We start from the raw sequence: 144,179 nt of genomic DNA, 5'->3' as shown, positions 1-144,179 counted from the left end.
TTTCCAATGAGTTGGCTCTTCACATCAGGTGGCCAGAGTGTTGGAGCTTCAGCTTCAGTACTGGTCCTTCCAGTGGGAATTCAGGGTTGAACCATGGCACTCGACTGTTTTCTATAGTTGGATAAGGCTCTCCCAGCTTGGTGAAGTTAAATACAAATAGCCATAGATTTTGCTGCAATTGTCAAAATGTTTCTATGACTCATGGGATGAATGAGAAAAATACACAAAAAGGTCAAAGTTACACTGACGTCAGATCGTAATCATACCCCTGAATCAAGTTTCCCACCGAGAGCACATTACTGACTTATTTTTCTCCATGGAGGGTACTTGATTACCCTAAAGCAGATTATCTATGGATTTATCTAAGATCAGCTTTTCACCCAAGTTGGCATCCTGTCAGCAATCCACACAGCTCTTGCCTTTACCACTGAGTCAGCCTGCTGAAGCTCAACTCTGACTCCCTGACCCAAGAACACAAATGTGAAACCACCAAATCACCTAATGAGTCACGTGCAGTCATGTCTGACTCTTTGAGATGCTATTGACTGTAGCCCTGCAGGCTCCTCTGTCGATAGGGTTCTCCAGGCAAGAATACTGGAGTGGGTTGACATATCCCCTCCAGGGGATCTTCCCAGCCCAGGGATGGAATCAGTGTCTCTTGAGTCTCCTGCATTGGCAGGCAGATTTTGTTTTGTTTTTTACCACTAGTGCCATATGGGAAGCCCCCTGATGAGTCACAGATCAACTTAAAAGACAACACTCTTTCATTAAACACTGATACTGAAGACCTTAAGTGGGTGATGATGTTTTTCCTGCAATAAGAAGATCAGGACTGTCTCTAGCACTAAGGACACTCTTAACACCCTCTGCCCGTAAGTAGCGACTTCTGAGGTAGGTAGGCTTTATACTCAGAGGAGAAGGTCTCAGATACCCTATGGAGTATGTAAAACCCAACTCAACCGGAAGAACTCTCCCTGACTTTGTAGTAAGTTAATTTTTCTCACCCTCAAGCCTCTGCCTAACAGATCCATGTTCCAGTAACAACAAGCTATCAAAACTCATAGAGGACTTGCCATGTGACAAGCATGAGAACACAAAGATGAACTGGAAGAGGCACCTCTAGGCGAGACGCCATTGTGAGCTCAAGCTCCAAGCTCTCCAACTCCAGACACAGCAAGGATATAGGAAACACTTTTCAAAATAAAAGCACACTGCAATATTAAATAAATATTTTCCATGGAAGAGAAACACACCATTATATAAACAGGTCAAAGCCATGAGCTTCAAGGTTTCCCAGTTAAGAAGGCAGAGAGGGGCAAAGTTTGACTCCTCTGGGCTGATATTCCCCTGGGCTGATAGGGAGTAAAGCCTTCTGGGCTCAGCACAGGGCCTGAATAGGATGGAGCCTGAAGCCACAGGTGCTGCTCTTCCTCAGCTATAAAAAGAAGCAGGAAAACCATAGCCGCTGCCCTAAACCACCAGCCTTTTTATAAAATCCAGGAAGCTCCAGTGATGAAAAGAAACAGAGACAGCACGGAACCCCATTCTTTTTTAATTGAAGTAGAGTTGGTTTACAATGTTGTGTTAGTTTCTGGTATACAGCACAATGATTCAATTATACCTATACAATTAAATTATATATATGTATTATTTTTACAGATTCTTTTCCGTGGCGTGCTTAGTCGTTCAGCCGTGTCTACTTCTTTGCAGCCCCATGGACTGCTAAAGATATTGAGCGTAGTTCCCTGTGCTACACAGTAGGTCCTTGGTGGTTATCCATTTATATATAGCGGTATGTAGATGTTAATCTCCAGCTCCTAATTTATCCCTCCCCTCCCCTTCCCCCTTTGGTAACCATAAGTTTGTTTTCTATGTCTGTGAGACTATTTCTGTTTTGTAAGTAATTTCATCTATGTATTTATTTTAGATTCCACGTATAAATGATATCATATGATATTTGTCTTTCTCTGTCTGGCTTTCTTCATTTACTATGATAACCTCTGCATGTGTGTGGGCTAAGTCGCTTCAGTTGTGTCAGACTCTTTGCGACCCTTATGTAGACTGTAGGCCATCCCCCACCCCAGGCTCCTCTGTCCATGGGATTCTCCAGGCAAGAATGTGGGAGTGGGTTGCCATGCCCTCCTCCAGGGGATCTTCCCAACCCAGGGATCAAACCCACATCTCTCACATCTCCTGCATTGGCACGTGGGTTCTTTACCACTAGCACCACCTGGGGAGCTCCATGATAATCTGTAGGTCCATGCATGTCGTTGCAAGTGGAATTACTTCATTCTTTTTTATGGCTGAATAGTATTCCACCGTAAAATTATAGGGCTTCCCTGGTGGCTCAGATGGTAAAGAATCTGCCTGCGATGCAGGAGGAGAAACATGAAAATGAATCCTTCAGTAGAACATTTTATTATTATTTAGAGTGTAGCTAGCATGAAGAGCTATGAAATCAAAGGTAGTCACTCAGTCATGTCCTACTCTTTGTGATCCCATGGACTGTATGTAGCCCACTCTGTCCATGGGATTCTCCAGGCAAGAATACTGGATGGGTTGCCATTTCCTTCTCCTGGGGATCTTCCGACCCAGGAATAGAGCCCAGGTCTCCTGCAGAGTGAACAGACTCTTTACTGACTGAGCCACCAGAGAAGAGCAATGCAGACCAGGGTTCAAATCCCTACTCCATCGTATAAATATACCACATCTTATTTATCCATTCATCTGTTGAAGGAAAGTTAACTTGCTTCATGGTTTAGCTATTGTAAATAGTGCTGCTATGAACATTGGTGTGCATGTATCTTTTTGAATTAGAGTTTTCTCTGAATATATGCCAAGGAGTGGAGTTGCTGGATCATATGGGATAACTCTATTTTTAGGTTTTAAAGAACCTCCATACTGTGTCCAGTCTGCTCGGGCTGCTGTAACAAAATACCACAGACTGCAAGGCTTAAATAAGAGTTTTATTTCTTGTAGTCCAGGAGGCTGGAAGTCCAAGACCAGGTGCCAGCATGGTCAGGTTCTAGACTCATTTCCTGGATGTTTTCCACAGTGGCTCTACCAATTCACATTCTCCACAGCCTCCCTGGAGCCCCATTCTGAGTGAAGCCACCACCCTGCTTGATGGCTGCTTGTATGCATTCCCAGTACATGGGCAGGGAGGAAGCCCAGCCGTGAATAGTCAACCTGGTTCTGGAACAGGGCCTCTGGGAGCTAGGTAGAGGAACATTAAAATCACTAAACAGGGAAGAAAATAACCCAAAGCTAGAGGGAAGGATAAGCCAGTCAAGATGAGCACGCAAACCTAAATTTTATAGGAAATCTAACATAAGGAAGTCAACTAACAATCTGAAAAACCAGAAAGATATTCTCTCAAAAATGGAAATATCTGAGCAATCTCAAAAATTATCTTAAATAAGTGTGCTTGAAACTTTCAAAGAGATAAAGCGATTGAATGCACGAAGAACAAAAGTGAAAGGCTTTTCTTCTGTGTGTAATTAATATAAAATGTTGTTCTTAAATAAGGCTTTAAGAACTAAGCTTAAAATTCTGATAAATAATCAGGACATGTGAAAAGGGGAAATAAGCTTCCCTTTCAGAGGAGATATTGGGAAACTGCCAGTTTCAAGTCAAAAGTTAACAAAAGTTCTTAAAAACACATACACACAAAAAAAGCCCAAAACAATTTATTAGGACTGTTCCACTTTCAAATGACAGAAACTCAAATCGAAGTAGCTAAAAACAAAAAAGGAGACTTTATTGGCACACTTAACTGAAAAGTCCAAGGGATATGGATTCAGGTATGGCTGGATCTAAGTGCTTAAATTATGTTATTAGAAACTTTCTCCTTAATTCTGCTAAAGCCTCTGCTGTGGCTTTATTTTAGGAGGTCTCCCAGGTGGCACAATGGTAAAGAATCTGCCTGCGAATGCAGGAGACCCTAGAGATGCAGTTTCCATCTCTGGGTTGGGAAGTTCCCCTGGAGAAGGATATGGCAACCCACCCAGTATTCTTGCCTGGAAAGCTCCATGGACAGAGAAGCCTGATAGGCTACAGTCCACAGGTCACAAAGAGTTGGACATGACTGAGCACACGCAATCTACACATGTGAGTGAAGAACACATGGTTCTGAAAAATAATCAGTTACAAATCCTAAAAATTAAAAACACATCCCTTAAAATTAAACCTCATAGACTGGATAAATACTGAACACAAGTGATAAGAGAATTAGAAATTGGAGGGCAGTCCTGGGGAATTCACCTAGAATACAGCACAAGAGATAAAAGGATAGAAGACATGAACAGGAAAATGAGACGTGGCGGATAGATTAAAGCATACTGAGTTTACTCTTTACGAGCCTGTGTTGATGCAGGCACCGTCATCCCGTTTTGCAGAAGAAACTCTGCAGCCCAAGCGTACAGACACTGCCTCTTTGAGGAATGCTTGTTCTTGGGTCAAAGACGTTCTGCTGCAGCCAAGTTGAACATAGCTAGCATCCTGTTGGTCCATTACCACAAGCCCAAAGCTGAAGTTAGGAACAATTTTTTAAACATGCTGGGTAGAGTGTGGTAATCAGAATTTGCTCACAGAAGTAGACTTGGGAAGGGAAATGTCTAGCCTTTTCAGGCTAGACTACCAGGCTTAAACAACAAAGTTTATTCCTCACAGTCCTGGAGGCTAAAAGTCCGAGGCAAGGTGCCAGTGTGGTTGGGCTCTAATGAGGACTCACTTCCTGGCTTATGGACAGCCGCCTTCTCACCGTATCCTCACAAGACCAAGAAAGAGTTCTGGCTTCTTCATCGCTGTGTACGGGCCCCAGTGCCACCACTGGGGCTCCATTCCCAGGACTTCACCCAAATCCAATTACCTCCCCAAACCCCACCTCCAAACACCACCACCTGGGGAGAAGGGCTTCAACACACGAATCTGTTGAAGGGACACCAACAAGTAGTCCATAGCAGGTGGAAAAGCATAAGAGGAAAAGGAGGAGGAGGAGGAAGGGAGAAAAAGAAACAAGAGATGGTGGAGATGCAGAAGACTCTGGGGCACCAAGGACTGGGCCAGAAATGCACAACCAGCACAGGAAATTCTCCCCAGGACCCAACATGCCTCCCCACCAGAAGAGGAGGCAGCTCACTCCCGGCTTCAAAAAGAGCCCCTCTTGCAAACCCTGCCTCAGTCTTAACAACAGTCACAAAATGCTGGGCTTTTTAAGACCCAAAAGGCAACTTGTCTGGCACTCTGCCCCTTGAACTACAAACTCTGTATGTTTTGGAAGCAGTAGATTTAATTACATTCTGCTTATTAAAATGATGTTTGAGAAAAAACGGTCTGCTATTTAAGATGCCCAAATTGAAATGCCTTTTCCAAAGAAGAAGATACAGGTAGAAAAGCACACTGATCATTCATTTCCTACCTCCCCCCACCCCCATCTTGGTCTCTGACACATTAATTATTCAGTGGACTTTCAAGTTAGACCGAATGCTCCTTCGACCCTCTTACATTCCGCTGACACAGGCACTCAGGGATGATGCTTTAATGACCCTTCTACATACTCTGGCCTAGCAGCTCTATCCTATACCATTTAAATATTCTCCACTTTATTGTCTGGACTTGGGCAAAAGCCATTTTCAGTCCAGTCATTTATGGCTTTCTTACCTTTGTGATGAAGTTATCATTCAGTTCAGTTCAGTGGCTCAGTCGTGTCCAACTCTTTGCAACCCCATGAATCACAGCACGCCAGGCCTCCCTGTCCAGCACTAACTCCCAGAGTTCACGCAAACTCATGTCCATTGAGTCGGTGATGCCATCCAGCCATCTCATCCTCTGTCGTCCCCTTCTCCTACTGCCCCCAATCCCTCCCAGCATCAAGGTCTTTTCCAATGAGTCAACTCTTCGCATGAGGTGGCCAAAGTATTGGAGTTTCAGTTTTAGCATCAGGCCTTCCAATGAACACCCAGGATTAATCTCCTTTAGAATGGACTGGTTGGATCTCCTTGCAGTCCAAGGGAGTCGCAAGAGTCTTCTCCAACACCACAGTTCAAAAGTATCAATTCTTCAGTGCTCAGCTTTCTTCACAGTCCAACTCTCACATCCATACATGACCACTGGAAAAACCATAGCTTTGACTAGATGGACCTTTGTTGGCAAAGTAATGTCTCTACTTTTTAATATGCTGTCCAGGTTGGTCATAACTTTCCTTCCAAGGAGTAAGCGTCTTTTAATTTCATGGCTGCAGTCACCATCTGTAGTGATTTTGGAGCCCAAAAAAATAAAGTCTGACACTGTTTCCCCATCTATTTCCCATGAAGTGATGGGACCAGATGCCATGATCTACGTTTTCTGAATGTTGAGCTTTAAGCCAACTTTTTCACTCTCCTCTTTCACTTTCATCAAGAGGCTCTTTAGTTCTTCTTCACTTTCTGCCATAAGGGTGGTGTCATCTCCATATCTGAGGTTATTGATATTTCTCCCGGCAATCTTGATTCCAGCTTGTGCTTCTTTCAGCCCAGCGTTTCTCATGATGTGCTCTGCATAGAAGTTAAACAAGCAGGGTGACAATATACTCCTTTTCCTATTTGGAACCAGTCTGTTGTTCCATGTCCAGTTCTAACTGTTGCTTCCTGACCTGCATACAGGTTTCTCAAGAGGCAGGTCAGGTGGTCTGGTATTCCCATCTCTTTCAGAATTTTCCACAGTTTATTGTGATCCACACAGTCAAAAGCTTTGGCATAGTCAATACAGCAGAAATAGATGTTTTTCTGGAACTCTCTTGCTTTTTTGATGATCCAGTGGATGTTGGCAATTTGATCTCTGGTTCCTCTGCCTTTTCTAAAACCAGCTTGAACATCTGGAAGTTCACGGTTCACGTACTGCTGAAGCCTGGCTTGGAGAATTTTGAGCATTACTTTACTAGCTTGTGAGATGAGTGCAATTGTGTGGTAGTTTGAGCATTCTTTAAATAGTCTCAGTTTTATCATCTCTGGATTTTTATGGACTTGAGCAAAAACCATTTCCCTATTGGTCACTTATGGTTTCCTTAATCGCAATTAAGCGAGGAAAAATTCTGTTTAAAACTGCATCTAATTTAAGGCTTCAAGATCCCACTATGTATTTCTACTTACCTGTGGTTCCAAATGATTTCAGTATTTCAACTTTTCTTCAAGGCTCCCCAAATCAGCAGAGATGACCTTTCATCTCCCCCTCCCCACCTTAAGCAGTAACAGCTTAAGGAAACTGGTGAATGACTTTTTCCACCTAAGACCACAATTTCTGAAACCACTTCCTCTCCTCACTCTCCTTGACCTCGCTTCAGCATTAGGCCCTATTAACTGCACTCTCCTTGAGACCCTCTCTTTGGCTCTGTGTCTGTATGTATGTTAAGAGCAAAGATCGTGGCATCCACAGACCTAAATTTGAATGGCTGTCTGACACTTTCTAATTGCAAGACATTGGGGAAGTTGTTTAAAACCTCCAAGCCTTGTCTCACACCTCTAAAAGAAGAATGGTAACTCCCACTTCAGAGGAAGTATGGTGAAGACAAAAGCAACTCCTCTTAGAGTGTTTAGAAAGGTCCACAGTTGCTGTGAGATCTCAGTAGGTGGACACTCCCCACCTCACATGTTACCTCCTGTGTCAGCTCCTGAACATTAACTTAACCCAAGCTGCTTCGGTCGTCAGCCACCTCCTCACCTCTGAGGCTCCCCCGCCTCCCTCCCAGATCTCACCTGGGGACCAGCCGACTAGCCTCACAGTTTTACATGCCCAAAATGAAACTCAAAGTGATGACATCCCCTGTGGTCTCAGTTTTCATGTCTGTAAACCAGATGCTGAGTGAGTGAATAAGTCAAGATTCCTCCTAATGCCCCTTCCTGAATAAGCAAAGTCACTTCTCCTACCTCTTCTCCAGCCCTTTTCTCGCCCCTTCTTTCTTCCTCCCCTCCCTCATTTCTGAGGTCTGGAACAGAATTTGGATCGTTTACCAGACGACAATAGTCTAGGCTGGAAAATGCTTGTATAAGATTCTGGCTCTCAGCTCCCACAGCCTGGCACAGCTTTGGCTCTGGAGATGTGGGCTAACTCAGATGCTTCTGATAGAAGTGGTTCTTGAGAACCTCCTCAAGACGGCCCAGCTTGCAGGCATGCGTGCTAACTTGCTTCAGTCATGTCTGATTATTTCCGACTCTATGGACTATAGCCCACCAGGCTCCTCCGTCCGTAGGATTCTCTAGGCAAGAATACTGGAGCGGGTTAGAATGCTGGAGCTGGTTGCCATGCCCTCCTCCAGGGGCTCTTCCTGACCCAGGGATCCAGCCCGAGTCTCTCATGTCTCCTGCGTTGGCAGGTGGGTTCTTTACCACTAGCACCAGCTGGGAAGCCCTAGTTCTGTTTTGTGAAGAGCATAAAATCCATAAGGAGATTAGGGTGTTTCCTCCCCGCATTAAGCTGCCTACGTATGTTAATAAATTATTTCCCTGAGAGACAGCTTTGTGTAGCCACTCTGGAGAACAGCTGGCACTACTTAAGCAAACACTCCTTCCTGACACCCTGCTATCTGGCAGTTCCACTGAGGTACAAGGATCCTAAGGAGAGCTGTGTGAGAATGGCCACCATGCCAAAGACTTGGAAGCAGTCTTGGTGTCCACTGAGTGAACAGATTGATAAAATGCATACAGACTTCCCTGGCTGTTCCATGGTTGAGACTTCACCTTCCAATTCAGGAGGTGCGAGTTCAACCCCTTGTCAGGCCGCTAAGATCCCACGTGCCAAAAAAACTAAAACGTGAAAGAGAAGCAATATTGCAACAAATTCAATAAATATTTTTAAAATGTTCCACATCAAAAATCTTAAAAAAAAAAACAACCAACCATTTGGTCTAAAATATATATAAACATAAAATGGGTAAATCATACTCTGGAATAATATTCAACAAGCAGAGGCTAAGAAGTAAATGTACACTACAGTATATATATATAACTGATACATAAACCTCATAAACAAAAAGAAGGAATCAAGAATTTATCCTGGCCTTCCTCTATGAGTTATACTGTGAATAACCAAATAATTTATCACTGGAACTTTTGTTATAGAAGTGCTCCAGCTAATAAACAAAGAATGCTAGAATTAGAAGATCACCATCTTATAACACCAAATTGTGGCAGACTCTTAGATGACCCCCGTTTATCACCGGTATTCATGCCCTCGTGTCATCTCAGTCCCTTAAACCTGTGACTTGCGCCTGATCGATAGAATATGGTTAAGGTGATGGGGTGTCTCTTCCATGATTACATTACGTATGACTGTCCTTCCACCTTTCCAGCACAGTCTCTTTACAGACTGTCTCTTTTGGCTGGCTTAGAGGAGGTAAGCTGCTATCTAAAGAGGCCCAGTGGCAGCCTTCTGACCACAACTAGCAAGGAACTGAGACTCTCTGTCAGACTCACGCAAAGGCTTGAACCCTGCCAGCAGCCACTAGGCTCAGCAGCAGATTCTCCTCCAGTCAGGCCTCAGACCACACTCTAGCCCTGGTCAACACCTTTTTTGTAGCCTTCTGAGAGACCCTGAAGTCAAGGTCTCAGCTAACTTGTGCCAGGACGTCTGACCCATCACCGTGAGATAATTAATGTGGGTTGCATTTTTTTTTTTTGGCAAGCCACTAAGTTTTTGACAATGGTGTTACAAGCCAAAAGACAATGAATACACTAATAAACTAATGAGATCCTAGGTTTTGGTTACCAGGGGCTGCTAATATTACACACACACAAAAGAGAAAACCAAATCTGAGATGCTGATGGGAAAATCACAACACAAACTGTGAAACGATCTTGTCAAAAAAAAAATTATATATGCGTCTGATCAAGTGTCTACATTTAGCTACCTACTTAAAAGAAGCACAGAGATGAATCACACTGTGGTAAATCTTATGGGACAAACAGCTTGTGTTCTTTAGACAATAAATTGAAAGGGAGGAAAAAATAAACACAGATTCAATGGGAAATTTATTGCTTAAAAGAGACTTAAAGAAATATCAGTCAGTCACCATGTATGAGCCTTAGCTGAGTTCTGATTCATGTAAACAAATTATGGAAAGAAATGACATTTATGAGAGGATTGGAAATTTGAGCACTATTTAATGACATTCAGGACATATTTCCTTTTAAAGCTATTGATAAGGATATTGTGGTTATGTTATCTTGTACAGCCACACACTGAAATATTTCTGGATGAGATGATCCAGTGTCTGAAAGGAAGGAAGTGGGTGGGCTGTAGATGGGATGGGCTTGGCCACAGTCTAATGGTAGTTGAGGCTGAATAATGGGTACAGGAAGTTCATTTACTCTTTTATTTCTTTGGGGGTATGTTCAAAATCCCCAATAATAAAAGGTTATATAAATTACAAGTTGACAAGAAAACAATAAATATGTTGCAAGAACACTTATAAACAAAAAGATAGAAACATTAGAATAGTTTCATATGGAGAAAGAAAGGAGATCAGAGAATGCAGACAAAAAAAGCTGAGTAAAGCAATCCCACTCCTGGGTATATATTTGAAGGAAACAAAATCAGAATCTTGAAGAGAAATCTGCATCCCCATGTTCACTGCAGCCAAGGTATGGAAACAGTCTATGAGTCTACTGATTGAGGAATGGATAAAAATGATGCAAGATAGATATATATGTATATGATGGAATAATATTCAGCCATAGGAAGGAAGAAAATCCTGTCATTTGTGACAACATGACTGAGTCTTCAGGGTTATTATGCAAAGCGAAACAGATCAGACAGGGAGAAACGAGTATCTTATGATATCATTATACGTTGTTGTTCAGTCACCCAGTCGTGTCCAACTCTTTGTAAGCCCATGGACTGCAGCACACCAGGCCTCCCTGTCCCTCACTGTCTCTAGAGGTTTGCTCAAGTTCAAGTCCATTGCATCGATGATGCCATCCAGCCATCTCATCCTCTGACACCCTCTTCTCCTTCTGCCCTCAATCTTTTCCAGCGTCAGGGACTTTTCCAATGAGTCGGCCCTTTGCATCAAATGACCAAAATACTGGAGCTTCAGCTTCAGCATCAGTCCTTTCACTGAGTATTCAGGATTGATTTCCTTAAGGTTGGCTGCTTTGATCTCCTCGCTGTCTAAGGGACTTTCACAAGTCCTCTCCAGCACCACAGTTCGAAGGCATCAATTCTTTGGTGTTCTGCCTTCTTTAGGGTCCAGCTCCCACAACCATACGTGACCACTGGGAGGACCATAGACTTGACTATGTGGACCTTTGTCAGTGGAGTAACGTCTCTGATTTTCAACACTGTCTAGGTTTGTCATCGCTTTCCTGCCAAGAAGCAATTATCTTCTGATTTCATGACTGCAGTCACCATCTGCAGTGATTTTAGAGCCCAAGAATAGGAAATCTGTCACTACGGCCACCTTTTCCCCTTCCATTTGCCATGCCTTAATGGGGGTCAAATGCCATGATCTTAATTTTTTTTAATATTTAGTTTTAAACCGGTTCTTTCACTCTCCTCCTTCACCCTCATCAAGAGGCTCTTTAGTTCCTCTTTGGTTTCTGCCATTAGAGTGGTATTATCTGCATATCTGAGGTTGTTGATGTTTCTCCTGCTTATCTTGATTCTACCTTGTAACTCATCCAGCCCGGCATGTCTCATGATGTGCTCAGCATATAAGTTTAACAAACAGGGTGACAGCAGATAGCTCTGTCAACACTTTTCTCAATCTTGAACCAATCAGTTGTTCCATGAAGGGTTCTAATTGTTGCTTCTTAACCCACATACAGGTTTCTCAGGAGATGGGAGAGATGATCTGATATTCTCATCTCTTTAAGAGCTTTCCACAGATTGTTATGATCCGTCACTTATATATGAAATCTAAAAAAGCTAGATTTGAGACTTCCCTGGTGGCCCAATGGTTAAGATCCCACACTGCCACGGCAGAGGGCTCAGGTTCAATCCCTGATCAGGAAACGAAGATCCTACATGCCATGCAGCATGGCCAAAAAAAGAAAAAAAGCTACACTCAGAGAAACAGAGAGTAGATGGTTATTACCAAAGCCTGGGGGTGGGGAAAAAGTGGAGATGTTAGTCAAAGTACAAACTTCCAGTTACAAGATAAATAAGTTCTGAGAATCTAATGTACAGAATAGTGACTATAGCTTACACTACTGTTGTACACGTGGAAGTTGTTAAGAAAGTAACTCTTAAATGTTCTCACTGCAAAAATAAAAAGTAACTCTGTGAAATGATGGATGTGTTAACTACCCTTATCGTGGCCATCATTTCACAATATATACATATATAAAATCATCAGGTGGCACACCTTAAGCTTACACAGTGGTATTTGTTAAATATGTCTCAATAAGGCTGGGGTTGGGGAATGAGTAAGCAAGCAATGAATTAATGAAACAAGGGAGAACCCTACAAGAACCAATGATGACAGCAGTTTTAAACAGAGGAGTATGATGAACTCAACTCACTGCTCATTGAGGTCCAAAGGGAAAAACTATGTGCACACAATCCTGTGTCCATTTTCCCTGTTCTCATTTTTTCAGGGCTTCTTTATGACCTTCGACGGATTTGTCGATCTATTCCTTGAGGGTACTAAGCCGTCTGTCATCACCTTCAGGGAGGCCTCCTGAGTAGAGTGCTTTCCTTCGCAGTTGGGGGTTGGAAAATCATTAAAAATTGCTTATGAGAGAGAGAAGAGAAAACGGGGTGTGATGGGGGAGGATGTACAGAGGCACCTCTGGGGTCTCACAATGTCCTATTTCTTGACCTGGATGGCGTTGGCACTCTATGTTCACTCTGTCATAACTCATCAAGCTGAATATTTGTGATTGGTGCCCTTTTAAAATACAGTATTATATTTCAGTTATTTGCATTTTTAAAATATACATTTTTCTTGGATTTTCTAGAAACTCTCAATTGTCTCAGACTTGATGCCCTGGACCCCATCACATTCAGCAGAAGTTCTACATGCTTTCTCTCTCTCTGTTTTCTTTTCCCTATAGTTGAATTCTAGTCAATTAATTGAGAAAAAGATGTGAGTGGGAAAGTAGCTTCATCACTGTCTTGCTATGATTTCTGGCAAAAAAGTGCTTAACCTCGCTCCACACCAGCTTCTTGCCTGTAATAACTTGTCTGTGATGGTAATAGTAGTACATGACACGTATAAAACTTGCTTAGAAAAGTATCTGACACATCAGTTCAGTTCAGTTCAGTTCAGTCGCTCAGTCGTGTACAACTCTTTGCGATCCCATGCACACCAGGCCTCCCTGTCCATCACCAACTCCCAGAGTCCACCCAAACACATGTCCATCAACTCGGTGATGCCATCCAACCATCTCATCCTCTGTTGTCCCCTTCTCCTCCTGCCTCCAATCCCTCCCAGCATCAGGGTCTTTTCAAATGAGTCAGCTCTTCGCATCAGGTGGCCAAAGCATTGGAGCTTCAGCTTCAGCATCAGTCCTTCCAATGAACACCCAGGACTGATCTCCTTTAGGATGGACTGGTTGGATCTCCTTGCAGTCCAAGGGACTCTCAAGAGTCTTCTCCAACACCACAGTTCAAAAACATCAATTCTTCGGCGCTCAGCTTTCTTCACAGTCCAATTCTCACATCCATACATGACCACTGGAAAAACCATAGCCTTGACTAGATGGATCTTTGTTGGCAAAGTAATGTCTCTGCTTTTTAATATGCTATCTAGGTTGGTCATAACTTTCCTTCCAAGGAGTAAGTGTCTTTTAATTTCATGGCTGCAATCATAATCTGCAGTGATTTTGGAGCCCAAAAAAATAAAGTCTGACACTGTTTCCACTGTTTCCCCATCTATTTGCCATGAACTGATGGGACTGGATGCCATGATCTGATACATGGTTTACACTCAATACATTTTAATTTTTCAGTTTCCTATTTGCTATCTTTCCTTAAGCAAAGTTCCATCAGGACTCTCATCAGAAGAAAGAGTTTGGCATCCAGACAAGATTCATGACTCTGGATCCTTTGAGCAAGACCATCAGTTAGGACCCAAATCTCATTATCTCTTCTAACACTCTCCTCCCATTCAAACTCCTCTAGTCCCCCAGGCCCAGCTCCGATGCACGCCTTTAGGAAGGTTTCCCTAAATATTCCCGCCCCTGGGCTTTCTCCTTCCTCAGAAAGCTCATTGAATCATTGGGACCCACATCTCGATGGCCCACACCATCTCTGTTGAAGTCTTCATGAATCCTTGAGGCCACAGCAACTTCACCTACATGAGAAAAAAAAATCTGTGTTCTGTAAGACCCTAAGGCTCCAAGTGAAAGATATGAAATCAGCGACTTGGCTCTGGTCCCCAGCTTCTTTCCTGTCCCCTTCCCAGACCTCCGTAACTTCTCACTTACCTTCCTGGTGAGGTAAGTACCCAGAAAGCTTTTACTTCTTTCACCATCTCCCTACCAGACCAGCAAGATCCTGTAACCAGTCAATCACACTTGTGGATTGTCCAGTTGGCACCTTTCCTGAAGTTTATTCACGCCTCCAGGGGCACCTCAGCTGGATGTTTATATTTGAAGCCATTGTTACTTGTATTTATATTTGTATTTGAAGTTGTTTAACTCTACTTGTAGAGCAGTAGGTTTCTTCTCCTTTATGAAATTTCAAACACCAGTAGAAAATGAATTAATTTGAAGAATATCTTAAAAATGATCTACTCCTTTGAAAGATATTCTGATCTAAAAATAATAATTATTCCATTGAACACTTACAATGTGCCATTACTGTGATGCTTCATAGGTTTTAAGTAATTTAATCCTCCATTGATGAGATGATTGTTATTTCAATTTTACAGATGAGAAAACCGAGACTTAGAAAATTAGAAGACTCAGGTCATTACAATGACCATGACTATACAGCCACAGTTTGTGTGTGACTAATGAAAAGACCCTGATTCTGGGAAAGATTGAGGGGAGGAGAAGGGGATAACAGAGGATGAGACGGTTGGATGGCATCACCGACTCAATGGACATGAGTTTGAGTAAACACTGGGAGTTGGTGATGGACAGGGAGGCCTGGTGTGCTGCAGTCCGTGGGATCGCAAAGAGTCGCACACGACTGAGCGACTGAACTGAACTGAACTGAATGGAATGAGAACTCAGAGCCATTAAAGCATCCTAAAAGGACACTTCAGGAGTGATTCATGAGTAAGGCAACACACGGTCTCTCCTTCCCATCCAATCCCCAGATATGTCCTCTCTCACCTCCCCCTGAAAATTCTCTGGCGTGCTGGAGTCTGTGTCTTTGATTTTTTCCCCATGACCTGGGAAGCCCTGACACATGGTCAAACTTTCTCTCCAAACCCTGCTTTCTCCACTGTTTACCCTTTTCCAAATGTGCTGTGCTCTTTCGTTCATGTATTCATTCAGTCAGTATTTATTGAAAACCTATTATGCGTCAGATGGTAGCCCTGAGAACAGAATGGTTAGCGAGACAGATGTTCTCCTTGACTTCCTGTTGCCCACAGTCTGGTCTTTTCCAGACTGACTGCATTCTGTTCCCTCTATTCATGATCCTCAGCCTTCCTACAACTCCACAGCCTGCTCCCCAGCAAGGCAAAATCCTACTGATTCACAAGATCCAGCCCACACTCTTCCTCCTCTGCCACCTTCCTCAACAACCTGGGGATGACATTCAAAGTACTGAGCAGCCAGCTGGGCAATCATAATGGACACCAGCTGTCAGCCACCAGTTTCCCAAGTTCCAAGCTTTATTTCTACCCTGTCACCACCCTAGTCGGAGGTCATCACCTCGCCCATGGGACCACACAAATATTAAAGTATTTAAAGTCTGTTCTGTATGTCTTCTTGCCTTATCCTCCACCCACTCTCCCCACTGCACTGACACCCACAAATACATGCAAATGTGCCTGTGAGCATCCCGAAGGCAAGAATCTTTATTTAACTAGGAGAGTAACATACATAATCCAGGTACTACCTAACATGAGCTCAATGCAGCTATTAATATACTAAACGAATGAGCTGGGGTAGGAAGTAATCTGGCCTTCATCCCAGAGAATTTCCTCAAATACCATCCCTCTTCAGATCAACAGCATTTCCTACTTGAAGACTCAAAATTTTTTTAAAATTTGTGTTAGGCCCATTTTCCTTTTCTTAAAGCACACCAGTACTTTTCTAATACTTTGGAACACATTCCTATGCTTCTTATATTGCTACCCCTGGTTATCAAGTTATAACAAAATAATTCTGATATGGACTGAAATGGTGTCTCCTCCCGTGTGCTGAGGCCCTAAGCCCTAGCATAAATCAGCATATGACTGTATTCAGAGATAAGGTCTTTTAAGAGGTCATTACATTAAAATTAATCATTAGATAGGCCTTAATCCAATAGGAAGAGGGCATGGCAACCCACTCCAGTATTCTTGCTTGGAAAATCCCCATGGACCGAGGAGCTGGCAGGCTATAGTCCAGTAGGTCGCAAAGAGTCAGACACGACTGAGCAACTAAGCACAATCCATAGGACTGGTGCCCTTTACTCAATTTTTTTTATCTGTTTAACATGTATGTTAATTTTTTAATTTTATATTGGAGTACAGCTGAATAGCATTGTTGTGATAGTTTCAGGTGGACAGCAAAGGGACTCAGTCATACATACACATGTATCCATTCTCCCCAACTCCCCTCCCACCAGGCTGCCCCATAACATGGAGCAGAGGTCCATGTGCTCCACAGTGGCCCTTGTTGGTTAGACGACTGGTGTCCTTAAAAGAAGAGGCGATTAGGACACAGCTGCTGAGGGAAGACCATCTCAAGACCCCGGGAGAAGTCAGCTCTATAGAGCCAAGGAGAGAGGCCTCAGAAAAAATCAACCCTGCTGACACTTTGATCTGGGACTTCTAGTCTCCAAAACCTGTGAGAAAATAAATCTCTGTTAAGTCACACAGACTGTGGTACTCTCTTATCGCAGCCCTAGCAAACTAATATAAATACCAATCTCCCTTGCAAGTGAGTTATTGCTGTAGCAAATAACACAACTTTTCAGTGCATATGTACTATGTCCAAATAAATTAGAAACTTCCTGATGTTAGTGAATATGACTCATTTCTTATAGACTCTCTCATAAAACATATCATTTACATGCACAATAGATGCTCAGTGAAATTTTCTCATTTCTTACACTGCAGAATATATGAAGACATTTCTTTGCCTTCATTTATCCCAGGGCTTCTCAAGACCAGCATTATTGACATTGGAGACTGGAGAATGCTTAGTCATGGGGGCTGCTCTGGCCTTGTGGGTCTTTATCAGCCATCCCAGTAGCACCAAAGCCCTGCTCTCCCCATGTTGTGATGACCAAAGGTCCCCAGACATTCTGAAATGTCCCCAAGAATCCAAGACACTCCTGGCTGAGCACTACTGATCTCTGGGGATGCTAGTTTTGTCTCCTCTTCTTGGATATCATGCTCGGAGATGTGTGCTATGAATCTCAAGCATCAGAAGGGTAACAAGATAAGTCCAAATTGATTGGCAGGAGGGCAGCTGGTGCAGCAGAAGGTGAGCTGGTAGAGATACTCTGTCCAATTTGGCTGTAGGAAGAAGAGTCCCTCCAGTAGGACCAAAGAAGAGGCTAAAAATGTCAGACAGTGGTTTCTGCTGAGTCAGAGCCCAGCCTTCTCTTCCCAAGACTTAACCTCCTGCTCACTGGTCACTAGCTAGGATCAACACAGACAAGGAGTTATTTCTATCTCCAGTAGGATTGACTATTTTAAATGAGTTTGCGGTTCTGGGCCATTTCTTAGTGGAGGAGTCTCCACATCACACAAACCACCAGGGAAATTGCCACTAATTAGCATGCTTGTTAAGGACCTTAGGAAAGAAGGCGGCGGCTGAAAGGGCCGGCGCCCCAGCACTGCGGTCTTCCCTCCGAGGCTGGCCGGGCACACGGGGGCTGAGGCTGGGGTTCAGCAGATAGCACGGCCTCTTACTCCCTAAACCACCTCCTTCTTGGAGAACCATCTCGGGATGATCCTCTGGACCTCATCAATGAGAGCGTCTCAGGCATAGAAAAAAATCCAATGAAGATGCAAGGAAGGTAACCCGGCCGGTCTTTTCCACCAAGACACTGAAAGAATGATGGATCGTACCATGTGGCCAAAAACTGCAATCCAGTCTGCTGGTTCCAATGCCTCTACAATTTGAGATCATACCCCCAGGAGGCAGAAGCAGAGGCGGGAAATAAGATAGACTAGGAAGGGGCTTCTCATACCAACAGTCAGGAATTTGGACTATTTCTGGACTCGTCGAAATTCCCATGTTGAGAAGTCTTTTTCTCTGATATTTCTGAGGGAACCATATTTAAGACACTGGTGACTTAAATTCTTGTAATCCTTTAAAAAAAATTTTTTTTTTTTAAATTTGGCCGTACTGCACAGCATATAGGATCGTACTTCCCAGACTAGGGATTGAACCTGTGCCCCCTGCATTGGGAGCATGAAACCTTAACCACTGGACCACCAGGGAAGCCCCAAATCCCTAAAATCTTGTGCTACAAGGATTCCCAGCCATACATACATTTAAATAACTGTAACAGAGACAATTAAAAGCTCCCCAAGGAGAAGGAAACCCGGTACTCTCCAAGTTTCTCTAGATGTACACTTGTTGCTGCAAAACCCAATATCAGACCCATCAACACTTTCCGTTTCCACTTTCTGAATGACTCACCATGCCATTTACCATCCCAGATGTACCAAGGGTACCAGTGAAACAAAATGTACCCACACTCAGACTTCAAAGGAAGTCTGTGCTGTGTTCTTACTGCAGACCGTCACACCTGCTCCCTGTCTCTCATCTCTGCCCTGGGAGACAGATGCAAAGCTGAGTCCGATTTGACTAAAGGGCACCCACACATCTGGAGCTGGAGTGAATACTCACAGGCCACAGGCTAAATATGTCAAGGGGGGTTTCACAGGGGCCCCACAGCTTCCCTATTTCCTTTTAGCAAAACAGCATGATGCATAGAGTTCTGCTTATAGGATGCAGCTTGGGGACTTAATAAAGGCAAGGGACTTCTTGCATGGCTTTAGGGAGGGCTAAGGTTAGCTGCCATCAACCCTAATGCTCGATACAAACCACCCCTTATTCATGTTAACACAGTTTCCTTTGTCTTTGTACCATTTTCCATGACATGTTGAATTGCCCGCTGAGGTCCTGCTTTTCTAGACAAAGACAATAATGGCCCCTTGACTTACTAGAACAGCGTTACTACTTTTGTAGTGGGTTGTAATAGCTGTGCATGGTTACTGTTCATTTCATTTAACAAATAAGAAAAAATGGAAAGGCACCGAAACTGATACAGATGCTAAAGACACATAGTAAGCTAAAAGGGCCCATGATGTGAAGTGGGGCTTCGTCCCCCATCTTGGAAGAGAGTGTCAGAGAAGTCATTTTTGTTTTTCCTTTCAACATATACTGTGTCCCATGAGCACCTGATCCAACGGGAAAATAGCAAGTGTGGAAAATTTAGGATACAGCCCAAGCTGTCATAGCATGGCGACCTCAAAACGCAGCACCTCAAACAGAATGGACATGTATTTCCTTTTATTGGAGGAGTGCAGGGGTTTGGGGCAAGTCAGAACAGGAAACTAACTTTGTTCCATGAGGTCCTCCAAGAACGCAGGCTCTCTTTCGTATTTTCTTCATTAAGTTTTAATCTATATAGGGTCCAATTTACTCTTTTTATTTTCTTAGATTTTTTGGGGGGGGGATGTGGACTTTTTTTGAAGACTTTATTGAATTTGTTACAATATTGCTTCTGTTTTATGTTTTGTGTTTTTTTTGCCAAGAGGCATGTTGGATCTTAGCTACCTGACCAGGGATCGAACTTGTATCCCTTGCATTGGGAGGCAAAGTCCAACTGCTGGACTGTCAGGGAAGCCCCCAATTTTAAATGTACCCTTCTACTTTGGGGCTCCACTGTTCCCCAGGATGTTATCCTCATCTATAGCACCTCTTTTCCACTCCACCCCACAGAAAGGATGAAAGACAGCCAGCTTCTTTTTTAAAGGGAGCTCACAGCCCACGGACCAGAATATAATCACATACCTAGCTTCAGGAGCCTAGGAAATGGAGCCTGTGTGCCCAACTAAAACTTGGAAGATCATATTACTAAAAGGATAAAATGAAAAGTGAATACAACAGGAGATCATGCCACAATATCAAAATCTTAATGAAACTTATGAGCGGGGTTATTTACCAACATCTTTTATCAAATGAGAATGTTATTCAGTCACTAAGTCATGTCCAACTCTTTGTGACCCCATGAACTTCAGTACGCCAAGCTTCCCTCTCCTTCACTGTCTACCTGAGTTTGATCAAACTCATGTCCATCAAGTTGGTGATGCCATCCAACCATCTTATTCTCTGTCATCCCTTTCTCCTCCTGCCCTCAATCTTTCCCAGCATCAAAGTCTTTTCCAATGAGTCTGCTCTTCACATCAGGTGGCCAAAGTATTGGTGCTTCAGCTTCAGCTTTAGTCTTTCCAATGTATATTCAGGGTTGCTTTCTTTTAGGATTGACTTGTAGTCCAAGGGACTCTCAGGAGTCCTCTTCGACATCTTTTATCAAATGAGAATAAAATATCCTTTAATCAAATGATAATACAATACTTTTATCAAATGAAAATACAATACTAGTATGTGTATTAGAACACGATTTGCAAACTATCAACAAAGCAAAGGTTTCTTGCAGCAGTATCCCTTATTTGTTGTAAGTATCCTTCCATTTTTTTCCCAAAGGACCTGAATCAGAAGTATAAAATTTTCTGTCAAACACAGGAAGCTGTCACCGCATAGTGCCTTTGATATTTTCCTTTAGCTAGATCTGAAATTTACTTTCAATGACTCTGGCAATCGTAAAAGGAAGATATCTGTGGAGAAAGAATCTTTTCAGCCCAAAGCAATTCTGCAGTCTATGGTTCAGCGTTATCTGGCAACAACAAGAAAGCAAGCCGGTGTTGTTCTCTGAATCACACATTTCCTGTGCTATCGGCTGTGACTGGGATCGGATCTTAATTTCCCATGAAAATGTAAGAAGGATGAAGTTCTGTAGAACATTCATATTCCTTTAGGTAGTTGTTGCTTTGATGAAACATGACTAATTGTTGGCAGAAAAACACTTCTGATTGAGTGTAGGAAAATAAAAGATGCTATCAGTGTGTTAATGAGAGATTTTTATGGTGCTCCTACAAAACAAATATATGATAATGTTGATTCTAAATGATCAAAACAGCAGTGAATATGATGTTTATCCGTTTAGAAAATATCAGTGCCTAAGAGCAGCATTTCTATAATCCATCGCCATGATGTATTGGCTGAGCAGAAGTAGACATCCTTCCAGCCTTAATAGCAGGAATAACAGTAACAATAACAACATCAATAATCACAACAGCTATAATTTCTTTATTCTACTACTATTGGCCACTATGCTAATTACTATTTATGTAATCTTTCTTATAATTTTCACAATGATTTTGTTGTTGTTCAGTCGCTAAGTGTGTTCAACTCTTTGTGACCCCATGGACTCTTCTGTCCTCCACTATCTCTCGGAGTTTGCTCAAATTCACGTCCATTGAGTCGAGGATGCCATCTAAACATCTCATGCTCTGCCGCCCCCTTCTAATTTTGCCTTCAATCTTTCCCAGTTCAGGGTCTTTTCCAATAAGTCAGCTTTTTGCATCAAGTGGCCTAAGTATTGGAGCTTCAGCTTCAGCATCAGTCCTTCCAATGAATACTCAGGACTGATCTCCTTTAGGATGGACTGCTTTGATCTCCTTGCAGTCCAAGGGACTCTCAAGAGTCTTCTCCAGCATCACAGCGAAATTGCGAGGTAAATACAATGGGCATTATTCTCATTGTGCGCTTAGTTGCTCAGTCGTGTCTGCCTCTTGGCTACCCCATGGACTGTAGTCCGCCAGGCTCCTCTGTCCATGGGATTTCCCAGGCAAGAATACTGGAGCGGGCTGCCATCTCCTCCTCCAACTCTCATTTTAGGCCCAGAGAATACTTGCCTAAGCTTACCCGGAAGTTGTAGCGGTGGACATTATAGCTGACATTTTAGGCCCAGAGAACACTTGCCTAAGCTTACCCAGAAGTTGTAGCGGCGGACATTATAGCTTACATGGTGCTATCCCTGTGCCAGACTGTGTCCCCCAAGCAGTGAAGCTCGATTGGAATCCATGGCGTGTGTGAGGCATATGATGCCTTGCAAAATGAGACTTCTGTTGCCAGAGTCAAACGCCAGATTCATCACACAGGCTTCCTCCTGCTGTATGCAGCCACTCAAGTGGCTTCAGATAGTGCAGGTTTGAGCAACCTAACAAGTCCGGCAGTGGCCCGGGATTCTAAAGTAAACCTGAACCCTGGAGCGCCTGCCTTCTCCTGTCACCAGTCACACGTGCTTGAAGTGGCCGAGGGCCAGGCCGGCTGCAGAAATGCTGGGCTGGAACTGTGGCCGCCAGCAGCTGTGCTCTCCTTCGAATCCACAAATTTGTCTGAAGCAGATAAATGTAATGCCGATCTGAATGATACACCCCACATCCTCAAGCACTCGAAACGGAGACATTGAAAGGAAGCCAGTATGAACCGAGGGAGAGAGATTCCATATTGCTTTTTAATCCTTTCTAGTACTCTTGCCTGGAAAATCCCATGAACGGAGGGGCCTGGTGGGCTGCAGTCCATGGGGTCGCTAGGAGTTGGACACAACTGGGCGACTTCACTTTATTTTTTCACTTTCATGCATTGGAGAAGGAAATGGCAACCCACTCCAGTGTTCTTGCCTGGAGAATCCCAGGGATGGGGGAGCCTGGTGGGCTGCCATCTATGGGGTCGCACAGAGTCGGACACGACTGAAGTGACTTAGCAGCAGCAGCAGCAGTGCTTAACAGAGTGCCTTTCGTGTTGTGTGTTGTGTGTCCTCCATAATGCTCCGTAAATAGTTGTGATTGGCTTTAAGGGGGGTGAAAAGTAAAAGTGAATTGACTAGGCAGGTGACTTAGGAGTCTTCCTTGATTTTAAACAATGGATTTATGACAAGTAAATTTAACCAAGAGTTCTGGCTGGTTGATGAAACAGATGATGGTACCCAGAAAGGTTAAATGGCAGAGTCCTCTGTTCTGACTGCCTTTCGTCATATAGATAGAAATAAGAATGCTCTTGGCTTCAAATTGTTTTTATTGCAACAGCTTGCATCCAACTCACCTAGAATGTAAACTTCTGGATGTGGTATGTATATATACAATGGAATATTACTCAACCATAAAAAGGAACAAAATTGGGGCATTTGTCATGATGTGGATGAATCTAGAGTCTGTCATACAGAGTAAACTAAGTCAGAAAGAGAAAAATGCGTACTATATATCACTACATATATATGGAATCTAAAACAATGGTACTGATGAACCTGTTTGCGGGGCAGGAAGCAGATGTAGAACAAACCTGTGGACACGGGAGGAAAGGAAAGGTGGGACAAATTGAGACAGTAGCATTAACATATATACAGTGTGCTGTGCTGTGCTTAGTCGCTCACAGTCTCTCAGGCATGTCTGACTCTTTGCGACCCTATGGACTGTAGCCCACCAGGCACCTCTGTCCATGGGAATTCTCCAGGCAAGAACACTGGTGTAGTTGCCATGCCCTCCTCCAGGGGATCTTCCCAACCCAGGGATCTAACCCAGGCATTGCAGGCAGATTCTTTACCATCTGAGCCACCAGGGAAGCCCATGAATACTGGAGTGGGTAGCCTATCCCTTCTGCAGGGGATCTTCCCAATCCAGCAATCGAACCAGGGTCTCCTACATTGAAGGCAGATTCTTTACCAGCTGACCTACCAGGGTAGCTCACATACACGTGTAAAACAGATAGCTAGTGGGAAGCTACTGCAGAGCACAGAGAGATCATTTCGGTGCTCTGTAACGACCTAGTGGGGTAGGATGAGAGTGGGAGGGAGGCTCAAGAGGGAGGGCAAATATGCACACACATAACTGATTCCCTTACAGCAAAAATTAACACAGCATTGAAACTCCAGGCAAGAATACTGGAGTGGGTTGCTGTTTCCTTCTCCACTGAAAAGCAATTATACTCCGATAAAAATAAGAAAAATACAATGTAAACTTCTGTCTATAAACTATGCTTCAAAAGTTTCTAGAAATTCATGCCACATGACTAGTAGAAGATTATGGACATTCACAAATTATACTAATATTAATTACTTGGGCTATAACTAAATCTAAAACAAACTTGCCCAGTATTATTATTATAATTATTAGTATTAGTAATTGTATTTACTTGAATCATACCACTCAATGTCTTTGTCTTAAAAAAAATTTTTTTTAATCCATAGTTTTCAGTTGTTGAGACAGCTGTTACAATTTCATCTCCCTTCTACAGAAGCTCATGATTATAAGGGTTAATCAAATATTAATAATAGTGCTTCAGACTCTAACTCTAAACATTTATGCTTCAACATGCTTTTGTCATCATCTTAACATCTCCCACCCACATAGGGAGGTTTTGGAGGGTACGGTTTCTGTCTTATAAGACATCATATTGAATCCACCACATCACAACCCCAATAAATTCCCACAAATCTTTCTTAAAAGAATAATCACCTTAACGTGTACATTCCTTGAAGGGAAAGATTTTATATCTTTTTTTCCCAGTAGTGACTACGAAGCTTCATGTTCATGTGGGATGTTTGGTCATTACCTTTGATAAGAAGAAAGAGAAACCAAAGTAAACACGTCAATCATCACATCACTTGATAAGCAAACTGAAGATGGTTTGAAGTGATAAGTACCAACAAGGCAAAAAGACGCCTGACATTTTCAGTCATACCCAGTATTTCAAAAATGCAGGTACTGAAGTGTGAACTCTGCCTGTGTATTCAAGGCCCAGTGTTGCCTCAAAGACCCCAACTACAGGAAAGCAGTTTAGCAGCTTAACGGTGAGGCTCACATTGATTCTGTGTGTATTTACTGAGCAGCTACTAAGTCCAGCACTACTTTGCGAGCTGTGAGAAAGACTAGAAAACCAGTGAGATTCTACAAAGAAGAGATTACCAATAATCCAAGGCAATTAACTCAAAAGTTAATGGTGTATATGGCCTTGTTTCTCCTGGTTTTCTAATGTTTTGTTCTTAGGACACCTTTACAGTCTTCAAAATTATTGAGAAACTCAAAAAGCTTTATTTGTATCTATCAACAATTACCATGTTAAAATTTAAAACCCTTAATATGTAGTAGTTCAGTTAAAAATAACAAAAGTGACATTACTGCACATTAATAGAAATAATACATTCTTAGGAAAAATAACTACTTTCCAAACCCCCCAAAAAACGTGAGAAAACACTTTTCTTAGAGAAAAGTGTTGCTGTTTCACATTTTTGCAGAGTTCTTTAATGTCTGACTTAGTAGAGAAGAGTTGGATTTTCAAATCAATGTCTATTATGTGAAGTTGCTCAGTTGTATCCAACTCTTTGAGACCCCATGGACTGTAGCCTACCAGGATCCTCCATCCATGGAATTTTCCAGGCAAGAGTACTGGAGTGGGTTGCCATTTCCTTCTCCAGGGGATCTTCTCAACCCAGGGATCAAACCCAGGTCTCCCACATTTCAGGACGACATTGCTTATTAGAGCCAATCAAATGGAGGCTCATGAGTAAATTCCAACATAACAAAATATTATATAGCCATTAACAATGATGACAAAGACTTCTGTTTTTTTGCAATAGAAATCTAAGAGATATATATATATATATATATATCTTGTTGGGTAAAAATGCAAGCTGCATAATGCCATTTAGGTAAAGTTGCATCAGTTCAGTTCAGTTCAGTTCTGTCGCTCAGTCATGTCTGACTCTTTGCGACCCCGTGAACCCCAGCATGCCAGGCCTCCCTGTCCATCAGCAACTCCTGGAGTTCACTCAAACTCATGTCCATAGAGTCGGTGATGCCATCCACCCATCTCATCCTCTGTTGTCCCCTTCTCCTTCTGCCCCTAATCCCTCCCAGCATCAGAGTCTTTTCCAGTGAGCCAACTCTTCCCATGAGGTGGCCAAAGTACTGGAGTTTCAGCTTTAGCATCAGGCCTTCCAAAGAACACCCAGGATTAATCTCCTTTAGAATGGACTGGTTGGATCTCCTTGCAGTCCAGGGGACTCACAAGAGTCTTCCTCAACACCACAGTTCAAAAGCATCAATTCTTCAGTGCTCAGCTTTCTTCACAGTCCAACTCTCACATCCATACATGACCACAGGAAAAACCATAGCCTTGACTAGATGGACCTTTGTTGGCAAAGTAATGTCTCTGCTTTTTAATATGCTGTCTAGTTTGGTCATAACTTTCCTTCCAAGGAGTAAGTGTCTTTTAATTTCGTGGCTACAGTCACCATCTGCAGTGATTTTGAAGCCCAGAAAAATAAAGTCTGACACCATTTCCACTGTTTACCCATCTATTTCCCATGAAGTGATGGGACCAGATGCCATGATCTTCGTTTTATGAATGTTGAGCTTTAAGCCAACTTTTTCACTCTCCTCTTTCACTTTCATCAAGAGGCTCTTTAGTTCCTCTTCACTTTCTGTCATAAGGGTGGTGTCATCCTCATATCTGAGGTTATTGATATTTTTCCTGGCAATCTTGATTCCAGCTTGTGCTTCTTCCAGCCCGGCGTTTCTCCTGATGTATTCTGCATAGAAGTTAAATAAGCAGGGTACTTGCTGCTAAAGTTAAGTTAAAGACAGCCTTGATGTACTCGTTTTCCTATTTGGAACCAGTCTGTTGTTCCATGTCCAGTTCTAACTGTTGCTTCCTGACCTGCATACAGATTTCTCAAGGGACAAGTCAGGTGGTCTGGTATTCCCATCTCTTTCAGAATTTTCCACAGTTTATTGTGATCCACACAGTCAAAGGCTTTGGCATAGTCAATAAAGCAGAAATAGATGTTTTTCTGGAACTCTCTTGCCTTTTTGATGATCCAGCAGATGTTGGCAATTTGATCTCGGGTTCCTCTGCCTTTTCTAAAACCAGCTTGAACATCAGGAAGTTCATGGTTCATGTATTGCTGAAGCCTGGCTTGGAGAATTTTGAGTATTACTTTACTAGCATGTGAGATGAGTGCAATTGTGGGGTAGTTTGAGCATTCTTTGGCATTGCCTTTCTTTGGGATTAGAATGAAAACTGACCTTTTCCAGTCCTGTGGCCACTGTTTTCCAAATGTGCTGGCATATTGAGTGCAACACTTTCACAGCATCATCTTTCAGGATTTGAAATAGCTCAACTGGAATTCCATCACCTCCACTAGCTTTGTTCGTAGTGATGCTTTCTAAGGCCCACTTAACTTCACATTCCAGGAAAGTTGCATACATATACTCAAATTATATAAATTCATAGAAAGGTGTCTGGATAAATGTGTATGGATTTGTTATCTGAAAAGATTTGGAAATGAGGTTCTTTCTTCCTGTTTTCTGAATTAATTAAATGTTTATATTAAGCATGTATAATCTAAAATAATTTGTTTAGTGTAGGAGTTTTTTCAAACAAAGATTTCTTTAAGCTCCGCAATAATCCCACTCCAGAACTGCTTCTCTCCTGGTCACTGGAGACGTCATTGGCCATCATAGTCAAACTTGATTCTGCCTCAAGAAGCAGGATATCTTCCTCCAAATTTCTTCCTTGAATGAGCTTTTTTTGAAAATCACTTTTTAACTTCTGATTATCTTTGTAATGGATTTCTTCCCTGATGGCTCAGCAGGTAAAGAATCTGCCTGCAATGCAGAAGACACGGGACACATGGGTTTGATCCCTGGGTCAGGAAGATCCCTTGGAGAGGGAAATGGCAACGCACTGCAGGATTCTTGCCTGGAGAACCACATGAACCGAGGAGCCTGGTGGGCTACAGTGCATGGGGTTGCAGAGAGTCAGACACGACCAAGCAGACACACACGATACTCGTAACAGACGTTGGTTGGAGAAAACCACCAAGAATATTGACAAGCACCACTTCCATTCAGTGGCTCAATATCTCATTGCACTGTTTCCGCTTCTCTCTCCCAGTCATGTCTTTCCATGTTTTCTATTATGAAATTTGAGAAATGAATCCAGGAAATCCTATCAACCAGTTCAATAACCTCTTTCTAGAAGCCCTTGCTTTTGTTTATGTCGCGGAGGCTACTGGACAGCTACCCTGCCAGACCCACTTCTGGGTGGAAAATGCTGCAGAAATAAATTTCCTGATATGTAACCTAACTACGTCTTTTGAAGCTTCGTCCAGGGTCTGGATCTCTTGTCACACGTAGGAGGTGGTACCTATACTCAAAGTGCTTCAGTGACTGGGACATGTTCCACTTATAGAGTAATTATATCTTATTTGGAGGATGAAAGAACCAACCATGGAAAGGTTCCTTTCTGTTTCCATAAACACTTAGAAAACATGCATGGACCCCAGTGTAGCAGCACCATTCACGACTGCCAAGACACGGAAGCTAACTAAATGTCTGGCTGATGAATGAGTAAAGAAAACGTGCTACGTATGTATACAATGGAAGATCACTCAGTTGTTAAAAAAGAATGAGATAAGGCCATTGGCAGCGGCACGGATGAACCCAGAGACTGCCATACTAAGTGAAATAAGCCAGACAGGGAAAGATGAATATCATATGATATCCCTTATATGAGTAATCTAAAGAAAATGGTACATATAAACTTATATACAAAACAGAAATAGACGCACAGACATAGAAAACAAATTTATGGAGACTTCCCTGATGGTCTAGCAGTTAAGAATCCACCCGCCAATGCAGAGGACACGGGTTTGATCCCTAGTGTGGGAAGATCCCACATGCTGCAAAGCACTAAGCCTGTGGGCCACCACTCCTGAGCTCTGGGGCCCTTGTGCAGCCATCGCAATGAGAAGCCCACACACCGCAGGAAGAGTAGCCCTTGCTCACTTTGCTATATACCTGAAACTAACACAACATTGTAAATCAACTATATTTCAATTAAAAATAAAAATGACCCCCCCCATCAAAAAATATGGGTAAGATCAGATGAAGGGAGAATTATTAACCAGTGCTAGCTACTTCCCTGTATATTAGATGGGAAACCTCTCAATAACCTAAATTTATACTTCAAGGATGATTTGATATTCTTGAAGAGACGAAAGGAGTGGAGAAGATGAAATGTCTGTGGAAACAAAATATTTGGAGCATTTTCTATGTATGAGATGTTTTGCTGGTGTTTTCAGACACTCAAGAGATATACATGCAACACTCCTGTGAGAGTGTATTTTTATCCTTGCTTTACAGAAGAGAAATATGAGGATCAGAGAAGTAGAAAAACACATCTTGAGGTCACAAAGCTGAGATGGTCTAAAAAGTTCCAAAGACTGGGACAAATCAAAATATGTGCTTGCCCCCAGTCTAATTATTTAATTTCACTTGTATGAATCATCCAATGTGTACAAACTAATTTGAGTGAAAAGGACATAGAGAGAAACAAATTCTTTGATTTTTAATAGGGCTGGACTGTAAAACTGCAATGCACTTTACTTCAGCATATTACTTATTATTTTCCCCTGTGTACACAGCAATGTGCTTTATATCCTTGGAAGGAATAAAACTGAATAGAGTTAAGTAAAGTGCACATCAGAATATTACAATGAACTAAATAACCATAATTGAAGGGACATGGGAAGAGTATTTTTGAAGTTCAATTTTTGTCCAGTCTTTTATAGCCTACTTAACAGATTTTTTAAAAAAACAAAATATTTTCTTGGTTTATCTCACTCTTTTGACTAAAGAATATAAATTATCTGGGGCCTAATATTTGCTATCACATCTGCTTTTCTCCGTTCATCAGCTAATCTGTGTATCTTTTCCTGACTCATTGACTTAACACATTCTAACATGTCCTCCCACAATATGACAGATTGCCATTCTGATCAGTACTAACCAACTGAAGATAGTTGGGAGGAGGGCAATGCCATCATAGCAGAAGGAGGAGCAGGCTTGACAGGCATCAGAATGTAACATGTTTGGTTTGATAATTATCACAATTAATTACCATGAGAGCAGCTGACCCTGCTGGACCAAGCACTGACATGGGATCTAATTTTGGCACAAGAGGTCATATGACTTTAGAGAAGCCACTTCAACGCCGCCCCCCACCTTCCTTTTTTTTTTTTTTTTTTTTTTTGTCAATAAGGAAACAGAGATCTGAGGAGTTAAGATGTTTAAGACTCTTCCAGCTCTAAGGTGCCAGAATAGTAAATTCATGTTATTTTTCAAAGCCACTACTTAACATGGATATGCTTTATTTTTATTCAGTGTTGATTTACTAACCAAATCACTTTTAAAAAGAAACATTTTTGTCAACAAATCTTTTAGAGTATGTTCCAATTTTCCACCATTTTTCTGCATTTTCATAGCCTGAGATATTTTTACTCTGTGTCCACCTGCTGGTTCTCATCTTTGGACAATAATTGGGTGGGCTACTGACTGCTTACACTAAACCTTTCTGATAATGCAGGAAACTGTAGGCCTAAAGTTACTTCCATCCTGTCTTCTAGTTTTATTCCCACATAAATTATAATTTTCAACTCAACTCCTCAAACATTTACTATGTGCCAACACATAAGCCAGGCAAGGCTTTGAATTCAAAGAATAAACACTTGCTAACAGCAAATATGAGACCACCTGACCTGCCTCCTGAGAAATCTGTATGCAGGTCAAGAAGCAACAGTTAGAACTGGACATGGAACAACAGACTAGTTCCACATCAGGAAAGGAGTATATCAAGGCTGTATATTGTCACCCTGCTTATTTAACTTATATGCAGAGTACATCATGAGAAACGCTGGGCTGGAAGAAGCACAAGCTGGAATCAAGATTGCTGGGAGAAGTATCAATAACCTTAGATATGAGGATGACACCACCCTTATGGCAGAAAGTGAAAAGGAACTAAAGAGCCTCTTGATGAAAGTAAAAGAGGAAAGTGAAAAAGTTGGCTTAAAACTCAACATTCAGAAAACGAAGATCATGGCATCTAGTCCCATCACTTCATGGCAAATGGATGGGGAAACAATGAAAACAGTGAGAGATTTTATATTCTTGGGCTCCAAAATCACTGCAGATGGTGACTTCAGCCATGAAATTAAAAGACGCTTGCTCCTTGGAAGAGAAGTTATGACCAACCTAGACAGCATATTAAAAAGCAGAGACATTACTTTGCCAACAAAGGTCCATCTAGTCAAAGCTATAATTTTTCCAATAGTCATGTATGGATGTGAGAGTTGAACTATAAAGAAAGCTGAGCACAGAAGAATTGATGCTTTGAACTGTGGTGCTGGAGAAGACTCTTGAGAGTCCCTTGGACTGCAAGGAGATCCAACCAGTCAATCCTAAAAGAAATCAGTCCTGAATATCCATTGGAAGGACTGATGCTGAAGCTGAAACTCCAATACTTGGCCACCTGATGCAAAGAACTGAGTCATTGGAAAAGATCCTGATGCTGGGAAAGACTGAATGTGGGAGGAGAAGGGGACGACAGAGGATAAGATGGTTGGATGGCATCACCGACTGGATGGACATGAGTTTGAGTAAGCTCTGGAAGTTGGTGATGGATAGGGAAGCCTGGCATGCTGCAGTCCATAAGGGGGCAGAGTTGGACACAATTGCACGAGTAGCATGCAGTGCCTAGGCAGCATGCAGTCAGATATAGAAATCTAACACACCAGAAAATAAAGAGTAACAAGCATTCAGGGCACATTATCTGACATGACAGCATGTGTATGGTCCAGTATACACAGATATCTGAGGAATACAGGGTCTCCTTCAAATTCCAGAAAACCTCCCTATCAACCTGCCTGTTAGAGAGGTTCTGAACACATGTTGGCCACACGGCATGCAGGATCTTACCCTGCACAGGGATCCAACCCATGTCCACTGCAGTGAAAGCACAGACTTTTAACAACTGGACCGCCAAGGAACTCCCTCCATGTCCCTGTTTATAGCAGTCTCCACCTGGTACTAATGATTATACCTATCTGTCCCTCTAGTAGGTGATGAGTTGCTCAATGCCAATGATTGCATCTCTTTGACTCCCCAGCAGCTAACACAGTCCTAAAGCCAGTGTCCCTCTCTGTGCTTCTCCAGGTAAAATGTCACCCATCCCTTCTTTTAAGACATGGGGCTCATCTCCACTGTGAAGTGCAAGGTCAGGTCCCAAGAGGGAGATCAACCCTTCATTCATTCATTAACTCAACATTTATTCATCACGGACTTGGGAGAAACAAAAGGGAGAGGTTTGGGCAAAGTGATAAAGAAAATTCCAGGGCATAGGGATCAAAGGTGGTCTGATAAATGACTACAGGAAAAGTTCAGGGTCGAGTGGTCACAAACCTTTGCACCCCAGCAATTTTGCCCAACTCAGCAGCCAGAGTGACCCTCTTAGAACATAAGCTGGTGAGTTGATGGAGGCTGGCTGGTTGGTGCTAGCCTTGTTAGGCCAGTGGGGGACCACTGGGGCATCTCTCCCTGTGGTTCTTCTCCCACAGCTGCCCGGGAGGACTGCATTGTGTTTTCAGGGTCCCCAGCAGGAACAGTGGGAGCTCCATGGTCTCTTGAGACATACAGTCAAAACTTCCTCTAAGAAATTTGATCAAAGAAGAAATACAAAGGATGGGGAAGTAGAGTTCATCTCTGAATAAGAAGAGTTGTGGGAACTTCCCAGGTTGCCTAGTGGTTAGGATTCTGGACTTTTACTGCCATGGCCCAGGTTCAATCCCTGGTCAGAGAACTGAGACCCCACACACTGCAGTGTGTGGCCAACAGCAAGAAGTTAAAAATAAGAACAGGTGCAAATTCTCATTATCAGAGAAATGCAAATCAAAACCGCAATGAGGTACCATCTCATGCCAGTCAGAATGGCTGCTATCAAAATGTCTACAAGCAATAAATGCTGGAGAGGGTGTGGAGAAAAGGGAACCCTCTTACACTGTTGGTGGGAATGCAAAGTATTACAGCCACTATGGAGAACAGTGTGGAGATTCCTTAAAAAACTGGAAATAGAACTGACGTTCGACCCAGCAATCCCACTGCTGGGCATACACACCAAGGAAACCAGAATTGAAAGAGACACGTGTACCCCAATGTTCATCACAGCACTGTTTACAATAGCCAGGACATGGAAGCAATCCAGATGTCCATTAGCAGATGAATGGATAAGAAAGCTGTGGTACATATACACAATGGAGTATTACTCAGCCATTAAAAAGAATACATTTGAATCAGTTCTAATGAGGTGGATGAAACTGGAGCCTATTATACAGAGTGAAGTAAGCCAGAAAGAAAAACACCAATACAGTATAGTAATACATATATATGGAATTTAGAAAGATGGTAACAATCACCCTGTATGTCAGACAGCAAAAGACACAGATGTAAAGAACAGTCTTTTGGACTCTGTGAGAGAAGGTGAAGGTGGGATGATCTGAAAGAATAGCATTGAAACATGTATATTACCATATATGAAACAGATCGCCAGTCCAGGTTCCATGCATGAGACAGGGTGCTCGGGGCTGGTGCACTGGGATGACCCAGAGGGATGGGATGGGGAGAAAGGTGGGAGGGGGGTTCAGGATGGGGAACATGTGTACACCCGTGGCAGATTCATGTTGATGTATGGCAAAAACCACTACAATATTGTAAGGTAATTAACCTCCAATTAAAATTAATTAATTAATTTTTTTTAAAGAAGAGGAGCAAATTACCATGGCCATTTTGAAAACCAACCTTAGAAGGAAACAGAAGGAATAACTGAGCTCTACCATGTTGAACTCAGATTTTCCTCTTTTTATCAGTACTTATCTTTTTATGCTCAACCCCCATTCCAGTTTCTCTCCCCTACCCAATGGCAACCCTTCTGATTTGTTCATTGTGCATCTTTCCTTTGTATGTGTGTGCGTGCTCAGTCGTGTCCGACTCTTTGCAACTCCATGGACTGTAACCCACCAGGCTCCTCTATCTGTGGAATTCTCCAGGCAAGAATACTTGAGTGGGTTGCCATTCCAACTCCAGGGGATCTTCCTGGCCCAGGGATCAAACCTGTGTCTCCTGCATCACCTGCATTGGCAGGTGGACTCTTTACCACTGTCCCACCGGGGAAGCCCGTTCCCAAGATTCATGAGCCATGTTTTGTGTGCACGCGCTGCTTTTATTTCATGTTAAAGGCATTTCATGTGTATCTCACTCTGTTTCTCACTGCTCATCTTGTACCTTTAAGATACATCTATGATGCTCCGTCTAACATTATGTTTGTGTTTATAGATCTACCTCACTTGATCATGATTTATTTCTAAAACCATTGTTGGATTCAGCTAGCTAACATTTTAAGAATTACACATCTACATTCAACAGCGAAATGGGCCCATATTGTTTTATAGTTTTAGAATGTAGTCTACATGATACTAATCCTTTGGTTCTTATGGCAACTTCCTTTATGGCTTAATAAATGTTCCATTTTCTTTCTCAGTCTCTGCCTATGTCCCTCTTTTAATGTGTCTATGTGTGAGGTTCTCTTTATCTTGCTAATGGGTCTTTTAATCTTTTATCTGTAATTCTAGGAAGTTAGTCTCCATGATTTCTCCATACATTTCTTTTTTCATATTTTTCTCTTTCTGGTGGTTCCTATCAGATGAATAATGGCATTTCTACTTCAGTCTCCAGTGCCCCTGGATTTGGCTTTTCTCTTAAATTTCCTCTCCAATTTCCTTCTGGCAAAGTCCCTCAGTCTTATATCCTAACTCACAAGCTTGGTCTCAGATGTACTCTTCCAAGAATTTATCCCTTCTCCATGTTACTGATTCAACTTAAATTTTTCTTACATACTTCTAATTTTTTTTTTACTTCTCAGTTGGTCTTATCTTATAGTTCTAATACTGTCCCTTATCATATATATATATGGCTTCCCAGGTGGCACTAGTGGTAAAAAATCTGCCTGCCAATGCACAAGATGAGGGTTTGATCCCTGGGTCGGGAAGATCCCCTGGGGTAGGAAATGGCAACCCTCTCCAGTATGCTTGTCTGGGAAATCACATGGATAGAGGAGCCTGGCAGGCTACAGTCCATGGGGTTGCAAAGAGTTGGACATGATTGAGCAACTGAGCATACCCAATATATATATGATGTGCTATGTGCTTGGGTCAGTTGGGTCTCTGTCACTATATGGCCAATGGCATCTGACTCATCTTTTAAGCAGTAAATTTCAGGTTCATTTCCTCTGGGATCATTAGATTCTTTTTCTGGGCATGTGTTTTGGAGTAGAGTCTAAGCCCTAGCTTGCGTCACTGTGGGTGATTTTCAGGGGTGAGGACAAGCTTCATGTAGGGAGCCTTAGGCATCATAGAAGCATTGTTGCTTGCTCCCATTTGCTGCTCCATCACCAAGCAACCACCATAGCCAGAATTTTGCATTTAAATCCCTAGGGATGGACAAAGCTTGAACGACATCACCTCCCCAGCCCAAGACCTGTAGGGAGAGGGCTGGACATCAGCAGGTTGTCTACACCTATTTCTTGCCCCCTCCATCCAGCAGGACTCTCACCCTGCCCCTGGTCACCCAGACCCCTGGTACCAGCCCTGCCACTGCAGAGTTCCCTACTGATGCTGTAACAAATTCCCACAAACTTTGTGGCATAAAACAACAGAAATGCATTGTCTTATATGTCTGGAGGTCAGAAATCCAAAATGAGATTCACAAGGCTGAGGTCAAGATGTTGGCAGGGCTGGCTCCTTCTGAAAGACCCAGGGGATAATCCACTTCTTTGCCTTTTTCAGCTTCTTGTGGCCACCTGAATTCCTTGATGTGTGACCTTTTTATCTGTCTTCAAAGTGCATCACTCTGACCCCTGCTTCCAAGGTCTCAGGGTCCTCTCCTCTGATTCCTCCAATTCCTCCTGTGTCCCTCCTATGTACCAGCCTCCCAGATAATCCAGGATAAGCTCTTCCTCTGGAGATCCTTAACTCAATCACATCTGGAAAGTTCCATTGCCATATAAAAGTAACAGAGATTTCAGCAATTAGGATGTGAACTTATTTAGGAGTCATTATTCTGCTGACCACAACCATATCATAGAAGTAGGATGAGGAATCTAAGGTCATACAAACACCTCCTTTGTGCAGAGTATTGCATTAGTAGGGGTGTTTGGAAGCACAGAGCTTATAAATAAAAATGAGATGAGATCTCTCCCTATAAAGAAAAGCATCATACAGATAACATTTAGAAAACAAATGTGTAGATTAACAGGATGTGGGCTGTTTGTGAAATTAACCAGCTTCAAGGTTCAAAAGCTCCTATACTTTGGCCACCTGATTCGAACAGCTGACTCATTGGAAAAGACCCTGATGCTGGTAAAGACTGAGGGCAGGAGGAGAAGGGGAACAACAGAGCATGAGGTGGTTGGATGGCATCACCGACTCAAGGGACATGAGTTTGAGCAAGCTCTGGGAGATGGTGAAGGACAGAGAGGCCTGGCATGTTGCAAAGAGTCAGACACGAATTAGTGACTGAACAACAACAAAGGTTCAAATTTGTCATCTTTCAACTCCATCCCAGTGGCATGGCTGTGCTAGGACCTTCAGGTTTTGGAGTATCACCACTCCCCTGGACTTGCACTTCTTGTAGTATCAGTCTTTTTTTTTTTTTAATGTAAAGATAGTTGATTTACAATATTGTGTTAGTTTCAGGTGTACAGAAAAGTGATTCAGTTATATATAAATGGGCTTTCCAAGTGGTGCTAGTGGTAAAGAACCTGACTGCCAATGCAGGAAACATAAGAGACACAGGTTTGATCCCTGGGTTGGGAAGATCCCCTGGAGGAGGTCATGGCAACCCATTCCAGTATTCTTGCCTGGAGAATCCTCATGGACAGAGGAGCCCGGCGGGCTACAGCCCATAGGGTCCCAAAGAGTCAGACATGACTGAAGCGACTGAGTACACGCACATATACACGTATGTGTATGTTTTGGAGAAGAGTTGAAGCCCTAGTTTGTCAAAGTCCCTTTCATTTCAATTCTTGTTATCGAGCAGGTTCTGTGCCAGCAGATTTTCTTGGAATTCAGAATCAGAGAAGTGGGGGAAACGTGGAGGAAGCCCAGCTCCTGTCCTCAGAAGGAGCTCCATCTATTGGGAGACACACATAATGAATGGCGGAGAACACCACCACGTTCTGGAGCAGGGCCATCACCAAGTTCCAGGGGGGTCTCGCTGGCCACCAGCCGCTAATCTCAGTGGAAGCCTCACCTCCTTCCCAGCCGGGGAGGAGATAAGAGGGAATCGCAGTTACAGAGGCCCCAGACATCCTGGAAAGAGTGAGTATGAGGCACGTGGGGCCATCTCAGCGGCTCTGCCCTCCTCCAGCGCTGTTGGGAAGAGATCGGCATCAGAACCCTCCCTCACCGCTCCCTCCAGCCTCCGGACTCCCCTCCTTTCTTCTCGCCCCTTTCCCTAAAGGGGGAGCCAGGGAAGAGGCCTTACAAAGCAGGACCTTACCCGCCTCAAGTCCTTACATTACAGCCAACAGAATGCCAAGGGCTTGACAACAGAGGGAGGCTGGAGGCGGGGGGTGGGAAGCAATTGCACAGTGCTGTTATCAGCCCTCAAAGGGCCTCCTGACCAGCGTTTCATCTCTGGAAACTTTTATCTCAAGTTCTTACAGCACCTGCCTTGAAAGGCCCAAGAGCCTCACAGACACTATCCTGCTCCTTGAACGCAGACAGGGGCTCAGCCCTCAGATCCTCGCTTCGCAGCTGAGTAAAGGAGCCACGCAGATCTCAGATCTCCCGTGCGGGTAGTTCAGAGAGCTGAAGGGCGTTCAGCCTCGGAAACACCCCCGACTCAGGGACACCAGGACCTGATGGATGGCAGAGGGTGCCTAAACTGCAGCTTTTTATGAAAGACAGTATCTGAAAATCATCAGGATCCTCCCAGCTTTCATTGTTTGCAGCCCGCCCTATAGCTAGAAGAGAAGAAAGATGGAAAACAAGCCCCTCGTTCCTCTCTTCCGGGCGTGGAAAATGAAAAATGATGGTCCTATGATATAGATTGAACCAGATAGATTGAACCAGATACCTCACCAGATATCTGAGCAAAGGCTCATTAGGAGTATGTCTCCTTCTTAAACAATGAATCAGGAAATCCACAAAGACCAGACTGACGTCATAATTCCTTTCTGGCTGATAATGACTGCTTAAGCAAACAGAAGTGTATGGTGCCCAGCTCCTGGTGCTAAAAGCTCTGTGCACACTGTCTTGGTGGGAGGACGCTGGGAGGCTGACAGCCTCTATGGGTTTATAGATTGCTACCTTCGGACACTGTGTCAGGGTTGAGCAAGCATCTGCTGTAACCCTGCCCTGACCTTATAGGCAGAATTCCCTGTGCCCGACTTGCTGATGCTGGGAACCCAGCTTTTGATCTGCGCATGCGCACTGGGTACCCGCAGCCCAGCCTCCAAGGTCCACGTGGATTACCAAAAACAATGCATTCAGGTCAGGGAGTGACAGTAGGTTGGCCATGACTCAAGCCCAGTTCAGAAGCGGAGGGGACACTGACAGACCTCCCGTTGTGGACTGACTGGTGGCATTCAGAAAACCACCATCGCGAAGTCACTATGGTAATTTTATTCACAATTTCCAGTGGCTTACTTGAATGGGTTATGTTCGCTCCATGAGTAACACAGAATGTGCTGCCATCTTTTCACCCCATATGTGGAATTAAATCATCCTACCCGGCCGTGTTTATTTTCTAAGCTTAAAAACAAACGATTGTATCTCCTAGGGGCTTCCAGGGAGTCTGTAATTCCTAAGCATTTGATCCACACCCACTTTAGCATCTAAGGAAATATCTGAACTAGATGACATGACGTGAGAATTTCTCAGAACATGGGTGCTCTTTGGAAGAGCATTTTGAAAATTATAAGGGAACAAACTCAATGATTTTCAGGCTATGGCTTAAAATAGATTGAGAAAGAAAGAATCGGGGGGCACAGGGCAGGGTGGGAGCAGGGCAATGAGAAAAAAATAATAATAATAAAGAAAAATTAGAGTCAAAATTAATCTGTACCCTCTGCAAGGGCCGAGAACCATTCCTGACTTTTTCAGTTCTCTTGCATCTCCTGATCTGCATCCTAACACAATGGGTGCAAAGTAGCTGTTGCTGACATTCATTCATTCAATTCAAAACCATTTTTTGAGCACTTATTATCAGCCTGGCACTATTCTAGGTACTGAAGATACAACAGGGACCAAAAAAGATCAAAACCCCTTACCTTGCAGACCTTATACTTTAATACTTTTGAAACCATCATCACCAGGATAGAGACAGAGGATAATAAAAGCATTGAGATCACAGACCCTATGTCTCCTTTGGCATCACAGCTCACCCTAGGACTGGTGAGGGGGAGAGTGCGTGGAATGGAATGGAACTCAGCACGGAGGCCACTGATTGACTGGGACCTGAATTTATCGCCACTGTTTAAAAGGCTGTTGTATAATAGGTTATTGCTTCTATTGCCTAATCTTCTTATGAGAATCTCTGAATAGTTTTTCTTTGCATGGTGCAAATGTAAATATTTAAACATCTTATTTCAAATAATGCCCAGTCACTTGGCTAGCCATATGAATAAAACTGGATTGGTCAAGCGAAAGAACCCTAACTCAAAATACTTAGGAAAAAAGGGGGAACTTATTTGCTCACATGATGGGGACAGCTAAGAGGTCATGCTAGCATCAGACTCATTGGATCCCAGAAGTTCATAAGCTCTTCTTCAGGACGCCTACTCTTTTCCATGATGTCTCATCTCTGCCTCCTTCCCTCGGGCTTCATTTTTGGCAAGCTCCCTCCACACAGTGGCAAAGGTGGCCTCCTACGATCCCAGATTTGTGTGACCCTTTCCCTTGTAATTGCAGGGACCACAGTGACCTTAAGGACCCAGGGACTCCAGAAATGTAATCAGATCGTCCTCTCTGTACCCCCACCCCCGCCAATCTGAACTCTGCTTCTCTCTATATGTCAACTTTATTACCCCTCCTATCAGCACTTCCCCAAGCAGAGGGAGAAGGGGAGCTTGGGGTCAGAGATAGTTCCAGTTTTACATAATCCCAGCTCTGCAGCTCTGAGGGGAAAAGAGAGCTTGCCCTCTCTGCATTCATATAAAATCCCTGGAGGCACTCCTGATTGCTCTGGCCTGGGTATGAGACCATCAGGCCAGCTACCACGGCCTTGGGGAGAGTCTACTACAATTGGCCAGGCCTGGGTCATGTGCCCATTACTGTAGACAGGGGCAAGGGAAGGTTAAGTTTAGTTGGCAGTTCCATCAAATTCAAATGCATCCCTCTCCTTCACCTCCTTTGGATTTGCAGTGCTTTTAGGAAAATGACCTAAATCTTTCCTCGTTCCTCCTCAGCTACACTAACTCCAGTGTAACTTTCAAGTGCTCAGTAACCACCTGGAGCTCTGGCTTCCATATTGGACAGCACAGCTCCAACCCCCTGGCCTGGCCTCTCTCCTTTGGAGAGTTCAAACCACTTTTTTTTTCCTCTTTCTTTTTTTAAAATGTATTTATTTATTTTTAATTGGAGGATGATTGCTTTACAATATCGTGGTTCCCGCCACATATCAACATGAATCAGCCATAGGCATACATATGTCCCCTCCCTCTTGAACCTCTTTCCCACTTCTCACCCCATCCCACCCCTTTAGGTTATTACAGCGCACTAGATTTGAGCTCCCTGCATCCAGCAGTCAGTTTCCACTGGCTATCTAATTTTATATATGGTACTGTGTAAGTTTCCCTGCTACTCTCTCAACTCATCCCACCCTCTCCTTCCATCAGTCTGTCTCTATGTCTGTGGCTCCACTGCTTCAAAGCATTTGTTTGAACAGGAAGGTATTGTACTAGTTGACTAGTTTACTGCTGCTGTAAAAATTACTATTAACTCAGTACCTTCTTAGAAGCATCTCAGATTACAGTTCTGGAGGCCTGAGTCCAAAAGGTGTCTCACTGGGCAGAAACTAAGGTGCGCACGGCCCGTGCTTCCTCAGGAGGTGGTAGAGAAGAATTCGTTGTTTTGCCTTTTCCAGCTTGCTATATTCTTTGGCCAAGACATCTCCCTCTGTCTTCAAGGCCCGATCACAACCTCTTCAGATCCCTTCCTGCTTCCCTGCTTCCGTCATCACATTGCCTTCTGCCTTCTATGTCAAATCTCTTTCTGTCTCATTCTAGCGATTCCATGTAGGGCTCATTTCGGATAATCTCCAAATTTCAGAGTCTTTAACCATATTTGCAAAGCCCCTAATACCATATAAGGTAGCATTCGTGGATTTCAGAGATTTGAACCTGAAATATCTTTGGGGGCAAATATTCAGCTTGCCACAGGGTAGACAGAGGTAGGATGAGCATTTCAAACAGAAGAAACAGCCTCTACCAGGACCCACTTGTGGATTGGAGAGAGTAAGTCCTTAGAAGTGCAAGACCAGTGATACTGAAGTGTAAAGAGAGAGGAAGGGTGAATGAGATGACGCCAGAAGAGTGGGCAAGAACCAGACCATTGAGAACCCATGCCGTGAGAAAGATCCTGTCTTTTTCCTAAGATAAATGTAAATCCATTAAGGGTGAGGAAAAGGAGTATATTTGTGTTTTTTTAAAAGCATCACTCTGGGACTTCCCTGGTGGCCCTGCAGTTAAGATGCTGTACTTCTACTACAGAGGACATGGGTTCAATCCCTAGCTGGGGAACTAGACCTCACGTGCCACAGCTGAGATTCCCCCATGCTGTAGCTAAGACCCGGTACAGCCAAATAAATGAAAATAAGTATTAAATAAGATAAAGTCAATAAAATAAAAAAAATAATAATAACATCACTCTGTGTGTAGAAAAGGGACTTGAGGAGGAGGGCCCGCGAGGATGGTGGAAGACCAAGTCAGGATGCTAATGCAGCAGACTTGCTGAGAGGTGGGGCTGGCTTGGACTGCAGCGGGACAGTGGAAATGGAGAAGTGAGACAGAGCTGAGAACTAATTAGTGGAGACACTGATAGGAACTGGCAGTGAGCTGCACCCAGAGGAAGAGGGAGGAGAGAGCAGTCCAAAGGATGAATCCCGAATTTTTGGCTTTCATCGATGATGTCATTCAGAAAAACTGGAAGATCAGGAAGGGGTACTGGGAGAAAGGCAGACAGATTGAATTTAGCTTTGGACCTATATTTGTAGTGCCCTGGAGATGGCTAGTAGGCATACTGGCCTGGGGCCCAGAGATACGAATTTAAAACTCATCAGTATAGAAATAGCCCTGGAAGCCTTTGTTTCATATGGTAATGTACTGGAAGAAAGAAGGAATGAAAAGAGGAGAGTGTCTAGAAATACCAACATTTGATGGCTACGTAGAAAGGGGAAAGTCCTTTTAAAATATTGAAAAGGGGAGCCTCCCTGGTGGTCCAGAGGTTAAGACGAAACCCTCCATGAAGGGGGTGCAGGTTTGATTCCTGGTCAGGGAGCTGAGGTCCCTGGCCTCGTGACCGAAAAGCCAAAACGTAAAATAGATGCAATACTGTAACAAATTCAATAAAGACTTTAAAAGTGACCCACATCAAAAAATATTAAAAAAAAACCTGAAAAGGAATAGTCACAGAGAGAGGACTGTATTACAAAGGCCAAGGGAAGAGTGTATTTCAAGGAGAAAGTGGCCAACAGGGTCAAATATTGGTGAGAGGTTAAATAGGATGAGGACTAAATCTACCCACTGGGTGTGACTGCAGCATCTAAGTACTATATTTTTACAACCTCTCCTCACCACCAATAACATACACACATATACAACCTTGCACGTGGCATGTATTCACTAAATGTTAATGTATTACTTTAACAAATACGCACCGCAAAGTCGGAGGCAGTGTGTGTGGTAGAGTGGAAAGAGCTTTGAATCCCAGTCCATCCACCTGCTAACTGTTGTGTATCAAAGCAGTTATCTCCGAGTCTTGGTTTCCTCACCCATAAAATGGGGATGGTAATGGTGAGTTTAGTAATACCACTTTATTTCTCAAGGTATTTTCTGGTGTGTTATATTATTTGACCTTTGTGCATGTGCTAAATCATTTCAGGCGTGTCCAACTCTTTGTGACCCTATGGACTGCAGCTCACCAGGCTCCTCTGTCTTTGGAATTCTCCAGACAAGACTACTGGAGTGGGTTGCCATGCCCTCCTCCAGGGGATATTCCCGAGTCAGGGATCGAAACTGCGTCTCTTATGTCTCCTGCATTGGCAGGTGGGTTCTTTACCACTGGTGCCACCTAGGAAGCCCATCTGACCCTAGCACAACCCAGTGATTTTCGGCAAACTATAGGTTAAGCAAGGCATCCAGGGCCCAGAGCTGGTCAGTTGCTGAACCAGAGTCTCTTGACTGCCAGTCAGGTGCTCTCATAAGAAAAAAGACTCAGGATCTCAGAGTTGTTGCTTTTTATTCCTAGAGATGGATGACCATTCAGCACTCATTTCAGGGGCCTGATATGATGGATTCTGAGTGTGAAGCTGGAGATATAAAGGTGAGAGAGATACAGCTCCTGCCCTCTAGGGAATCATGGTACCATAGATGAGACAGATACTATAAACAGATAATTATAAAAATCACATGATAAACTGTCCAATGTGGAGCCTTTAAGGACAAAGCACTGTGGGGACACAGTGGGAGGAATGGGGAGGTCTGGACCATAGGAAGAGGAAAGAGACCTGGAAGGTCTCAGCAGGTGAGGATCAGGCTTAAAAATACATCCCTGGGCTTCCCTGGTGGTCCAGTAGCGAAGAATCCACATGCCAATGCCGGGGACAGGTGTTGATCCCTGGTTCGGGAATATTCCACATGCCTCAGGGCAACTAAGCCCAAGAACTGCAACTACTGGAGCTCTAGAGCCCAGGTTCCGCAACAAGAGAAGCTGCTGCAGTGAGAAGCCCGTGCACCGCAACTAGAGAGGAGGCCCCGCTCTCTGCAACTAGAGAAAGCCCTCCTGCAACAACAAAGACCCAGAGCAGCCAAAAGCTCAATCGATCAATCATTTAATAATACATCTGAAATTAAACTGTGGTTTTCTTTTGCTTTCACTAGAATCATGGGATTTGAGAGCCAGAAAAGACCTTTTAAAATTAACACCTTTGTATACCAAAGATGGCAGCATTGACGACAAGAGAGTAACATGCCAAGCTCAAGAGTTGGAAAAAAAATCCTGGAGTCCCAGGTCCAATGCAAAGTCCTTTATGTCAGCAATGCGGTCATCTAACACAGAAGGCTCTGCTAGGTGCTCAGATGGGCCGGCCTGTCGGTTGCCCTCATCTGAAAGGGGCCACTGGAATCATGAGGGCCTGAGTCTGGGGGCATTGCTGGGCATTCACTGGAAAATTATAAGAAAGATACCATCTTTTGTCTATGCAAGAACAACAGTGGTTTCTCCTTTTAAATAACTGTATATCCTATAATAGAAAAACAGGGGAAAACAGCAGGGTGGGGGAAATCCACCAGAACTTTCATTAACACTGGGGATAAGAACAGGTTGCAAATAAGGAGAAATGGCTACTCAAGGTGTCTAGATCAAAGTAGGAACCATGGCAACCAAATCTTCACATTAAAAAAAAAAATCGAAATGCAAGCTCCATAATTTCAAGACTCTTCAATACAGTAATTATTGAAATGGTACAAGGTATTAGTTAAGTGAAATAAAATATTAACTTCAATAATCCAGACCCATTTAAAGAATGACAGAGGGTTAGGAAGAAAAATTTGACTCTCCAAAAATAAAATCTGTCATTTCAAGCAGATAATAGATTGCTGTCAAATAGAGTCCTTGGAAGGGCTCTTCCTATTAATAGGAAGATTGTGCAGATCAATGATGTCAGACCACATACCATTTGCTTGTGAACACACGCCTGGAACAAAACTTGATGACCCCTAAGAAGCTAGCTTCCATTCTCTACGTCCATGTCTCCATTCCTGCCCTGCAAATAAGATCATCAGTACCATCCTTCCAGATTCTATATATATGTGTTAATATACAATATGTGCTTTTCTCTGTCTGACTTACTTCATTCTGTATAGTAGGTTCTAGGTTCACCCACCTCACTACAACTGACTCAAATTCGTTCCTTTTATGGATGAGTATGAATCCTATTTCAACAACACAAGAGAAGACTCTACACATGGACATCACCAGATGGTCGACACCGAAATCAGATTGATTATATTCTTTGCAGCCAAAGATGGAGAAGCTCTATACAGTCAGCAAAAACAAGACTGGGAGCTGACTGTGGCTCAGATCATGAACTCTTTATTGCCAAATTCAGACTGAAATTGAAGAAAGTGGAGAAAACCACCAGACCATTCAGGTATAACCTAAATCAAATCCCTTATGACTATACAGTGCAAGTGACAAATAGATTCAAGGGATTAGATCTGATAGACAGAGTGCCTGATGAACTATGGATGGAGGTTCGTGACATTATACAAGAGACAGGAATCAAGACCATCCCCAAGAAAAATAAATGCAAAAAAGCAAAATGGCTGTCTGAGGAGGCCTTACAAATAGCTGTGAAAAGAAGGGAAGCAAAAAGCAAAATGGAAAAGGAAAGGTATACCCATTTGAAGGCAGAGTTCCAAAGAATAGCAAGGAGAGATAAGAAAGCCTTCCTCAGCGATAAATGCAAAGAAACAGAGGAAAACAATACAATGGGAAAGACTAGAGATCTCTTCCAAAAAATTAGAGACACTAAGGGAACATTTCATGCAAAGATGGGCTCAATAAAGGGCAGAAATGGTAGGGACCTAACAGAAGCAGAAGATATTAAGAAGAGGTGACAAAAATACACAGAAAAACTGTATAAAAAAGATTTCCATGACCCAGATAATCACGATGGTGTGAGCACTCACCTAGAGCCAGACATCCTGGAATGTGAAGTCAAGTGGGCCTTAGGAAGCATCACTACGAACAAAGCTAGTGGAGGTGATGGAATTCCAGTTGAGCTATTCCAAATCCTGAAAGATGATGCTGTGAAAGTGCTTCACTCAATATGTCAGCAAATTTGGAAAACTCAGCAGTGGCCACAGGACTGGAAAAGGTCAGTTTTCATTCTAATCCCAAAGAGAGGCAATGCCAAAGAATGCTCAAAGATGAGTGAGATGAGAAATGCACTCATCTCACATGCTAGTAAAGTAATGCTTAAAATTCTCCAAGCCAGGCTTCAGCAATACATGAATGGTGAAATTCCAAATGTTCAAGCTGGTTTTAGAAAAGGCAGAGGAATCAGAGATCAAATTGCCAACATCCGCTGGATCATCAAAAAAGCAAGAGAGTTCCAGAAAAACATCTATTTCTGCTTTATTGACTATGCCAAAGCCTCTGACTGTGTGGATCACAATAAACTGTGGAAAATTCTGAAAGAAATGGGAATACCAGACCACCTGACCTGTCTCTTGAGAAACCTACATGCAGGTCAGGAAGCAACAGTTAGAACTGGACATGGAACAACAGACTGGTTCCAAATAGGAAAAGGAGTACCTCAAGGCTGTATATTGTCACCCTGTTTATTTAACTTCTATACAGAGTACGTCATGAGAAACACTGGGCTGGAAGAAGCACAAGCTGCAATCAAGATTTCTGGGAGAAATATCAATAACCTCAGGTATGCAGATACCACCACCCTTATGGCAGAAAGTTAAGGACTAAAGAGCCTCTTGATGAAAGTGAAAGAGGAGAGTGAAAAAGTTGGCTTAAAGCTCAACATTCAGAAAACTAATATCATGGCATCCAGTCCCATCACTTCATGGCAAATAGATGGGGAAACAGTGGAAACAGTGGCTGACTTTATTTTGGGGGGCTCCAAAATGACTGCTGATGGTGACTGCAGCCATGAAATTAAAAGACGCTTACTCCTTGGAAGGAAAGTTATGACCAACCTAGACAGCATACTGAAAAGCAGAGACATTACTTTGCCAACAAAGGTCCATCTAGTCAAGGCTATGGTTTTTCCAGTGGTCATGTATGGATGTGAGAGTTGGACTGTGAAGAAAGCTGAGTGCTGAAGAATCGATGCTTTTGAACTGTGGTGTTGGAGAAGACTCTTGAGAGTCCCTTGGACTGCAAGGAGATCCAACCAGTCCATCCTAAAAGAGATCAGTCCTAGGTGTTCATTGGAAGGACTGATGTTGAAGCAGAAACTCCAATACTTTGGCCACCTGATGCAAAGAGCTGACTCATTGGAAAAGACCCTGATGCTGGGAGGGATTGGGGGCAGGAGAAGGGGACGACAGAAGATGAGATGGTTGGGTGGCATCACCGACTTGATGGATATGGGTTTGGGTGGACTCCGGGAGTTGGTGATGGACAGGGAGGCCTGGCGTGCTGCGGTTCATGGAGTCGCAAAGAGTTGGACACGACTGAGCAACTGAACTGAATTGAACTAATCCGCTGTATATTGTGGACACAGTGGGGAAGGAGAAAGCAGCACACACACTATCAGGCGTAAAATAGAGAGCTAGCAGGAAGCTGCTGTGTACATAGGGAGCAGAGCCTGGTGCTCTGTGATGACCTAGAGGGGTGGGATAGGGAGGGAGGGAGGCCTAAAAGGGAGGGGATTTTACATATATATATATAATATATATATAAAAATATATATGTATATATAAATATGTATATATATATAAAATATATAAATATGACTGACTTGCATTGTCATACAGCAGAAACCAACCCAACATTGTAGAGCAATTTTCCTCCAACTAAAAAAAAAAAAAAATGAAATTAGCTTCCTGAAAGTAAAACCTAAGTCATACACTCTGTAAATCCTATCTTTATAGATTGTAAAAACAAGCTTCTATCAACCGCTTTCTGAACTGCAATTCCAAGTGGAATTCAAATAAATTATTGGAAAGTCCCTTGAATTCTATGGAAAGGAATTAGACCTGTGGGTCATTTTTCTGATTCTTTCTGTGATGCTTTCTTAAACAATTTGAACAAGGAGGGAATAGTATAATCAAAGACAGTTAACCAAGTAAGGAGCACACAGATCTGTCTGAAGATAGCATTTTTAAAAGCAGACTTTTAAGAAGACTAGGTACAGTAAGGCCGTTTATCCAGTGTTGTTAAACAATGAGACTGTCTATACAAGTGCATTTTCCAAATAGCAGCTGGTTTCCCCTTTAAATGACAACACTTCAAAAATTATCTTGATGAAGATTATTTTAACATGTACTACAAACTTCCTCACTAGCTCACTTGAGCCAACTCATTATGCTTTCGCTAAGCATTTTTTTTCAATGACTTAACATTCCCAAATATTAATATTTATTGTGATAGTGGTACCACTTATCCCCAGGGTTGCCTGGAGTTTCCAGGGCTTTAGCTGTAGACCCAACTGCTATGCTTTTTTAATTCTTCTGTGGCCTTTCCACGGTTTCTCCTTTTTTCATACAATCTGTGTGCCTTTCTCCAGCAGTCTACTGGACTGTTATTTTTGTTATTTTTTAAAAGTCTTATTATTCCCCTTTTCCATTGTGAAATAGCACGTTCACTCCATAAAACTTGAAAGATTGAGGAAATTTTTAATTAAGACCCAGCACAGCCAAAAGAAGTAAAATTATTTTTTAAGATGACCTTTGAAAAGTTGTTTGCAACACAAAGATTAGAGGCAATCTTATTACTCCATTTATAAGGGATTGGATCTATAAATACATATGAAATATTGTGTTATCATTAAAAGAGTTATGTAGGTCCATATTGCAGATACAGAGTGATCACTAAGATGTGCTATATTCTGAAAATATAAAGTGCAAAACAATACATATATGTATATACGGGATCTTTGTGTGTGTACATCCACACACACATACACATACATACGTTTACTTCAGATTCAGAGAGAGGGGAGCATATACATATATGTGCTCCAGAAACTCAGGCTGGTTCTGCAAGGATACTGAGAAATGTACCAGGCACTGTCTCAGACTTGCTGGGGGCAGGGGGGCGGGCATCAGGAGGTTCAGGGTTGGAGTTTCATTGACTAGTTACCCTCTGGTACTTACAGAGTGTTCTGGTTGTTGCTTTATCCTGGGTACATATTACTCTTTCAGTTCTTTTGACACCAACATGAATAATTCATTTTGTTTTCAAAAGCATCATAATGACAGTGGAAATTTATCTTTTACCCTGTGCCAGGCAGTAAGGGCTTTTACATGCATAATTTTATTTAATCCTCACAATAACCCTGAAAGGTACATACTATTATTATTTCCATTCTACAGTTAAAGAAAGTAAGAAACCCAGGAGCTAGGTAATCTGATCTTCATCACACTTCTGGGATGCAACAGATCTAAACCCAGGCAGACTGACCCCCAAGCCTGCATTCTTAAACCCAAAACACACAGGCTACAAGCACAGAACAAAAATAAAAGGCATAAAACCATTTATAAAGTCAAAACAGAGTTAAATAAATTATTTTCAGGGACAAAAATTTCCATGCAAGCACAAGGATACCGGTGCATATTTTTTTCCATATCTTCCATAAAGTTCAAAACCAGAAGTGACAGCAGAGTGGTGAGTGACAGCCGCCTTCACCCTGAAATGATGTTGAATATTTATATAACGTCTAATGTATATACAGGGAGTTTCCCAGGCAGCTCAGTGGTAAAGAATCCACCTGCCAGTGCAGGAGACGCAAGAGACCCAGGTTCGATCCCTGGGTCAGGAAGATCCTCTGGAGAAGGAAACGGTGAACCACTCCAGTACTCTCACCTAGAGAATCCCATGGATGGAGGGGCCTGGCAGGCTACAGTCCACGGGATCGCAAAGAGTCAGACACAATTGAGTGACCGAGGGTGGACAGAAATGTATATGTGAAGTACTTTCTCTATTGTTATCACTTGAATAACGAGGAAAACACTCATTTGTGAAATCCCGCAACAGCGGCACTCCTCTGTGCCTTCCCAGTCCTTTTCCCATGTCTCTTCACAGGTGCCATGCTGGTCACAGAAGCAGTCATCTGGATGTACACGGGGTCCTGAGGACAAGCCCTGCAGGGCCCGCTCCTGAGCCCCGCTGTGCGTGAATCACTCTTTCAGTGGTGTCTTCCTGCCGGTCACAGGCCTAGACGTCCTCCAAGGTCACGACCACGTGCCACCTCCCACAGGAAACGTTCCTGACTGTCTGCATTAAGGCTCCCCCTTCCCTCCTCTGGAGGTCTCTCAGTTTACTGGACATGCAAACACAATCCGTGACTCGGAGGAAATGTAGATTATGAAAATGCCTATCCAGTGGCCCCCCTCTGCCTTGCACTGCGGGTCTCAGAAGAGCAAGAATAAAACATTTCCCTTGATTGCACTACCCCCCTCACCCTGTCTGGCACAATATTTGAACAGCAATTCAATGAAGGTTTGCAAGGAATGGCATACAGGGAATGGCATGAGTCATTAAGAAAACCTGAAGTCGATGGAACTGTGGGAAGTATGAGCAGTCGCCCATGGGCTCTGGGACGTTAGTCATCTTTGCTTGACTCTGAGATGGAGGGGTCCCTCACGTGAGAAGCAGGGACTTGCTGTCCAAGGAAGTGCACATTTGGAAAGAAACAGAGGCAACATCCTGCTTTGTGTATGTTCAGTTCTGTCCAACTCTTCGTGGTCCTGTGGACTGTAGCCTGCCAGGCTCCTCTATCCATGGGATTTCCCAGGCAAGAATACTGGAGTGGGTTGCCATGCCCTCCTCCAAGGGATCTTCCCCACCCAGGGATCGAACTCGCATCTCTTGCATCTCTTGCATTGGCAGGCAGATTCTTTACCACTAGCGCCACCTGGGAAGCCCCTTCATCCTGCTTTAGGGCGACTGATATAACGCTGGCTTCCCTGGTGGCTCAGACGGTAAAGCATCTGCCTGCAATGTAGGAGACCCAGGTTCAATCCCTGGGTTGGGAAGATCCTCTGGAGAAGAAAATGGAAACCCATTCCAGGACCCTTTCCTGGAAAATCCCATGGAGAGAACCTGGTATGCTACAGTCCAAAAGGTCACAAAGGGTCAGACATGACTGGGCAACTTCACTTTCCTTTTCTTTTCCAAAATTAAATTCTCAATTTTTTTTAATTCTCAATTTTGAGAATTAAATTGAGAATTCCTCAATTCTAAATAGACCTGGAGAATTGCTAATGGCACAAAATGAGCTTCTGTTCACCCTTACTCTCTCAGCCTCACCGCTGGTTTTGTGTGGTGTGTGTTCAGGATGGGAAGGGCTTGGCAGAATACATATCCACTTGATATTAGCAAGAGTGTTGGTGGTTGCTGTTGTTTTAGCTTTAGGGGTACTTGGCTCTGAAGTACATTAAGGATCCAGAGTTAACAGAGTCGGCCCACATCTAAACACGAAGAGATGCTCCCCTTGCTGCAGGATGAAGCAGAACCCTGGAGGAGAGATGCAGAAAGAGCAAGGGGGCAAAAAGCCAAGAGGGGAGCTTCCCTGGTGGCCCAGTGGATGGACACAGATTCTGTTCCTGGTCTGTGAAGATTCCAATGCCATGGAGCAACCGTGCCCCTGAGCCACAACTACTGACCCGTGCTCTAGAGCCCGGGGCTCGCAACTGTTGAGCCTGTGTGCGGCGGCCTGTGTGCCCTAGAGTCCGCGCTGCACAAGAGAGGCCCATACACTGCAATGAAGAGTAGCTCACCGCTAACAGAGAAAGCCTGCACAAAGTAATGAAGACCCAGCACAGCCAAACAAACGAAAAAAGGCAAGACGAAAGGGGGCTTCTTGAAGCCTGTACAAGGTCAGCTTCCCTTGTCCAAAGAAAACTCGAGAAGATATCTCCACAAGAAACACATGTGCCACACTCTGCTCCTGGCAGTGCTCCTAACTGGTCATGGGGGAGAATAGACGCTGTGATGATCAATCAAGCCCGCCTGTGAGCCTTGGCAACCACTGCAGGATAGGATCCAAGAGCCAGGTCTCAGCATTTAATGCTTAATAGTATTCTAGCTGCTTTCGGCCGGTCTGGGGAGAAGAAATGGGTGAAGGGTTAGCATGGAATCCCACTGAGACCCCCTCAGAGGAAGAAAATGAAGGAGGTGACTGCAAGGTCAATGCTGGGTGGCTGGAAGCCCAGAGGAGCATCCTTGGGGGATAGACAGGAAAGTACCTCCTCAGTTGGGGTTAGATCTGGAGAGGAACTGGCCAGACGTGCAGAGTAGCTGGGGCCAGAAGAGACGGAAGCCCCAGGAGAAACAAAGAGGCAAACTCTGTGCAGGAACCCTGGACCGGCATCCTAGGGGCAAGATGCTTTGTTCAATCCAGGAAGATAAGCAAGGATCTTTCTTCCCTATTTCTGGATCCGTCCTTTGACACCAGCCCTCTTTTTTTAGTATAATTTTATTTATCTTGGCTGTGTTGGGTCTTCACTGTAGTGCAGATTGTTTCTAGTTGCAGTGAGTGAGGGCTACTCTCTCGCGGTGGTGCGACGCTGCCTCACTGTGCTGACTTCTCTTGTTGTGAGCACGGGCTCTAGAGCATGCGGGCTTCAGTAGTTGCGGCCCCCCCAGTTCTAGAGCACAGGTTCAACAGCTGTGGCGCACGGGTTTAGCTGCTCCTCAGCATGTAGGATCTTCCTGGATCAGGGATCAAACCTATGTTTCCTGCACTGGTGGGCAGATTCTATACCACTGAGCCACCCAGGAAGTCCCAACACCAGCCCTCTGATAATTTGGTTGCCTGGTTTATTTACTTAGATCCTCCAGTCAAATTATCCTTACACATTTTTAGGAGTTTGATGAGTTTAAAGGAGAAAAAATAAACTCTTCAGCATCAGTTTTCTCAGCCATAAAATGGAGGTGATTTGTCTAACTCATAAAGTTATTGTGAAAGCCAAACTAGGTAAAAGGGGTTTTAATCCATTTAGACAGATTTCACCGAACAGAAGTTACTTTACTGCCGCTGTTAACATTACTTTTATCATCATTATTACAGACTTGAGTGGAAACTCAGAAGAAGTCTTCCCACGGACAGATCTTTCTAGACATAGATAATCACGCAAGTTGTTAGAATTGCTGTGGTGCAGTTGTTGGATTGGTTGGCACACGCTGGCATCAGATAATTTCAGATGTGGGTTTTTTTTTCCTTCTTTACTTTAGGAATGAAATGACAAATTCCTCCCAGGTGGCAGCAAGAGAATTAAAAGTACAGCCCATCTGCATTCTTGCCTCAAACGGAAAAAAAAAAAAAAAGACACCAAGCCCATTTCAAATGAATCTCTGCCATAAACTCCAGCCCAGCAACAGATGCAATAAAAGTCCCATGAGACAAAACACAACACCCCTAATCCCCAATAAGAAAAAACGATCAATAAGGCTGAAGCACTGAAAAAAAAAGTTCCTCCTTTTTTTTGCTACAGGGTGCCAGGAATCATACTGGGGACAGCTGCTGCTGACACGCTAGCCTGCAGGGGAAGGTTACCTGGAGAGGTTCTTCCACATCTTTGGCAGAACTGAGAGAGGGTATGTGTGCTGGGGGTGGGGAGGATGGGGGCAGGGAGAGTGACATGGTGTAGAGAGGAAGAAGAATCACAAAAAGGATAATGTGGGGCTACACCTAATAATAACTAGTGATTCCTGGCCATGAGACTAGACATGCAGCAGCTTAAACATGCCGTGAGGTCTAGGACTACACATCATTTGTTGTGATCACTAATTAGAAACGCTACCAGATGCATTCTGTAAAGGTAAACAGATGTTCAGAGATGGTGGAGGAGCCAAAGCAAATCTGGAAAGCAAGGAAGAGCCGAGAAGAGCGGGAGCCGGTCACCTTCCTGCTGGGATGGTTCTGGGAGCGGTGGCTGCATTTGCAGCATCACCGTGCACTGTCCAACAAGAGTCAGGAATGGCACTAGGTGTGTCTCTGTGCAGTTGGTGTATTGACAGCATCCATGGCTTCAGGAACAAGTTCTTGGTCTAGGGACTCGCCCGGCACGTGGAAGGAAGACTCCACCCTCCAATGCAGGAGGCATGGGCTCCAATCCTGGTTTGGGAATTAAGACCCTGCATGCCTTGAGGTTTGGCAAAAAACAAACAACAAAATAACAGGCTCTCGGTCTAATCCAGTTATAAAGTGTAGATGGCCGTAACTAAGGAAGATGGAAGAAGTGTTCACCCCTCTGCAAGTCTGCATGGACACACACAGAGCAGCACACACTCAGTACCCTGTGCAAATACAGTCACTTCCTCCCCGTGCCTACAGTCCTGGTCTTCTCTGTACAATTCCACCAGAGGGACACCTAGCCCAACCCTGCCAGCCCTTAGCTTTGCTGTCCAGGGGTCTTCTCTGACCCTCTCTCAGAGAAGTCACCAGGAAGTCCCTAGGAAGCAGCTGAGATGGCTCTGGCTCCTCATGGCTAGTGACTGAGACAGCTCAGAGCAGCTTCTGCTCTCCCTCGGACTTGCCTGTCACCCAGAAGCCCTGCCAGGCTCAGCAAGATGCTTCCCTGATGACGTCTCGGGGGGTCCCTAGTCTCGTAATTGGATGTGAATACCTGCCTCTCCATACATGCCTTGGCTTTGTATGTTACAAAATAAACTCAGAGAGACTTTGAAGATACAAATTATTCTGTAACTTCTTTTTAACCACTTGGTGTCACATTGATCAATAAGCAGGCCATTTGGAAATGTCTGCTTTCCATGGCTGGAAATGATAAATCTTGAATTTTAGACTGTGTTGGAGCCTATTTTTAATATGGATATTTTTAATGTGGACATTGTTTTTAATGTAGATTCATATATAAATGTGTGTGTATATATACACACAAATAAAATGAAATATATTTTAAAATGTGGATTCCTGGAGCTGCCTCTGGTGGCTGAAAGTCCCAGAGGTGCATCCACTAAACCACAATAATGGGGCTATGTCGAAAGGAGCCAACTTAAATCTCCAATATGCAAAGCAGGAGGAGTTTGATCAACAAACTACTATTGGATTATAACCCAACATCTATGAGTCCATACTGATATAATAAAATGATTGAACAAATCAATGGGGGAGAATAGACAAATCCCCTAAGCAGAAGAATCCCAATGCTACTCCCCCCACGAGGAGGTGGACTATATATAACTCCCCACTCTCTCAGTGTGGGCTACCCACAATGACTTCCTTTCAAAAAATACAGTATGAAAAGGTGGGGGAAAAGAAAACTTTATAGTGGAGAAGCTCGTCAAAACCGGCTCAGCCGGATGATCAAGGTGAACATCAAGCATGAGTCATGTTGATGCTACGAACCCCTGATGGGATGTGATGGGAAGGGCACTTTACCTCTGTGGTCTTCCTTCCCCAAACCCATAACCCCAGTCTCGCCACGAGCAAAACATCAAACAGATCCCAATCGAGAGACAGTCTACAAAACTGTCTCCAGGACTCTTCAAAACTCTGAAAGGTCATCAGAAATAAGAAAGTCTGAGAAACCATCACAGCCAAGAGAAGCCAAAGGAGACATTTATCTGACAATCAAACGTAATGTGGTTATCTCAGACAGGGTCCTGTCATGGAAAAATGGCATAATGTGAACAAAATGTGGATGTTAGTTAATAATCACACATCAATATTGGTTCATTAAAATTATAACATATGTACTGTATTAGTGTAAGAGTTTAATAAAGAACTGGGTATAGTATAAATAGGACCTTTCTGTGCTATCTTTGCAACTTCTCTGTTAACCTAAAACTGTTCTAAAATTAAAAGTTTCAAGAAATTAGGATTTCTGGGGACCCTATCCCCAGAGGTTGCAGTTCAGGAGGTCTGGTGCAAGGCTCACCCATGGACAGGTAGAGGGAGGGAGCCAGGTGATGCCACAGCAGGCACCTGTGCCATCTTTTAAAGGCTACCATCCAGATATATTTGCTTGAAAGTGTGTTAGTGTTAGTCACTCAGTCACGTCTGACTCTTTGCGACCCCGAGGACTGTAGCCTGCCAGGTTCCTCTGTCCACAGGATTCTCCAGGCAAGAATACCAGAGTGGGTAGCCATTCCTTCCTCCAAGGGATCTTCCCGACTCAGGGACTGAACCCAGGTCTCCAGCATTGCAGGCAGATTCTTTCCCATCTGAGCCACCAGGGAAGCCCCCATAAGGAGACAAACAAATGGCCAAGAAAATGTCTACCTTCCCCCACACTTGAGTACCAGAGGCTCCAAGGCTGAGAACGATGGATTCATGCCTGCCTGGCCCACGAGTAGCATTGCAAGTGCCCGGCCACCCTGAAAATGTTGTCCTATTACCCCAGGGCCATTCAACAAAGGACACATTTCCTCAGGTTTTGACAATCCCCAAGTATGATCACATTCAGCGTGTTAAACCTTAAACTGCGATGGTGATAACACACTGCCCTGTGGCCTCCAGCCCTGCGAGCTAGCAAGACAAAGAAAATAAAAGAGGAAATAAAAGACATTGCTTCCAGCACCCCTCAAACTAAACACAACATCACATGGACACAGTTATGCGTTCACGAGGTGGGGAGCAGGAACAGGGTTGTGCTGTGTATGTCCTCAAAGCTTGATCCACCAGGGCTGAGTTGTACATGGTCTCATGGTATACTTCAAAGCCCCAGGATATTTACTCTACATGTGGTCAATTCAGAGAAATACAGATTTATCTAAGGAGTGGTCTTCAATTTTAAATAGGAGCCTTGAGACTATTACATTTGTTTAGTCAGATGGTGAAGGACAGGGAGGACTGCAGTCCACAGGGGCGCAAAGAGTCGGATACAACTTAGTGACTGAAGAAGTTAAAGAGGATAAATATACATGGCTATTAGAAATCTTGGAATGGTTGGAGTATCTGTCTGTTATCCCTCTGTGGATAGGTAATGCCTTGACCTCTTTCTTCATATAGTTTGTTTTCTTACTGGGCAAATTATTCACTTCCTGCAAATACGACACTTCCATACTGACAGGATGGTTAGTTACTCCCAGCCCGTATCATTTGCCTTAACTTACAGACTTTGCTGAAGCATCAGGAAAGACATAACTCTGTGTGTGTGTGTATGTGTGTGTGTTTAACCAAAACAGCCATGTCGCTTGCTGAAGACAGGGCAATGAATATGAACATACGCTGTCTTCGATCACCTGGTCATCAGCACTTTCTTCCTGGTCAGCGGCCCCTGCCCCAGTAAGGTGATCACACTAATGAGCTTGTCCTATGTACCAGCAACAGTCTCCCAGACAACGTTTTCATGACTAATTTGCTTCCTCCCTCCTGGGAATGAATTGTAACACTCTCTCTTTTTGACTAAAAGGCAATAAATTCTGAGCCTAACCAACCTCAGAGGAGGGCTAACTGTAATATCCGAAAGGCCAGCCGTCTTTCAGAGGGCCCATGATTATGTTTGCTTTTGGAAAACAGCCTAGAATTGGAGATTTGGGGTCTGAAACAGAGAGCCACGGAAAAAAATTCATTGAAGAACTTCAGTCCACATCCACATTGCAAACCTCAAATGATGAGTTTCCATATAGAAAACAAAAATAAAGACAAGATAAAGTTTATGACATGAATCATCGGAACCAAGTAACCAGGATATTTCCGTCCACAAGACCTCAAAACAGACTCAAATGGCATTGAAATCAATTGCATTTCCCCATTTTTAATGGCACAAAGTTCATTTGAGTTAAGCAAATGATACCATACGGTGGGGCGGGGGTGGGGGGAACAGCAACATTTAGCTGCATGTAACCATGGTAGACACTTTCCAATATGGCATTTTGGACCTCTAATAACTTTTGAACCTCCAAAATTCCATGGAGAGAGGAGCCTGGTGGGCTACAGTCCATGGGGTGGCAAAGAGTCGGACATGACTAAGCAACTAAACAATGACAGATGGTTTTGGGGCGTGCTTTCTATTCTTCCAGGATCCCAAAGAGAGCTCACTGTCTTGCGCATGGACAGCATACATCTGTACATACAGGCAGTCCTGACTTTCATAGCTTCAGCTTTGAATCCCAAAATATTCTGCAAATGCCAAATTCAGGGTTGCACCTAAGCAACCAATCAGATCCCCAATCCTGTTCCCAGGACACAAATTATTCCTGATATTTAAAGAATGCTTCTAATCACAGTCACTAATTAATCCTCAGGGCGCTCGGTGCTGGTCAATGTAAACATTGGCATCTTTATGCAGGCATGATGAGGGGAACTACAGTAAGGTAAATTCAGCATGGGGCACATCAGTGAGAGAACCAAAATTTCAAATGAAGAGTTTATCTCTCGGTTCTCAGCTCAAGCCCCTTTTCTCAGCGTTACTGAGAAGTTGCCACAGAGACAAGAAACAGGCCGAGCAGAAATCACTATATAGAATGGTTCTTGGTATTTAGGCTCGCAGACATCTGAGGCTGCCTCTTGATTTCTCTTTTTGACATCTCTCTTTCCTGGAAATGCTAACAGACCTTCTCCGGGATGGGAAAGATAGGGGAGCAAATACTGGCTAAAAGGGGAAAAGGCTCAGCCGTTGGATCCTGCTTTCTGTTAGACCACAGTGTCTAGGTCTGTTGGAACAATTGCTAGAGACAAATTTATCACCTTGTTGTGCCTTGTCAAAGCACCTTCTAGGGTCAGCGGCGTCTGTGTGTGCTCTGCAAACAGTCTCCACATAAGCTGGCCACTGTATTAAGGTGCTGAGGATATAAAGACCCACGAGACACTTTCTCATCCAGGAAGTCTAGTACAGGAAGATACAGGGAAAGTCTGACCCATCCTCTTGAAAACCTATACCTGCATGTCCCAGATCACGGCCTAGCCGGAGAACTGTCTGCCCTGGGAATGATTACCTCTTATCCTTCAGAGGACAGCGGAAGAGTTGACTCAGAAGCACAAATGCAAGCCATGTGTGTGGTTTACATTTTCTAACAGTCACAGTTTTTAAAAGCTATTTTTTAAAAAAAAGGTGAAATGCTTTTGAATAATTTTTTAATTTAAATCAGTATGTCTGAAAGCAGTATCGTTTCAACATCTGATCAATAAAAATAAATGAGTCGTAAGTTTCTCTTCATACTGACTCTTTGAAATCTATGTATATTCCTCTCATAGGACTGAATTTAGACCAGCTGCCTTTCCAGTGGCTACCATGTTGCTTAGCCCAGCTCTAGCTCTCTGCCTGGCCTCTCTCTTTCACTCTGGGGAGCTCAAAGCATTTGTTCAAATAAGAAGGTAATGCATGTAGAGACATGGATGGACCTAGCGTCTGTCATACAAAGTCAGCCAGAAAAACAAATGTCATATATTCACACATATATGTGGAATCTAGAAAAGTGGTATATATGTGTGTGTGTGTTAGTCGCTCACTCGTGACCAACCCTTGGCAATCCCACGGACTGTAGCCCACCAGCCTCCTCTGTCCATGGAATTCTCCAGGCAAGAATACTAGAGTGGGTTGCCATTCCCCACTCCAGGGGATCTTCCCGACCCAGGGATCAAACCCACGTCTCCTGTGTTGCAGGCGTATTCTTTACCATCTGAGCCACCAGGGAAGCCAGAAAAATGGTATAGATGATCATATTTACAGAGCAGAAACAGAGACACAGACAGAGAGAGCAAATAGATGGATACCAAGGGGGACAGGGAGGGTGGGAGAAATTGGGTGATGGGGACTGACGTACAATATATAGTTACTATTGATACTCTGTATAAAACAGACAGCTAATGAGAACATATTGTATAGCTCAGGACCTCCACTCAGTGCTCCGTGGTGACCTGAATGGGATGGAAATCCAAAAGGGAGCGGATATGTGTATACGTATGTCTGATTCACTTTGCTGCACAGTAGAAACTAACACAACTTTGTAAAGCAACTAAACACTGTACACCAATAAAAATTAAGTTAAAAAGAAGAAAAGGTAATGTATCAGTCTCCTGTCGCTGCTGTAACAAATGACCATAAATTTAGTGGCTTAGCACAAGTTGCACCCTGTCACAGGTCTGTAGATCAGAAGTCTGACTTGGGTTTCACGAGGCTGAAATCAAAGCATCATCAGGGATGCGTTTCTTTTAGAAGCTCTGAGGGGGAGCCCACTTCTCTGCCTTTTCCAGCTTCTGGAGACAGCCTGCACCCACTGGCCCTTGACATCTTCCTTCATCTTCAAAGCCAGCCATGCCCCGCCTCTCACTCCTCCTCTCTAACCACATCTTCCCCCAACAGCAGCTGAGAAAGAGTCTTCCAATTCAAGAAGGTTAAATTGGCCTACTCGGATATTCAACTTCAAATCACTCCATCTCAACTTCACCACATCTGCAAAGTCCCTTTGGCCAGATGCAGTGACATAGTCACAGTTCCTGGGGAGAAGGACTTGGACTTGAGGGGCCACTACTCTATTTAACCACAGGTATCAAGTTTTGTTACCCCTTATTACAGAGAAGAGTAAACATTTAAAATTGAGGACTGGGACTTCCCCTGGTAGTCCAGTCATTAAGACTTTGCCTTCCAAAGCAAAGGTTGTGAGTTCTATCCCTGGTGGGGAACATAAGATCCCACATGTGGCAAAAAAAAAAAAAAAAACCCAAACATAAAACAGAAGCAATATTGTAACAAATTCAATAAAGGCTTTTAAAAATGGCCCACATTAAAAAAATTTTAAATAAATATAGTTTATTTCAAAAAAAAATAAAAAGACAGCCTTGATTCAAAATTAATTAACTGATTAAATAGAATTGAGGATTTAGGAGAGAGTCCTTCCTTTTATTCCTAAGTTCATTTAGATTTCTGCTCTTGGAAAAGAAAGAGAGAACTACTTTCATGAAGTTCTACCTATATCTTAGGATGAGTCTTTTCTCTCACAGGCCACTGGCCATTCACTCAAAAACATCTGAAGGTTTTCCAGATACCAGACACAAGCCAGTCCTACAAAATAATTACAACCAAGTAGCAAAAGGAAAATCATGACATTGGGTGATCATTCTTCTTCAACATTAAGAATTTTTATATTATTAATAATTTTATTTTAAAATCTGCTTACAATAGTGGAAGTGCACTAGAAACATGATATCTTTTTGAAAATAATGTTACTAATTTTCCAAAACCTGTAGGTGTGTCTCCTATAGAATATTTTCAACTCTTTAAATAATCATAAATTACTAATGAAAAGAAATAACCAAGGAAAATTCCAAATGAAGAACAATATATTTTTAAAAAATCTGTCAGAATAATCAGAATCATTAATACATGAAGTCAGAGGTCAAGGTGGAAATATAAGCAAAGACCAACGCATCCAATATTTTCATAGGACAATATTGTGAAGCAATTATGTCTTTATCCACATATATAAATGCATCTTTTGATTCTAAGTTATTACTTGCAACAGCTTTCTGCCAAAAAAGCATGTTGTCTGTTACCTAGCTAATGACCTCAGCACCTTTGGGAATAATTATAAAACCAAAACTGGTCAGGGCAGGAACAAACACCAGATCACAAAGTGCAGCCCACTCATTTTACAAAATAGGAAACAGGCCACACTGGGAGATTTAGTTACTTGCTCAAAGTCCAGTAGTGGCTCAACTGGAGCCAAAAACCTTAGACTCCAAACCCCCAGGACACTGCTTTTCCCCATGGCCTACTGGGGAGAGGCAGATCTATCCATCCATCCACCCATCCCTCCCTCTACTCATTCATCCTTCTACTCATCCACCAATGCATCCATCCCTCCAACTATTCATTCATCCTTCCATCCATCCATCTACCCTTTCATTCAAGAAACATTTGCTGAGTGCCCACCACATGCCAGACACTGTTCTAACACTGAGGCCACAAGAGAGAACAAAACCAGCCAAGTTCCAGTGCTCAGGGAGCTTCCACTCTAGGGAGTGAAGAGAGTACCAATACATACTTATCTCAGGCGGAAAAGAGGCTAAGAAGGAAAATAAAGCAACCTAAGGGGATAAAGAGGGGCCTCCCTGGTGGCTCTGTGGTAAAGAATGTGCCTGCCAATGCAGGAGACACAGGTTTGATCCCTGGGTCAGGAAGATCCCCTGGAGCAGGAAATGGTAATGCACTCCAGTATTCTTGCCCGGGAAACCCCACCAACAGAGGAGCCCAGTGGGCTAGAGTCCAGAGGGTCACAAAAGAGTTGGACATGACTTGGCAACTAAACAACAAGGGAATAGAGTGCTAGAAGGTGGCTGCTATTTCCCATGCAAGCTCAGGGACAACCATACTCGTAAGGTGACACTGAGCAGAGAATAAATTTGAATTACAATTTACAGTACACTCAGAATAAAAGCTGATCATGAATGGCAGGGACATAATGAAACACTAATAGAAAATTCCAGAAAAATTTTAGCAAAGCGCCTGAGGAGTGACTGAGGATGCGTGTGGAGGGGAGGCAGGTAAGATAAGAAGGTGGCTTGGACACCCGAGGAATGCTAGTGGTGGCAGGCTGCTCACCAGAGCTTCCCCGTGACTGCACAAGGAATGGCACTTACCTGTCCTGGGTGCCTGGCACTGTCTGGGGCGGGGCAGTGGGGGGGGCATGAAGACGGGCCATGGTCACAGGGCGGCAGCTCAGCCCCCTGAAACTGACGGGTGAACCTGAACAGAAGCCTGAAACACTGAGAAGATGAATCAGATTTGGACCAGGGATAGAAGAGAAGAAGTCAGCAAGAAAAGACCCTAAAATCCGGGCTGGAGTAGGAGGCAGGTTCTTTGAAATAAAGAAAGCCCGCAAGTGCCTGAGATATATGGTTTAAGCATCAGGGTGGGGTGGGTACGAATTGTGCCATAGCATCTCAGGGGTCGCAAAGAGTTGGACATGACTTAGTGCCTGAACAAGAACAAAGCATCGTGCAAAGCTGTATTAATTCTTCTGGTTTTTGTTAAGCCGTAGGCTGGGCTGCTGTACCACCTAGCGGCTCAAAGTGAGACTGCAGCTTTAGGACAGCCGCCTCTCCGATGTTTCAGCTGGGTTTCTGCGGCCCCTTCCCAAAGGCTGCCTCTTGTCGTAATAAAGTGCCCTATGCCCCGGGGCTGGCTATGGGGTTTCCCTGCTGTGAACCCCGTGGGAGAGGCTGCAAGATAGCTGCAGAGGGGCAGGGCCTCCAGCCAGCCTGTTCTGTGATGGGTCCAGCCTGGCTGGGGCATGCAGAGTACCACTGTGGAGAGCACGCTGCCAAAATGATCGCCTCAGCCCGGAGCTCAGGCATCTCAGGTTCCTGTTTCTGCAGGCTGGATCAGGAGGCAACTTCCCGGGGTGGGGGGGGGCGGGGATTGGGGTTCAGCATTTCCCCACTCTTGGCCGGGGCGCTGCGCCCTTCTTCATCTCCTGGCTGGCTGGTGTCCTTTCATCCAGCACTGCCGCCTGTTGATGGTGCTAGCTCTGCTTAAAGCCTCCCCGTGTCCTTCCCTGCCCAACCCCATCGCCCTCCATCCCCTGCCTCAGATCCAGTCCCTTTGCAGGGCCACAGGCACTTCTTGATACAACCTCAGAGGAAGAGTGGATAGGGCTTCCCGGGAGGCGCAGTGATGAAGAATCCACCTGCCAGTGCAGGAGACACAGGTTTGATCCCTGGGTCAGGAAGATCCCCTGGAGGAGGCAATGGCAACCCACTCCAGTATTCTCGCTCGGGGAATCCCACGGACAGAGGAGCCTGGTGGGCTACAGTCCCTGCCCAGTCCCTCAGACGTCCAGCTATTTGTGACTCCATAGACTGTAGCCCAAGAATACTGGACTGGGTTGCCATTGCCTCCTCCAGGGGATCTTCCTGACCCAGGGATGGAACCCACGTCTTCTGCCTCTCCTGCCCAGCAGGTGGCTACGAGGTAGTAAAAGAGTCGGACACAACTTAGTGGCTAAACAACAAGAGTGGATAAACCCAGCTTGTGTCAGGAGCTGGGGTGGAGTCCAGATGTGGGAATACAGACCAGGAAATGCAGGACAGACATAGAGAGAAGGCAGCCGCGGCTTCTCTCCCCTCCTCCCTCACTGCCACCCGCCCCAACTCCAAGAGGCTGACAAGCAGAAAGCCTTGGTAATGCGTACCTTTTCAGGGCACAATTTGGGAAACAGAGAAGTTTTCAGCTTTTCCCCTTTAATCTTCAGTTGTCCTTAAAAACTGAATTTTTCTTCAAAGTTGTTTTTAGAAACATTTGAGAAAACACCTAATTAACATGCCCCGCAACCTCTTTGAACAAATTCTGTTGAGTAATCTGTTTTGAATGAATATTTAGGGTGTGAAATTTTAAGTGTTATAAAAGAATGTGTATAATTTGAAGAAAAATTATAAAGTGAACATCCAGGGATCTACCTCTCATAAACAGAACAACACTGGTACCTTCAGTTCAGTTCAGTTCAGTTGCTCAGTTGTGTCCGACTCTTTGCGACCCCATGAATCGCAGCACGCCAGGCCTCCCTGTCCATCACCAACTCCTGGAGTTCACTTAGACTCACGTCCATCGAGTCAGTGATGCCATCCAGACATCACATCCTCTGTCATCCCCTTTTCCTCCTGCCCCCAATCCCTCCCAGCATCAGAGTCTTTTCCAATGAGTCAACTCTTCACATGAGGTGGCCAAAGTACTGGAGTTTCAGCTTCAGCATCATTCCCTCCAAAGAAATCCCAGGGTTGATCTCCTTCAGAATGGACCAGTTGGATCTCCTTGCAGTCCAAGGGACTCTCAAGAGTCTTCTCCAACACCATAGTTCAAAAGCATCAATTCTTCGGCGCTCAGCCTTCTTCACAGTCCAACTCTCACATACATACATGATCACAGGAAAAACCATAGCCTTGACTAAATGGACCTTTGTTGGCAAAGTGATGTCTCTGCTTTTGAATATGCTATCTAGGTTGGTCATGACTTTCCTTCCAAGGAGTAAGCGTCTTTTAATTTCATGGCTGCAGTCGCCATCTGCAGTCATTTTGGAGTCCCCCAAAATAAAGTGTGACACTGTTTCCACTGTTTCCCCATCTATTTCCCATGAAGTGATGGGACCGGATGGCATGATCTTCGTTTTCTGAATGTTGAGCTTTAAGTCAACTTTTTCACTCTCCACTTTCACTTTCATCAAGAGGCTTTTTAGTTCCTCCTCACTTTCTGCCATAAGGGTGGTGTCATCTGCATATCTGAGGTTATTGATATTTCTCCCGGCAATCTTGATTCCAGCTTGTGTTTCTTCCAGTCCAGCGTTTCTCATGATGTACTCTGCATATAAGTTAAATAAGCAGGGTGACAATATACAGCCTTGATATACTCCTTTTCCTATTTGCAACCAGTCTGTTGCTCCATGTCCAGTTCTAACTGTTGCTTCCTGACCTCCATACAGATTTCTCAAGAGGCAGGTCAGGTGGTCTGGTATTCCCATCTCTTTCATCCTGGAATGTGAAGTCAAGTGGGCCTTAGAAAGCATCACTACAAACAAAGCTAGTGGAGGTGATGGAATTCCACTTGAGCTATTTCAAATCCCGAAAGATGATGCTGTGAAAGTGCTGCACTCAATTTGCCAGCAAATTTGGAAAACTCAGCAGTGGCCACAGGACTGGAAAAGGTCAGTTTTCATTCCAATACCAACGAAAGGCAATGCCAAAGAATGCTCAAACTACCCCACAATTGCACTCATCTCACATGCTAGTAAAGTAATGCTCAAAATTCTCCAAGCCAGGCTTCAGCAATACGTGAACCTAATGTTCAAGCTGGTTTTAGAAAAGGCAGAGGAACCAGAGATCAAATTGCCAACATCCGCTGGATCATAGAAAAAGCAAGAGAGTTCCAGAAAAACATCTATTTCTGCTTTATTGACTATGCCAAAGCCTTTGACTGTGTGGATCACTGGTACCTTAGAACACACTATTACATCCTCTCCCTATCCATCTCCCATCTCCATGGTAATTCACTATTCTAAGTTTTGTATTAATTATTCCCTTACAGTTTTACACACATATACACATCAGATCAGATCAGATCAGTCGCTCAGTCATGTCCAACTCTTTACGACCCCATGAATCGCAGCATGCCAGGCCTCCCAGTCCATCACCAACTCCTGGAGTTCACTCAGACTCACGTCCATCGAGTCAGTGATGCCATCCAGCCATCTCATCCTCTGTCGTCCCCTTCTCCTCCTGCCCCCAATCCCTCCCAGCATCAGAGTCTTTTCCAATGAGTCAACTCTTCACATGAGGTGGCCAAAGTACTGGAGTTTCAGCTTTAGTATCATTTCTTTCAAAGAAATTCCAGGGCTGATCTCCTTCAGAATGGACCAGTTGGATCTCCTTGCAGTCCAAGGGACTCTCAAGAGTCTTCTCCAACACCACAGTTCAAAAGCATCAATTCTTCAGCGCTCAGTCTTCTTCACAGTCCAACTCTCACATCCATACATGACCACTGGAAAAACCATAGCCTTGACCAGGTGAACTTTTGTTGGCAAAGGGATGTCTCTGCTTTTGAATATGCTATCTAGGTTGGTCATAACTTTCCTTCCAAGGAGTAAGCGTCTTTTAATTTCATGGCTGCAGTCGCCATCTGCAGTGATTTTGGAGCCCAGAAAAATAAAGTCTGACACTGTTTCCACTGTTTCCCCATCTATTTCCCATGAAGTGATGGGACCGGATATCATGACCTTCATTTTCTGAGTGTTGAGCTTTTAGCCAACTTTTTCACTGCCCTCTTTCACTTTCATCAAGAGGCTTTTTAGTTCCTCCTCACTTTCTGCCATAAGGGTGGTGTCATCTGCATATCTGAGGTTACTGATATTTCTCCTGGCAATCTTGATTCCAGCTTGTGTTTCTTCCCGTCCAGCGTTTCTCATAATGTACTCTGCATATAAGTTAAATAAACAGGGTGGCAATATACAGCCTTGATATACTCCTTTTCCTATTTGCAACCAGCCTGTTGTTCCACGTCCAGTTCTAACTGTTGCTTCCTGACCTGCATACAAATTTCTCAAGAGGCAGATCTGGTGGTCTGGTATTCCCATCTCTCTCAGAATTTTCCATAGTTTATTGTGATCCACACAGTCAAAGGCTTTGGCAGTCAATAAAGCAGAAATAGATGTTTTTCTGGAACTCTCTTGCTTTTTCCATGATCCAGCGGATGTTGGCAATTTGATATCAGGTTCCGCTGCCATACTTGATTATTAAGTGGTTGTATGGGGCTTCCCTGGTAGTCCAGCGGTTAAGAATCTGCCTGCTAATGTAGTGAACACGGGTTCAGTCCCTGGTCTGGAAGATTGCACACGTGAAGCAACTAAGCCCTTGCACAACTACTGAGTCCAAGAGCCCTAGAACCATGCTCAACGAGAGAAGCCGCCGCAGTGAGCGCATGCACTTCAACAAGAGAGTAGCCTCTACTCACCACAAACAGAGAAAGCCTGCATGCAGCGACAAAGACCCAGCACAGCCAAAAATACAATAAAATTTTTAATGAATGTATGGTATATATACATATATGTGTGCACGCATGCTCAGTTGCCATGTCAGACTCTTTGTGACAGGCTCCTCTGTTCATGGGATTTCCCACGCAAAAATACCAGAGTGGGTTGCCATTTCCTCCTCCAGGGGATCTTCCCAACCCACGGATTGAACGTGCATGTCCTGCATCTCCTGCACTGGCTGGTGGGTTCCTTACCACTGAGCCACCGGGGAAGCCCATACATGTATGTGTAGATGTATATATTACAACATAATTCAATCATCAGAGGATTATTCCACAAGTCCCTTGTATGCCAAAATCTACAGATGCTGACACCCCTTATATAAAGTAGTGTAGCCTAATATTTGCACTTAACCTATGCACATCTTCCTGTATACTTTGAATCAACTCTAGATCACTTATAAGACCTAATACAATGTAAATATAAAGCAAATTGCTGTAAACACAATGTAAATGCTATGTAAATTGTTGTAGACATGCAGCAAATTTAAATTTTGCTTTTTGGAAATTTTGGGGCTTTTAAAAAGGTATTTTCAATCTATAGTTGGTTGGAATCCAGGGGCACGTAACCCACAGATATAGAAGGTCAACTGAACATAGTTTTGCCTGTTTTTGAACCTTGATGGACTCACTCTTTTATATTCTTCTGTGACTTGCTTCTTTTGCTGTTTTTGCAGCGTGTCTATGTTGAAGCATGTATCTGTCATCCTTCTTTACCACTGTGGACTATTCCACTGGATGAACATACCATAACTTACACTATTGATAAACACTTGTACACATCTCCTGGTCTTCATATGCAAAATTTTCTCTAAAGCTTCCATATAAGGGTAGACGTGTCACAGGGCACACACACGTCCACCTTAACTAAGTAATCATCCTTTTCCAAAGCAGTTGTCCTCATTTCACAGATGAGGTTGCCCTGCAAACAGACCAGGATGTTCCTGGAAGGAAGTTTACTGGGAGGGGGTGCTCTCAGGAACACCTGTGAGGGATGAAGGAAGTGAGATTTAGATCTGCCATCTTACTTTGTGCTTTTCACTTTTTGCCCCAGTTGTTTTTCTATTTTTTCTTGGCTTCTAATCTTTTTTCTCCACTAGTTTTAAATATATATAAATTTTATATTCTTTTACTGGCAATCCTAGAAATTTATTTTAGCTTGCTTATTGAATAATCCGGAAAAGTAGGCAAGTATGTGTATAGGTTTACCTGGGAAATCTAATATTGTTTTTACTTAAGAATTGTTAGGTTTTTTGAAACTGAGTGGTTCATCCATCATTTCTAGGAAATTCCCAACAATCACCTTTTCAGCTATTGATCCTGTTCATGCCCTATTCTCCTTTTATTAGTTGTCCTTTCCCTCCTGGTCACTTAAACTTTAATACATCACATCTTTGTCTTTCTACATTGCATTCTGGACATTTTTTTTCAATATTCTAAGCCATGACTAATCTGCTATTAAACTCTTGAGTTTTTTGGCTCCATTATTTTTTTAATTTTAGAAGTTTTTACTTGTTTTTTAAAACTATTTCCTTGCTTTCTGCTGTTTTTAATTCAATTTACTGATATATAACTTTTATCACACAAAATTCATCCTTTTAAATATAAAATTCAGTCATCTTTATTCAGAGTTGTACAACCACTTGTTATGGTTTTTCAGTTGCTAAGATATGTCGGACTTTCAGTCGCTAAGTCTCAAAAGTCCAACCCTTTGCAACCCCACGGACTGCAGCACACCAGGCTTCCCTGTCCTTCACTACCTCCCGCAGTTTTCGCGAACTCATGTCCATTGAGTTGGTAATGCTATCCAACCATCTCATCCTCCACTGTCCCCTTCTCTTCCTACCTTCAATCTTTCCCAGCATCACAGTCTTTTCAAATGAGTCGGCTCTTCACATCAGGAGTCCAAAGTATTGGACCTTCAGCTTCAACATCAGTCCTTCCAATGAATATTGATGGTTGATTTCTTCAACCACTGCTGCTGCTGCTAAGTCACTTCAGTCGTGTCCAATTCTGTGCAACACCATAGATGGCGGCCCACCAGGCTCCCCCGTCCCTGGGATTCTCCAGGCAAGAACACTGGAGTGGGTCACCATTTCCTTCTCCAATGCATGAAAGTGAAAAGTGAAAGTGAAGTCACTCAGTCATGTTCGACTCTTCGCGACCCCATGGACTGCACCCTACCAGGCTCCTCTGCCCGTGGGATTTTCCAGGCAAGTACTGGAGTGGGTTGCCATTGCCTTCTCAATCTATATAATTCCAGAACATTTCCATCACCCAAAGGAAACCCACTAACAGTCATTCTACGTTCCCTTCTTTCTCCAGACCCTGGAAACAATTAAGTGTCACTTTGGATTTGCTTATTCTGGACATTATACATAAATTGCATCACATAACATGTGACCACTTGTGTCTGCCTTCTTATACTTAGCATAGCATTTTTAAGGTTCATCCATGTTGTAATGTGTATCACTACTTCATTCCTTTTAATGACTGAATATTTTATGGATAAACATTTTGTTTATCTATTCATCAACTGACAGTTGTTTCTACTTTGGGACTGTTATGAATAGTTCTATAAATATTCATGCACAAGTTTTTGTAGAAATCTGTGTTTTTATTTCCCTTGAGAATCTCCTTAGGAATAGAATTGTTGAATTATATAACTTTGACTTTTTGAGAAACTGCTCACATGAGAGTTAGCCTATCAAGTCTCACGAAAGATTTTTAACTTGAGTCACTGCCAAAGTTCTAGAGAAGTTTTCTTCCAAGCCCCAGAGTGGGAAAGCTGTTCCCCCAACCCCAACTTCACTTTGATACTGTGGGTGTAGTCATCTGAGGTCTTCACTCTGGTCATGCCCAAAAGTTTGGTGTGATGGTTAAGGAAAAATGCTTCAGTTTGGCTAGGCCACAGGGCCAGATACTTGGTCACACATGTCTGGAGTGCAGATATATTTACCTGAAAAGGAATTCTTTTTAATGGGATGAACATTCCAATCAGTAGATTCTGAGTAAAGCAGATGACACTCCATTGTGTGGGTGGGCCTCATCCAGCCAGTTGAAGATCTTACGAGAAAACAGACTGAAGTCCCCTCCCCCTAAAAGAGGGAATTCTTCCAGCAGGCTGCCTCTGGACTAGAGCTACAACATCAACTCTTCCCTGGGTCTCCAGCCTGCTGCTGCCCACTTAGATTTTGGACTTACCAGCCTTCACAATCATGTGAATTAATGCTTTAAAATAAATCTTTCTCAATAGAAGATAAATAGGTATAAATAGATATGGATATAAATAGACACGTTATCAATAGATATCAATAGATAATATCAGTTCAGTTGCTCAGTCGTGTCCGACTCTGCGATCCCATGAATCGCAGTACGTCAGGCCTCCCTGTCCATCACCAACTCCCAGAGTTCACCCAAAACTTATGTCCATCAAGTCAGTGATGCCATCCAGCCATCTCATCCTCTGATGTCCCCTTTTCCTCCTGCCCCCAATCCCTCCCAGCATCAGAGTCTTTTCCAATGAGTCAACACTTTGCATCAGGTGGCCAAAGTATTGGAGTTTCAGCTTCAGCATCAGTCCTTCCAATGAACACCCAGGACTGATTTCCTTTAGGATGGACTGGTTGGATCTCCTTGCAGTCCAAGGGACTCTCAAGAGTCTTCTCCAACACCACAGTTCAACAGCATCAATTCTTCAGCACTCAGCTTTCTTCACAGTCCAACTCTCACATCCATACATGACCACTGGAAAAACCATAGCCTTGGCTAGACGGACCTTTGTTGGCAAAGTAATGTCTCTGCTTTTGAATATGTTATCTAGGTTGGTCATAACTTTCCTTCCAAGGAGTAAGCGTCTTTTAATTTCATGGCTGCAGTCACCATCTGCAGTCATTTTGGAGCCCGAAAAAATAATATCTGACACTGTTTCCCCATCTATTTCCCATGAAGTGATGGGACCAGATGCCATGATCTTTGTTTTCTAAATGTTGAGCTTTAAGCCAACTTTTTCATTCTCCTCTTTCACCTTCATCAAGAGGCTCTTTAGTTCTTCTTCACTTTCTGCCATAAGGGTGGTGTCATCTGCATATCTGAGGTTATTGATATTTCTCCCAGCAATCTTGATTCCAGCTTATGCTTCATCCAGCCCAGCATTTCTCATGATATACTCTGCATAGAAGTTAAATAAGCAGGGTGACAATATACAGCCTTGACGTACTCCTTTTCCTATTTGGAACCAGTCTGTTGTTCCATGTCCAGTTCTAACTGTTGCTTCCTGACCTGCATATAGGTTTCTCAAGAGGCAGGTCAGGTGGTCTGGTATTCCCATCTCTTTCAGAATTTTCCAAAGTTTCTTGTGATCCACACAGTCAAAGGCTTTGGTATAGTCAATAAAGCAGAAAGATGTTTTTCTGGAACTAGACAGATGTAAACCCACCCCATGGACAGAGGAGCCTGGTGAGCTACAGTCTATGAGGTCACAAAGGAGTCAGAGACAATTTAGCAACATGTATTCTTACAGGTGGTTTCATCATGTTTTTGTATTTTGGTTTTTAATTATGGTGAAACAATGTAGTGTGACGAGCAGAACTCAGGCTCTGGAGCCTGGGAGATCAGGGCATCACAACTATCCCTGATGTAAAAAATTTCAACCTGAGCCTGAGTTTTCTCACAGGAAAAATAGGAATCATAACAACAAGATTGATGTCTGGATTCAATGACATGGAATGCTTGCCATAATGGTAAACAGGATTATGTGAATAAGTGTTGCTTTTGGGTGGCTTTCGTTTTCTTATTTTTTTTAAATGCTGCTAACCCTGTTTCTTTAGAGTTCAATTTCCTTCTTAGAAAAATAGTATCCACTTCAGTAGTTTTTCTTCTCAACAGAGGTAAACATAAACTCTTTCAGTCAACTGGAAGTTACCTTAATTTTTATGATCACTCTTGAAAAATAGCTTAGAAAAATACGAATTTCTAGATTTGATGGTTAACCAGCACTTGAAGCTATTCTCTTTCAACGCACTGTTGAGCAGACTGCTAATCGAACTGTTGTGCCTTCTCAAAAAGTCAGGAAGACACAATTTGTCATTCCTTTATCCATACAAAATGCCTCATTAAAATAGATACTATATCTCTGGTATTCCATCATGCCCGCCGGGTAGTTCTGTTGAAAAAGGAAATGTAAACTGAATCTGCTCTTGGCAGAGCCAGGCTGGCTTTCCCTTCTTTCGTCTCTACGTGCTCTTAATAATTAGGATCTGTTCCCTGTTCAAGAGCAATAAACTCACCAAGTCTGTAATTTCTAGACTCTCCTTCCCATCTCTGCACAATCCTAGAGAAGCAAAGAGCTGTTAGAGAATCATTCAGATTTTCTAAACACATCAAGTAACTCAACTGCTTTAAGTCAGTTTGCATCTCAAACTCCTATAGGGCCCCAGCAGGCAACACAAGTGAGTAAAGTGAAGCATGTCAGGCCACTGGCCAAGAAAAACACAAGGCTGGACTACAGGAGCAACCATTATGCAGCTCCTGTCAAACTGCTGCCACACAGGAGTCCAGTCAGTGCGTGCGTGCATGCAAAGCTGCTTCAGTCGACTGTTCCAGCTCTGTGCGAGCCAATGGACTGCAACCCACCAGATTCCTCTGTCCATGCGGTTCTCCAGGCAGGAATACTGGAGCAGGTTGCCAAGCTCTCCTCCAGGGGACCTTCCTGACCCAGGGATCAAACCAGTGTTTCTCATGTCTTGTGCATTGGCAGGCGGGTTTCTTTACCACTAGCACCACCTGGGAAGCCCCCAATCAGTACTCCATGGCATCCAATGCTTCAAGAGATGCTGAAATACAAAACCTATTTAAATGTGAAATCTCCTTATTTTTAAGTGTTGGCAATTATTTTAAAAATCAGATCTCACGTTGGACCAAGGAGTCCGGTTTTAATCCCTTGCTCTAAACTAAAAAATCGAAGTGTCTGTTTAAAAGATAACATGGGGTGCAGGATGGGGAAAGGCAGGGAGGGAAAGACCTAAAATGTCAAATTTGAAGCTTCAATCCTCTTGCGATGTCTCTTTTCATCTCTTTCCAATCTAAAATATTACCCTTCTTGCTCCAGAGCACAAAAGTAAAATGAAGGTGAGGTGATTACAAAACTACTAAGGACAGAGAAAAAAACCATCACCACTCCACTCCCAAGGGGCAGCCTTCCTGAACTCTTGTTTCTGTTGTAAATGCTGCTGCTAAAGGCTCTGAGGTTTTTCCTCCTACCCTCTTTGCATAAAAGCACCAAGAGTATATTCATCCTGGGGTATGTGGCTCTTCCATCTTTCATACTTTAAATGTGAGGTACTTCTTCAAGGCTTGTCTCTCATCCTCCCTCCTTATCCCAGCTGAAACACAGATCTCAAATAAGAGGAAAAAATGCAACCACCACTGCCTCCCAAAATGCAACTTCCTAAACTCTTTACTGTTTCTGCTGTAAATAAATGCTGCTGCAAAGGTATTCAAATGTCATTTGTCACAAGGTCCCATTCCTTTTGAAATGTTTTTCCTCTTTGGAATTACAGTCAAAAGAATCTTATGGTTTGAGAGCATTTTGTTTTCTTGGTTCCTGAGATGTACTCATACCCAAGCCATTATATGTGATCATTATTTCCTAACATTTTGAAACATTCATGAAAAGCTAAAAGATCACTAATTCCAAGGCTGAAGACACTTAAAGTCAAATTCCATTAGTAATAAATAATCAAGCACCTAGCTTTGAAGTACCTGATACTATACAGCATGACAAAGGTCTGATCTCTATATCCTATGGAAGAAGTGCTCGGTCCAGACTGGAGAATTCCCTAACACACTATATATTCAAGGCAATCACAATATTCTACTTTGCACTAAAATCCAAAAGGCAAACAGCCTGTCAAGTCATCCTGTCAGCATTCAGAGGCACTCAAATAAAAACTTAGGATTCAGTGTCCAATTAAAAATATTCTAGCTTCCGTTCTTCTTTAAAATAATGTTAGAAACGTAGAGGTTGTTTGATGTGCCTTCTATGCTTTTGTTTTAGTCCAGTATTGAGTGTGTTAACAAGATACTACAGATTGAAAACCAAAGTCAGGCATCTCTTAAGTTTATTGGGAAATTCTTAATTGGGAGAGAAAGATCACAGACTTAAACAATTGGAAAAAATAAAAGAACAATTGATCGCAAATTATTACAAAAGTAATTTCTGAAATGTTTATTTTTGAGCCACTGCAAAAACAAAATTTTAGTGCATCCTGAAGTTCATATTTTGGTAAATGAACATATTAAATTACTGAAAAAGCAAAAGAAAAAAGTTACTGTTATACAAGATCTTAACGGAATAATTCAGCACAGTCAAATAAACAGCTATAATTATTCAAAGCTGCTTTTGCTCTATAGCTGGTATATTAAACAAGAATGTGAATTATTACTATTAACACTGCACAAGTAACAAAAGGTAGCAAATCCAGCAATATTAAAACCTGATATTAAATAGTGTTCAAACATTACAACAAAAAACAAGACAATGAACTTCTAGACCTATGATTCTACCCCTGTGAAAGGAATGTACATGGATGGTAGAAAAAAAATAAATATATAAAGTGACAAGTGTGACCAACACTGCGTCTGCATCTCCAGAGCAGGAATACGGTGAGTTAGTCAATGTATGCAGGGCCTCAAACGAGAGTGAGGAAAAAAGCATTTCACTTGAGCACAGCTTCGTAATTCCCAGGGAAGCTCTACTTCTCTTGTGCTGGTGACGGGTGGACAGAGCTTGAAATGGAAAGAATTTTCCCTACACCCTGAATATGGATGCATTATTATTTTTCTTAATTCTGTGGAAAGTTTCTCTTGAAGAAATAAAATTTAAAGCAACAGACTGATGGGAAATTGATCATTTTAATTGTGAGAGAGGAATATTTACTAATCTGAGTCTAGACCCTGGTGATGAGTCAAGGTTAAACACTGCATCTGGGGAATGTGCGTGATATCAAAACCACGTGGGTAAACCATCTTTTACTTTATACCTGGTGCATTTAATAACTAACTTCTCCTACCAGCAAAATAAAACCTTTATTTAAGCAAAATGGAAGTATTATGAGTTGAATTAATTCCTATCAAATATCTAAAAGGGTAAATGGAATGGTTGTCAAACTATGAAGATGTTATCACATATATTCACTGAGTAAATGTTCTCAAAGATTTTAAAACTCCATTAAACCATTAAACTGTGTTAAACCATCCCAGAGATACTGTAATGTTCTTCTGTGATTTATAAATGAATCATTCCTTTTGTGAAAATCAGGAAATAAATCAAAATCAAAATGAGTTAATACCCCAAATATAAATGGAATTTTAAACTTGGCTTGGAAAAAGAAGTTCCGTCTGAAACAATGTTCTAAAAACCCCATCCAAGGCTTCCTTCACTTTTTTTTCACAGTTCTCCAATGGTTCTGAAACTGATAAAACAGAAAATTCAACCCAAAGCACATCACAACTTTAACAGTTCTGAATAAGACATGATATTCATAAGGGCCAAAGTATGCAGAATGGCAATATTACAGTATCATAATAAAATTACATCAAATAGATTTTTAACAAAATAAGAGTCGTCCTCGACAAACAGATCTGTTCTGAAGACTAAGCAACCAAATAGACCTACATCTTTGGAAAAATCACAAAGTGCCTTTAAACAAAGTAAGTTTAGACTGTTCTTGATTAAAAGATACTGTTCTAAACTCCAATGTTCTCTCTCTATATAAGGAAGCTTAACTCCCGCTTCTTTTCACGTTTGCCAACGTTCTCTACATCCCTGCACTGAACCGCTGTGTGTGGAGCTCCACTGTCATCAGTACTATACACACCAGGGTCCAAGGACTGGTCTGTTGGGCCACAGTGGCTGAACAGGGAACTCGGAATCCAGCACAGCTCCAGAAAACGAACAAAAACAAAGACAGGAGGAAAACCTTACCATACAGGAAATCAACGTTTTCAAGTAGAGAGTTTTACAGAACTAACATATTGTCACTTTAGCTTAAAAGAAATTCAGAACTCAGTTTTGCTGTTAATAACACCCGTACATACACTGAAAATACCAAACACAATTTGATAGCTATACACTTGTAAAAATTCAACCTAAGCTTAATAATCAATTAATCTATGTTATAACAACCTGCTTCCTAACAATTAAGAACCTCGTCCAGTGCTGCTGCAGATCAAATTCTAAGAAGCTAAAGACAGAATCAATTCTGCTTACATACATTTCCTACATTTCTCCAACCTTAAAAAATGCCCGAAGAAACTTTAGCAAAATTTATTTTTAAGGCCTGCTCTATTTCTTCATCTTAAATTGAGAAAAATAGAAGCTTCTGTAAGTGTAACCTCAAAACATTTAAATAGATTTTGGCATTTTTCTTAAGAAGCAATGATTTCCTGCCATAACTGTAATTCAAATCAATGCAAGTGCCCTGTTCCTTGTCCCCTGCAGGTGCTACTGTCCTCGATACTTTGTGCAGCTTCCAGAAGAGTCAGTTCTCAGGAAAAAAAGAAAAAGTGAGAGCAAAACCAAAAGCCTCCAAAAAAAATGATTCCCTCTCAATTAAAAATCTGCTAATGGAAGAATCAAAAATTCACATGCACATACCTCACACAAAACACAATCCTGGTCAACTCGCAGTTACTGAAGACGAGTGGAACAGAATGCAGAGCCCAGAAAGACTGTATCAGAGGACTTTACAAAACAGTACAGATACATTTTACTGGGGAAGGGGTTGGTGGGAAGGTCCCGTTTTTCCTAGAAAAAGCTTATCCCTGCTAAAGTGGAGTTTTAATTTAAAAATCCTTGCTAAAGGTTTTCAAAATCCCAACAGAGAAAACAATTATTGGGCTTCTCTAAATGCATTTCCAAATGAACATTAAGTTTTAAAATTTCAATATGTTTTGCACCTTTATTTTCACTTAAAGAATAAGGTGGGGACTCAAAATAGTCAAAAAAGAAAAATTCTTACTGCACAATCTTTATAGACATTTTATTTTAAAGCACCTTTTTAATGTTAACAGTGGGTTTGTAACCAGAAAAGAGTAAAATAAAAGAGGGTACCCACCACTAGCAAGGTTTAAGTTCTCCTTTACATACACACAAATACACACACACACACACACTCACTCACTCACTTTCATGCCAGAACAACTGGAAACATTAGCAAATAAGATCATTTAATGAAAGGCTGGGGAAACTATCATTTATAGTATTTATAGAAACCTAAACTACAGTTTATAAGAAATTAAATAACTTGGGGGATTCAAAAAAATACCAATAGCTGAACCATGAAAATAAAACTGACCCTTAAAAATAGAAAAAGATGTCAGAAAAATAAATTAGCCTCAATGCTGTTTTTTTTGATGTCAGATTTGTTATTAACAGGAAACCATTTGCTTGTAAAGGAGCAAAATTATAACTCTTTATCCCTGGAACCCACCTTCAGCCACCTCAGTGCAATTTCTAGCAGCACTATTTGGATGCGAAAAGAACGCTGTCATCAGTCAATGTTCCTGAAAGCCTCACAGTCAGACCTTCCTTCAAATACATGTTCTTAGGGTCTTACTTAACACACTGCACATGTGTACAGAAGAATAAATGAAGATAATATCTGACAGATTACGAAAGTATGAACTATATACACCATATGATGACACAACACACTTAATAGCTATTTACTTTCCTCCCAATTCACTTTAAATGTTAATATTCACTACTCAAATTTTACCCTATGTGTCTTTTCTTCCTCTCCCAAAACAAATAATAAAATTTACTGGTTTGGAGTTTGTTCTATGCATTTTCCAAGAGCCAATCAAACAGGGACTTGCATCTCTCCTCATTGGATGTCTTCTCCACCACCTCATAGTATTTAAGCACAGCCTGCAGGAGGTCTCCCACCTTCCACCCTTTTTCCTGTAGCCGTTTTGTAAGCTAGTAAAAAAGGAAGATAAGCCAAACATTAACCAAAAGCAATTTTTTAACAATAAAGTTTTCATTTTTATTTATAACACTGGATCAAACTGCTGTTTGCAGCAAAATATTGTTTCCCAGTTATAACAAGGTATTCTCCCCTAAACCACCACTCTTTACACAAATTAAACATTTTTCCTTCCTGGGTTTTATAAATACTCTCCTCCACAGAGGGACACTTTGGGATTGCGGGAGCCAGAACCCCACAAACCTCACCCAGCACAGTGTCTGTGTGGGCGTGGAGAGGCTCCATCTCTACAGGAAACTCTGAACTGAACTAAATACATCTGCCACACCCTCAACTGGGAACATAAAATAATAAAGACAATGTCAAGCTTAATAAAAGGATGTGGATCTTCCTTCCACAACGTACAGTGTGGCTTTCTCCCCTGGAATACGCACTCCAGGCTCAAAAGAAACACGTAAGAAATGTTCATGTTTCAGAAAAAAAGTAAATAAAAATTAAATACTATGGCAGTCATTTTGTAGTATGAACAAATATCATTATGTTGTTCACCTGAAACTAATATGGTGTTATATATCAATTATACCTCATTTTTTTTAAGTATAAAAATACAGGTTTAAACTATCATCACCAATCTAAATATGTCTTCAACTCAGATTTTTTTCCTATTTAGTTCTATAAAAACGAATTGTTTGTAATATAAATATGCTTAACCTTTTCAAAAATAGTTTTACTGTGATATAATTCACATACCACACAATTCACCCATTTAAAATAGACCAGCCAATGGTTTTTAGTGTATTCACAGAGTTGAATGCAACATCACCACAAACATTAGGATATCTTTATTACCAAAAAAAGTCCTACCTGTTAATAATCACTGCCCATTCCGCCCAACCCCGTCAACTCGAGGCAATCACTAATCTACTTTCAGTTTATAGATTTGCCTATTTTGGCCATTTCATTTTAATGGAATCACAAAATATATGGCCTTCTGTGACGTGGCTCCTTTCACTTAGCATAATGACTTCAAGGGTCCTCCACCTCCAGGGTGTAGCATGTCTCTACTTCATTCCTTTTTACTGACAATATTCCACTGCATGGACAGACCACATTTTATTCATCAGTTAATGGACATTTACGATGTTTCCACTTTTGGTCTATTACAAATAACACCACCTTGCACATATGTTTTCATTCCTCTTGGGTACAGACCTAGGTGGAGAATTTCTGGGTTATATAATAATGCTGTGTTTGACTTTTTGAGGAACTGCAAGAATGTTTTCTTAGGTTATGTGGGGATGCAGTTCCCTTACCTCAGCACCATTACACTCAGCTCTGCCTAAGGCCTTCCTTAGTCCTCAATTTATCTAAGACTAAACGACTTGAAAATGCTTGCTTCCATATAGTCAGTTCTAATACTTTCCCTACCCATTTTTTCCCCTTGACAATTCATTTCCTGAACTTTTTTTCTGTCTTATTTTCTCCCTCTGCCTCTGAACAGAAATCTATGCTGGAAAAATTCAAGAAGTCTAAATAAAAACAACAAAATACAAAAAACAATTTTTTAATATATCTTTTTCACATACTTCTTTCAATAATATTTTTGAAAATTCTGAACTGGAAATCAAGAGTAACTTGACAATTCCTTTTTTTGTTACTATTAATCATTTTATATTGGTTATTCTTTGAACTATTCTACATTATATAATACGATTAAATTAAAGTTCTGATAAAGAAAAGTCCTGGACAAAAACCTTAAGGCTGCAAACGAAAAATTCTGGCTAATAATGTAACTGGTACACAGTAAATTATCAATAAAAATATTCTCTTAATGCACCTAATCTGAATGTTTTATTATTAGAACCCTACTAAATGCTCAAAGTGAACTATTATCCCTTATTAAATGTTTATAAACTTTTATGGGCTTTTGCTTATGCTAGCTTCTCATACTAATGACACTGGATTAACAGAAGAGACATACTCATTACTAGGCATAATTATGCATCAATTAAGTACAAAGAATAACTCAATCTTTTCATATGAGCACATGAAATGCTTATTAAAGACACCCAGCTTTGAGAATTTAGGATGTGCCAGGCACTGGATTAAGCACCTTTTAACAGTGCTATATTTAATCCTCACAAACCTCTGCCAGGTAAATTCTATGCTCATTTCCACAGTCCAGATAAAAAGACTGCGACTAGTGAACCACCCAAGGTCACACTGCGACTACGGCAGAGCTGGTATCTGAGCCCAAGCACTGGACTCTAATGCCTGGGCATCTGCCCATTTGCTATCAGTGGGCATCTTATCAGATCAACTGTGTGACACAGAGCAGCATACACTGTGCCCTCACACCCACCCTACAAGGTAGGTACTTACTTGCATAAACTCCTTCTTTGTAGAGTCATGAAAATAAAGTTCTGCAACTTCTGCCTCAGAAGCAACGAGCCACTGAAGAATAATCCTTAGCTGGGGGTCTACTGTGCATGGCTCCATGTCAATATTTGTAATTAGCAGAGTCTTTCCATCTTGCTCCAAACCTAAAATTTAAATTTTTAAGCAATATGTAGTGAAATCCATCAATTCAACTGTCAGTTCTCTGGTTTCTAAGGATATATAAACACTTTCCATTTCTTAAGATTCCAAGGAATTTTCCAAAAAATAATCTTTTCTTAACTGCACCGTAACACCAACTAAAGCATTACTTCGAAAGGGCAAAATAATGCTAAAATAAAGAAACAGTTTGATCATCTGTGACAGCACAATGCAAAACTCTATTCTGAGGCACTGAATTCAACTGGCACTTCACAAATGCCATAATTTATGTCAAAATATAATCCACAAGTATAGCAAATAAAACTAAAATGCTACAATTACAATCAAAACACAAATATATTAAATGGACTTTCAGAAAGCTTTCTGAACTAAGAGAAACAGCAGCAGGAGTGAATACTCGGATCACACACATTACAGCCTAAGTGCTGTTCTAAGCTCTTTATACACACTAACGCCCTCACCCCTCACAAGCACCCTAGGAGGAGGGAACTGCCATCATCTCATTTTACAGGTGAGGGATCAGGGGTAGAGACAGACCAAGAGTCTCACAGGTGGGACACAGTTGAGTCAGGATATTAACATTGGCAATCTGGCTCCATGCTCTTAATCACTTCACTTTTCAGGCAAAATATGGCGGGGGGCGTGGGGGTGGGAGGGGAAAGTCTTATGCAACACTTACATCCACAAAATCAAACCACGGACTTTTCTGATACAGTCTTATAAGACACTGTTCTCAAGTTTTGCTTTGTTTTGTTTTTTTAATAAAATTATGTTTTCAACATAACAAAAGGTGAATCTCTGTTGACTATAAAACTAAACCAATATCCTGTGTTGAATACCACTGCTTAGTGGTGGCTGAGCAACCAGCAGTGCTGAGGCCCAGGCCTCCCCACAAGAAGCAGGAAGCGGGGATGTAGGCAGACACCACACCAATTTGCACAAGTAATGGACATTTGCTGGTGAATGTCCCTAATTTTTTTTTACAGTTGGGAGGGCATTTTAGACCACTACTAATTTTTAGGGTTCCTACTGACCTGTAAGATTTTTCATTTAAAAAAATTGGTTCATGCTATTCTCTTAAAATAAATGTATTATCATTTCCTTCCTTTCCACACTCTGATTCTCAATCAAAAATGGGTCTGGCACACAACAGTCCCATAGTCTTTGGGCCATTCTATAAATTCTGCAGAGGTCATGGAGTTGAAAGGTTCGTTGTATCACTTGATTTTTCAGTTCAGGATGTCTGGTTGCCTAAGAGTGATCTCTAAGAGAGGTCATTCAACTCTAGTGAAAAGAGAAAGAACTGATATCCTACAACTACAAACAAAAATAAATAAATAAATAAAGCTTGTTGCCTTAGGATTTCCATAATTCTGAATTGTTTTTAGTCAGCAAAAAATAAAGCAAATATTCTTCCCTGGCTGGCTCAGATGGTAAAGAATCTGCCTGCAATGCGGGAAACCTGGGTTCGATCCCTGGGTTGAGAAGATCCCCGGAGGAGGGCATGGAACCCACTTCACTATTGTTGCCTGGAGAATCCCATGGACAGAGGAGCCTAGTGGGCAACAGTTCATGGGGTCGCAAAGAGTTGGACACGACTGAGCAACTAAGTATAAACAGTCTAACAAAAACTCTAAAAATACTGCCTGATCCCCCTGGAGAAGAAAGGCTACCCACTTCAGTATTAGAGCCTGGAGAATTCCATGGACTGTATAATCCATGTGGTCTCAAACAGTCGGACACGGACTGAGTGACTTTCACTTTTACTTTCCCTTTTCACCCCTACTTTGTATCTGATGAGGAAAAAAACTTACTTCCAGAAACCCTATATAAAAAATGGCTACTTAGGAGTGGTTTTAGAACTAAAATAATAATAATCTTAGGTCTGAGGATTTGGACTCAAAACTGATACATGACCTTTCTAAATTAAAAAAATACAATTGGTAATAAAACTAACTGGAAACCCAGGTGGAAAGTACATTTTAAGTAATTTGTTCCTACAATTTTCTGTTTGCCTATTTCTAAAGAGATGATTAAAGAATCACTGGTTCAAAAACTAATGTCTAAACATGAATATTCTTACATTGGTATTTTCAGAAATAAAGGAAAATAAAATTTTTGGAAAAAAACTCAACACCCATCTAAATATAATGAAAACTCAGTTTCAACATGAGAAGTTTTTGATATTTGCTTAAGACATTCTAATATATTTAACTAAGAATTACAAATCACATTCCAGAACTGTAGTATTTACACATTTGGAACCATGATCATTAAAGGAAGAAATGAGTATTTTCTTCAAATATATGTGCGAGTGTAAGACTGCAATTAATGAGAACTGGTTTAAAAATATCTTTTATTTACTGATTTTTATAAGATTGACATCAAACAGTAATTCTAGAAATAACTAGTTGAAAAGGAAAACAAATTGACATGTGATAATTATAATAATTATATCTCATTATATAAGAATTTTATATTTTAAACAAAATTATATGAAGAGACTATTCTAAATTTCTCCCTCAAATAACTGAATACTTCTTTTAAAGTAGTTCATCTTTATACTGATGAGTACCCCTCCTTTTAGTTTATCAAATAACACAAGCTGCTCAGCAAAAGATCTGACACTGGATAGATTAGTTCAAGAATACCCTGATTTGGAATATTTCTTCATCTTTCAATTCCTTTATTATCTGTGTAATAAGAAATGTAGACAAGAACTTCTCCTGGGTCTACTCCAATTGCAAACTTCTGTAATTTTAATGGAAAACAATTTAAAAATAAATCAATGTTTGTCCTAATAAATAATTTCAAGTTACACTGAATAGTTTAAATGAGTAATATTGTGTTGAAGGGATCTCAAAAGACATTAATAACCAAAAGGGAAGGGGAAAAAAAAACATTATGGAATTATAAAATGATTTTTTCTGTTATTATTAACAGTCTTCAGTTAGTATTTCCCATCTGATAGGGCTCCATATACATTCTTATAAACGTCTTTTTTTTGGTATGTTTGTATTGTTTGAATGTTCCAAGTCTAGTAAAATGGCAAATAAATTAATGAATTTAAACAAAAAAGAATTTGTTTTGCAATGTAAAAACCCTGATAACTCAACAATAATACAGTGCCTATTTGATTAAAATGCACAAATATTAAAGACTTTCCTAAAGAACTTTATACCTTATACAAAAAACAGGCAAACACTTTAAAAAACAAACAGCCAGTTACCTTCTACATCAGTCTGATGCTCCTCTTCATCATCATCTGGCCCATCACTTACCAAATGAAGCAAAAGCAGTTAAAAAAAAAAAAAAAAAGCTTTAATTAATAATGGTATTAAAGTCAATTCTTAAAATGTGACCAAAAAATGAATGTTACAATATGACATATGACATTTAAAAGGGGGAGAAATGACAATAAAAAGGAAGCTTTGCTTCTCACACCATTTCATGTTAAAATCTCAAGTGCCAATGATGTCTAAAGGGAAGTTATCAGTAATAGAATTTCTACCTGACCACAACATACAGAGTGTCAAGTAATTACATAATAAAATTTAAAATAATTTTAAGCAAAAATATGCTAATTTGGTTTTAGATAACACAGCGTTTGAATATCACAGAATGCCATGAGTAATTATTTATTAGTGCTTCGGTTGATGCCATTTGTATATTTTTAACAGTTAAAAACACATTTTTTCCTATACTTTTCTTATAAATGAAATGAAACTATATACAGAAACAAAACAAAATAAAACAAAACAACAGAAATCCTGTAGGAAGCAAGCTCTTTTTAATGAAACAGTAATTGGTAGAATGAAAAATAGCAAGCAGTGCAACACATGCATAAAAGTAACACATTTTGCAATTAGGTGTCAGTCGTATCTTAGTAGAGTTGAATTTTTTCATTATATGTAAATTTATCAAGCAGAATCAAATATAGAAGAAAAGCAGGTTGATACATGTTGGCACTCTAACCCACATTCTTTTAAGAATATGATATCATGCATTAGTGGTGAAAGACTCATCAGTGTTTAGATTTCTGGACTGGACCAACCTGTCTGATGTTGGAAAGGATAAATTGTCCTCATACAAATCTCCTTCTAAACCAAGACTGCTCCAGCTACTGCTGTTACCATTACTGCCAGAGGAAGAAAAGAACAGAGCTGAACTAGAAAATGAATGGTAAAAACAACCCTGGTTTTCCTTGGAACGGCATCCATCACTGATAACTGAGGATGTTCTGAAGCTGCCTCGGTGGGTGCAGCATCCATGGAGTTACGTGAAGACCATCGTTGCTACTACACGAGGTGTTTGACAGCTTCAGAGATTAGGGAGTTTTCTTACTTGTCCTCAGCAGTTCATGAAAATTATTCTAAATTTATATTTATTTTACAGATTCAGACAGTGACTTTTAGGACAGTAAATGAATGGAAGAAGGAAAAAGTTTCACAATGAAATTAACGTCTATGGCAAAACTTAGGACATAATTTGCAAAAAGCCAATGCTCTTCAGTCTGGATAAAGTTTACACAGGTTAACATTCTCTCGAGTCTTTTTTTTCCCTTGATTCTTCAGAGAGTGCACACAGTGATGGCCAGGGCAGGGAAGGAGGATGGGAAAAGGATGAGAAGGAAGACACTGAAACATTCCCAAAAGACCTCGTCTAACTACGGGGAGAAAAGACATCTTCTCACTTTAAGATACTTGTTATTATGTCAATTACCTTCATTTCACACATTATGTATAATTCAGCAGGTTAAATAATATACAGTTTCTTCAGAATACTGCAAGGTCTAATCACGTGTCACACTTGACAGATCAGCCAGTCACTAACACCCCACCAATACCTTCTTTCACTGCCTAATCAAAAGAAGAAAGCAGCTACATTCTACAAGTGCGGCAAAGCGACACAACACAAAAAGCAACTGTGTTCGGAAACAAAACTAAATTCAGCTTTTCGGATTAAAATCTAAACATGCAATTTTAAAAAATTCTTATCATTAAAATAATTAGTAAGCACATTAGTTTGCAGTGATAAGCAGCTGTATTTTCCCATAGTAGGCTAGACAATTATAAAAATATTTACACAATATAAAATTTGGGTTCTAAAAATTAGTTAACATAAAATCACCTTTTATCCATCAGTAAATGTTGATACGGTTCCCAAAAAGGGGCTGATTACTTAAAAGTTCTAAAGAGTTTCCAGGCTATCTCAATAATTAACATGTACGTATTAGCACTATCCAACTGTCACAAACCGTAATGCATTACAGAATAAAAATTAAAACTGATCAGTGTCTTTTCAACATTACATTCAAACAAATATAGCTCTAGTGTAAAACCATGAAACCAACCAGTTTTGCCTACATAGTCTGGTGACAGACAAACCAAAATCGAGAAAATATGGAAATACAGAATGGTTAGACAGCTGTGAGCCAAAGAGAGAGAAAATCAATGATCTCAAACACCATATTTACTTCCATTAATAGAATGATTACGCACAGAAAAAAATTACAAAACTAAAATTTTTACCCATTTCTACACTAAAGTGGATGTATCTTAAGTGAGGTCTCTGAAACACCTGCTTTAAAATCATCTGAGGCACTTATCAAGCATGCAGAATCTTGGGACTGCCAATGACCCAGTGAATCTTAATCTCTAGGAGACAAGCACACCACCAATCCTGGATGAGCCCCACTAAGTTTTTCTTTGTGCCGGAACCTTAAATTCACACAGTATTGTTAGTTCTTATTAATTCTATGGTCAATTAAACCACAGGTTTTTTTTTCCCCTGGACAAAATGCTATCAGGTCAGGTTTTTCCCATTCAAGTAATTAATTTTCTGAACCTAAAGATATTTACTCATGTTAAACACAACTGGTATAGCCTCAGCCTGATTTGGTCTTTCTGAACTCTGGTTCTATTAACAGGATTAACCTTTTCATCTCTGTTTTGAGTCACTCACAAATAATGAGTGTTCTACACCACTGATAAAATAATGCTAAAGAGGAAGAACCAAGGGCTGACCCTGGTAGGCACTTCCTTCTTTTCATCATATTGGACAGCATTCCATATTGAGTCGTTCAACCAGCTATAGTCCTTTTATGGCCACTAGCCTTTAAGTTCTCCCACTTTAACACCAGGATTTCATAAGCAACAATGTCAACTCCACTGAAATTCTAGAAGCCTCTCAAAGTGAGAGAAGAATTTAAGTGTAAACATTCTAAAGCTATGGAGAGGGCCAAATGATAATCTGTGATATTACCCCACTTCCTACTACTAATTTTAAAGACTGCCTTTTTTGGATTTAAATTTTGTAAAATGTTGGTGGCTTGTGTCACATTTTAAAAACTATGACAATAAAAATATAAAAATATTAACACTCACTGGTTAATCCAAGCATCAAACCAAGTACTCCGAGATGATGTGTTCTAACAGCTGAAAAACCATTTCCTTTCCTTCTGCTTCCTCATCCCCTCTTTCCTTCTCCTCCTGGTAAGTCCATTCCAAGGGCCTGTTCTGCAGAAGCTTCACAGGGTCCTTTCTACAAGTGCCCAAAACCCCCTCCTCTCCCTAGGATCAGCTATGGTCAGTGTTTACTATTTCCAAGTATCACTTAATGTGAATAAAGATTTTGTAACATTTTATAGGTTACTCAGGAAGGTCTGTACAGCATTACGAATAAAGGAAATAATTCTAATTAATAAAATATTCTAAAACTGGTTTTAGGAATAAGGTTAACTGAGAGAATGATACATGAAGTGCCTTCTGTTATATTATACTGTATTTTTGTAATGAGTTTACGTATTTTCAGTCATTCAGGTATAACTGCTCAAGTTACAGTGTTCCTGAATGGACAAATAAGGAATCCTTCCCCTAGAAAAATACTACTATAATATTAAAAAAATTACAGGACCATTTTGATGCCTTTTACAGATAATTATTCTTTTTCCTGTCCTTTAAAGTGAGAAAGAAAATTTTTTCTCAAAAGTTCATGAGAAGGCCAAGTATAGCATGAAGCATATAAAATCAAATGTATGACATATTTTTCAATTATTGGCACAAAGAAAATTAGTCCAGCTAATTACTATATTTAATAAATGTCAAACCATTAGAAATAATGTTGGAACAAAATACACTTTGATAATAATGGTTAGGTTTACAAATTAAGAATTTTAAAATTAAATTCAGTATAATTTGGGACTTATTTCTGAGGAGTCTGAGTACCTAAACTATGCAATTACATGCAAAATCAGAGTTACCTTTCACTTAGATGGTGAAAACTACTGCTTTCATCCTGGTGTTCATCTTCAAAACTTAAGTTGGACCAGCTCCCAGTACTGTCCTCACCAATACTGAGATGCATCTGCTGGCTACCAAGAGACTCAGCTGACTGAATCTCTTCTGTTTCTTTTGGACTAGAAAAAAGAAAGAAAGAAAATAAGTCCAAAAGCATCAGGTTCTGAATTGTATTATTAACAGGAATATCCATTTGATGATACCGATGACAAAAACAAGAAATGGGACCTTCAGAATTAGACCAGTGGTCGATCTAACCCTTTGTTTGGATCTGCTAATAAAGAGACTTGGCAGGACAGCTTATTAATTTCAAAATTAACTGAGATACCCACTGATATCCCTAACCTACTCTGTTCATTATGGGTTCATCCCAAGCACATCATTTATTTAAATTCTCTTCAAAGCAGTTCATATTTTCAATAGGGACACTATGAAGGACCACAAGTTCCTAAGTCTGCCACATCTGCTTTGTAAAACAGTATTTTTATTTGTACCAAAAATTACCCCTTTTCTGGCTTTAAGAACAACAAAAAAAGTAGTTCAAGGAATTCTACACTGCCAATCGAGGGTACAGTCAGACTAGCCAAATCTCTTCAACATTCTGAGCATGGATCATAATCCCTCTCATTTTTTTCCTCAACGAAAAAACATCTATAGTTTTATTCATTGAGGAAAAAACATTTATAGTTTTATTCTATCTTCACAAGAAATTCCATTTGTTGTTCAGTTACTGTGTATGCCCCTTCTACATTTTATTCTTGACTAACAGACTATGCCCCAACCAGTAACGCTGAAGAAGCTGAAGTTGAACAGTTCTATGAAGACCTACAAGACCTTTTAGAACTAACACCCAAAAAAGATGTCCTTTTCATGATACGGGACTGGAATTCAAAAGTAGGAAGTCAAGAAACACCTGGAGTAACAGGTAAATTTGGCCTTGGAATACAGAATGAAGCAGGGCAAAGACTAATAGAGTTTTGCCAAGAAAATGCACTGGTCATAGCAAACACCCTCTTCCAGCAACACAAGAGAAGACTCTACACATGGACATCACCAGATGGTCAACACTGAAATCAGACTAATTATATTCTTTGCAGCCAAAGATGGAGAAGCTCTATACAGTCAGCTAAAACAAGACCAGGAGCTGACTGTGGCTCAGATCGTGAACTCCTTATTGCCAAATTCAGATTGAAACTGAAGAAAGTAGGGAAAACCACTAGACCATTCAGGTATGACCTAACTCAAATCCCTTATGATTATACAGTGGAAGTGAGAAATACATTTAAGGGCCTAGATCTGATGATAGAGTGCCTGATGAACTATGGAATGAGGTTCGTGACATTGTACAGGAGACAGGAATCAAGACCATCCCCACGCAAAAGAAATGCAAAAAAGCAAAATGGCTGTCTGGGGAGGCCTTACAAATAGATGTGAAAAGAAGAGAAGCGAAAAACAAAGGAGCAAAGGAAAGATATAAGCATCTGAATGCAGAGTTCCAAAGAATAACAAGAAGAGATAAGAAAGCCTTCCTCAGCGATCAATGCAAAGAAATAGAGGAAAACAACAGAATGGGAAAGACTAGAGATCTCTTCAAGAAAATTAGAGGTACCAAGGGAACATTTCATGCAAAGATGGGCTCGATAAAGGACAGAAATGGTATGGACCTAACAGAAGCAGAAGATATTAAGAAGAGGTGGCAAGAACACACAGAAGAACTATACAAAAAATATCTTCACGACCCAGGTAATCACAATGGTGTGATCACTCACCTAGAGCCAGATATCCTGGAATGTGAATTTAAGTGGGCCTTAGAAAACATCACTACGAACAAAGCTAGTGGAGGTGATGGAATTCCAGTTGAGCTATTTCAAATCCTGAAAGATGATGCTCTCAAAGTGCTGCACTCAATATGCCAGCAAATTTGCAAAACTCAGCAGTGGCCACAGGACTGGAAAAGGTCAGTTTTCATTCCAATTCCAAAGAAAGGCAATGCCAAAGAATGCTCAAACTACCACACAATTGCACTCATCTCACACGCTAGTAAAGTAATGCTCAAAAATTCTCCAAGCCAGGCTTCAGCAATACGTGAACTGTGAACTTCCAGATGTTCAAGCTGGTTTTAGAAAAGGCAGAGGAACCAGAGACCAAATTGCCAACATCCGCTGGATCATGGAAAAAGCAAGAGAGTTCCAGAAAAACATCTATTTCTGCTTTACTGACTATGCCAAAGCCTTTGACTGTGTGGATCACAATAAACTGTGGAAATTCTGAAAGAGATGGGAATATCAGACCACCTGACCTGCCTCTTGAGAAATGTGTATGCAGGTCAGGAAGCGACAGTTAGAACTGGACATGGAACAACAGACTGGTTCCAAATAGGAAAAGGAGTACATCAAGGCTGTATATTGTCACCCTGCTTATTTAACTTCTATGCAGAGTACATCATGAGAAACGCTGGGCTGGAAGAAGCACAAGCTGGAATAAAGATTGCTGGGAGAAATATCAATAACCTCAGATATGCAGATGACACCACCCTTATGGCAGAAAGCGAAGAGGAACTAAAAAGCCTCTTGATAAAGATGAAAGAGGAAAGTGAAAAAGTTGCCTTAAAACTCAACATTCAGAAAACGAAGATCATGGCATCTGGTCCCATCACTTCATGGGAAATAGATGGGGAAACAGTGGAAACAGTGTCAGACTTTATTTTTTCGGGCTCCAAAATCACTGCAGATGGTGACTGCAGCCATGAAATAAAAGACGCTTACTCTTTGGCAGAAAAGTTATGACCAACCTAGATAGCATAATGAAAAGCAGAGACATTACTTTGCCAACAAAGGTCCATCTAGTCAAGGCTATGGTTTTTACAGTCGTCACATATGGATGTGAGAGTTGGACTGTGAAGAAGGCTGAGTACTGAAGAATTGATGCTTTTGAACTGTGGTGTTGGAGAAGACTCTTGAGAGTCCCTTGGACTGCAAGGAGATCCAACCAGCCCATTCTGAAGGAGATCAGCCCTGGGATTTCTTTGGAAGGAATGATGCTAAAGCTGAAACCCCAATACTTTGGCCACCTCATGTGAAAAGTTGACTCATTGGAGAAAACCCTGATGCTGGGAGGGATTGGGGGCAGGAGGAGAAGGGGACAAGAGAGGATGAGATGGCTGGATGGCATCACTGACTCGATGGAGGTGAGTCTGAGTGAACTCCGGGAGTTGGTGATGGACAGGGAGGCCTGGCGTGCTGCGATTCATGGGGTTGCAAAGAGTCGGACACGACTGAGCGACTGAACTGAACAGTTTAAAGTGATGTTTTAACTTTTTGTTGAAGTACAGTTGATTTACATTATTAGTTTCAGGTGTACAACACAGTGATTCGGTATGTTTGAGGATTATATTCCATTTAAAGTTATTACAAAATAATGGCTTATATTTATTTCCCAATGCTATAGAATTTATCCTTGTTGCTTATTTTGCACTATAGTAGTTTGTGCCTCTTAACCCTATACCCCAATCTTGCCCCGTATTTTCAAACATGAAGAGGGGAAGTGTTAGTCTTCTGATCAAAACCTTCCAGTGGCTTCTCATCAATCAAAATAAAGAGTCCAAACCCTTTTAACATGCATCTGGTATGATAACCTCTCATGACCTTCCCTGGGCTCCTGCTCTCCCTGGCTCACCCACCTCAGCCACACAAGCCTCTCTGCTGTTTCCCCAAAACGCAGTCCCACTAACCTTGGCTGGGAACCCCATTTCCCTGATTCCCACTTAGCTTACTGTCTCTTCACCTTTGGCTCACTGCTCAAATGTCACTTTGTCCGAGCTGCTTCCTGCTACCTCTTCAAAACTGCATGCCACCCCCGCCTGCTGCTGCCCACCGCCACCCCCAGCACTAGCTCCCTGCATCTCCCTCTGGCCAAGAAAAGAGGCAGTGCTTGTCACGGCATTGACAAAAGCTATTAAAATATCCTGGGTTACCATGAGGCTCAATGGAATTCCTTCTCAACTCAAGAAATTTTCTCTTTCCATAAGACTAACAAAAATAATCCTACAAACTAATAACACAAGTCAGTCCTGATGTTTTCCCAGGGAGAGAGAAGGCTAAAAGTAAACATCTGAACTAAGCTGTTAGGACCACTAAGCACAAGGCACAGTCTCTGAAACACAAAACACCGTAGGACTATCACAGAGAACTGCCCCTTAGACGGCGGCTTATCAAGAGGAGTGGTGGCAGGAGGGAACTATGTAGAGAACACTTGCTTTCTTCATGGGGCTTCCCTGGTGGCTCAATTGGTCAAGAATCTACTGGCAACACAGAACCCTGGGTGGGTAAGACCCTCTGGAGAAGGAAATGGCAACCCACTTCAGTAGTTTTGCCTGGGACATCCCATGGACAGAGACGCCTGGCACGTTATTTATACTCTTTGTAAGAAAACTTACCTTTGTGAACAGAAATAAAAACATAATCTCAGAGTGGTACATTAATATGGTGAAACTCAGTACTTGCTGTATGAACTTCTCCAGCTGTTTCCTTGATTCAACCCTACCTACTCTACAGCTGTGTAAACTTGGGCAAAGTGACTTTCTACTCTAAGCCTCACCTTCCAATTGAGGAAATGGCTCATATCTTCCTTCCCCCAAAGGGCTGCTGGGGGATAATGAGACAATGTCTATGAAAAGTAACAGGTAGGATATCAATGATATGCAAATGTAATAGGGAGTATTTCTTTTTGTTCATTTAGGATTAAAAAGAATCACATCTTTCTGAACATCTTTCTAAGACATAAATAATCAAGTTAACTCTTTACTGCAAAACCCAAAAGAAATCAGAAGCTTACCTGCTGATGGCCTGTCCAGCACTGACCACCGCTGACGCCAGTATCTCTGTGCTGAGGCTCTCAGCAAAGCTGACACCTTCCTGTCCAATCCCACTGTCGGCTGCCTGGCTGGTACTGCTCAGCTCTCTCTCTGCCTTTTCAATTGCTTCAGCAACTATCTTCTCAGCAAGCACTGTCTTCTTATCGAGATCAACGTGAATTTGAGGAACATCGAGATGAAAAATCCTAGATTTCTGATAGAAGCTGCTAAGCTGTGAATGAGAAACTGGCTTACTACCAGCAAGCGAATCCGGTCTGGGAAAGCGAGGAGACGAATTTCCAGTGCAGTCATGGAGCTCTTTACGGTCACAGTATCGGCAAGCCTGACCCACCAGAGGTGACAGCTTTTCTGCGTAAGTAATCCTATCAACTGCTTTTGTGGCTTCAGACACGTGGAAGGTGGCAGATCCTAAACCCAGCTCTAAAGTGTCGCCCACAACTTTGTTAGCATACTGCTCTATAGCTTGAACGACAGTCTCTCCATAGCCACACCCACTCAAGCTGCCTGTACTCTGAGAAAATCTGTGATTCTGTGAAGAAGGCTGAAGAGACTTGGGAAACTCTGGCCCGACATGAGTCTCAGTATCTTCGTCACATACGTTTTTTTCATAAAGGCAAGAATCTGTTAAGGATTTTGGCAAGCCACCTGTCGATGCCATCAGCTCTTTTTTAACATCTCTTGTGATGCTGTGAGCAAGACAGGTTGAAAAACTACGTAGTTCCGAGCACTCGTTTCTGCACGTGTCCCGTGTCCACTCACAAGTCTGGTTTTTATGAAGGTAACTTCCAGCACTTCTGCTTTGTCTTTTTTTATCTGCTTCTTGCTGGTGTTCTTTATTTAAAAACAGTAACAGTTCATCGTTGGTTTTCACCTGTGAGCTCTGCACAGGGAATATTTTGGAGCTGCACTTCACTTTGGCTGTTTTAGCTGCTTCTTGCAATCCTGACTTAACAGACCGATAGGCAAGTCTGTTGGCGTACTGGTCCATTATTAACTCACTGTTGCCACCTTCCTGTTTTAGTATTTGGATAATGTGACCTGCATACTCATCTGTCACACTTTCACAGCTGGGATACTTGTACGTTAGACCTGACAGACAAGAACTTGGTGGTAAAGGAAGAACAAACGGATCTACTCCTCCCGGGTGCGCTACAGCCTCTACATCCAACTTCTCTTCGGATCTATGATCTTGGTCACCATCAACACAACTGTTCCTCTTCCTCCTGAAAAACATACAGCTCCTAACTTTTGCTATTTTTTCAGCTTCCGTAATGACTTCTGCTGCCATATCACCTGCAAAACTGCATAATGCTTGTAAACTTTCATCTGAGCAATTAAAAAAAGCAGGTGATAGGCTTCTTTGACTCTGCACATTTAAGCAAGGGCTTTTCACCCTGGCTTCTTGAATCACTTTATTATCCAAATGGGAAGCTGCCATTTCTGTTGCAAGAGAAACGATGTGTGTCGCTAACGCGTCTGCAAACTGAACTTTTTTCCCTGCTGGCTCCAACTTCATGTCCACCTCTTGCTGCTCTTCGCCGTCACTACTTTCAACTTCTTCTGAGAGAGACCGCATGAGCTTCAACATGAACTCTTCTTTTTCTATTGCATTTTGTTCATTTTCAGACAAACTGCTTACAGACGAGTTGTGAGGTGTGGATGGTGGTGTGGCCGGTGCAAACTCTTTTGCTAACTCCCCCTTAAGCTTTTTGGTTAACTTCTTGATATCCCAATCAGAAGGAGCCTGGGATGGAACCAGAGGAGTTGATGGAGGGGTGTCAGGTATTACATTCCCATCTCTCATTTTCTGTTTATCTTCCACGTGCAAACCATCTACACAGGTGAGCACTGTGGATGAGAAAGCATGTGAATGGGGAAACGAGTTTTCCTGCCCAAAAGCCAAGGGCTCGAGGGCTGAATTATGCAAATTCTGCTTTTTCACAGATTTGTCCTTAGCAATTTCCTTCAGATCAGCTTTCTGGCCTGCCGCTGCTAGACAAGGTGGTAGTGTCTCCAAAGAAAATCCAGGAGCCACAGAACCTTTACCTTCTGGAACACAATCCTTTACTTCTGAAAGTGAACAGTGAGTTAAATGATCTTGAGCTTCAAGAAACTTGGGGAACTCTTCCAAGGTCAACTGTGACTCATCTCCAGGAACAGGCAAGTCTTTCTTGGGGAGGACATTTTTATCTACATTTAGGATCACTGACTTGCTTTCATCTATGGAATGTTTGATAATAGATTTAGATAACCGATCGGCGAACATGTCCTTCTTGCTAGCCTCACTCTGTGGCACTGTTGCTTGATCCCAGTAGAAAGAAGGGGTTTTTCCCTTTCCTGTTTGAGTTAAACAATCTGTGTGTTCTTCTGTTTTTGCAACTTTGGAAGATGTCACTAAATCTATAGTTTCATTTACTATCGTATGCACCATTGCGGCAGAAAAATCGCCAATAATGACAGGATCATTTGTTAACTTTGAAGAGCTTTTTGTTTCAACAACATCACTAGTTGGTTTCACCTCATTCTGGCTACCGGGGTTGTGGTCTGAAGGTAAACAAATATTCCTGAGACAAGCTAGCTCCTCTTCTTTGTTTTTTGTGGCAACACTTGCTGGGGTAGGACCACCATTCAAATGACTATCATCACATGATGGATGAGACTTTGTCTGATACGTATTAGAAGAAATACGGTACGGGTGAAGGGCACTTCCTGCCAAGGGCACTGGTATTGAAGTAACAATTCCTGAAGTACAGAGCAAGGCCTGCTGCACCGTGTATTCCTTTTTATACTCCTGCACTGGTTTTGTCACCGTAACTGTTTGACTGTTAGAAGTAGGGGAACACACAGAAGTCTGTGTTGCTGGCACTACATCTTCTGTGCTCACAAACTTGATGTTTTCTGGGGAAACACTAACTGCTGCCTTTGTGGTAAAGGTAACATCAACTTGAGACAGCTCAATGAATGCTTCCTGTATTACAGATTCAGACAGATCTCTTGCATAGGACTTCACCACTCTGTCTTCACAGTGAAATGACCGACCCTGCAGAGATGCAGGTGTTGGAGGATATGAGAACTGACACACTTCCATGATGCCTTCAAAAACAAGCTCTTCAGCAAGATCTGCAGCAAATCTAGTGACGGTGTTAGTGAAGATCTGTTTCTTTACATATTGTAGATCTTTTAAAGCATCTGAGAATGCCTCACTCACCAAAAAACTAGCCAGGCCACTAATGGCTCGTTCTTTCAGTGAAAAAGCACACTGCCTTCTCAGTTCGTTAAATGCCATTTGAAAAATGGATGACGTCAATTTGATGGCTAACTGGCATAAGGCATTGGTACATGAAGAGACCCCTTTCTGTAAGTCTTTAAATGCACTGCCAAAACTTTTTTCCACGAGATCTGCTGCAAACTTCTGAATGCTATCAATCATTATGGGTTTATTTTTAGATTTACTTTTTTGATCAAGGCTTCCATGCTGAAGAGCTACCATTTTATTTTCTCCCTTTTTAATACTATTAGTGTTGGATGTTGCATTAGTATGTTGGCTATGAAGAACTGAACCCAGAACTTCATAGGAAAGGCTATTTGCATAATCTTCAAAGGTATAATAAAGAGAATCAGGATTTTCATGACCCCTATCTTCACCAATATCTGTTTGGCAAAAGCATTCAGCTGGAGTACAGCCTCCAAGAGGACTGAAAGCAGAGGATCGAATAGGACTAAACAAACCACTGTCTTCCCCTGAGGCCTTCACGGGGCGGGGAGAATCTGGGGCATCACACACGTTACTATAAGGGGATTCTGGTTTACGAGGTGTTGGCTTCCTAACATTAGCTGGGAGAGCTGGCCGATCAAACTTGAATTTTTGAGGATTCATAGTAGTGGTTACAGAGCACAATTTTTCATGTTTGTGCCCTTTCTTTTGCGATGGCTTCCCTACAGCAAGATCTTTCAGAAACGGACAAGCAGTCTCTAACGTTTGTTCTAGTTCATCAAACTGATCAAAACTATCAAAAAACTCACTCACTTCTGAGTCTGAATCCTCAATATCATCTTTCATCACAGGAATTTTAGGTAACTCAAGTTTTGCTTTCAAACTTTTTTGATAACCTTCTTCATCCAAGAAAATAACAGGACTTGGACTTGAGCACTCTGATTCAGACGAGTAGGCAGGAGAAGACGAGAACAATGGTCTCTGGGCATCACTACCTTTCTCTGAAGCAGCAAAGGAACTATAGAAACTCCTTTGGACCCACGGTTCAGAGACTGATGTCGTGACTGAAGTTCTCACTGGAGGCAGTTTTTTATGTCCCAGAATGTTTATTAAAGAAGCTGAAGGTTTAGCCAATGACTTCTGCTGCTCAGAGCCAACCAGAACCCTGAAATCATGGGTATCCAAATGGTGACCAGAAATAGTCTGTGAAGTAGCATCACACTGGCTCCTTAGTGCAATTATGTTTAATCCTAGAGGAAAAGAATAAAATGATTATTCTTGAAAAGAATTTAACTGATTTAAATCGATGGGAATAAGTAGACGTGAACCATGAAATACTCATTTATATTATAAGTATCTTCTATACTATTTTAACACAGGGATCCCCAACCTCCAAGATGTGATGCCTGATGATCTGAGGTGGAGCTGATGTAATAATACTAGAAATAACATGTACAATTAATGTAATGCACTTGAATCATCCTGAAACCATCCCCTTCCTGCCCTAGTTCCATGGGAAAATTATCTTTCATGAAACCAGTCCTGGTGCCAAAAAGGTTGGGGACCACTGAATTAACAGATTCATCTCAAGTTGTACTTAAGAGCAAGTATTCAGTTCAGTTGCTCAGTCGTGTCCAACTCTTTGCGACCCAATGAACCATAGCACGCCAGGACTCCCTGTCCATCACCAACTCCCGGAGTCCACCCAAACCCATGTCCACTGCGTCAGTGATGCCATCCAACCATCTCATCCATCCTCTGGTGTCCCCTTCTCCTCCTGCCCCTAATCTTTCCCAGCATCAGGGTCGTTTCCAATGAGTCAACTCTTTGCATCAGATGGCCAAAGTATTGGAGTTTACCCATTACTAAAATATTCTCATTCTACACCACATCTAGGAATACCTGGTCTAAGGAATATCTAGCACGTTGCCACATGTTAGAAACACTAATATTTAGGTGACCCTGACAGCTAACTCAAGTCTGAACTTAGGCATTTTTAAGGGAAACAGTGTCTGAACAGTGCAACCTAATAAAAGAGCAAAACTAAAAACCAGGTAACAATGACCTTAAAAGACACAAGAAAGTTAATTCCTCAATCAGACAAAAAATAGGTATCAATGCTTTAATTTGAACAAATTTCAAAATAAATGTCAACTGAACAAGTCTGTCTTAAAACTTTTAAAACTGAACTTTAAACCTTAATTCTCTATTTCAAGAAAAAAAATCTAGTGAAGAACAAACCATCATTATATGGCTTTGAAGTCTCTTCCTCCTCTAAGTGCTCAAAAGCAGTGACAAAGTCATCTTCGATGGAAGATACAGACTGGTTAGTATCATCGTCGTCCTCATTGGTGGCCTCAAGTTGGTGCTTGTGATGCAAATATGTGTCCACGGTGTACCTTATGCCAGTAGCGTATTTACTTAGGAGACTAAAAATAAAATCAATTTTAAGTCTTGGCAATGTAGGTGACACTCTCATGACACAAAGCATTCCAGGATGTTGACTCTGGGAAAAGATAAAAGATGGTAACAATTTTAATTTCAAAATATACTATACTTACAAGACATATTACCTGGAAACAAAGCCCAGAAATAACACGATACCGTTTTAAAAGAAAAAAAAAAGAAACACATGCATCCTAAAAGGCTGCCTGATTTTGTAATGTTTAATTATTTTCTTCATTCTTTCTCCACAACACTTCTCACTTTCCAGTGTCTTCTCCCACCTTTCTCTTATCCAGGTATTCAAATTCTACCTATTATGTCTCTTTAAATGTCAAAAGAACTTGCCATCCATTTCTGTGACAACGATGCTTTCCTGTTACTATACAGCCCTGTGCTTTTTCTTAATCATTCACCTGGTTCACTAACTATATTATTAACTGCTTAAGGACAGGAACTAGGTCTTAGTCTTCCCGTATCCCATTTTCCTGCAGCTTTCAGCATGATAATACATTCTCTTCTACCATAAAAGAACTGTCCCTTCCTTTCTTCTAAATTCCCCAAGTATTTCAATTTCCAAGGTTTATAGCTTTGATTAAAAATAGTCAACTGAACTTTCCCATACATATTAAAAGACAAATGTTGACAAATGACTTGTTCAAAAGGCTAGAAATGAGATAAAATAGCTGATCACCTCTTCTCGTAAATAAAACAAAGTAAATATAAATGAAGAATCTAATGAAGGAAATGAGCACAGTTCTACTTTTATCTGTAAATCTCATAAAAAACACAGTAGTCTATAACACTTGAAGGAATAAGTAACCTAAATTTAAACCTACTGATTCAATTTTTAGGAGGGAAAATATGCAATGTATTTTTGTTTGGTGCATTATCAATAAATTAACACTTAGTAAAGAACTAAATGTTCAATATTATGATACTAGTGACCTCACTGAAAGGTGACATTTTTGCTTATAAATAAATAAAGAACACATCTTCAGGTACTGATTTAACATGAAATTTTTTAAACCAGAAAATGAGTTAAAGTATATTCTTTAAAAGATACAGCTCAATATTTACATAAATTTGGAGTTGGAAAGAAGAGGGAAAATTTTATATGACTTACACACAGGTAAAACTTCAAGAATCCAGAAATAATCAATTTTCAGAAAAAAATTAATATGTCTTACATACCACTTATGGAGCTTCATACATGGAAAATCTAATTTAAAGCTATGACCAAAATTATTTTACCCTTCAGTGATTTCAAAGATTCATGAGTTCGATTTCTTATGAATTATATTTCCTTCAGATGGTATTAAACAAAAAGAAACTTCACCCAAGCATTTTAAAATTTAATGCTCTAAATTAACCCCTTCATGGACTGCAGCCTGTTGTGGCAAAGTGGCTTACGTAACTCAATGAAGCTATGAGCCATGCCATGCTGGGCCACCCAAGACAGACAGGTCATAGTTGAAAGTTCTGACAAAATGTGGTCCACTGGAGGAGGGAATGGCAACCTACTCCAATAATCTTGCCTTGAGAACCCAGCAACACTATAAAAAAGGAAAAAGTTATGACACCAGAAGATGAGCCTGCCCAGGTCGGAAGGTGTCCAATATGTTACTGGGGTACAGGAGAGGGCAACTACAAATAGCTCCAGAAAGAATGAAGACCAGGGGCCAAAGTGGAAACGTGCTCAGTTTTGGATGTGTCTAGTGGTGAAAGTGAAGTCAGATATATAGAGAACAATACTGCATAGGAACCTGAAATGTAGGTGCATGAATCAAGGTAAATTGGATGTGGTCAAATAGGAGATGGCAAGATTGAACATCAACATCTTAGGAATCAGTCAACTAAAGTAGACAGGAATTGGTGAATTTAATTCAGATGACCATTGTATCTACTACATGGGAAAGAATTCCTTAGAAGAAATGGAGTAACCCTCATAGTCAATGAAAGAGTTCGAAATGCAGTAACTGGACGCAACCTCAAAGATGACCGAATGACTTTGGTTCGCTTCCAAGGCACACCATTCAACATCACAGTAAACCAAGTCTACGCCCCAACCATTAATGCCAAAGAAGCTGAAATTCACTGGTTCTAAGAAGACCTACAAGACCTTCTAGAACTGTCACCAAAAAAAGATGTCCTTTCCATCATAGGGGATTGGAATACAAAAGTAGGAAGTCAAGAGATACCCAGAGTAGAGTAACAGGCAAGTTTGGCCTTGGGAGTACAAAACAAAGCAGGGCAAAGTCTAACAGAGCTCTGTCAAGAGAACATGCTGCACCCTTTTCCAACAACCCAAGAGACAACTCTACACATGGACATCACCAAATGGTCAATACCAAAATCAGATTGCTTATGTTCTCTGCAGCCAAAGATGGAGAAGCTCTATAGTCAGCAAAAGCAAAACATGGAGCTGACTATGGCTCAGACCATCAGCTCCCTATTGAAAAATTCAGGCTTAAACTGAAGAATGTAGGGAAAAGCACTAGACCATTCAGTGGTTCAAATCAAAACCATTTTGATTTGATTCAGTGAACCAAATCCCTTATGATTAAACAGTGGAGGTGATCAATAGATTCAAGGGATTAGATCTGGTAGAGAAAGTGCCTGAAGAACTACAGAAGGAGATTTTTAACACTGTACAGGAGGCAGTAACAAAAACTATCCCAAAGAAAAAGAAATGCAAGAAGGCACAGTGGTTGTCTGAGGAGGCTTTACAAATAGTTGAGCAAGAAAGAGAAGCAAAAAGCAAAGAAGAAAGGGAAATACATACCCAACTGAAAGCACAGTTCCAGAGCATAGCAAGGAGAGATAAGAAGGCCTTAAATGAACAATGCAAAGAAACGGAGGAAAACAACAGAACTGGAAAGACTAAAGATCTCTTTGAGAAAATTGAAGATACTAAGCAAACATTTCAAGAAAGGGCACAGAAAAGGACAGAAATGGTATGGACTTAATAGCAGCAGAAGATATTAAGAAGAGGTGGCAAGAACACACAGAAGAACTATACAGAAGAGATCTTAATGACCCAGATAACCACAATGGTGTGATCACTCACCTAGAGTCAGACATCCTGGAGTGTGAAGTCAAGTGGGCCTTAGGTAGCATTTCTATGAATAAAGCTGGTGGAGGTGATGGAATTCCAGCTGAACTGTTTCAAATCTGAAAGATGATGCTATGGAAGTGCTATACTCAATATGCCAGCAAATTTGGAAAATGCAGCAGTGGCCATAAGACTGGAAAAGGTCAGTTTTCATTCTAATTCCGAAGAAGGGCAATGCCAAAGAATGTTCAAACACCAGATAATTGCACTCATTTCACATGCTAGTAAGGTTATGCTCAAAATCCTTCAAGCTAGGCCTCAGCAACACATGAACTGAGAATTTCAAGATGTACAAGCTGGATTTAGAAAAGGCAGAGGAACATGAGATCAAACTGCCAACATTCGTTGGATCATGGAGAAACTAAGGAAATTCCAGAAAAATATCTACTTCTGCTTCACTGACTACACTAAAGCCTTTGACTGTGTGGATCACAACAAACTGTGGAAAATTCTTAAAGAGATGGGAGTACCAGACTACCTTACTTGTCTCCTGAGAAACCTGTATGCAGGTCAAGAAGCAAAAGAACCAGACAAAGAATAAGTGATTGGTGCAAAACTGTCAAAGGAATACGTCAAGGCTGCATATTGACACCCTGCTTGTTTAACTTATATGCATAGTACATTATGCCAAATTCCAGGCTGGATGAATCACAAGCTGGAATTAAGATTGTTAGGAGAAATATCAACAACCTCAATGTGCAGATAATACCACTTTAATGGCAGAAAATGAAAAGCAACTAAAGAAAAGAGTCTCTTGTGTGGATGCTAAGTCTCAGTTGTGTCCGACTCTTTGCAACTATGGACTGTAGCCCACCAGGCTCCTCTGTCCATGGAAGTCTCCAGGCAAGATCATTGGAGTGGACTGCCATGCCCTCCTCCATGGGAGCTTCCCATGCGGGACTGAACCAGTCTCTTGTCTCCTGCGTTGACAAGCGGGCTCTTCACCACTATCACCACCTGGCAAACCCAAAAGATGGTCAAAGTAGAGAGTGAAAAAGCTGGCTTAAAACTCAACAATAGAAAAAAAAACTCATGGCATCCAGTCCATCACTTGATGGCAAATAGAAAGCGAAAACGTGGAAGCAGTGACAGATTTTATTTTCTTGGGTCCAAAATCACTGCAGATGGTGACTGCAGGCATCAAATTAAAAGATGCTTGCTCCTTGGAAGGAAAGCAATGACCAACCTAAACAGCATATTAAAAAGCAGAGATAGTACTTGGCTGACAAAGGCCTATATTATATAGTTAAAGCTATGGTTTTTCCAGTAGTCATATACAGGTGTGAGTTGGACCATAAAGAAAGCTGAGCACTGAAGAACTGATGCTTTCTAATTTGGTGCTGGAGAAGACTCTTGAGAGTCTCTCAGACAGCAAGGAGATCAAACCAGTCAGTCCTAAAGGAAATCAACCCTGAATATTCACTGCAAGGACTGATGGCTAAAGCTGAAGCTCTAATACTCTGGCCATGTGATATAAAGAGCTGACTCACTGGAAAAGACCCTGATGCTGGGAAAGACTTAAGGCAAAAGGAGAAGCGGGAGGCAGAGGACTAGGTGGTTAGATGGCATCACCAACTCAATGGACATGAATATGAGCAAACTCCAGGAGATCATGGAGGACAGAAGAGTCTGACATGCTACAATCCATGGGGTTGCAAAGATTCGGACAGGACTGAGCGAGTGAACTACAATGCTAAATTAAAAGTCATTTATAAAATGTGCCAACAAAAACTCATTAGAAATAATATATAAAAGTTACCTGGTTTAGAGGATCACTGTTTATATCTGATGATTTATTTATATCCTTCATACAAATAATTTCATTTTCATTTAGACTGCAGAAGTGCAGTGAGTTCAGAAGATCTGGGAGTTCCAAAGAAACTGCAGCCAAATCCTAATGTAAAGCAATAACACAATAAATAACACTGTAGCATAACACTTTAAATCCCTTATATTGTGGCCCTGAACTAAAATCATAAAGTCTACTTGTTATTGTTGTTTAGTTGCTCAACCATGTCCGACCCTTTGCAGCCCCGTGGACTGCAGCACGCTAAAGCCTACTAGTTAGTAAACTTTCCAGTTCATAATAGCTAACACTTGCAGTTTATTGACCACCATCGATTGTTTAGAAACTCAAAAATAAAATGTACTAAAATATTTTAAAATTGACAATTTTTTTAGCACTTTAAACATAATGATACCAAACTGTAACAAGATTTCACATGGTACCTCACACATCAACAACAACGAGGCATTTAACAGTTTTCAGCAGCAAATGTCAAATCTGGAGTCCTCAAGTTTAACCATGAAATGTCTCAAATGGGATTCTTGCTTTTACAGTTCTTTGGCGGTTAAGTTACATATTTGTATAATTCAAGTCTATTTTTCTGCCTTTCTTCCCTTTAGTGAAAATTTTATGAAGATGTAATGAAAAACGCCTGTTTTTCTTTCCATTTGCCCCTTTTATGTAACTGTTTTGCCCAGTGCAAGAATTATTACCATCTCTGACCATTCATATAGTACTTTCCTTCATAAACATGGTTTTATCAGTCATTCTTAAAGAGGAAGTGGAGTATGAAAGAAATAACTTTGGATTCATCTTTTCAGCCTTACGCTCTCGCAACTATATCTTCTCTTGTGCCCTCTGTCTAAACTATTTCCTTCAGGTAAGGGCACAATCAAGACACACAGCAAAGGTTTCTTTTCTCATCACCAGATACGCATTACCTTTGCAAACAATGCAGTGCTAGTGCTGCTGCTTCTGCCAGATGTTTTACTGACACAAAAGGAAACACGACAAGCACAAGTTTTAAGAAGCAGTACAAGGTGAAAAAGAAAGTACCCCTATCACATCTACCCGAGCTTCCACTCCTCTTCACCTAAGTGTGCAGCTTTGCTTTGCTGATCCTAATCTCAACTGTCAGTGCCTCTATAAACACCTGCCTAAATCAAACAGGCTACAATTTTTACACTGGTTCTTCATTATTTTTTACAAATTTACTCTTACTTTAACAAATTTAACTCTTTTCTCAATTAAAAACATAAGAATATGACTGTTGAAGTTAGATTATAAAAACCATCGAAATAAAAAATAAATCTTCCATTCTACATTATGACAGATGCAGAAAAAGTTAGCCTGTGGTTTGCAACCTTCTCAGATAAATGACTTTTGTGGTCCCCTGACCTAAAACTGCTTTCCGTAACAGAAACACTCAGTGAAAACACTAAAAGTGAAAATGTCGAGGACACACTCAAAAGGTGACCTCAAAATGTCATCTTTTAACTTTAAATAGGAATGATAACAGAAGAGTTTAACGTAACTTTAAGGCTAATGAGCAAATTTTCCATGCTTTCAAAATTTGTTTCAAATAATCTCTCATGTCCCTTTCCAGTTCAATAAATCGACCGTACCTGTATATGAGCAGCATCTGTTTCTTCATTAAAACCTAGAAATGTGACCTGAATAAAAAAGGAATAAAGGTCCATTAAAATTTTTAAGTCTTGTCTCAATTAGATTGTTGACAGAGCTGAGAAACAGAAAGCAAAGCACACAATGCATTAAAATGCTGCTGCAAGATGATTAATTTTTTCAAAGATGATCACAAAGGTTTTTCACCAAAGGTCTGGCTCCAACTGGGGTTCCCAAACCTCTCCCACACCCACTCATTAGCAAATTCAATCCTCACCCTCAAACATAAAGCACATGTCTCTTCTCTCCACAGCCTCTGTGGCCACTTCTCCCCGGCATGACCCCAGTCCTCTCCTACCTGCCTCAGGAACCATCCTGTCATTTCCCTGTCAAAACCTTTCCAAGCTTCTCAATGCAGAGTCCTAATGGAGGTCCCAAGGCTCCGGCTTAGCTGGTGGCTTCAACTTTCCCTCACCTTCATTCAAACACATGGGCCCCCTCGCTGGGTCCAGGACACGCCTGATTGTTCCTGCCTAAGGGCTTCAGAGTGGTGCCTTCAACCCAGACCCCTATTCCTTGGATGTTTACCTGTCTAGCTGCTTCTTGTTCTTCTAGTTCCAACCTAAACGTCACCTCCACAGAGAGGCTTTCCCTGGGAACCTCCCAAGGTACCTCCTGACTGACTCTCTGTGATATCACATTTATTTCCTTCAATACCTTTACATGGAGATTTCTCTACAAAAGTTTATAGAAATTAAATTTTTAAAGACAATCTAATGGTCTGAAGAAATGTCACATTATTAAGCAAAAAGGACAAATTATAGAAAAATGATATAGACTATACACATAATTTCAACCTTATTTTTAAAAATATACACCAGGAAAATAATTCTGGAAGTTAATATACCAAATTATAAGGAGGGATTAACTTTTAATGATGGAATTGTAAGTGATCTTATTTTTCTCTACTTTTGCCCCCCTATGGTTTTTTCTTTCCTCACTTACAGGATTAATGACATTTTTTTTTAATACTTTCAGTATTTCTTATTTTTCTATACGGAATATGTACAGTTTTGTAATCTGAGTATCATTACTTTAAAAATTTATATTTCTTTGTCTTTGACATCATAAGAAGAAATTTTGACTGCTTGAAGCTAGACTAGTAACTGTCTACCAAGTAAGTTCTATGACTAAAAATATGAAGTAAGTGGCAACAATATAATCAATTCTCAAGAATTAATGGAAAACAGCATAATTAAAATACAAAGCAACACTCAATATACTTTTGACATCTTTCTGATGACTCAAAAGCAAGTAAGAATCTTAAGATTGTTGCAGAATCTTTATTCTCATTAATTATGAGTACTGCCTTCACAGAAATGTTACAGTTAACTTCCAGGTGTCCAGGTAAAGTCATTAACCTGTAGGAACCTGTCTCCTTACGTATAAATCTTAAGGCAACACAACTCCTCTCCCATGGTTGTGAGGGCTAATAAGAGAATGTGGAGGAAGGTGCCCAGCATATCGCAGGCACTCAACAACAAAGAGACACTCAAATAATAAGCTTCCTTTCTTCAACAAAGATACTTCGGAAATATATATGCCCTAACATGAGACAGAAATTCCTTCTATTCTTTTAAGCTTCCTTTAACTGAATACGAGAGAGAAAATGAGCTGGCATGGAGGTCTGAAGGTGCCAGCAGAGCACTGCATTTCGCAGTGCTTAAGGAATGTGGGCTCAGAGGGCACTGAGTAAACCACTGGAGAGAGGCGGCTGGGACCCCGGTTGAGGGCAGAGGACACAGAAGACTTGTCATGCCTGGCAACAGCTGAGGAGATCAGGAGAGGCTTGGCTCGACTAAAATAAAACAATAAAGGATAACAAACAGGAGAACAGCCAAGAGCCAGAGAACCGAGCTCACACAAAAAGAAGAGGCTCGGGTCAGAACCACTGCAGGCCTGAAAGCTGTGCTCGCCATCCTGTGCAGCTACTTCAAACAGTTTCTCAAGGAATATGAAAGAAAACCATACCCAAAATAATAACCAATATTTTTATTAGAACCCTGATTTCAAAAAAGAATCTTTAATCAACATATTTATCAGTTTTGAGCTTCAATGACCCCAATATCCTGTCTCTCTTCTTTGGTAAATAAATGTATAGATGGACTATGGTTATATATTGTAGAAAAAAACTTTACCCCTTTTAATAGTAATAAATTCAAACAAAGATTGGAAACATTGACGCAACAGAGAAAAAGGTGAGCAAGTAGTATATCATATCCTTAAGTGGCAAATATCTTACTTCAAAATAAATATATCACTATTTCATTTTTGAATCAAAGCACTGAATTTAAACAACCAATAAATGAGTATTAAAAATAAGTATATATTTTGTTTCCGAGTAGAAAATTTCAGAATGTAAGTCCCAATTACTGAACATAGTAGAAATCATTTAATACACAGCTGTGTGTCTGAGTGGTCAGTAATGTCTGTGCACTGAATTAAATGTGTGCATTATAATACACTAAGATGACTATGCTGTGTATGCGTGCTAAATTGCTTCAGGTGTGTGGGATTCTTTGCGATCCCATGGACTGTAGCCTGCCAGGCTCCTCTGTCTGTGGGATTTTCCAGGCAAGAATACTGGAGTGGGTTGCCAAGCCCTCTTCCAGAGATCTTCCTGACCCAGGGACTGAACTCACATCTCTTATGTCTCTTGAACTGGCAGGCAGGTTCTTTACCACTAGTGCCACCATAGCAGGTACTTAAAACAGGTACTTCTCACACATGAATTAATGTGCAGAGATTTTAGGCATTTAAAAACAGACCACGTAGTCCTACAAAGATACATGAAAATACACTGTGCTGTATTAGAAAAGGGTATAGAGCGTAATCCATCAAACCTCAGTCAAATTGGCATGTTCATCCTGCTTCAAACAGTCCTCGGCTGATACACTGCATAGTTCCTTCTCGCTCTGCAATAAAGACTTCACAGACTGGAACACATCTTCATTGAAGCTCTGAAAACAAAAGATACTCTTAATTTACTTAATTCTAAGACAATGTAAAAGAACCTGGTGATGGATTAAATGGAGAGTCCGTAACTTTCCAGAGAATATTCAGTGGGCACCTTTTGATGTAACAGAACTCAACTCAACTGAGAGAAAGAAAGAACAAAAGGCTGAAGCAGAACTCCACATGCTCAACACACAACAGCCCCAGGCTCTCAACCTAGAGAGACGTGAGGCCCTCAGCCAGGCCCTCTCCCTTCCACCCTGCACTGACACCTAGCAGATCGCACACCTGATTTCCAAGTCACTGGAAGAACAGAAGCAACAATTCATAAGATGATGATGGGGGGGCTTACAGTAAGGTATGCTAACAATGTGATTAATTTCATAGCGAAGTTGGGGATGGAAAAATCAAAGAGGTAAGAACCCAAAATAAGGCTTTTCAGGGTTCTTAAAGCAGCAGTATGATGAAAGAGGGAAGGCATTCCAGATTTGAAAGAAAAGGATGTCATAAGTGCAAAGAAACAGAGGAGGAGGAAAATTTCATAAATGAATATTATAGTTGGATATAAAGAGAACATTAATTTCTCTCTACCTTATTCCCCTTCTGATTTGTTGATCTGCTATTTTGGCAAAAATGTCCTTATTCCCTAATGTTCCCCTGTAGAAATCCTATGTATTCCAAGACCTGTGAAGATTTCCCACCCCTTAGTCGTAATAAAGCTCTCCCAAACTTCCTACTGTATTGTTTGCACATTAAGATCATTTAATCTATACCACAATGTATTATAATTACTGCTTTTGTATGTATGTCTTTCCTACCTGTTAATCCAAATTACTGAAGTAATTGTCCTTTACTCAATCTATTACCCCAGATTTCAGTACCTCACATACAGTATGAACTCAAACAAAGAGAAAAGATGCAAATATGAAATCAAAGCAATTAACAAAAAAAATGTAATGTTAAATCTGAACTTTCAATATGAACTCAGGGCTCTTTAAACGTTTGTACTACATTTTTTCCATTGATAGATCATAGAATCAATGACCCTTAAGAGCAATGAGCAAATCCAGCACACAAACTCCTGGAATGGTATTTACCATTCACCAATTAAATACCATTCACCAATTAAAAGAACTAGAAGTTCTCTGAGTGAAGGAATTCCAGGTCAGAGGCGGAAACTTATGAAGTGCAGCTGAACGTCTTACTGTGACACAATGGAAGAAAGTGTCTCAAAAGAACACAGAAGCTTGAAGAACACTTGAAGGAATTCCAATTGGCCAAATATGGGATAATCTAAGCATCAAAAGAATACAGATGGTAATGGAGTACGACAGCTGAGTTTTAAAAGAAACTACAAGCCCATTAAGAGAGACAGATAACAGGGTAGGGGTTGGAGGACTGTGCTACCTTACCTTAGAAGGCTGGCTAACAAATATGAACAGAATGACAAAATTTAAAAATTCCATTTGTAACTCCCAATATAACTACTGATTCAGGAAAGGACTATCAATGTATCCTAATCTACCAGATTAAAAGCTACTGGGGAACAAGATAGTGTTTTGCCACATCACCCTATAGATTACTTATTAACAGTATTAATTACAAAGGGATTATGTGTCTTTATGCTGCAGATAACTGGTGGTTTATCAGAGTTAAGGCAGTTAAGGGTAACTAACTATCTGGTCAAGCCTGGCCTTAAAAAGATGCACCTTCTGATCTGAAACACTAGAATGACCATGACATGATCCGTGAGGTGTTCCTACTGAACCTAACCACAAGGAAAAAACAAGTGAACTCAGAATATGAAGATGTTCTACAAGATAAGTGCTACAAACTCTTCCAAAGATCTGCCATCATGAGAAAAGAATTTAGACCAGAGATGGAGCTGACGGGGGTGGGGAGATCAAAAAGATACAATACCTAAGTAGAGAATGTCAACCTTACTTGACTCCTAGATGAGAGGCAAGGGGAAAATCATAAGGATACTGAGATAACTGGGGAAATTTATGCATGGATTGCACGTTAAGACTGTGCTACTGGAGCGAGGAGGCGGGGTTTCCTCAACTGCCAACTATAAGGAAGCAAGGGAGATCGGACTAACCTTCCTTCCCGCCAAAAAAAAAAAAAAAGACTGTGCTACTGAATTAATGATTTTCTGAAGGACAGTAATAATGCTGATGTTCTTAAGAGAAGCATGCTAGCAGAGGAAAACGAGAAGTAAAATAATGTCTGTAGCCTACTCTTATTTGGTTTCAAAAGGGAAGTGTGTATGTACATATATACACATGCAGATAGAATGGGTTTGGTAAAATGTTAACAGGGTGAATCTAAGTGAAGAGTAGATGTGGTATTCATTGTACTGCTTTTCCCCCCAATATTTGAATATTCAAAATTTTAAATGATTCTTCTTTCACTAATGAGTGGAAATTTTCAGGCTAAATTATGAACATGAACTTAAAAAAGGAAAAAATATGAAATGTGAAATCTGAACATAAGCAATCAACATAAACTCCTGACAGTAAAAGAACAACAGTCACAGTTAGTACCCAGATCTTGATTTCTAAAATCAAAAGGTTCTGTGGAGAAAGAGCCCATTCCAGGTCTGAGGAAGGTAAAGCAGAAACAGGGTCAGTCTTATACTAGAAAGCAAGGAAGCAATTAAAGAATTATAAGCCTGAGACAAAAGGACTTTGGCATTGCCTGAAGGGGCTTATAGGGACCAAGTCTGGGGCAATCTGAGCAACTTAAATAAACGAGTGAATAAATAAATAAATGATTGCAAATAAATAAAAGATAAGAAAACATAGTTATTTTAAAATCAATGCTTCCAGAGCAACACAAATAAATTTAAACTACTAGCATCCATGTAAGGTGACTATTCCACCAAATCATTCATCTGAAAATTGATAATCACCATGTTGCAACTTTCAGGAACTAGCTGCAGGAAAGGACCATCAAGGGATGCCAAAAGTGTTAATGAAAGTTGAAAAAACAAGATGCTTGCACACCACCAAGTATCATCCCATAGATTATCTGCTAACTAAAAAACAGAAACACTTTTAAAATGGACAACAGTTACTACCTTAATCAACTGATCGATTCTAGCATCACTAATCATTAGGAAAACCTGCAATTTTGTCTTCTCACTACCCTTTAGTATCCTGGCTAAAAATTTTTAACTTGAATCTAAGTTAAGCCTTTACACCTAACTTCTAGTTTATATGAAATATACAGAGAGGGGAGAAGAGTAAGTTAAATAGCACTGTGAGAAAACCACCAGACAAATGCAGAATGTGGAACACTGTACAAGAAACTGGCCTGGCCCATTCAACCAGTCAGTCTTGAATTTAAAAACAGAGAAAAAGAAGAGAAGCTCTTTCAGAACCACTCCTCAAAAACATGAGTCATAACCATCAAATGCAATTAGCTCAAATGCAATAGGAGCCTACATTGAACCCAAAATGGAAGTGGGGTGGGTGATGGCCTATAAAAAACATTTTCAGAGTAATAAAGGAAATCTGAGTATGGCTGGGTATTAGATATAGGGGATTATATTTAATTTTCTTGAATGTGATCATGTTTGGAGTGATGAAACATCAAGAATGTTAACTTTTACAAGGATTTACTGTATAGCACAGGGAACTATATTCAACATCTTGTGATAACCTATAATGGAAAAGAATCTGAAGCTCTACACCTCAAATTAACACAATATTATAAATCAATGGTAGTTTTAAAAAAAATAAAGACCATTAATTTTCAAATGGTTCTGCCAAAAATTAAATACACACAGAAATAAAACAAAAATATTAACTGCTGAATAGGGGTGGTTGGTATGTAGGTTTACATATGGGTGTACTATAGTTTCTCTATATGCTTGAAATTTTCATAATAAAATGTTAGAAAAAAATTAATGGAATATAAAGTGCAGTTCTTTCTGGTTCTCATAGTCCCTGATTCCCAATAAATATTCAAAGTATCTCTTTACCTTTAATGCAAAGTAAGGTGAAATCTAGAAAATCTGAGTATACGTTTCCAATTTCCACATTAGCCAACAGGGAAGTTTTTTTTCAGCTAATATATATATATTATATATATATTATACATATAATACATATAATACACACACACACACACACACAGACCTTTTGAAATAAAAAATGTCAAAAGTTGTACTGTGCATACAGAACACACATACAAAGTATATAAGATTTAGATTCATATACTTCTATCTAAAAGGGTTTCCAAATATTCAAGAGAATTCAAACCAGAATTTTATCATGTGTCTAATATAAACAATGGGCTGCTGCTGCTGCGTCACTTCAGTCGTGTCTGATTCTGTACAACCCCATAGATGGCAGCCCACCAGGCTCCGCCGTCCCTGGGATTCTCCAGGCAAGAACACTGGAGTGGGTTGCCATTTCCTTCTCCAATGCATGAAAGTGAAAAGTGAAAGTGAAGTCGCTCAGTCAAGTCCGACTCATCACGACCCCATGGACTGCAGCCTACCAAGCGTCTCCATCCATGGGATTTTCAGGCAAGAGTACTGGAGTGGGTTGCTAAATAACAATATTAAATTAACAGTATGAAGTTTCGGCTGTGGCTGAATACACTGGTGAATTCAAATTAAATAGGTAGTACAATGCTTGGAGTACATGGTCACTCACTACTATATTTTCTGTATATGTGCATTTCTTAGTTCTAATATTAATTTAAAGCAATCAGTACAATTTAATTACTAATTTAAAGCTATGGATCCAATGGCTAATCTGAAAAAACTATAATATACCTATAGTTTACAAAAAGTAAAAACACACAGAAAATAGTTTTTACTATGAAGTGAAGTTGCTCAGTCGTGTCCAACTCTTTGCAACCCCATGGACTATAGCCCAGCAGCCTCCTACATCCATGGAATTTTCCAGGCAAGAGTACTGGAGTGGGTTGCCATTTCCTTCTCCAGGGGATCTTCCTGACTCAGGGATAGAACCCAGGTTTCTTTTTTCAAATTAAAAAGGGGACCTACTAAGTTTAAAGGTCCCTGAAAACACAAGGGGCATATTACTTAAAAATATAATTACTACAGAAACTAGCACAATATTATAAAGCAATTATCTTCCAATAAAAAATATAAAATAAATAAGTTTACTTTCTGTTTTCCAACTTTACAGGCACCTTTTTCGACAACCACTCTATTCCAGTTAGCAGTCAAACGCAAACATTTCTTAGATCTCTGAAGAAATGAATAGCTAAATGAAAAAGCAGGCCTAGCAGCTTTAAGAATACTAACAATGAGAAGCTGGAAAGAAGATCTGCAGAGAGACAAGAGCTACTATAAGAGAGGAGCAAGAAAAAGCTACAATGCAAGAAGTCAAAGACCATTTATCAAGCAAGGACTTGTCAACAGTGTCATATAATGTAAGAGATGAAGCTAAAAAAAGGTTTGACAAAGACTGCTAACCGTCCTCCAGTGTTCATTCTCCCTTTCATCAAGTGACACCCCCACAGTGTTAGTCAGGAAAAATGTCAAGAATGAAAGGGTAACAAAATCATCACAAGAGGAAAAGAGAGAGGGTTCTTCCTCAGACGAGAAACCCGGAAGCATCAGAAATCGCATTTCATTTGCTCACTCTTTATTTTCCACCTGCTACCTAGCCTAGGGCCAGGCATACTAGCAGCACTCAAGTTTATATCTGCTGAGTGAATCAGTGAACAGTAATATTTTGAGGTAAAGCTAAAGCTATGTAAGAAAAGTCACACCTGATGCTTATATTGTGAAGAAGAAGAAAGAAAACTACTGAGAAGAAATAGGGAGAGATTTTGATCTTTGGGAAATAATGTTTATTGTCTCCATGATTTCATATCACTATTTACATATATCCCAATCTCTGCATTTTATCATTATTGATTTCAATAATTAAAATGCATTTAAAAACAGTAATATCAATTCCTTCTTGGCCTTTTGGCTAAGATCAAGTGTAAAAACAGTAATATAACACAGCTGCTTAAAAAGACTCTGACTTCAGAAAAAGGATCAACATTTTTATTAAAACGATCACTAAAAGAAATCTAATATAGTGAACTTACTTTTCTGACAGATGCTCTAGTTTTCATGTGATTGTTCCTGAAAGACTGGAAGGTCGCCATGACTATTCTGCTGTTGTATGTAATCAATGAAGAGTTAATCCACTAAAGACCTAAAGAAAAAATAGTAAAAGAAACTAATTTATTGATCTGAGTAATTCAGGCAAGCATTTTGTCCTAAAATAACTTCTTCAAATTCACTTAGAAAAATGAAAACATAAACAAAAATTCTCAGACATAAAAATGTACTCAACAGTCTAACATGAATATTTGAATATTCATGAAAACTATGAATACTGGTACCTTAGTAAGATCAAACTATTACAAAATGTTATTTTTAGGTTCAAAATTATTATATATTCAAAATTACCCATATCTAGTCAGTCTTAGCCCTTTTTAATTACAAATAATATCTGAAAGCCTTAGTAAGAAATATTTCAAAAACTTTAAAAAAACCTAAAACATAGAGTATCACAGAAAGAACCTCAACGTTCTTGTCTCCTAAAAGTGACTCTATTACTACAGCAACCATGAATGCTCTAGACATTCTTATTTCTTGGGGAGAAAGGTTTAATAATATACAAACGAAAATATGAAATCTGTACATATCAGATAAAATCAGATAAAAACAAATCCCTTCTACAGGACTCTTAAGAGCATACCAATGGCAAGAATTCAAAAACATCCAATTCAAATGATTAACACCATAGTATTTAAAACACACACACACACCCTCCTTGGTAGAAAACGCTAGAGCTATGTCACTTTTTATCAATGCTTTAATGAAACACCTTTGAGAGCTTAAATCAACTTGAGTATTAACCACTCAATACCCACATTTGACCACAGTAACTTGTCCCTTCGTTCATAATCTATGGGCACCAGATGCTATGGATACAGGTATAGAACGGGGCATATACAGCCCTTCTGGGTCAGAGCCTTACAAGGAAAATCCTTTATTACTGTAAAGGGCAGGAGTGAGAACTGAATTCTAAATCCTTAATACTAAAAAAAAAAAAAAAACTAAAAAATAAATAATTAAATAAATCCTTAATACTAAAAAAAAATCTGAATGGAGATTGAAGACATGCCTAACCAGTTTCAGTCAAATTGGTCTTCTCAAGAATTACCTAGTTGAAGTTTTCAAGACATCTGGTTTATATTAATTTATACTATGAAGAGATTTATACACAAAACCAAACTTCAAACTAGTCCCCCACAGAACTGCAAAAAAAAAAAAAAAAAACCTAAATTATAGTGGAGCTCTAATTTTATATTCTTTTGCTACAAAGATAAAACTGAAGTATCAGCGCCTGCACACAAATGCACCTCACTTTAGGGATTCCTAGATTCTAATTTTTCCCAAAGAATTATATTTTTTACTTATTGGGGGGGCCACACACTTGGGGAGGCTATCAGCTCCCCAAATAGGAATCAAACCTGTGCCCTCTGCAGGACTAGCGCAATCTTAACCATCGGACTGCCAGGGAAGTCCCAGAATTTAATTGTTTCAGACAAAGAATTTCTATTCTGAACTAAAATAAACTTCTATTCTGGTCTCTTTAACAATAAAACGTGATTAGTGACTGGAATTGAAGCAGAGTTGTCAGAAAGACAAGGAATGTCCAGATAGCACAAGATAAAGAGCGATACACTGGGATACAGAAAAGTAGCATTTGTATCCCCCTTGTGACTCTCACTAGCTCTGTTCCCTCTAGGCAAACTGCATTATCTCTGGATCTGTTTCCTCTATGTATATATCTGGGTGTATATGATGTATGTTAACCTCGATGTATACTACCCTACTTACTGGACAAGTTTATTGTAAGAATCAAATAGAAATTTATAAGAGGCACTTCAAAAACTATAAACATAGGTAAAAGATTTACTTATAGACCAAAATGATTAAGAGGACCAAACTTCTCAAAACAAGGTATAAAGGTTTATGTAACCAAAGCAAAGAAATAATCTTTTTCTTTGTCCCAGTCCAAGACACTCTCCATTCCCCTCTTCCCCGCCCCGATTTTTCTACACCTACCAAAAACCCTCAGAGACGAGTGGACTTGCCTCAAACTTCACATAAAACATATAAAATTAAGAGGCCAACACAAGGATGCAACAACAGTGAAACTCTAACTCAGCTCCTGAGTAAACTGGCATCACCTTTCTGGAGCGCAATTTTGTAATGCATGCCAAAACCCTGAAAACACCCCTACACTCTGACACAGCCACTCCACTTCTGGGAATTCATCAAAGGAAAGAATGCCCCTGGAGCAGCCAGGGTTCTCAGGAGAGCTTAAGACACACCAATAGCTGTGCTAAAAGACTTCCTTGCACGTATCGTTCAATCCTTAGGACTGGCAGAATCCAGTTCTACAGTGAGAAAAACAGAGGTGAGCAAAGTTAACCACTCACCAGGCCCCCACAGTTAGCAGCAGAGGGCTGAGACGCAAATCCAGATCTTTGAACTCTAGCCCCCAGGCGCTTATCCTCCTCTCTACAGTGTACAGAGGCCTGAAAAGCTGTTCATCGCACTTTGTAATAGCAATAAGGACCACCCCAGATGTCAGAAACAGAAAGACTGAATGCCCGAGAGTGCCTTCCCACCATGACATGATGTCGGCCGTGGTACACAATGCGCAAGGACAGACAACCAGCATGCAAAGCATCTGTACTTTCTCTGACCCCTAATCTTCCCCAAGAGATGGAGTTGCTAAGAGATGGTAATTGCTAAAAGCAATTAACTTTGCAGCTGCAGAATAAAGGCAACACGAGCAAAGATTAAACTTGAACTCAATGGTGGCGTCACCAAACCTGAAACTGACCCATTACCTCACCAGAAGGTGGACTCTGCAACAGGCCAAGCCCCCAAGGCAAGAAGCAGTCACAAGGCCTTCGGGGAAGGCCAGGGCCTCTGATACAACATCCGTATCTGACACCGTGTACTACCGCAGCTCACTACCTGAAATATTCCTGAATGGCAGACCTAAACAGGACACCCTTTTCAAAGCTGAGAACTGAACAATCCAGTATGAACCTACAAAGAATCATTAAAACACACACACACACAAATATACACTGAAGAAAGGAAAAAAAAACAAACTCCCAACATACTCATGCCACCCAAAACTCACATTATCTATTTTTAGAATTTAAGAAACTAGTTTTAATCCCACGTTTACACTCTGCTTCACTCACTGAAGAAAAATACTTACTGAATCCTACTCCATTACTTCTGTGTTTCACTTAAAACATAAGCAAAATATTAACCTTGCAGAGAAAAGAAATCTATCAAAGAATATCTATGAAACAGTCCGTAACAGTGAATCCAGCATGAGATGGTATGACTCATACTTCTGATAAAGCAAAGAAACAAAAATCTCTTTAGAAAAGACACAAAGGCAGATAGAGGGAGAAAGAGTAACAGAGTAGGGTTCCTCACTCTTTCATAATTACAGAATATGTACTTTTAAACAGATTTTACAAAAGGTGCAAAAATACAGTATTTTTCCCTGGAACATCTTTATGTTAGGATAATAAACTTTTCCCTTAATGCTTTTTTGTTTTGTGTTCCATTCTGGGTGAATAAACAAGAGTCCTAAACACGAAATCACTAAGGGTTTTTCTCTAAAGTCAAATATTAGAGTGAACCTGGATAATGTTTTACTAAACAGCTCTAAGAAAAGAAAGTACAGATGGACAAGGCAAACAACTCAAGAGTAAGCTGTCAGAGCTCAGGAAAGCCACAGGATATAAAGCACCATGAAACAAATGAAATCTTCTGAGAAGCAGCAAAAAAGCAGAATAGTTGTTTGCTGAAACACAAACAACCAAGAAAGTTTTAAGAAATATCACAAAAGAAAAATAAATACCACAGAATGTAAAAGAAAACAAATGAAAACTAGAAAAACAATTATAAAGAGCACAGAAAACAGGTATCAGACACTTTGAATAAACTGTACCTATCCTTGATCCTGCGATTTCACTTCTTAAAATTTATCCTATATACATACTTGCACAAAATTCACGAGGATATATGTGAAAGAATATTCACTAAGACAAAAAAGGATGAAAACTAAAAATAACCTAGAAGCCCAACAAGTCAAATAAATTATAATAAATTCATATGACTGTGTTGGAAAGAAAGCAATACATACTGACGATAGTCCAGCGTGTTCACAATATATTAAGGAAAAAAGAAAGCTACAGAACAACGTAAATAGTGTGCTCTCGGTGATTTTTTTAAAAATTATATACATACAAAACTGACACTGCATGTTTCCCTCTTTTTGAGTTCTGAAAACAGAAGTGTTTTATTGTATTTGTATTCAAGCACAGTAAGCATTCAAACATCTGCTGAAAAAAATAAAAAATTATTTTTAAAGTACAAAGTAGATCTTTAAATGTTGAAATGGATACCTCTACATTTAATAAATTATTTCTGAAAATATAAGTCTCCAATAATTTCTAATTGTATAATATTTGGGAACGTATTTATAATAAATACACCAAATACATATTTTGGCCAAATCCCAAATATCCAGTGTTAAAAATAAATATTCTATTGAATATAAATACAACTAAATAGGACAAAATATGTGAAACATTAGTTTCAGACACTACCAGACAAGAGACAACACAAGAGTTGATCTATGCAAGACTATCATCCAAGAGAAATACTTCCAGGTCACAACACAAAGAGACACATGCCAAGCGGTCTGGCAGTCTCACCGAATTGAAGAAACAGGGGCCAGAGTTTGGGAAGGCCAAGTTGCTTAGAATTTGCAGGGCAGGTACTGGAGAAAGAGCTCAGAAAGAGTCAGAACTTTACAGACCTGCAAGGTGGGCTTCCTAGGGTCCTTATATGTGCTGAGTAGCTGAGGATGGGGAAATAATTTCCAGAGAGCAGTAGGCCAAATAGTACCTTGAGCCACACAGGACTTTTGGAATAAGTCCCACCAACCAGAGTGGGAAAACTCTATAACATACCAGGAAATGGATGGACTCCTCAGAAGGAAATTTGCCTCAGCTGAGGAACTAAGTCAGCACTAAAGTCTGCTCTGGACTTACCCTAACAAAGATAAAAGTCCAGCCTCAAAACACCCAACAGACTACAAATAATCTAGCTGTATACTCCAACTAACTCCAACACTTAAGGAATACAACAAAACTGAGCAAGTAACAGCATAAAATTTAATAGCTGGCACACAGTCTGAAATTATCAGATATACAGAGGAGAAAAATAAGACCCATAAGCAGGAGGATAAAAGTCACTAAGTGCAGATCCAGAAATGATGGAGATAATGGAATGCACAGAACAGATATTAAAACTATATTACAAATGTGTTCCATACAGTCAAGAAGGGAAAGAAAACATGATTATGATAAGGAGAGAACAGAAGATGCAAGAGATTCAAATTGAATTTCTGGAGATAAAAATAAAGTACATCCTAGATGCAATTAACAGCAGATTAGACACTGCAAGAGAGAAGCTCAGTTAATTTAAAGACATAGCAATAGAAACTACCCAAAATGCTGCACAGAGAAACTTAAAAACAAACAAATGACTCACTGTAAAAGATGAGTAACTGGAATCCCAAAAAGTGTGAGAACAAGGAGCAACATATGAAGACAAAATGGCTCAGAATGTCCCAAAGTTGATGAAAACCATAAACTGACAGACGTAAGGAAGATTAACAAACCCTAAGGAAAACAAACACGAGGAGGACTTCACCAATACACACTGCAACCAAATTTCTGAAAATGTGTGATAAAGAGAAACCTCTTGAAAGCAACCAGAGAGAAAACTACACACTACATACAGAGGAACAAAGGCAACAAATTTCTTATTAGAAACTATGCCAAACCATAAAGCAATGGGGAAACATCTAAAGAGTGTCAACCCAGATACGCATTCCCAAATATCTTTCAAAAATTAAGAGAAAATAAATTTATTTGAACTAAAAAAAAGCTATGAGAATTCATCACCAACCAACCATCACTATAATCAGTGTTAAAAAATTTTTTTTTCTACAGGCAAAAGAAAAACACTATCACATGCAAATTTGGATCTAAACTAAGCATAATATCTCAAAGGGTCAATATAAGGGTAATATAAAAAATATTTTCTGCTTTTTTAATTCCTTAAAAAATAACTTTAAACTGAAAATAACAATGAATTATGGGGTTTACAACATACATATAAGTAAGATGTGTAACAAAATTACACACAGTTAAGAACTAAAAAAAATACTGTTCTACACTATACAAAAAGTGATATTGATAAGTTATCTTGTTAACCCCAGAGCAACCATCAAATACAAAGCAAAGTGGTGTGAAGAGGTGCTATCCTCTTTTTGCAGGTAAGGAACCCAAGGCTTCGTCTTCACAGGATGGTTATAAGAATACAATTAATACATTTAAAAACAATACTTGATGTAGAAAGAACTGAAAAATGTTAGCTTCTTCCTTAGATTTATGAAATCTAAAAATATCACAGCTATCAGTTACTACTTTGTCTTTCAACACAATAATCATTCATGCAAAAAGAAGTGTGAATGTAATCTGATTATCTACTAAGATATCTCTCTATAAATGTCCTGTATGTGAACAACAAACACAACTTAAAAAAATACCCTAAAGTACTGAGGCTGTGCACTTAACGTGAATACGCTTCCTAGAAGGTAGGGTAATAATATTCTTAACCTTCTGCACAATCCCCACCTACAAGATTATTTTTAACAAAAAAGTATGCTCAAAATTTTAATTCAGGAACACATTTCTCCATGTCAGTGGCATCTGTGATTTCACAGCTCTAAGAATATATTGCTGAAAAGGCACTTAAGCAGCTCGTGCAAATAATAATAAGGTTCTACCCCAAACTGCCAGCAGCAGGAATGAGTGAACAGATCTCCTTTGCAGATGGGCCCAGTGCTTGGCACATATGAAGCATTCTAAAATTCTGTGCAGAACCTATTAACCAACAGAATACATGAAGCATAAAAAAAAAAAGTGTGGGGATTACCTGGTGGTCCAGTAACTAAGACTCTGTGTTCCAAATGCAGGGGGGCCTGGGTTCGATCCCTACTCAGGGAACTAGATCCCACATACCACAACGACAGAGCCTGCAAGCTGCAACTAAGACCCAGGTGGAGCCAAATAAAAAAATAAACAGTTGTTTAAAAAAAAAAAGTGTGAAAGGTAATTTTAAGGTTTCAAGCTTGGGGAGCTGTAAGTGAAGCCAACTAGAGGGTAAGTGGAAGATAGCATTATTTTATGTCAAGATAATATCCAAAGAGCACCTAAAAAAATAAATTTAGCTGTGGTAGTCAGAGCTAGAGACACTACTCTAGGAATTATCTGCATAGAGACAGCTTCAAAGCTGACTGACCCTAGAGACTCTGACAAGACAGAAGACAATCATGACGAACAGTCCCCAGGCAGGTAAACGAAGAACCACAAATCAGTGGCAGTCAAAGCAAGTGAGGCAGCAATTTAGGAGAATTTAGGTGTCACTGAGGAGAAGGCGATGGCACCCCACTCCAGTACTCTTGCCTGGAAAATCCCATGGACGGAGGAGCCTGGTAGGCTGCAGTCCACGGGGTCAGGAAGAGTCGGACAGGACTGAGCGACTTCACTTTCACTTTTCACGCATTGGAGAAGGAAATGGCAACCCACTCCAGTGTTCTTGCCTGGAGAATCCCAGGGACGGGGGAGCCTGGTGGGCTGCAGTCTATGGAGTCGCACAGAGTCGGACACGACTGAAGTGACTTAGCAGCAGGAGCAGCAGCAGCAGGTGTCACTGAAGTCAAGAAACAGTTTTAAGTATGCAGTGGTCAGTACTAGACTTAGCTAGGAATGAGTGTTTCTTCTTCAAATGCTGCAGGAGCCACACCACAATACCCACACACAATACCCACAGCCCTCAGTCAGTCACACCACATCCCTTACACTCTGCCAGGCAGGCACTGCTGAATTGCTGATAAACAGAATTTATATTTTTCACAACAGAAGTTGCTGTTTTATACCCATTTTTACATAAGAAAACTGAGATACAAAACATTTACTTCAGTGGTCCTCCAACCTTTCTGGCACCAGGGTCCAGTCTTGGGGAAGACAATTTTTCCTCGGACTGGCAGGGCTGCGGAGGGGGGGATGTTTTCGGGATGATTCAAGCACATTATATTTATTGTGCACTTTATTTCTATTATTATTACATCAGTTCCACCTCAGATCAGGCATTAGATCCTGGAGGTTGGGGACACCTGACTTACATACACATTTCTCCCTCATACACCTAGAACCTGTCCTGAAGGAGATCATTGGTGAGAGCAAGTTCAGAGGAGTACGAAGGGGAAAATTCTAACTGTAGGAGGTCAGAGTACACCGGAAGTACCCACCTTTTCCTGCTGTTCACACCCCCTTTACTAGAGAAACTGCAGTACCCAGCCTGAAAAAATACAAACTGTGGGACTTTTTTGGGACTTTTGTGTAGAGCACACCTACATCTTCTCCCCCATCTTTCCCCACCCTCAGCCAACAGGACTACAAGTAGGTACCTGATCAACTGGACCATCTGTATCTCCAGAAATTCGGAATTAAGACATAGAGATATCTCAAGAGAACCACACTGCAAAATCAAAACATCTTGTGTCGGCACTAAAGCAAACCAAAGTCTCGTGCAAACCAAAGGTATGGGGAAGCAGAAACCAAGAACTTGAAAGAAAAAGTCAGTCTGAAGAAGTCGAAACAGACATTACAGAGTAACAGAGACACAAGACACGTGTCATGGCTTCCCAGAGAAAAACTGGCTGGTTAACTGCCTGAAGATCTTCTGGTTTCCAGAACGCTGAGCTGGACTTCAGACGCCTTCTGTCTGACAAATGCCCTTTTTAAGTAAGTTAATTCAAATGGTTTCTGTTTCTTGCAGCCAAATAATCCTCAAGACATTAAAAGAGGTCAAAGAAAAAACACTGGGTAAGCAGTTACTATGTGCTTCACTGTAACTAAGGTTTTAAAAACTTTCCTGTTGGGGATGAAGAAAAAGAGGCTTTGTAATATCAATGGACAGATCTGCTGGACTCCCAAACACAAACTCTTTTCTTTCTACTTTTTTCTTTTACACTGTACCTCTTTCACTCAAGTAACATCTAATCTGTTCCAATCCTCAATGCCATTTATCTATTTTTTCCCATGAAACATTCTCTGATTAGTCCAAAAATGTTTTCTTTTCTCCTGTCCAGTCTCTAACCTGTATATTTCAAATGCCTTTATGCTAGTATTTTATAATAAACTTTAATAATGAAGATGAGTGCCAGAATAAAGCCACTAGGAGCTGTCTGATTTGTTTCTAAATTGATGAAGTTTTTTCTTTCCTTACTTTACCACTTTATACACTAACCCTTAACTCAAGCCCAGGCCAGCTTAGATCTTTTCCTGACCTGCCCCATTCCTCATTTCCTCCAAATCATTGATTTGACTAAAAATGCAGGCCAGAAAAAGAACAGTTTAGCTTACCTAATCATCCTACCCAAAGTGACTTCATTTACAAGTATCTACATCCTAAACCTGAAAATATTGCCAAAGTGATAAAAAAAACCAGCATAAAACTGTTTTTCTATCCCTGAAAATCAGCTTCCCAAGATGAAATGACAGAGAACTTCTTAAATCTATACAATCTCTTTTGCCCATTCTCAAAAAGACACTGCTGAAGTTTTTCATGTTTTCTCCAAGTACAAACAACAGCATAGCCTACTCATTACTGGAAATTTCCCTAAGAACAACCTAAAATGTATCATCTGATTTGGTTTGATTTACTTTTCCAGACAGTTAAGTTCCTGGAATGTTTCATTAAAAAAAAAAGAAAAACAAATGTACTATCCTTCTTCCATCCTTGAAAGGCAAAGGAAAACTTCTTCAGCTTCTAGAGTTCTCCGAAGAGTTGTAAAACTAGAGAACTTCTCACTGTGGTTCAGGGTCTCTGGCAGGTCCCATATCCTCAATAACTGGGAAATATCATTGCTGCTACTGCTAAGTCACTTCAGTCGTGTCCGACTCTGTTCGACCCCATAGACGGCAGTCCACCAGGCTTCCCCGTCATGGGATTCTCCAGGCAGGAACACTGGAGTGGGTTGCCATTTCCTTCTCCAATGCATGAAAGTGAAAAGTCAAAGTAAAATCACTCAGTCGTGTCCGACTCTCAGCGACCTCATGGACTGCAGCCCACCAGGCTCCTCCGTCCATGGGATTTTCCAGGCAAGAGTACTGGAGTGGGGTGCCACTGCCTTCTCCTGGAGGTAAACCACTAGGCCCTTATTAACAGAGCAGCTATGTGGGTACAGATATTCATCCCTAGGTACCAGTTCAATTTTGGGAATTTGTTCTGACTGCCCTTTACATTCTCAGATTTCTCATAAACTTCTGTTACAGCCAAGAGTGAAATTCACGGTCAACCTTTGAGTCAGTTCTGCCACAGGGCCATAAAGAAAAATACAACTGTGTATTTTAAGAGCTTCATTAAAATGGTACTACCTAAACTGACAGTGATTGTGCTGGGCACTGGGATGCCATTTCCTCTAAAACCATAAATAAGACAATAATAAGACATTAAAATAACTGCTGAGAACCCTAAATTTTCTGAGTACATTTCCTATTTCCAGACATACCAAAGTCAGTATCAATCAATATATCATCCCTAACAAGGTGGAAAACAGCTAAGGAAAGCTTATGAGTTTTGCAAGGGACTGAGGAATTACAAAGCTGAAAAGCGAACCAGAATGTTCAACGCCAGGCTGCAAAAAGGCCATTAGATATATGTCTCAGCAGTATTTCTCACCCTGAAATTTCCTTAGCATCTTAAGCTAAACCACCTCCAGTTTAACAGGGGTTTCAGTGGAAGGAAATCAGAAAGACTGTCCCCACGTCATACACTGTGGTTCAGATTCTACTGCCATTGTTATTCTGCCAACGTTTTTAACACTTTGGTCACACCCACGTATTTTTTTTAATTAGGCAGTTTAAGTGCCTGGAATAAAAGAATAAGTCTACCCAGTCCATTCAGATGAGGGGTGGTGGCCTGCATTTGAGCTGTTTAACAGCGCTGAAGGAAATCTGAGAGCAGATAAATCCAAGTAGCACCCCGAGGAGCTGCTTGACGCTTTCCGTTTCTGTCACAGTATTTGGGCTGTGCCCGATTCCAGGGCTCAAAGGGATCTGACAGAGGATGGCTGTTGGTTCGGGGGACAAAATGCATCCTCCTATTCCTCCCGCAAAGGTTTCTGTGCGTGCAGCACGCACCCCAACGAGGCACACGCAGCAGCACGCACGGCGGGGGCCCGGCTGTGAAGACCACCTTAGGGGACGGCAACTAGGCCTGTCACCCAAAGAGCTGCCGCCCCGCCGCCGCCCTCAGACCCCGGGAAGACCCTTCCGGAGCCCGAGGACGCTCGTCCCCGTCCCCTCAGGCCCAGGGCCTCAAGCTTCCTCTCCTCTCCCCGCCCCGCTCCTCCCTCCGCCGTGCGAAGGCGCAGCTCCGGGCAGCCCCGAAGTCAGAGCCGGGGCTGCTGGCCGCTCCATCCAGCGAGGCCCCACGCCCCGCCGCCGCCCCAGCCAACGGGCGCCGCTCACCTCAGCGGGCGGACCCGCGCCAAGGCTCACCTGGGGGGCCGCAGCCTCCGCAGCTCACAAGCATGACACCCGCCCGCAACGACCAGCGGCGAGAGCGGCCGAGGAGGCGGGCGCCCCCCTCCCGCAGCGGCCCCCAGCCCTCCCCCCTCCCCGCCCCGCGGCCGGCCCACCCGCCCCCGGCTTCCGCCACCGCAGCTCCAGCCCGCAACACCTCCGAGAGTCCTCACGCCTCCCACTGGCTATCGCGAGAGGACACCCCGCCTCTCGCGAGAAGAACTCCGCGACCGAGCCCGCGCAAAAAGTGGGTGGGCTTTTAAACAGGAGAGAAGGAACAGGAAAAAGCCTTCCCACGTGCTCCGGGGCTGCCAGCCGGATGGCCGCGCGCGTCACGTGACCACGCCCAGCGGCATTCCCATTGGTCAGAGTCCGTTTGGCCCACGGGAGCTTTAAACTCGAGGCTGACCTACGAACCTCCTGCAGACGTCTTGCGCGCTTCCTGGTCCGTTACCTGGGAAACCGTTTAACCCTTTCCTCTGGCAAAATATCCAAATCTTGGCTTGCTCTGCGGTTCGGGTGTAAGGCCCTGCCTCCTTTCCTTCGTCCCCTAGGTTTTACCGCCGGAGGTCAGCTGGGCTCCTTCTTCGCCCCAGATTAGCTTGTGCTTGCTTCTGATTCCGGGGTCCCCTTCCCATAGCGGCAGCCCCTCGAGATCCGACGGCTCTAGAAGGGCTCATCCTCTGACACAGCTCCGCCCTTTCCCCCCAGCATTTCCCAGAGGACCATTCACAGCGCGCCAGGCCCACGGCCCCATGCAGACTTGGACAAATGGTATCAAGGGATCTCCAGGCCCTAATGCTCACCTTTCCGTCGTGAGGCGATGTCAGAATCGGGAAGTAAAGCCTTGATCACGGAGAAACCAAGACAGAGATGAAAAGCTAGTATGTTTAGAATCAAGGTAGAAAAAAAAAAAAAAAGAAAGTAGAATCGGAAGGGCTAGTCCAGTGAAGTTGCAGTCTCCTCGAAGACATCTATTCCTCAAGAGTGGAGATACCTGATAGATGAGAACGACATTTTTAAGTACATCTTCATTATAAGTTTTGCCCAGGCTGGGAGAGAGGAGGGCAAGGAACAAAGGGCATATTCATATGTTTATTTCTTAACAATTTTTTGTTGAGCTTCTATGTTAGGGACTATTCAAACTCTCGATTGAGCATCCTCAAAAACATGTAAATCTAAGTTCTAGGGAGCTTATGAGCAGGGGAGGAAAAGTATTTTGGTGTTAAGCTCCACGCAGAAGAAATGCAGGGAATGATGTGATTGATGACTATTGCAATGGAGTGGCCCTTTTGAGGAGGAAACATTTAAGAAGCGGTTTGCGTAACAGGCATGCAAATATCAGAGAAGAATTTGGGGCGAAGGAAACTGCTAATTCTAAGGCCCTAAATTGGGTTTGAGGGGGAAGGTATGAGAAAGTAAAAGGAAAGTAAGCTTGGAAACACGCTTGGAGACGTAAACAAGCACAGGTTACATCCTGTAGGGTTTTGTAAGCCAATATAGGAATTAGTTTATTCTGAATGCAGTGGAAAGCCCTGGAGAGTTTTAAATAGGGAAGAGACACCTATGTTTTAATAATTTTAAGCTCTTTGCTGCAGAGCACGGATCTTAAGAAGGCCACAGAGGAAGAAGGGAGATTAAAGGATTATAATCTATGTAAGAAGGAGCCCCGAAATTTTTAATTTCCGATGACATTGACATTCCTGTTCTAAAATCTGTTAGGTCAGAGTCCTGGTTCTGTTTGCCATATTTTGTTAAAAAAAAAAAAATCTAGATATTCTTCAGTTACTGCTGTTTAATTACAATTGGAGAAATAAATGGGAAATTTTATTACACGGGAAAACAAATGGCCCCCAAAAAATCATTACCTTTGATTTTTTCCCCTCCATTTACAACTCACAGATAACCACCTCTTCTGTCCAAAGGTCAGTTCTAAGAATAGCCAACATAAAATGATGTTCAATGCAGATATTTATTCCTGAGTGTAAGATTTGAAAAGATAGAGGTCTAAGGCTAGAAAATGGAGATGTTTCACTAACAAGAAACAGAGATCAGGAGAACTGGGTTCCAACTAGAAGAACTCATTAACTGGTGACTCAGCCAAATCAAGCAAGGTACCTTATCATCCGTAAGTCTCAGCTTCCTCATGCATAAAACAAGACAATGAACTAGCCTGCACGCAAAGTGGTTAAGCCTGAATTATATTTTGGCATGCACACACCCACAAGAGGGAAGCTGGAAAGGGAAATGAAATGAATTTTTAGAAAAACCTAACAGAGTCAGTAGCACAAGTCAAATGAAATTGGAAGCTCGTACGCACACACAGACACACACAGACACACACACACACACGTATGCACGCACACACAGCAGCTGAGAAACTATCAAACTGATTAATACAGATACCAGGAATGCTTCCCTAAGAAACCTTGGCCTTCTCAGAGTGTGAAAATGGAAACATTCCACCTGCTCAACCTCATATTCCCTTTCTCTGTAGCTATTTTGAACCTATGTAGTGTGTAATAATGATTCACATATCCCTAATCAAAATTTAAGAACTAGAAATGTTTAAAAGATATGGAGCAATATTTTAAAGTTAAGCCAACACCTCGATTTTAATGAAAATAAGATTTCAACACTATAGGGTTATTTTTTTGAAAGGAAAAATACTGAATGAGAAAAAGTATTATTTTAACATATTAAGAGCATTCATTTAAAATGCTGAAAGAATCAAGTACTCTTTGAATGCTGTTTGCAGTCCTTATAATGATTAACTGAAACAGCTGCTCCATACTGCTAATTTAATGCACAATGGGCTCAACTCTCCCATTCTAACCTAAACTAATACAGCAATAAACCCTCCCAACTCAAGCTAGCAAGACAGTCACTGTTGTCTCTTGCGGTCTACAATTATTTCTAGGCCAACAAATATAAAATGAGAAGAAATTAGGATTGAAATCCATTTCTACAGGTGTCCCTAGTTCTAGATAATGTTTTATTTTCTTTTTTAACAGCTTGATTGATATATAATCCACTGATCATACAGTGTTCAAATGTACAATTCAGTGGTTTGGGTATACTCCCAGAGTTGCCCAATCATTAGCAAAATCTAACTTTGGAACAATTTTTTTCCCCCAAAAGAAACCCCTTATCTGTTAGCAGTCAATCCTCCACCCTGTCCCCAGCCCTACACTACAGCTTTTTTCTTTTTATATATAAAAATTCTTTTATAGACTTTCCTATTCTGGAAATTTTGTATTAACAAATTTATCCAATATGTGGTCATTTGTCTCACTCCAGTCATTTAATGTTTTCAAGGGCCATCCATGTATCATGTAGCATGTATCAGTAGTTCATTTTTTTATTGCCCAATAATGATTCCATTGTATGGATATAGCACATTTTATTTATCAACTTATCAATTAATAGACATTTGTTTCCACTTTGGGGCTGTTTGTGTGGATGTTGCTTATTCTTTTTTAATACTTTAAAAAATAATATATATATCCAGTTTACAAGTCCATATGTTTTTCTCCTAGCAGAATTACTTTGCTCCTTGTTGTTATTTAGTCACTGAGTCATGTCTGACTCTTCGAGACCTTGTGGACTCTAGGCTGCCAGGCTCCTCTGTCCATGGGATTCTCCAGGCAAGAATATTGCGGTAGGTTGCCATGCCCTTGTCCAGGGGATCTTCCCAGACCCAGGGATTGAACCTGTGTCTCCTACCTTGGCAGGTGGATTCTTTCCCACTGGGCCACCAGGGAAGCCCCTAGCTTTGTCTTTTTTGCCTGCTGTTTGAAATCTGCACTCATCCCCGGAAGGCTGGCATTTCTATTTGGGTATTTCACATCTGGCCATATCACTGCCCTGTTTAAAACCTTTTAAAAGGCTTGTGATTGGTCTACCCATGATCTTCCTAACTTTCTTCCCCGCTCTGATGTCATTCTCTTTCTCAGATAGTCTTCGTTTCAGTTCCTGGACGTAGGGCCAGACCCTCCTTGCTTCAGAGGCTTCCCACAGGCTGTTCCTTAGTAAATGTTCTTTCTCTCCCCATTCCCCTTAGCCTCTGAATGAATGCCCGTGAATCTGCCAGCATCCTGCTCTGCTCTCAGTTCGTCAAGAACTCTTCCTAACTCCCCAGACTAAGCCCCTCCTTATCTAGGACTCTCTACTTTTTCTTCAAAGCATTCATCAACTTAAAATGATTTCTATTTGAGTACTTGGTTACTGTCTGTCTCTTTCCCCTGCTAGACTGCAAGATCCCTGAGCAGGAACCACATCTGTTTTTACTTAAACATGCCTGGCACACAGCAGGTGTTAGTAGTTCTTCAGTAACTATTCAGAGGAAGTAAGGGAGGAAGGGAGAGGAGGAGGGAAGGAAGGAGGGAAGAAGAAAGAGAAAGAAGGAGAAGGAGGGGGTGGGGAGGTGGAGGGGGAGGAAAAGGAAGAGGAAGAAGAGAAAAATAAGAAGGAAAGGAGGGAGGAAGAGAAAGAGAGGGAGGAGAAGGAGGGGAGAGTGGGAGGAGAAAGAAAGGAAAGAAGGAAGGAAGAGAAGGAAAGGGGGGTTCTATTTTTCCCTGTTTTTCTAGACTTGAACTAAATTATAAGCCCACCATGGAGGCTCTTGGGCCCACAGTACTACCTCAGCAAACCAAAACTTAGAGAACTTTTATGTTCCTGTAATTCATCCACTAGACCAGAAACACAGTATATTCAGTCAGACAAACCCCACTGTTCTTGCCTGGGGAATCCCATGGACAGAGAAGCCTGGTGGGCTACAGTCCATGGATGGCAAAGAGTCAGACATGATTGAGCAACTAAACAGCAACAAATCCCCAAATGCCAAGGCAACGCCGAGTTTATTCCTTGTTCCTTCTCACCCCAAGCAAGGTCGGCAGTGTGGCCCCAGGCACTCAGATATTTTCTGTTTTTGTTTTTCCCTGTTTTTTAGCCTGTAAAAGCTTCCTGCCTTTCATTCCATTTTGCAATTCTTGGAATGGAGGCTGTCTACTTCATGAAGAGTTAGCTCATTTGTATCACCTAAATTGTTTACTTTAAGCATTTTTTTAATACCAGGAAAGTCCTGGTCTTCAGCAAGTCCTGAAGCAAGGTCCTGATAAATGTTGTAAGGCCTATCTGTGCTGTGGTAAAGGAAATGAATAGAAAGCCTGGCCCATGCTTGAGATGGTGTAGCAAGGGAGGCACATATCCGCTGCCCCATGCTTCTTACAGAGAGGGCGATGTGCGGAGGGAAAGGCATTGGTGTACAGTGAAGATGAGGCCTCAGTATGACAAGTCAGAGAACACAGGCTGTGTCTACTTTACCTAACATATACCAAGGAAAGCCTCAGTGGTCCCCCAAGTGCCCAGGACACATTTTAGTGGACTGATTCCCAGCAGTCAAGTTAGTGGCTGGTGGATCTCCTCCAAAGTAGTTTTGCCACTTAATGAAAATGTTACTACCATTTGTTTGCATAGCCTAATGGAGCCAAGACATTTGAGTTATAGGCGCATGAAAGAATCCTGGCCCAGCCCAGATGAATGATTTGTTCTGATCACCTGGGGCATTAAGCATCATGTTGTTGTGGCTGTTGTTTAGTGAGTCAGGTACAACTCTTTTGTAACCCTCCTGACTGTAGCCCCCCAGGCTTCTCTGTCTATGGGATTTTCCAGGCAAGAATACAGAGTGGGTTGCCATTTGCTTCTCCAGGGGATCTTCCTAACCCAAGGATCAAACCTGCATCTTCTGCGTTGGCAGGTGGATTCTTTATCACTGAGCCACCTGGGAAGCCCACTAAGTGTCGTGGTTCTGACTCAAGTCAGCTCGTTCAGTCTGGTTCTGCCTTTCCATGGAACTAGGCATGTGAACAAAGCTAGCTGTCCATGTAATCCTCCTAATGACCTTTTGACGACAAAGCAGGCATCATCTTTCCTCCGGATCTCTGGAGCTTTACACCAGCAACCTCTGACAGCCAGGAGTAGATTCCATGTCGCTTCCTGTTTGAAAACTTGAGCCTCCCTTTGGCCCACTTGCTGAATTCCTGTTTCCTGCCTGAGTGATGGTGCCAGCTGGCTGTTCACTTGTGACAGAGAGATGTCAGTCCTTCTTTGTCACGCTGCTGTTTGGGGATTTGGGAGGTTTTAGTAATAACAAATCAATACTCACACGTTATGTAGAATAATGGAAAATACAGGAAAAGAGAATAGAGCTGATTCCCTCTCTAGTGGTTGCTTTACATACATTACCGTTTCCCTGATGGCTTAGACTGTAAAGAATCTGCGGGCAATGCAGGAGATGCTGGTTCAGTCCCTGGGTCGGCAAGATCTCCTGGAGGAGGAAATGGCAACCCACTCCGATATTCTTGCCTGGAGAATCCCACAGACAGAGGAGCCTGGTGGGCTACAGTCCATGGGGTGGCAAAGAGTCGGACATGACTGAGCAACTAACGTTTTCACTTTACATACATTATTTAGTAATATTTAATAAACCAACTTTGGAAGGTGGGAAAATATGAAAGTTATAATTTCATCAGCCAGTTAAAAACATAAAAATACTTTTTAAATTTAAAAGATGAAGTATCTCATTCATGACTTTGTTTTGCGTGAGTGATTACTCAGTCATGTCCGACTGTTTAAGCCATCAGAGAAACGGTAATGTATGTAAAGCAACCACCAGAATACTGGCGTGGGTTGCCATTTCCTACTCCAGGGGATCTTCCTGACCCAGGGATTGAATCTGCATCTCCTGCATTGGCAGGCAGATCCTTTACCACTGAGTCACCTGGGAAGCCCTGACTTAGTTTCACTAGTGTGCATATTACATCACAATCTGTTGTGTCATTTATAACACTTACCTTACTTGTTTGTAATGAGTCTCCTGAAGGACAAAAGTTCATCTTAACCTTTTGTATAAAATGACACCTAGTAACATTTTTTGTTGTTTGTTTGTTTTTACTGCAGTATAGTTAATTTACAATGATGTGTCAGTCTCGGCTATACAGCAAAATGACTCATAGACATATATACATTCTTTAATATTCTTTTCCATTATGGTTAATCCCAGTAATGATTTTATGTATAGTAGGTGTTTATTAAATGCTCCATGACTGCTAAAATCCTGACTATAAGTATTAGTAAACAGTACAGAAGATAATTCATAAGTGCCACTCCAAATTAAAGACATATTGAATTGGAAAAATATATTTGAGTGCTGTTATATATCATACTCATATATAATAATTATTCTGATTTAAAACATTATGCTGCTGCTGCTGCTAAGTCGCTTCAGTCGTGTCCAACTCTGTGCGACCCCATAGAAGGCAGCCCGCATAGCTAAATGACTAACTTAACTTCCAATATGTAAAATACAGGTATACCGTCTTTTAAGAAAACATAATGTATGACTGTATGAAGTTCAAAAACAATGTCTAAATATAACTGCTTCATAAGACAGCTTTTAAAATAGCAGTGCCCTTCTTATTTTGTGTGGTTGGTATAGAGTTAACTGTGGGCTTTCCAAGTGGTGCAGTCATAAAGAATCTGCCTGCCAGTGCAGGAGACACAAGAGACACGTGTTCGAAGCCTGGGTTGGGAAGATCCCCTGGAGGAAGAAATGGCAACTCACTCCAGTATTCTTGCCTGGAGAATCCCAATGGACAGAGGATCCTGATGGGTTACAGTCCATGGGGTCACAAAAGAGTTGGACATGACTGAGCACAAGCACAAAGAGTTAATCATAAAATAGAAGAGCAACACTTTATAAAATAAATTTTTACTACAGCGACTTCCCTGGTGGCTTGATGGTAAAGAATCCACCTGTCAGTGCAGGAGACACAGGTTCAATCCCTGATCCAGGAAGAACCCACTTGCCAAGAATCAGCTGAACTCATGCGCCAAACTATCGAGCCTGTTCTCTAGGGCCGGGGAATCACAACTACTGAGCCCATGTGCCACAACTATTGAAGCACCTATCCTCTAGAGCCCATGCTCCACAAAAAAAGAAGCTTCTGCAACGAGAAGCCGGAGCATGGCAGCTAGAGCGTAGCCCCCTCCGGCAGCAACAAGAGAAAAGCCTGCACAGCACAGCTCTGTGATCCAGTGGATGTTGGTAATTTGATCTCTGGTTCCTCTGCTTTTTCTAAATCCAGCTTGAACATCTGGAAGTTCTTGGTTCATGTACCGTAGAAGCCTGGCTTGGAGGATTTTGAGCATGACCTTGCTAGCATCTGAGATGAGTGCAATTGTGCGGTAGTTTTAAACATTCTTTGGCCTTGCCCTTCTTTGGTATTGGAATGAACTCTGGCCTTTTCCTGGAGCTTTTCTGGAGTGGGTAGCCATTCCCTTCTCCAGAGGATCTTCCTGACCCAGGCAGGGATGGAACCTAGGTCTCCTGCATTGCAGGCAGATTCTTTACCATCTGAGCTGCCAGGAAAGCATTGCTTTTTGAAAGCCTGTCCATATCTCACATTTGATTGACCAGGTTGCTATCCTTATCAGTTGCTGTAATAAGATTCTTACAAGGATCTTGTTATCTTGAAACATCATGATTAAAGGCAAGGTGTAATGGGTGTAACATGATTCTTGCTGAGCTCCTGTTTCACACTTTAATAGCCTGTAACTCTCTTTTTCAGGTGCATGCATGCGAGCCTAGCCGCTTCAGTTTTGTTGTTGTTGTTATTTAGTCACTGTCGTGTCTAATTCTTTGTGACCCCATAGACTGTAGCCCGCCAGGCTCCTCTGTCCTTGGGCTTTCCCAGGCAAGAATAGTGGAGTGGGTTGCCCTGCCCTCCTCCCAGGGACCTTCCTGACCTAGGAATCAAACCCTCATCTCCTGCATTGGCAGGCAGGCTTTTTACCATTGACACCACCTGGGCTGGTCAGTAGCTATTCTGAAGTTCCTGTATAAACATCTGATGAAAACAAGATGTTTAGTAAAATAAAACCAATAGAATACCACACTACCTTTTGTATATGGGTTGTGGAAACGTCATTCTTTTATGGAAAATACAAGTCAAGACTTTACTAGGTTGGTGCAAAAGTAATTATGGTTTTACACTGTTGCACTTTGACATTGGAATACAGTCTTAAATGAATGTGGTTATGTTATACATCATTTTGATGCACGTTTCTTGCTTTATGTTTTTTTGCTAATGACTTATTACTTGCTGTTTATTTTAGACTATAGAAATGATGTTAGACAAAAAGCAAATTTGAGTGATTTTTTTTTCAAGTTCAAAATGGGTTGTAAAGCAGTGGAGACAACTCACGAGATCAGCAACGTGTTTGGCCCAGGAACTGCTAATGAATGTACAATGCAGTGGTGGTTCAAGAAGTTTTGGAAAGGAGACGAGAGCCTTGAAGATGAGGAGCATAGTGGCCGGCCATAGGAACTTGACAACAATCAAATGAGAGCCGTCATCGAGGCTAATCCTCTTAAACTACGTGAGAAGTTGCCAAAGAACTCAAAGTCAACCATTCTATGGTCATTTGGTATTTGAAGCAAATTGGAAAGCTGAAAAAGCTTGATAAGTGGGCGCCTCATGAGCTGACCACAAATAAAAAAAAATTGTTGTTTTGAAGTATCATTGGACTGTGATGTGAAACAAGAAGTGGACTGTGTACACCAACCAGAGACAACTAGCTCAGTGGCTGGACCAAGAAGAAGCTCCAAAGCACTTCCCAAGGCCAAACTGGCACCAAAAAAACATCATGGTCACTGTTCGGTGGTCTGCTGGCCTGATCCACTACAGCTTTCTGAATCCCGGAGAAACCATTACATCTGAGAAGTATGCTCAGCAAATCGATGAGACGCACCAAAACCTGCCATGCCTGCAGCCGGCATTGCTCAACAGAAAGGACCCAATTCTTTTCCATGACAATGCGTGACCACATGGCAGGTCGCGCAACCAGCGCTTCAAAAGTTAAATGTGTTGGACTACTCTCACCAACCAGCTACCACTTCTTCAAGTGCCTCCATGAGTTTTTGCAGGGAAAATGCTTTCACGACCAGCAGGAGGCAGAAGATGCCTTCCAAGAGTTCATCAAATCCCAACGTATGGATTTTTGCACTACAAGAATAAACAAACTAATTTCTCATTGGCAAAAAATGTATTGACTGCAATGGTTCCTATTTTGATAAATAAAGTTGTGTTTGAGCCTAGTTATAATGATTTAAAAGTCACAGTTTGAAACCACAATCACTTTTTCATCAACCCAATACTAGGTACTTCTTGGACTTTAGTGTCAAATCCTGTGCCCTGCCAACTTTAATATTAGTCTGAATTTTTTATAACTATTCTTAATTATTATGAACATTTCTTGCTCACTGTACTCTTTATGTAATGCCAAGAATTCAGCTAAATTCCAGGAGGAACTAAAGCCCTTGGTGGATGTCTGCTGAAATGTACGCTATCTTATTCGATTCTGAATCATTATTACCTCCTCACTTTGGCATGCTCCAAAGTGCCTGCATTTCTACCTGGTCTCTACCAAAAAGGTCAGTGCAGCCTTCTTGCTACAGCATCCTTCATTAAAACAGAAATGGACAGTGAAAAGCTCTTTCTGAAGAAGTAATTGATTCTTAGACGCCATGTGGAATCTGTAGGGCATGGTATGCAGGACATGGCACATCCTTCTGCCACGACACAGCAAATGCTTCCTCTTCTTGTTTTTAACGATCTGATTCACCACTTCCCCTGGAGACAGGGTTTTGTGACACCAAAATGTTCAATCCTCTGATCCAGCCTGTATTCCACTCCTGTCCCTCATCCTGAAATGACAATAATTTACGAAAAGTCTTAGTTGATCAGTCATGTCTGACTCTTTGCGACCCCATGGACTGTAGCCCACCAGATGCCTCTGTCCATGGAATTCCCTAGGCAAGAATACTGGACTGGGTTGCCATTCCCTTCTCTATGGTATCATTCTGACCCAGGAATCAAACCCGGGTCTCCTGCATTGCAGGCAGATTCTTTACCATCTGAAGCCCATAATATATGAAGAGACCCAGCAAATTGTCTGCCTTCCCTCAATCAGAAGTCTCTCTCACATTACCTACAAGTCAGAGAAGATTGCCATGAATTGCCATGAATCCTGACCTCTGTTCACTTGTTAACTTTGGCCAACTTGGGTTCTACTTTTCATGACTCGTGGCTTCTGATACCTGCAGGTCAAAAGGTGAAAGTAATGAAACATAAAGATGCACAAGTATACACAAGCACAAACACCTGCAGGGAGAAGCCAAAGGCTTTCTGTGTCCCCTGCCAAGAAATTAGTCTCCCTGTCCACCTTCATGATGGATTTCCTCACTAGGCTCCCTCCTTCTCAGTGATGTAACAGCAACTTCATGGCTGTTCCAGTAACAGGTGGTTCACTTCCACCTATTCCAGGAGCCGCTGGGATGTTCATATCAGTCATCTTTGACCTCCATAAAGGCATCAACAAAACCACTGTAGTCTCAGGACCACGCTCTCACCCCAGCCCCTATATTTATATTCAGGATCACTTTACATCCTCTTTTCACCTGGTACAATCATATACCATCCTGATACAATCATGGTCCTTGCCTGTGATCAGTACCTCTTTTCTTTCTTAAAAAAAAAAATCTCAGTTTGTAAAATAAATTATAATGACATTGTATGTACGTCCTGCTAGACAGACTTTTTCTTTCCTGCCAAGTCAAAATGGACCTGTCCTGGGATACTTGCCAGAGAGAAATAACCAGCCAAATCCTAAAGTTACAATCTTCAGTTCTACTCTTCACCCTACAAAGAAATCTAATGGTCGTTTCTCCTTCCCACCATCTAAATTGAAATATCATCCACCCTTACCTCAGAATATCAAAAGTGCATGAACCACATTTTCTAACTAGGGTACTTCCTGGACTTAATTCTCTTTGTCAGCATTTGTAGCTGTAAAATACGGTGAGGAATTCTAAGTCACAAAGGCTAATTGACAAGCTTTCTCAAGGAAGCCAAAGTGACCTTCAAGTGATATGTCAATAGTGGTACCCAGGGACAACCCTACCAGCATGTTACTAATCTCAGTAGCATCCTGGTAATTTCTCTCTTTAAAACCTTTTGCAAAGCTGCCTGACACTTGTCTCATCTTCTCAACATTAAGCCTGCCATATTGGTTTGACCTACAACTACAGCTCTTAAGTGCTCTCAAATTCTACAGCTCTCAAATCTAGCAGCCTCTCCTTCATCCTGCCAAGCACAATCCCCACTGTTCCCACTAATAAAGGATATTTAGGAATATGTAGTTCGTGTCATACCAGATTTTTTGGATGTCCTGGAAAAAATTCCAGTACTTCGATAAATGGAATACAAGCAGAAGACCAGAGCTGGGAGCCTGCCTTCTCATCTCTGCTTGCCATTTGCAGTCCTAGGCCATTAGCCTATGCAGATGATGCAGAGTCCCATAATTCTAAAGTGTCTATTGCCCCCTGGGCCCTAGAAAACTATCTAGTCCACTTAGAGAAAATGACATCACTACCTATCCCCAAGGGTCTAACTCCCCCTGAGAATTTCTGAAAACTCATTTGGCAGGAAGCCTCCATGGGATAAATTTTTCTCCACTCTGATCCTGCCCTCTTCACCCATTATTTTTGCTTCATTGCAACCTGTTTGACAGCTGTGCCAGTTGAAGGCAGGCAGGGACTGTATGTTGTTTATCGTTGACTTTCCCCAAGTCACAAAATTAGGCAAGGAGCTTCCATAGTGGTGCAGTGATAAAGTGCATTGCCTGCCAATGCAGGAGATGCAGGAGACACAGGTTCAATCCCTGGGTCGGGAAGGTCCCCTGGAGGAGGAAATGGCACCCCACTCCAGTATTCTTGCCTGGAAAAAAAATCCCATGGACAAGGGAGCCTGGTGGTCTATAGGTCATGGAGTCGCAAAAGAGTCAGATACAACTGAGCGACTAAACAGCGACAAAGAGCTGGGCAATGAGCATCATTTAGGCAGCAGACTCATCCCTGCTGCTTCACTATATCCTGTAGCTCTCTCTTTTCCATATGCCGGCCTTGAGGCTTGGCCTGACGAATGGGAGCAAAAAGCACTGGAAAAAGAGATGTGTGTTTTCTATATATAAATGCTTTTCTACTGCTGGTTATTTCACAAATTGAATAAAAATCTGTACTCTAGCTTCTTGTTTTTTCTCTCACAACCATCCAAGGTTCTTTTTCTTCCCTCAATAACACAGTTATATCAGGCCTGGAAATGGAATGACCCAATGAGACCAAGTCATTATAGTTCTCCATCATCATATCGTGGTACACCTTCTTTGGAACAGGGTGGAGAAATTCCCACTCATGCTGAAAGAACTCTATGGCCACACCCCTGAATGTTATTGATCCACGGGCCTTGGTTTTAGACCTGCAAGAGCTGATCAGTCCTCAGGGTTCCTTTATCAGAAAAAACTCAGAGAGGTCACACATGTATTGGTATTTGCCTTTCTCTGTCTGACTTCACTTACAATGGGGCTTCCCTGGTCGCTCAGATGGTAAAGAATCCGCCTGCAATGCAGGAGACTCAGGTTCAATCCCTGGGTCAGGAAGATCCTCTGGAGAAGGGCATGGCTCCCCCATGCCAGTGTTCTTGCCTGGAGAATTCTGTGGACAGAAGAACCTGGTGAACTACAGTGTATGGGGTCACAAAGAGTCCAACACAGCTGAGCCAGTAACACTTTTACTCATTTTCATTCTCTTCACTTAATATAATGCCTTCTAGATCCATCCATGTTGTGGCAAATGGCAGGATTTCCTTCTTTTTATAACTGAATAACATGTGATTGTATATATGCCACATTTAAAAACTCCACTCATCTCTTGATGATCTCTCGTTGTTTCCGTCTCTTGGCTATTATAAATGGTGCTGCACTTAACACTGGGGTGCTGATATGTTTTCAAGGCATGATTTTGTTTCCTTTGGATAAATATCAAGAGGTGGAACTGCTGGGTTATATGGTAGTTTTGGTTTTGGGGGGACTCTCCGTGCTGTTTTCCATGGTGGTTGCACCAGTTCACATTCCCTCCAGCAGCGCACAGGGGTTCCCTTTAGTCCACATCCTCGCCAACACTTGTTGTTTCTTGTCTTTTTGGTAAATGGCCATTCTTGCAGGTGTGAGGTGCTATTTTATTGTAGTGTTGATTTGCATTTGCCTGATTGCTGATGATGTTGAACTCCTTTTCCTGTACTTGTTGGCCATTATTGTGTCTTCTTTGGGAAAATGTCTCTTCTGAGCCTCTCCTGTTTTTTTTTTTTTTTCATTATTTTATTTTTTTTTAATTTTATTTTTAAACTTTACATAATTGTATTAGTTTTGCCAAATATTGGGATGTTTGTTTGCTTTTCTATTAAGCTCTATAAGATTTTTTAAAATATATTGTGAATTATAAGTCAACTATATTCTAATATAAAATTAAAAAAAAATTTTTAAAGCAGTGGAGCTCTGGGATCAGAGTTCGTAGCCTTGAAGATAGTGGGGCTTCAGTTTGGGTGTGATCCGGTTGCTAACGGATCTAAATCAGGCCTGAGCTGTAGTCATCTCTAAAAGGGCAATAAACAGAGGAGTCTTAGAAGAAGCAAGAAGACAAGCTAGTAGAGCCAGAGAGAAATGTTCAGAGAGCAGAAAGACCACACTGTTCAATGCAGAACTATTCAGGAGACCTTGGGCAAAGTGTTGCTGACAGATGCTGTATTTCACAACACAAGTAGCCTGGAAGCATGCCATCCTGGGTACGTGCTTAAAAGACTCATGATACCCGAGTCTTCTCTAAGACAGAGGGTTATATTTCTAAGAGGCGCTTTAGGTCTGAGGAGAAAGAGAAGGTTAAGAGAGACAGTTGTGTCCTAATAAATGAGTTTCTATTCTGAAGGCCTGGATCTCAAGAGTGTTTAATTTGATCAGTCTGACACAGGTTAGGAAGGAAGTCTGAAAGCAAGTGCAGAGAGCTGTAAATTTTCATCACTCTTAGCTGAGCTATCTATTACACTCATTCACTGGACTGAAAGAGGTTTCAGACAACTGAGCTGGGTGGAAATCCAGTCTGGAACTCAGAGTTCCATATCCTGAAATAGTTCATGAATGCAGCAGGTGTCAAAAGATCTAACAACAAGTCTAAGAGGTGATTCAAAAGGCAGACAAATCCAGGCTCAGGGAACCTAGGCTCCAGAGATATTTAGGAATCCAGGCTGACAGCTGGCAGGATGTGTATCAACAAATAAAAGAATGTCTCTCCAAATGGGTGCAGAAGTGGGACATCAGTTTTGGAAGAGAAATGGCCCAAACAAGGGAACTCCTGTTCCTAGATCAATTCCTTAGGTACCCAGGAGCTCAGGTTCAATGAAAAGAGAAAAATCAATTGTGTGAATCAGCAATCAAGTTACTAAATTGAGATGTAAGATCAGGGCCAACACTAAGATATTTGGGGGACTTCCCTGGTGGTTCAGTGGCTAAGACTCCGCACTCCTAATACAGGGGGTCCAGGTTCGATCCCTAGTCAGGGAACTAGATCCCAGAGGCCATAACTAATACCTGGCACAGCCAAATACATAAACTAGTTAATTAAACAAAATACTAGGATGTTTTGTATACCTTAAAGAAGTTTTGCAGTAAGGATAAATTCTAGAACCTGGCTCAGCTTGTTCTGCAGGGACAAGATGGAGGCAGATGATGGGAACTAGGTATAGTTTTAAATTAAGAAAATTTACAAGAAACTGCAAGTAATATAACAGATTTTTTTAAAAGAAGTAAAATGTTCCAGGTACAGTTAAAGCTTTATTCTCACTATGCTTTCTTCTCCTTTTCTCTTCATAGGAAACCGCCATCCTGAAGTTGATGAATATCTTTACCACAAATGTTTTTATATTTTTAGTATATGAATTCATAAACAATATATGCTATTTGAGTGTTAAAATTTTTACATAAATGGTGTCACATGGTCACGTGGTGTGTATATATTTGGCAGCCCACTTATTCTTTCATTCAACACTAAAAAGTCTAATATACTGATTGATGCATGTTTCTATGATTCATTCCATTGTATTAACAGACAAGTTTATTTACGCATTCTCCTTGAGCTTCTCTGGTGGCTCAGATGGTAAAGAATCCACCTGCAATGCGAGAGACCTGGGTTCGATCTCTGGGTTGGGATGATCCCCTGTAGAAGGGATAGGCTACCCACTCTAGTATTCTTGTCTGGAGAATTCCATGGACAGAGGAGCCTGGCAGGCTATAGTCCGTGGGGTCGCAAAGAGTCAGACTAAGCGACTGAGTGGCTAACACACACGTTATTAAACATCTCTAGTTTTCATTAAGACAATCTTGAAATACACCCTGTTATACATATCTCTTTGTGCCTGTATGTATATACCTAGGAGTGGAATCACTGGGTCAGAGACCAGAGGTATCTTCAACCAATAAGGTATTACCAAATAGGTCTCCAAGTGGTTATACTGATTTACATTCCCATTTGCAGTGCATATGAATTCCTATTTTCTTTTGCCCTTGCCAAAACCTCTGTTATCATACAGTTTTGCCAAGCTGAGGGATCTAAAATGATCTCTCATTTGCCTGCATTTCTCTGACTACAGTACCACTGAGCATATTTTTCGATTTTGTCAACATTGATTATTTAAATTCCTTTGATAGAAGTTGCTTTTTCATTCAAATTGCCCATTTTTCTAATGGATTATTTGCTTTCTGAAATTATTTGATATGAATTTATACAGATGGCAAAGAATCATATGAAAAGATGCTCAATATGACTAGTCACTAAATAAACGCAGAGTAAAACTATAATGAGATAAGCTAACCTACTAGAACTTACCCATTCATCGGGCTCAGTCACTTGATTGTGTCGGACTCTCTGCGACCCTGTGGACTGTAGCCCGCCAGGCTCCTCTCTCCATGGGAATTCTCCAGGCAAGAATACTGGAGTGGGTTGCCATGTCCTCCTCTAGAGGATCTTCCCAATCCAGGGATCTAACCCAGGTCTCCCACACTGCAGGCAGATTCTTTACCATCTGAGCCACCAGGGAAGCCCAAGAACATTGGAGTGGGTAGTCTATCCCTTCTCCAGGGGAACTTCCCAATCCAGAAATTGAACCAGGGTCTCCTGCATTGCAGGCAGATTCTTTACCAGCTGAGCTACCAGGAAAACCCATATGTATATCATAGATACTAATTCATGGTACAATAGTTTTTATGTTTGAAAGTATTTTTCCAGTCTGTGGTCTATCTTTTAATTTTTATATGTTGTTTATTATTGAACAGAACCTTAGTAATTTTGTTTAGTCAAATTTTGAATCCTTTTTAAAAAATGGTCTATGCTTTTTATACCTTATTTAAAATAATCCTTCCCTAGCCCAACAACACAGAATATTTTCTTATATTTTCTTTTAAGAAGTCTGAAGGTTGGCTTTTTACATTTATGCATTTTATTTATTAGAATTAATTTTGAATTTGATGTAAAGAAAGGGACCTAATTTTTTTCTTTTTCCTTGTAGATGTCTAATAATTCCAGCACTATTGACTGAACAGCTTTTTACTTCCCTCTTAATTTTAAGTATCAATTTTCATTCTTCGAGTCTAAGAAACATGCCTGACACTGCTTTTTCTACATTTATATTTTGTCCTCTCAAAGAGCATGGCATTCCACAAGCCCAAAATCTTGTCACTTCTGAGAGATGACATTGACAGCAAATCAAGTGTTTATTAAATACTCCCTTTTAGAATAAAAATTCTAGAAAATAACTAGAATTTATTAGCTTTTAAAAATTTTTTTATTCAATTAAAAAATTAAAATCTCCATTTGTGCTCATAAACACCCTTGTAATATATATTAGCACCCATAACGTATAAAAAAACTAATATAATGCTGTGATTAAAAACAGGTACATTTCCTAAATAATCCTACAGACTGAATTATTTAAACCAGTACAGTCTGAAAGAAATCTAATGCAAGCCATGCATGTAATTAACTTTTTTTCTAGTAGCCATA

The 144,179-nt window shown here is 41.3% G+C and overlaps 1 protein-coding gene and 1 non-coding gene across 4 annotated transcripts; one reads left to right on the top strand and one right to left on the bottom strand.

The window, feature by feature from the left end:
- Positions 1 to 74,603: 74,603 nt before the first annotated feature.
- AKAP11 (A-kinase anchoring protein 11) lies at positions 74,604 to 126,287 on the bottom strand. 3 transcript variants are annotated; one of them, XM_070380247.1, is made up of 12 exons: positions 126,152 to 126,287; positions 114,500 to 114,609; positions 108,304 to 108,420; positions 105,403 to 105,450; positions 103,751 to 103,885; positions 98,676 to 98,940; positions 93,181 to 97,684; positions 88,311 to 88,466; positions 85,104 to 85,187; positions 84,279 to 84,325; positions 80,873 to 81,033; positions 74,604 to 78,483 (listed from the first exon to the last, which is right to left on the bottom strand). In XM_070380247.1, the coding sequence occupies exons 2-12, from the start codon at positions 114,557 to 114,559 to the stop codon at positions 78,343 to 78,345; spliced, it is 5,718 nt and encodes a 1,905-aa protein (XP_070236348.1). In that variant the 5' UTR covers positions 114,560 to 114,609; positions 126,152 to 126,287; the 3' UTR covers positions 74,604 to 78,342. The 3 variants fall into 3 exon arrangements, with proteins under 3 accessions (XP_070236348.1, XP_070236349.1, XP_070236350.1); XM_070380248.1 differs by having other exon boundaries at positions 126,122 to 126,235; XM_070380249.1 differs by lacking the exon at positions 85,104 to 85,187.
- LOC138990280 (U2 spliceosomal RNA) lies at positions 114,359 to 114,556 on the top strand. The gene has a single exon (XR_011466396.1). It is a non-coding gene; the product is annotated as a U2 spliceosomal RNA (small nuclear RNA).
- Positions 126,288 to 144,179: the final 17,892 nt, after the last annotated feature.

The sequence above is a fragment of the Bos mutus genome, chromosome 12, assembly GCF_027580195.1.
Source record: "Bos mutus isolate GX-2022 chromosome 12, NWIPB_WYAK_1.1, whole genome shotgun sequence".
Lineage (NCBI taxonomy): Eukaryota > Metazoa > Chordata > Mammalia > Artiodactyla > Bovidae > Bos > Bos mutus.
Note: the sequence above shows the minus strand (reverse complement) of the source record. Positions and strands in the feature narration are given on the sequence as shown.

Bases quoted from the DNA above. Each gene is read 5' to 3' on its own strand.
- AKAP11 (XM_070380247.1), bottom strand. From the start codon at position 114,559: ATGGCGACCTTCCAGTCTTTCAGGAACAATCACATGAAAACTAGAGCA. The intron at 81,034-84,278 runs GTAACTGGCTGT...TTTAAATTTTAG, and splicing joins GCATCAGACTGATGTAGAAG to GTTTGGAGCAAGATGGAAAG. The intron at 78,484-80,872 runs GTAAGTACCTAC...CTTTTTTACTAG, and splicing joins CAAAGAAGGAGTTTATGCAA to CTTACAAAACGGCTACAGGA.